The sequence below is a fragment of the Accipiter gentilis genome, chromosome 6, assembly GCF_929443795.1.
Source record: "Accipiter gentilis chromosome 6, bAccGen1.1, whole genome shotgun sequence".
Taxonomy (NCBI): domain Eukaryota; kingdom Metazoa; phylum Chordata; class Aves; order Accipitriformes; family Accipitridae; genus Astur; species Astur gentilis.
The window spans coordinates 40,639,932-40,774,691 of NC_064885.1; the positions used below are offsets into that span (position 1 = coordinate 40,639,932).

Sequence of the window (134,760 nt, forward strand, 5' to 3'; positions counted from 1 at the left end):
ACAAACCTTTAACCTTGACCTGATTGTTCTATACCAGGCTTCAGATCAGGAATAGGGATGTAAATCTGCTGCTCACTCAGCAAAATGGAGATGCCATATGTCTTTTTCTAGAGAAACTACTTACCAAACGGCAGTCACAACAAAGTAACCTAAGGCAGATTTTATGGAGGTGTGTTACGAGTGGGTAACATCTCCAGAGACTGAATGCACGTGTTTTATCGTTGTGCTTGGGAAAACATAACGATCCTGGAGCCTATTCCCTCTGGCTGCAGACAAACACTTTTAGCCCTTGCCACAATACCCTGAGCATTAATCCTTTAATTTGTTGGCTGCTAAAGTATAACCTGCTCGTCCCCTTCCACCACAAATCCCTCCCTGCCTCGGTATATTTCGAGACGCCATGAAAATTTCTTGTGGTGTTTATTTTTTATTTATGTAGCTTTTGGTAATATCATTTATTGCATGTTTGTGCAAAAGAGCCACCTGCTCCCACTGGGGAATAGGCTGATGCATGGATGACAGATCCCAGAGAAAATCTTGCAGAAGATAAAAGTAGCAATAGCTTCCAATGTATTGCCTGCTACTTCTTGTTCATAGTAAGATGCTGTGACTCTGGGGCCAGGACTCAGAAATTCACAGATAGGAAGTGTAATCTTTTAGCATACAAAACATCAAGTCGTTAAACAGAAAAATTCTGCTTACAAATATTTACACGCTGGGAAAGATGAGTTTGCGGTTAACGTAATTGAGGCTAGGAGACTGGGATTTAATTCTCCGTGCCATCGACTTGCGGTGTAGTTTTAAGTAAATCATTTATCTCCCTATACATAAATTTTACACCTGCAGCGTAGGTGATAGTAGCCATTCCTTAACCACACCCTCCCTGCCCCTATTTCTGAACATTTTATAGATGCTCTCTTTTACTGTGTGTTCGCCTACTGTCACCCCAAATATTAATCCCTAGGTGCCGTGACCAGCAGCACGTAGAAGTTTCTATAAACAGCCGTTTTTAAACAAAACACGGCAATGATGGAGGTCCATTCTCATTAAAGCCATTATATGGTAAGAGTGAACAAAGCCAAATAACATTAAAAATGACCAAAGGCAGGGGAAGATTGTTGAGTATGTTCACATCAAGTATCTTAAGATGAGTAGCTTAGGTGTCTGAGGAGACTGCAATGTCACCTGGACGTCTTGCTGGAGCACGTGGAGGACGTTCAGATACTCCGAGTAAAGCAGAGCTTGGCTCCAGCAATGTGTTTTTAAGTGCTTAAAACAAGTTAGGAGGTGGGGAGGGTACAGTTCAGCCAAGGCTTTCTGTAATCTACATAGCAATAAAAACAATATACCAGAATTGCAAAATTTTAGCCGCTGTCAGCATCTTCTGCAGAAATTGAACTGTAAGACGACGACTGAGGTTTCTCTTTAGCTAAGCCAACAACACACGATGCGAGTGTTTTCCCCGCACGCGATCTTGAAGCGTGCCACCCTCGCTGATTAGCTTCAAAAGCAGCCTGCTTCCAGAAAAGCGGTTTCAAACCAATTTATGGGATACGGAGGAATATCGTGACACGGCAACGGAGCCAGAAACATTTGCAAAGGCAGTTTGGGCAAGAAGGGGAGCAAGAACCGGTCCGGGAGGGGAATGTTATCCCCGGGAACCCAGGTCACTCCGCAGAGGCGGGTCGTTTGAATCCGGCACGTCCCTGAAGGTTGTTAAAGCACTGAGCAGCCATTGCAACGGAGTTGGTGATTCTCTGGGGTTTATTTCCGTGCGTGGTTTATTTACTTCAGCCCTACACGCTGCTGGTCTCGGGAGAGCTGCGAGCACCCACGGCCGCAGGCTGCCGGCAGCTCAAATTTTGGAGGAAACCTGGGGCATCACCACATTAGCTATTCCTCTAGACGCAGCCCCACTTGGCAGATTTTTCTCCAAAACCGTAATCTGGATTTGCTGGAGGGCTTCAGCAGAATAGATCCACCTGGGGAAACGTTGTAGGGGGAGGATTTAATCATTTAGCCTTCAAATGGAGGTTGCTTTTGTGTTCGGAGAGGGAGATGCATATCTCCACACAGATATACTGCAGGCTTCCCAGAGAGATGTAATCATTATTCTTAACAGGAGAACTGGTAATATATCTAACGAAACAGTTTTGTCTGTGGATCAGCTTTACTGTCAAAGAGGTGCATTTTTGCTAGCTGTACGTGTTATGTTAAATTCCCAAACTGATTAAAATGGGGTTTTTTTCTTCTTCTTCTTTTTTTTTTTTATTTTATTTGAAAATGGGCCTCTAATACTTGCAAATTCTTAAACATTTATGGATAAACTTATGAATCTGCAAGCACTTGCAGATTTCCCATGACAGCTTGAATCCCTATATTAAACCTCATCTGGTAACTGCAAGTGTCAAAATTATTTCTACTCTGCTGAATCAGCCTAAGCTTGTCATTGCATCCAAGAGAAGTGGAAAATTAAAGTGAATTTCACTGCTTCATAGCTTGCTACATGAAAAAGCATGTAGAAATGAACAGCACATATGAAATTAAAATTTTAAATTAGATTAATATATGTTCTCTAGAGAGTTTCCCAGGCAGTCTTCCTCAGTAACCACTATTATTTACTGATTAATGTTAAAAAAAAATACTTTGGAAAGAAAAGGAAAAACTAAATCTTTTCTCAGGTTGTGATGGCATTTCCAGGACTCCAGTTGAATGTTTTGCTACTCTTTCTAATGAGAAACTTCCACATTCAGCAAGGATGGGAAAGTGGCAACGGTACATCCAATGCCACAGTGAAAAGAGGATCTTAATCCCTGCGGGTACCATGAGATCCAGCAGAGAAACTCTCATCCCACCTAAACTTTTGTTAGGTGAATTAGACCTTTTGTCGGTGCGCTGCTGTTTTCCAGGTTGTGAGAAACGGTGAAATGTCAGAAGAAGAGTGAAAGATGGAGAAGCTCCTTTTCACGCTACCTTGTAATTATTGGTGATTCGTCTCTCCCAGGTTGGTAAAATACCTTAAGACCTTACATGAGTGAAAGGAAAGATATTAATGTAAATTTAATTCATTCATTCAAAAGTACATGCACCTAGAATTGCTTTTGGGGAATCACAAAGCTTGAAAGAGTCAAAATATCAAATATTCAATTATTAGTGCTTCTGACATTTTGTGTGTATGTTAATATTTTATTCCTCATACCGTTTTCTCTCCTCCTCTTATCTCTTTTTTCCAGTCTCTCAGATGAATGTGGGTGAAATTAAATGCATTTTAAAGTGTTGTGAAGTTTCCACAATGATCTCTTCCCCTGACCATCCCTTGGGAGGTGGTTTTTTTTGGTGCGTTCAGTAGTAAGGATAGGAAAAGAAAAAACATTTTTCAGGGTTGGTTTGGAGCTTCTTTTCCCCACTCTGCTCCCTGGAACCAGCTTGTACTTTGCCTTCTCTTTTCTTTCTCACTTGGCTGGCTTCTCCCGTCATTTACGTTGGGTTTACACCAGTGCATTTTGGTCAGTGCAAGGAGGCTGATTTTGGTGGACTTGCTCTGATTTCAGCATATTTACCTTATGCCCATGGATGTGGGAAAAGCTCCGCACCATAAATCAGGGCTTGATTAGATTTAAGTAGATTATTTATATCAGTCCACATTCCTCTGATGTAGAAAAGATATTAGTCTCTCATACTAAAAGTACTCTTGTACTTTCAGGAAAAAAAAAAAAAAAGTCTTCAATACTCCTTTTTTATCCTTTATTGCCTGGATATTTGTATGAAAAATGGTTTGGGGAAGACTCTGATCATTCCATCTTTTCTCTTTGTGCCTCACATAACAATCTCTGTTGTTGCCGTGCTGAACCCAGGTCTCAGAGAGACCCTGAAGGACTGACTGAAGCATCCCAGGTCCCCCTGGGACAGCTTCCTTCCTCACAAGGAATATCTCAGAAATGCCAAACAGCACTGAAGCACTTGCTTTCCTAAGGTAAACTGTTCAGGACTAGCTCCCGCTAGAAAAGAATTGTGGTTTGGGTTCTCCATCAAAATGCCATTGTTAACTTTGACTTGATAATATGCTCTTACGTATTGTTCCTACAGCCCTAAAAATGAGTAAGCTTTATGGAAAGGTCTGGTTCCACTAAGCAATCAAGCTTTTGAAGAAACTTTTTGAAAAATGATTGCCTTAATTTATACTCCTTAGCTGCACGGAGGCTTCTCATTGAATGGTCTCATTAAGGCCAAAAGAGGACATTGGTTACTCAGCATGACACTAAATTAGACCTTTTCTGTAGACCTTTGAATGTAGACACAAAGTTCTGACTGAGTGAATCACTTTCCCAAACCCCTGGTTTCACTGGTCCTGGGGAAGATTTGGTTCTGGCAATTTGAGGGCAAAATTTCTCAAGAATACCTTTTGCAGTCCTGCCGCACTCTCAATTCTCAGGACTCACCAGCTGAGGTTGGAGGGAGGCTTGGTTTTCCAGCCTGACTTTTTACTCAGGAAAAAAACATTTTTCAAGTATTATGAAAGAAAAAGGACAGTAAAGAGACAACATTAACATGTTTTAGTAGATCAATACATCCTGGTTTATAACTTCTCTCATTTCAGTGCAGGCACACAGAGAACATATTTTTACCCATCTGGTTGATAGCCTCCTTCCTTTAAATTGGGCTTTTTTTTGCTTCTCTCGACTGGAAGTTGAGAAGAGAAGACTACATTCGCTTGAAAATGCCACTTAAATATGTAAGAGTTTTATCAGCAGAAAGCCTTCATTATTGGAAACACATGAATATGAGCTACTAAAGAGACACGGAGAAAATGCAAGAGACAGAAGGTGAGGATTACTGTTACACTGCCTATCAGTGATGCTTAAAGGATGGGGAGGCTGGAGGAAATTTAAATAATGTTCTATCTTCGGCAGCATACATGCTGCGTAGGGATGGAGCAAAGGTATGCAACTTAAAAGCTGTACAAACTGGTGCAGAAATGAAACCACCTTTCCTACTTAGTGTTTTATGGCTGCTTCTTTCCACCTCATTTTATAGCCTGGCAAAGTAGATAATTCCTTGGATCTGCTCTGTCATCCCATACCAACTTTTTTTTTTTTGTTTAAACCCATACTGCTTACTCCCATTTTTGCTTTAGGGTTTTAGAGGTGTTTGGCTTTTGTTGTCCTCCTTTTGTAATCGAAAGCACAACCACTTCTTCTATCGTGGTATGTGTTGTGTTGGACATATATGCACATAGCATAGCAAAGAGAACGGTGAGATTTAGAGGAAAGGGCCGGGCAGCAGACAGAGACTTTCTGACTCCTCACTCTGCCAGAAGTAGGATTGCTAACCTCAAACAATTAATTTAAAATCTGCAACTGATTTTCTCCTCATATAAAGTAAGGCAATGTGGAGGCAAAACCATTATGCCTACAGACAATGAAGGCTCTATATATTCTGTTATTATCAATACTGATATGCGGTGTGGCATTAAACTTACAAATATCAAACGGGATTTTTTCATAAAGTATAAATAATTAGCATTGCTTTATTTCAGCTACGACATCTGTTAGTTCTTTTTTGCTAGTATTTTTTTTCCTACTTTTTATGCTGCAGAGTCAGAGAAGAGAGCAATTAAATGACATAACATGCTTAATTTCATAACCTGGGGTAATTTCATTAAAAGTAAGAAAAAGAAAAATGAAGGTTGAACATCAGGACAGCAGGTAAAGAAGTATCATAAAAAAGTCCCCCAGGGTATCCACCATTCGGGAGTCTTAAAACTAGTCTGGAAAATTGACTTCAGTGTCTATTCTAGGAAACAACCCTGCTAGCTTAGAGAGGATGGGCTGGAAAAACTTCATCACTTTGTTTCCCTGTTGTTTGCTGTGTCGTTCTCTGAGACATGACCATGCACGTTCTTTCTGTTTGCATCCGAGGTCTAGATAAGCGACATGGAAAATATCTTTCCTTTTTTACAACAATTATTTCCAGCTCCCATCAAGCCCGTTACAGCTGCTGTGAAGACCCCAAAGCATGAGCAAGCTCAAGGGGTGGCTTAGAGCCAGCAGAGAGCTAAGCGTGGAGAAATCCCTCCCTGTCTCCATACCGGGGAGAATATATTTCCCGACACTCTCTCGCTAGAGCCCGCTGACTTCCAGAATTACCAGAATTGGTCTTGAGAATATTTATAACAAAAAGCTTTGTAACAACATCTCTGCCTCGGTCATAGTAAATGATACAACAACAGCTGTTTCCTCCCAATTAGTTGCGTTTAATGGTGCCCGGAACGGGATGCAGAGGCAGTTCCTTAAAATGAAGATGTCAAAACTAATGGAGTGAACTATAGCAAGGTGTGATTAATTCTTTGGCAAACATTTTTCTTGATTAGGGTGCTAATTAGATTACTTTCTGAATTCTCAGTTAATAAAAATATTAAAACTTGATATTTATCTACTGCCAGATACTAATAGCTGGCATGTTAAATAGAACTTTCCTAGAACTGTACTTTAGCCGGTTTTATTAGCTCTGAGCTTTGCCACAGTCAGAGTGGGCTCAGACAGCCTTTATGCTGATTTCAGCATTGCACTGCATAGTAGTCATAACACTACATATTAGTACACCGGGGTGCCAAGAAAATCAGAGCCCTATTATGCTAGGTATGCTCTTACGGAGAAGTGTAGAGCCCTAAAGAGCTAGTATCTAAATTGAAGCCAGACCAAAAAAAAAAAGAGAGAGAATGTATAAAAGCCCATGCTTTGTGGAGTTAATGCAACAAAGAAAGTAAGGCAACAGCAACGGTAGGAATCAAAATCCACATAGCAAGGCTTTGAGTTCAGGTCAACTGTCCTGTGTCCTAGACGGATACCCTGAGGAAAATGATAACATAGCGGGTTACTCAGAGGTTGCATTTACACTGAACTTTCGAATATTATTTGAGGGTGGAGAATTGCCTGGGTGCAAATCGAAACATGGAGACAAGCAGGGAGCCACCAGCTGGACGTCGGTATCTCCACTGGGATGCCTGAAGAGGGAAGTGGGCTTGCGCAGCTGAGGGCAGAGTCAGGTTCTTAAATCTGGTTTCAGTAGTAATACTGATAAAAGCTATCGATTATTGAGGAAAAAGAAAGAAAAGTAGAAAAATGGACTTATGGCACTTGCTTCTTTTACTCCAAAAATGCAATGGCCAAATTCTTAAATCTTTAAATGAAAAGCTTCTGCCCTTTATGCCTGAAAGCTGCAATATAATAGTTTCTTGTCATCTGTGTCACAAGTTATATCAATAAACCGTTTTTAAAAAAACCCTTATTCCAATGTTGTCGCATCTGAGGAACCTGCGAGCCCACGGAGATGTCAGCAGAAAGCGCATGCTTGTATCTGATCTCCTACGGGCTTACTACAAGCGAACACAAATCCGTTCCGTCGCTCCCCTAATATACTGTTTTCCGAATGTGGCACATGTGGCACATACGTTATAGCACCTCGGTAATGCGTTTAGAAGAACTATTACCACACAGGCATAGCCCGAGTTTGACATTTACACCGTAGCTTTTGTAAAAGCTCGCACAGGAATGATTGATTTATTATTTTTTTTAAAAAGGCAAGTATTTAGACATGGTTCGGAAACTGCTAGGAATCCTGAGCAAGGTCTTTTGTATATGTTGCAGATGACCAAGCTGAAAAAGGTTTGGTATTTTCCAGAATTCCTAGGAATATCTTCATTAAATAGACACACATCAGAGCTGAACAGCAAAAGGGAAATAGAGGAGAACAGCAACATTGGGAGATTATAAGCGCTGACAGTGTTTTATAATTATCATTCTCTTATTCAAATTTTGCCTGGTAAAATTTTAACCTAAAAAAAAGGTTCTCTGAACTGTCACTAGAGCCAATTCTTTTGTGTTGCTTATGAATTTCAGAAGTAGCAATGCATTCTCCACTGTCAGCAGCCAATAAACTACAGATATTGACATTCATCTCTGTATATCAGGGGGTTTTTTTGAGAAAAGTCTGGTTTGGACAGAAACTTCTTCCCTTACCTAGTACTCTCCTGGTCACATGGATCTTTTTCACAAAGACATTAATTTTTCTCCAATCTGCAGCTTGTGTAGATCACCATAGCTTAATTTTCTTTTATTTATTAATGATCTGATTTAGCTGTGAACTTCCAATACAATATATGCAATTATATTTCATTATGTACATTGCTAAGAATGTTGAGGAGTTGTTAATTCATTAATAATTATTGTTATAGTACTAATTAATGTACTACCACCAGCTGTACCTGAGCACATTCATTTTTATCTAGAAAGAAGAGAATCTGGCTAAGAATTTTCCTGTTATAAGGAGTGAGGATATAAATATTTCCAGAAAAAGCTTTTTTTTTTCACAAAGGTTTGCCATGTTTGCTCTAAACCAGGGTCTCCCCGTTGCCTTGTCTGGTGTCACTGCAGGTATGCAAATATATCCCAGGCAAAGAAAGAGCTCATTATTTCTGAAAGAGAGAAAAGGAAAGGGATTTACTAATTTCAGGTCAAGCCAAGCCAAGCCTGAAAGTGCGTGTAGGTTTTCCTAGGTCATCTGCTGGCCCTGTGGGACATATTAAAGTGCCAGTTTGTGAGAAATTGAAAAGCCACATATATATATCTGGTGTTATTGATTCCCAAAATGGAGTGAGCTGTTTAAAACAGACTGTGACGCTGCAGCAATGATGGAAAACGCTAGTCGAATCTCCCATCGTGGCTGGGAGTTAAATGCCATTATTATGTTGTTACTAAATGGAAGAGGGCTGAAGTGCAAAAAATCCAAAGTACATGTCAGTCCAGAATAATTAGGAGGATGAAAGCTGATGCCTTGATGCAGGAAGCTGCAGTAAAACTAAAATCAGGTTTTCCCTGTCAGATGACAGACAAGGAAAATAGTTCTGAGAACAATTTAATGATAAATATTTGGGCCAGGAAACATGTGGTTGCTTCTTCTACAACCGACTCTGCTCATATACCCCTGAAAACCTCGAATAATTACAGCGGAGTTGAAGGAGCTATCTTGTGTCAGAGAGCAGAAACTGTGGGCCAGCCTCTCTAATGTAAATACAACCCCTTACGTGATGTATGATACACATAAGGAGAAACAGATGTTAAATATGATAACCTGAAATGGCTACAGACAGGACTCATAAACCTCACCTCAGACCTTCTCCAAACCGTAAAAGCTGCATTAGCTGGGCCGTGAAACGCAAACCCAGCGAGATCCAGCAAAAAGGAGCAGGACCGGAGAGCCAGCGGCCTGCCAGGGGCTTCGACACGGTCCAAAACGGGAGAAAATGAAACGGCCCCGGAAACCTGGTGAGGAGTTGGCGCTGGAGAGGGACAGGGAAGTCCTGATACAGAAACTCAGAGGAGGAAAGCAAAAACTTTTGGGGGGTGAAGGAAACGAAGGTCTTTCTCAGGAAAAGAGAGTTTCAAGTAGTTTATTTTTGCTGAGCAGAGAGAGAATAACTAAGGCAGAGTATTCACAGGCAAACATGTTGTTTCAGCTATAAATAGTTTACGTTCCCTATTTTCTTTTTGGATCCAAGCAAAACATTGGTAGTTTCAACAAAATATCTATTATATATATTTATATTAAAATCTAAAAAAATCCGGATCGATTTCTTTTAGGACCATACTTCGTCTTTTATTCTCTCATGACATTTGTACCAGGTTACACGATATAGTGTGTACTACCACGGGCATGCCACCTTTTTCTCTGTTATAAAGCACGATAACTTTTGTTCTGTTATTACAGGCATTGATATGTGCAGCTTAGCATTTTAAACATCGTGTTTTCTATATCAGATTATTTTCTGGCTGTTGTGATGAAACTGTTTAGCACTGTGACACTCTGATTAAGGAAAAAAAAATAATCTTTCGGTGTACTAATTAGAGGAACAGCTGCATTACTATGAAACCACTTTTTCCCTGATACTGAAAACAGCTGTTCCTGCTCAGCTCTTACATTATGTCATAATGTGGCATGTTATGTCATACTGTACCTATCATGGAGGTTTTAAATAACGCTTTTCATATCACATTTACGGCAGACGAGGGCACACAGTCATTTACAGTTGTTCTGTTGTTAAACTTTGGTAACCTGCCGACATTTGAGCCCTGATTTATACAGCTGAGGACCTGGCTTTTTCTTTTCATACGCAATAACCTCATTATTACTCTCTTAAATCACCCAGAGAAAGGGGTAATGCGAGGAACACATTTGCAGATATAGCAACGGTCTTTATTTTGATTTTTCAAACAATTCGATTTTGCACAAAGCTATATTCTCTTTGCATGTATTCATAATTAATGACAGTCAATTGCTCTTTTTTTCTGCCAAGGTTATTTTGAACTGCACATCGGTTCAAAAAGTTTCAGCAGAGAACTTTTATAAACACTCTTGGGTCACCGATGACAAGATCGCTGTATAATTCTAATACATTATCTTACAAGCTGTCCCTTGATGTCTCCACCATAGTCTAAACACTGTCTGCTTTGATTGCTTCTATTTACAAATGGTCTCCGCTGTTCCAAAGTTTAAATACGTTCTACATGCCTGGATTTAATTTATTCCAATAAATGAAACTTTTCAATAAAAGCTGCCCTTTGAGTTACAAACACACCAGGATAATCCAAAGTCAAATGAAGTTTTATGTGCGTGCTTCTGAGCGGAGAATGCCATCCATCACCCGCGGCGTAAGCTCGTAGCCCCGCGAGGCTCTGGATGGCCATCCCTGGGAGACAGAAAGTCTTGGCAGGGTAATTAGCAGGAGGGCTCCGAGGCCCTTCCCGCACCAGATTTGCAGCCGTCCTGTAAAAGGCAGAAGCGTACGGACACCCAGGAGAGTTCGGAGCGGTTCCATGGCTCAGCAGCTGCCGGGTGATGGACAGCCAACCCTCGAGTCCCGAGCAGCGCCGCCGACACGTCTTTCTCCCCAGTTTTTATCACCCCCGTGCTGCGGGAGCCCTCATTCCTCCGTCCAAACCTGGGTAGCATTTTCTTTTACCTTGCTGCTTGGACACGGGAGAAATTTGACCAACTGAATTTTGTTGTTTTTTTTTTTATCTCCTGCGTGCCCAGCAGGTTGGATCCATGCCCTTTGGAGGGTGGGGCTGGAAAAATTACATTAGGAATAGGATGGTTTGAGGATAATTTTCTGAGTAAAGTGTTTTGCGTTGCCTGGATGACATAATCCCAAAGGGAGATTATTAGGACAATCTTTCTGTTTTCTAACAGTAAGGATGGCTAAAAGCTGGAGTAGATTGCAGAAAATATAGATTTTCTGTGAAGTAAAGGCTTTCAAATATGATTAAATAAACATCTACCAGTAATGCTTTCAGGACAGGTGACCCTGGCTTTTGTTAGTGATGGACTGAATAGATGTGTCACATCTTTTCTTCCTTTTATTTATTCTTTGACAGTTTTTTCCATCTTTTTAATACCAATTTCGACACTTAAATGAATTCCAGTGGGTTGGATTTTGAAACTTTTCAGTAAGATGAAAAAAAAATACACCTGCTTTTCCCTGGCTGTGCTGATAGTGTGTTCAAGTTGACTTGCAGGACATTAGGTCAAAGGGAACTTTACAATAGAAGCGGCAAAATTTTCCAAGTCTTCAACACTTTCAAAAGTAAGTCAACAAATGTAGGAAGTATTATTACATTTTCAGTAGAAGCAATTAAAAGCCGACCTATGCAATAGAAAAAATGCAACAGCCAAACTTACTTGATGGTTTACAAGGTAGTTACGAGCTTTTGGTCGAAACACCTTTGTGCAGTAAAGAGCTATTTGCTATGACATAACTTCAAATGTCGTTGACTTCAGCAGTTCAGATTTATGGACTTTCCCTTTTCTTGAGTGACCCACACCGTGATCTGACTATGAAGACTGAATGGTCAAATTCTCGCAAGTGCCGACACAGTAACGTGGCACCTCATTGCGCGTTGCAGTGCTGTTGACATCTCCACAGATTCTGGGGGGTCCATCACAGATATGGTTATACAAAGAACTAATTTTTAAAATATTATCATTTTGCCTGATACGTGGCTTCATCTGGATTGTATTTCTAGGTAACTGTTTTACTCTCTTGTTTTCTTGGGCTGCAATATCACATCGTGTATCACATAGCCCTTTACGTTACAAATAATATGCAAATAGAGATGTATGAATTCAGAGGATTTTTAACTCACTGCTTTTCTACTTGCATGTTTCAGTAACTGACCTCTAGATAATAACAAAACCAACATTGAAAATACTTCTTTTAGCTTAGGTGAAGTGAAAGACTTGTCTTTTCCATAGTTTTCATAAAAATGATGCCAGTTACTGCATCGCTGCCTGTTACACTGTGTACTGCGGTACGTGATGTAAGTGGGGATGACACACAATTGTCCAATACTCTTTTCCTCTCATCCAAGTAAAAAATTATTTTACCTTTATGAAATCATTGCAATTAATTCCTATGCTAACCGCTTCATCGGAGGGAATTGTGTTCTCTGCTCCTTAGTGCACCCCTACAAAGATAAGAGGGTATGTACAGTCCGCCACCAACCCTTTCAGCTAAAGAAAAAGTTGCTTCTCTTCTGTTTCACAGTCCACACATATATGCTTTTCGGGGACAACATAATTAAATATACGTTGCTTATTGTTATCTCTGGGTAAGGGAGAGGCCTGATTGCTGCTAATGAAAAACAACGTGATTTTTTTTCCCTTGGGCATACTGTCATTGCTCTTCTGGTCTGTCAATCAGAATTGTCCTTAGGAAAATTTTTGGCCTATAGCTTTTCCAAAAATACAGAGACAAGTCAATTCATACAGCTACTATAATACTTTGCCAGTTCCATTAATTTTTTAATCAGAAAAAGGATGATAAAATTTGGGGGGAAAATCCCAAGCTAATAATTCGAAGTTTTACTGAATGAAATGCATTCATCTTTTTTAAAAATTAATATTAAACAACCTCAAACTTTTAAAAAGCCCAGAACAAGTGGAGGTTTTAATTTCACAAGAAAACCTTTAGTTTTACTTTTTAGTTCAAAAGGTTTTAAAATGCTTTTGTTAAAGCCAGTCCAAAGTGATTTCCCCTGATTTTTCAGAACTGGTAGCTAAACAAAAAATCAGCTCATACTATTCCTGGGTTATTTGAGGAGCTCTTTGTTGTTACTCTTACTCTTCCACTTTCATTCTCCTGTTTTGAGTAGCTGTTAATTATTTTATCAAAAATCGAAACAGACCTTAGCAACATGAAAGTAATAAAGAAATTCAATGGATTGCATTCACTCAACAGGGTAAAATTTCTGAAGCCTGAAAAGTTCCTGTACTGGAGAGTGAAAGGCCACTAATAACCTATTGTCCTTGAGAGCAACACTGAAAATAAAGAGGAAAAAAACACTTTCATTGCCACAAAGTGGTGTTTCATTTTCCATCTCCTGTATATACTGCAGCAGACGCATATAAAAAAAAAAAAAAATACCACACCAAGAAGTGCTCCCTAACAAGTTAAGAAGATCTTTGAAGAAGAAAGCATACATCTTTCATTATGATCCTGTTGTGATAAACCTTTAGTCCTTTTCTTCTTCAAGGACTTGCAAGTGATACCTGAAGCCCAATAAAAGTGAAGACTCGATGATTTGGTTGGAGTTTAAAAGGAAAAGAAAGAGCTGGTGTAAGCTGTATCACCTCGCTGTCAAGGTTTACATCCTTTTCTGTAAATATTGGAATATTTAGCTAAAGTCTAGTCACATGGGGGGGGGGGTGTATGAATCTAGTGTGTAAAGATTATCTTTACTTTGTAAAATTTGTAATTCATTCTTAATGAAGGTACTGCTTTGCTTGGCACACAGCCTAGGACAAGGACTAGGAAATGACTTTGAACGTGCATAAGCGACATTCCACATTTCGCAAACTTAATACGTCCCTCTTGATCTATTGCCTTTTGTCATCTGGGGTCTCATCCTGAAGCCCTTACTAAGGGAAAAATTCTCTCTGTCTTAAAAGCTAAGCAAAGCCTTTCTGAATAAATCACCTGAGCTTTCGGTGTCATTGATCACTGAACCAAACTTCCCAATCATTGCGGACTTTTTGGTAACAGGAGTGCGGTACCAAGCTTTGCTGCCTGGCATCGCTATGGCTGCGTTTTCCAAGCCCTGCTCCCATTTGCTGTGTCTTTGCTAATTCACTTTATCATTTCACTGCTTGGCTTTTCCAGATTAAGTAAGCTTACAGCAACTGGTTTAATCTCTATATTTGAATATTTAACCCATTTGTCTTACCCAGGATTTTCCTCTTATTATAAAAATTACTCTCAGAAAGAAAGAATGTTGAAAGCTAAAGAGAAAATAAAATAATTGAAGGGGTATTTTACCTTTATTGAAGCAGCTTAAACAAATGCAGCATCTTGTTCTTCCTGACATAAACGGTTTATATTTTTTAAAGTAGGAGCGAGATTCTCGTGGGTGTAATCGAGGGACTGTGAGCCCAGGCAGCTTTCCCGTTCAAAGCAGCTGAGGAAGTCGTCCTCGATTTTTAAGTAATGTGAAGTACTAGTAGTGTCTGATGGAAATAACGAAGAGGATAATCAGATGCCGGGTTGTAGAAATGGGTAGAAAAGTCCAATAAGCTTTTCTGAAAGCTATGCTAAGTTTTCTTCAGATGTATTAATAACAAAACCAAATCATTTCATTATAAGTGTTATTATTGCAGGAACTATCACACATCCTTCTTTAGCTGTTACATTACAATTGTTTGAAAGCAAAAGTGAAGAGCTGCAAATTAACAAACTTCAATTATTGTTTTTCAACCGCAAGACTTTTTCCTTTCTTGTCTGAGAGACATAGCAAATTTTAGAAAAGCTGACAGTTAATTTTCTCTACACTCTAAAGTCAAAGCAGCTTTCACATTATTTAAAAAATGCAAGTGATATACAGCAATTTTTGTAATGTTACTCCTACAGACAGTAACTTTGAAATTTACAGTCTAACAAATTATCATTTTCTTCCCCTTGATTCATTCTAACTTCTCCCAAAAGTTTTGTCCGTATTTCTCCGGGGATGGATGTGTGTGTACCTGGAGTTGAGATGAAGAGCCCAACATCAAAGTTCAGCACCTGACCATGCCACAGCCTGTTTGATATAAACTTGAACGAGTCTCCCTGCACCTCAGCTCTGTGTCTGTGAAAGAGACTGGTGATAATTTTTCTGCCACATGTTTTATCTCTTCATTCAGTCTGCGAGATCAAGTGTCAGTATACGTCTCATTAAGAAGCAGAGCACCCAGCACAGGAGAGCCTAAATTGCCGATCACTCTTTCAAAAGCAGTAATGCAAAGAGATTCGGCATTAGATTAATAAATGTAATGTGTCCCAAAATGACGGAAATAATTTCCACAGTAAGCATCTTCATTTTCCTTGGGAAACTTTACAGGGACATTCAGAGGCACTGACGAGCAATAGAAGCAATGCTAAAAGACCAATAAAATACACGAAAGTCAACATAGACAGATGCCAGCAGGTCACCTTAGGTGGTTTTATTTAAATTAAAAAGAAATATGAAACAATTTAAAACTGGCCTTTCTGCTAGATAATTCTTTAGAAAATTGATTAGTAATCTCACAGGTTACCCTTTTCTTTGCCTTAGTAATTTACAACTCGTATCATCCATCTACCACCAACGCATATAAGATCAGCAGCTACCACAAATCAGTGGCTAGATAAGATCACTGCATACTTGCTCATTTTTGAAAAAAAAATGCACAAAAGTTGACAAATTCGAAGTTCTGGGGTAGGGCTGGCGTTGAGGACAGGCTGCACAAGGACTGAGATGCTTTTCAAAGGTACAAACTCCTTGCACAGTGATGTCGTAGAGTCTGAGAACTCAATACAGACTACTTATATTTTAAAAATCACCCAGTTCCAAGAAAAAAAAATAAAATAAAATGTAATAGAGGCAATTTCAACTGTGAAATGTGAGCGAGCGGGTGTAAACAGTCATAGAAGTGCGAGCTTCGGTTTGTCTGAAATGAGATTCCTGAGGGTTTAATCCTGACCTTTCCTGTTTAAACATATACTATCCTGACCATATTTATGAATGTATTTATGGCATATGTATTCATACTGTTTATGTACTCAGAGACTGATCTTCCAGTCTCGGAGACCGATCATCTGGCAGTGTTATCATTTTTCTTCCTAGCCAAAAAAACCCAACCCAACTGTCAGAGTTCAGAAGTCAGCAGCTATAAAAGATCAATACCTTTTTTTAAAAGTAATTGCTAATAAAAAATAAGATGTATCCACTGCCTGGCATATACTTTAAATGCCCTTAATTCTTGAGTATGCAGAGTAATAGGCTTCTCAGCTCGTCAGAATATTAAGCCCTATTCTGCAGTGCTGCCTACCCAGAATTTGCACAAGATGAGGCTGAGATGTAGCTGCATGCTGACATGTTCTCAGCTAAGTCCTAATCTTAAGTTTTGCTGAACAACCTCCTGCAGCCTTCAATTACCACTGCAGAACTTTGAAATTGGATCGGTGATGGCTTTTCTGACGAGGAGAACATGATGTGATTTTTATTGTACACAGCCAGCTATAGAGTGCCAGGTTATACTGTAACCAGTTTTAATACTTATTTTTAATTATAACTTTGCAGTAAGGAGTAGCGATCGATAAAGTAGTCTCTTTTGTCTGAGTTCCACAAGAGACAATGACCGTTATTCCTCTAGGGAGCTTTTCACTAAAAAAAAAAAAAAGAAAAGAAAAGAAAAGAAAAAAAAAGTAGAAACCTATGATTCCTCCTTGAAAAGAGGATGCAATGTATTTTCTCCCCACTCAGCAAATTCACCTCATTTTTTAGGTAGCATAAGTCCTGTCATCATCTTTTATTTTCTGTCACGAGCAGAATGGTTTAAGTAGTCTCTTTAAAACAACCCCTTTCTTGTTTGCTTGCGATGCGTCTGCGGGTAGGTCTTGATTTGTACCTGCATTTGCCATTTGTCACGTTCATTCGATGAAAATCCCTCGGTGCCCGCTGCAGCAACTAATCTTCATTCCACATGCGCTCCTTGGAGTTTCCTTTTTTTTCATCCGATTGGACATTTTCCACATTACCGCCAGTGTTTTCTGAATTCAGGCAGTTATGGGCTCTAGCAGAAGGTGGGCAGCAGAGTCACAAAGTGGAGGGGTGGTGGGAGATGCTCCTTCCCCAGCTCTGCGCCCTTTCTCGAGGGTCCGAAAATGCACTTGCAGTTACCCCCTAATTATCCATACCTGCTTCTTTCACAGGCAAGGCAGATGCTGCTACCAACCTGTGGAGAAAAATCCCTTTACGTCTAAAAGAGCTCTTAAATGGTTTGCTGCATTGCAACCTGTAATGCTAAAGATCTGGGGCGGGGGGGGGCAAGGTAGCCCAGGCTCACATGGGTCACACTTCACGGGTACTGACTATGCACCTAAAATAGGAAACACTCTTGGAAAATTAGTAGTGGCTATTTTTTTTTTTCTAATTATTAATCACCTGATTTCTATTTTAAGGAACTGAAGTGAATTACTGGAAAAACCCGCTGCTTTGGATGTGCTGTGGAGGTGAACTTCGTTTAGAAGAAAGAAAGAAAATCCTCTGTACTGCACTGCCATCATACAGTGGTATTTGTCCAGTAGGTCATTAATCCTCAGCAATAAATATTAACGAACTAGAGAAAGTGCTGTAAGCCAAACAGTGCATTTGCCCTTACAGCTCTGCTTAGACTTGTGAGTTTAGAGGACTTTTGTCAGGGGACATTACCCGATAGCTTTTCCTCACCCTTCTAGCTTAAGCCAAAACTCTGCCTGGATTTCATCTTCCTTTTTGCTTGTCTCCTCTTTGGATGGCCGTTGCTGAGGTTTATGACTTAATGTCATATTAAGCATGAGGCACAGTTGACCTGAGAAATATTCAGTAAGAAATACGCGGAAAGTACAATTATAAAGCTATGATGATACTACGTGCAGTTACCAAACTTGGAAAGACCTTCTTTCAGAATGAATTTTAAAAGGCTTCACGTATTAATGTTGCATATTAATGCTGCAATTTCTATATTTATTTCTTTAAGGATTCCTGGGCATCTTTCTTATTCTTTTCTATATGCATTGTTCTAAAAGCATAATATGCTTTTCATTTAAAGAGTAGACTTTTCTTCTCCAAACTAAACTTGTAATGTTCAGCTTATCAGGATTTTCACCTGCCTTTCTGGAGCAGGAAAATCTATATTCTAAGTGCTGTGTGGCCCAGAGGGACAAGTGAAAGAGCCTAAATAGGCAGTGATTTCTTAGTTTATGCCAGCAGCTATGTTTGTTATCATCCCTTGAAGTGACAGCTGTTCGTCATGCATTCTTTGTCTCTGTTTCACAGATTTAACTCAAAACTGTCTTTTGCCTCCGTTAAATGGATTGTTAGAAAAGCGATGTTATAAAAAATCCATCTCTGATAAGATTATCTCAAGAATATGACGCCCAAACAAGCAGATCTTTTGTCAGTAAACCAGCAGAACTGTAGGCAGTGTAGACGTCTCCAGAAAAACTACTTCAGATTTATATTGCCATCAGTCTTGCACAAAAAGACTAAGGCATAATTATAGTTTAAAAAAACAAACCACACTTAAACTTTCAAATTAGCGTGTAATTGGAATAAAAATGTTGATTAAGATTGCTAAAGAAAGATAGTTTTTCCAAAGAAAATAGCATGACTGTTACAACACCCCAGGTCTGGGGATTTTGGTTTTTTCGTAGTGAACATCACTCATCGCATTCAAAAGACTTCTTCTTAGGCCAAGGTAATACTGGAAGATGCAGCTCAACTGCCCAAGGATGAAAAAAATATGCTTTTGCTGGGATAAGCAAGGTTTCTCTTTTTTCTTTTTCCTTTTTCAGATGAGAGAGACTAGAAAATTGATCCAAATGAAAGTTTCATGTTTCATGTAAGACTACATCAGGCATTAGCTTTTCCAAAGGTTAATAAATCAAGGGCTACCGAAAACAAAAGCAGGCAAATAAACAAACAAAAACTCTGTTGGACAAAGCTTACTTCACAGGAAATATAATAAACACGTGAAATCTGATATACCACAAGCAAAATAAAGATTCATATTTTATTCATGGATTCATCAATGGTTTCAAGAGACTACCAACACAGACAGATTTTTTATGCCACATTAATATTTTATTGTTTTTTATGGAAGGGAAAAAAATGAGCAGCGAGGATAAAATGGTACAAATAACATTTAAAAGACAAAGGAAGAAGAGGGATTTAGAATTAAGACGGATGAACAGAAAGGAGAGGGAAATGGTCGAAACAAACTGGGCAGGTCGGGGTGTCACACGCACCCGGGGTCTTCACAGAGAGCTCACAAGCTTCGCCCTCCTGCTTCCCATGTGTAAGAAACTCATCAGACTTGGCTCTGACAGCAGCCAAATTTGTATTCAGAGAAGTGCCTTGCTCCTTGCTTGAGAAAAATGAATGGTCAGAGAAAATGAAAATAGTGTATCTGAACCTAATTAAACTTTTTTCAAGAGAAATAGCAAGTGAGCACACGGAGCGGTGTGCTGAAGCCCAGGAAAGTGCCTGGTCCCCGTGCTTTCCCTCTCCCTGCGCTATTTCAAACTGTATTTTTGCTGCAAAGTGGGACTTTTGCCTCAAATTCTCTCTCATGCAGGGAGCTCCGGGACCCCTCTCTTAGCCAGGCCATACCTGTCCTGCTCTCACCACCTTACAGTTGCTGCAGTTTTAGTTCATCTGTTGAGAGAGGTGTAGCCACAGCAACACAAAATTTTCCAGACTGGGAGATGTCTTTACTCCTTAAAGGATCACAGCCTCTCCCAGCTTCGAATCAACTTTTTTTGCACACCCCCCCCCCCTTTTTTTTTTTTTTTGGCAGAGGTATTACAGCTGAAAAATGATGGATTATTATTTCTTACTTGTGTTGGAAAGTCCACGCCCCAGCCAAAACTCACCGGAGAAATTAGTTTCTTCTAAGTGGCAGAAAGTGTATCGTTAAAGCGAAAAGAAAACAAGGAGACAAAATGAAAGTGCTTTGTCCAAGATCATATAGCTGTAGTACAACCGGCTGGAGAGCTGAGCTGAGATTTGAGATGCGGTGTGTGCTCTGCAGAGGCATCACTGGTTTCACTGCCCACGCGTGGACCGCCTGCGAGATGCTCTGCTCCCACCCAGCACCATCTCTGGATGGAAACAAGGAAACTCCTGAGAAATGCACGTTTGACAGACTTCACTTTAGCCTCGATTTCTAGAGGCTGGATTTGCTCCCGATTTATACTCACATAAGGATGGCTGCACAAAAGATTTTTCCAGAACTCTGAGTCCCTGCTGATTATCCCCCAAGCACCAAAGATGGTTTGCATAAAATATTTGGTTGCGGGGTCCTGCATCCTTCATCCTTTCCATCACAAAATTATTAGAAAGCTACAATGTATTCTGTTATATACTCTGTCACACTAGGGTTTTTAAAAATATTGTCTCTGACTGTGTATAACCTGTCCTGTATGGAAAAAAATATATTCCTCAGGGTGTTTGATCTACGAAACTTCTCTGCATGGGTGAATAAGCCCCACCTGCAAGATATAAATGTCCTATAATCTGTCCTTACACCTCAGGCTCTCAGACATATTTCTGCAAAAGATATTGTACAAGCATGGTCTGCCATTATGGACTGGGAAAAAACCTTGGAGGTATTCATAGACATAGTCCATTTAAAATTATTTCTCTAAATATATAAAGAAAATTGATCCTGGAAGAATTATGAAATACAGTAATTAATTAGCCAAATAATTACATCATAGCATTTGTTGATTTTGTTTCTTTCAAAGGCCTCTCCCAAAGCTACTAGACTTCAAACCTGTCCAGTGTGAACAGAAATAAGTCACAACCTCAATTCTGTTTGTGTTTAAATTTGTTTTAATCTGGCAGTCTGTTGATACAGCTACTCCAAATTTACACTGAGGCAACTGTTGGCACAATTTCTCCCACAGTTAAATCAGTTTAAACATTTTCCATAAATGATTTAAATGCTTTCATTTCCATAAAGAGAAATCCATCAGCAACATTTTAAAACTTTTCATGTTTTTAATGAAACATTGAAGACTTCATCTTAATTTATCTTTAAAAATGAAAAACCCTCTAAAAAACTTGAAAATCCTAGCCGTTTCTCTATAGTTTTGCAGCAGAATAACAAGATAAACTGAGATCAAGAACAATTAAGAAAACATATTTTAAATAATTTAAGGATTGTGGCATGAAGTGATAACAATTTAACTATAAAAGCATCTTGTTAATCTAATAACAGGAAAACTATATAGTCGTCCATACACAATATCCTTGCAATGAAAAGAACATTGCATTTTGAATGGCAAATTAAAAAAAATATACCCATCGTTCACCATCTATTCTTTGATGATAATTGTTAGTATTTATTATTTGTGCTGCAGCCATAATTACCTGTGGGAATGCGAGTTTAGCTTTACAAAAACACTTAGGAAGATACAAATCCTCCCCTGAGGACTTCACAACCTACTTTTTTTACCGTAAATTGTGGGAAATGCACTGTATTTCTCCTTAGAAATGTGTTTGGGGTTTATTTTAGTTTGGTTTTGTTTGTTGTTTAGTCCCTAGTAGTCAGCTCTCATTTAAGAGCACTGACTTTAATGAACTTTCAGAGGATGAGCATGAGCCGGAGCGTCCCACAGACAGAAAGATGTGTCTGTCCTGTGTGGACACCAGAAGCCTTTTTCTACGTTAGGAAACAAGCTAAATTGACAAAGCAGTTCTTCCCACGCACATTTTCTTTTAAGCCATCCTCACGCACGCTTTGGCCCCTACTGGGAACTGCTTCAGTCCCAGGATTTTAATATCCCATGCGCTTTACGCAAGCGGCGTATATGACTCGTTGAGAGCGGCTCAGCCCCGCTTGCAGAAGTAGACACATCTCGTACAATTGGCCAAGGAGAAAAGGCAGCCAGACTATTTCTGATAATGGATCAAACATGGATTAACTCCTAGTCTGGACACGGGGCCCAGATACACCATATCAAATTGTTCCCTCTCAACTGAAAGGGAGCGTCTGAGAGAGTCTCTGTGGAGTGGAGAGCGCGAAAGGGTGCCTCGTTCCATTAAAGATGTGATTTTCCTTCTGAAGACTGTTATTTTTGCTATTTCTATGCCACTCTAAAGTCATGTGGGATTCATCCAGGCTTAGGGAGACGTCGGTAACTGCATTAATTTTGAAAAGAGAAGCGTTGGTGGTTTTTCTTTTTCTATTTTGGGAAATTTAATGTAAGCTGGTTTGCACAGAGGCCATTTTTGTCATGTGCTTGTAGAGCACTTTAATTGTGTGCCTCATCCATGACCAGGCACCACAGCAGCAAGATAATTGGTGTGTGAATTCTCCTTTTTCTTCAACCTCCTCTATCTACTCCCCTCTTGTTTCCTCTGCCATTATGCCCTACTCGAGACAAAGGATTAATGTCAGTAATGTCAGGTCCTCCCACATTATGATACTACCTCAGAGACTGACCTCCAGGGTAGATGCTACTCAAGAAATAATATGAATAGTATCAATAAACGTGGTTGCTGTCTGTGCGGCAGTTACAAGGTGCTCAGTATAGTTCAATACCTAAATGTAAAGATTCTTGTTGGTTTATACAGTTTTATACAGTCTGCATATACCGTCTGGGTGTATAGTGGTATAATTCTAATGTTAGGAATGGGACAGGTCATTTGAGTTGAAGATCTTGCAATGGATAGTGGGTTTATCAGTGTTGGCTCCAGATTTTTTCAGCTCACTGAACCAGAACTTTTCTCTTCAGTGGGCTTGGCATGTCTCAGGTATGTTTTCTGTCTTACCTAGTCCTGGATAACCTAAGCCAAAATATTTTTGCCTGATTTCCATCATATTTTCTGACTGCAGTTATTGTTCCTTGATCCTAGCATTATTTTTTTTGAAAATGGGAATCAGAAATCTGATCGATTTCAACGTGGAATCCACTTTCAAAACAAAAGAGTGTTGGTGAATGCCCAAAGTTGAAAACTTTAGGATTCAGATCCCACTTTGGTGTGTTGTTGTTTTTTCTTTTTTGTCTTTTTTTCTTTTTTTCTTCTTTTCTTTTCACAGAATCATATCATAGTAGAAGTATTGACTGGAAAGGACCTCCGGAGGACACCTAACCCAACCTCCTGCCTAATGCAGGACTGTGAGCAGCATGAGATCAGGTCAGCGGTGGTTTTCTGGATGGATCTTGAAATCCCCCAAGTCTGGAGATGCCACAGTTACTCTGGGTGACCTGATCCAGCACTGCCTAGTCAAGAAGTTTCCATAAAGTCCGACCACTTCCCAGCAGGCAGCACCAACAAGAGTTTGGCTCCGCAGTTTTATAATTTCCTTTCCAGAGAGCCTCTCGGGCAAGGCTGGGCCACTCTAAGGGGCTGACCATCCAACCCGACCTCCTCGGCTCATGGAAGAGGAGGTTGGGGAACCTCCATACAAGCTCTTATCTCACCACGGAGAGGAGTCAGGTTAGCCGAGCGTGGGTTGCTCTTGGTAAACCCTTGCTGGCTGAAGGACTTAACCTGCCCGCCTTAGGTAACAAATTAAATGAGGATGTGTTCTGGGACCTTTCTGGTGACCGCAAGGGAGCGGGCCAGCCTCCATCGGCTCTGCTACAAGTGGATATTACCACTGAATGCAATACACATCAGCCGTCTACCTCTGCAGAAAAGACACCAGGAGGAATGGAGCTGAGTTTCTTCGGGTTCTCTGAGATATCATAATCATCTCATGTATTGCTGCACTACTTTACTAATTATAACAGCAGCTATATATCTCTTTCCTCTTTCGGGAGTTTCTAAACAAGTTCTTAGCTTCCCAGCCAAAGCTTTACGGTTCAATTTCTCCTGGAGCACTAGAAAAAAAAAAAGAGCAGTCATTTGCTGGAATCATGAGCAGCTAATTTGCTGAGTTTAGTGGCAGGAAGCCTAAAGATAATCAATCCAGTTCTTCTCTACATATATGAATGCAATACAGCATGCTGAGTATGGTAAATTATGCTGCTCAAAACAAGATGAAAAATCTTATCAGGTGAAACTGTAGATAAATCTTCACTGGCAGAACATTACGCTTCAGAATATCTCTAGGTTCTTCGAAGACTTTCCCAGCATCTCACATAGTCAAAATCCAGGCACAATTAGATAATTACACTGAATTAGGATATGTGTATGTTTTTATCTCGAATAGCAGTTAAATTTGCTGCATAACCTTCCAGACTGCTGCAGTTTTTCCTCCTCCAAGTTCAAGCAGTGATTTGGACATAACTAAGTTAACATGGAAGTGTTTATTTTTTAAAAAATTCCTAGCTCTTTACTGGTTCCTTGTTTACCTCCGTGTACTTTTTTTTTTTTTTTTTTTTTTGAGCATTATCTAGTTCTTGCTTAGATGAAATATATTATAGCAAAGTTCATCTTCTGTGCAGCTAGCAACCCTCTTTTCTGTTTCATCCAGCCATATCCAAACCAGATTTCTTAGATACATCAGTCAGCAGAGGTACTTTTCTCTATCAAGCACATAGCTTAGCTCATTTCAGGCACCGAGGCAGATGATATAAATGTGAGCTGAGCTGGGCAATATAAAACTGCCTAAAATCCTTCTGAGGCTGTATAACTTCATAATTCTCCTGAGGTTCACTGAACAGTCATTTCTCTCTTTCTTTCTCCTTCTTTTAGGTGGGTTTAACTGACATGACCAAAACTTATTGCCTGGAAGTAAAAAGGAAAAAACCCTACTGTATATTTTACAGCTAGGTTGTAATTGGAGAACAGCACTTTACTAGACCTGCTGTAAAACCCCTTCATTGACTTCTGAGCAGTGAAATATATACAGACTTCAGATGGAAAAAAAAAAAAAAAAAAAGAGGAACCATTTCCACACAGTTGACATTTAGGGCCGTACTGGGTCTTTAAAGTGAAATCCTGAGTAGGGAATTGATTCACAACTTCCCTCAAAATGCCAAAGAGTTATGACTCCTCAAGGTCTGGAAAAAGGAAGATTTGGGGCAGTTTGTACTCGCTCTGGTATTAATAGCTTGCTGCATGATGAGACTCCTTCACAGTTGTCCAGAAACTCTTTGGGAACCCAGAAATGTTCCGTATTTTGTTCTCTTCAAGTTCAGGTTTTATACCCTGCTATGAATAGCAATTCTTAGGAAAACGAACGGACAAAGCAACAAGCAATATCCTTTCCAAAGTTAAATTCCATCGGTGAAGTTTTGGGCACGTACGAAGCAATGGCTTCTTGCTGCAGTCCCCTGGGGCAGTTCCACGTTAGCACACAAGGCCACGTTACCCACCGGAGAGCACAGAAGGGTCAGGGAGGGTCCTGAATTCAAGTACTTGAGTCGGAACAGTTTTGCATACATCAACATTTGTTACTTTTTTGACTTAATGGGTGTGTACGCCTTTAGAAATAAAACCTGAAATAAGCTTCGGTTGCAAAGTTTCAGATAAGCTCTTTTAAAGAGAAAAACAAATGAACAGTTTCTTCAGCCTCCCCATTTCTTTTCGAGTGGATATGTAAGGTCACAGGATTAGAGCAGGCTCATAGTAAAATATCGTGGCCCACTGGCCTCTGTACAGAAAAACCAAAAAGGAAAAGGAGCATTATTCACCCCTATTGCACTAAGACACCTTCTCATGGCATCCGTAATGCCTGTGCGGATCCGAATCGAAGAGTAAAAACTAGCGTAACAATGTTGTGCTCTCTAATTAAAGAATAGTGAATAATGCTGGTGGTAAAAATAGTGTCATAAAAGGGTAAGAAAATTGCTTCCCCATAATAAAAAATGTCTCCGTTGGGGTCACATTTAGTTTTTATGGACTGACAAGGAAATCGGTCTCAGTAATATATTGTTAACTGACTGTTCCTCTGATCCTGAAATGTCTTCTCCACTCACATACATATTTCTAGCTTGTTAGGGTGACAGCATGACAGTACAAAGGACCGGGATGTATGTCTGTGCATTGTAAGCATAACTTTTAGATGCTCTGAGTCAGGATTTTATAATCAGATAGCAGAGCTAAGTAAATGGTTATGTTCTACATCTTCCCAAAAAATAATAAAAGGCAAGTCTGAAGCAGCTCTGGATACAGGGAGACTCTGCAAAGCTCTTTTGAGTTTTTAAAATGTATGATTGGAAATATCTGCTGCTTTTTTGTCTCATGTTCCTCAAAATCTGATCAAACGTTAAAGATGATCTGAATTTACATGGGGGAAAAAAGCACATACTTCCGCCATTATCTCCTTTTCTGCTTCCTTATAAATCCGAACTGGATAGCATCCAATTTCTCATCGCAACTGCCTCTGGAAATGAAAGAGAGCCTGAATAGAGGAGGAGATGAGCCGCTTTAAATGCTTTTTCATAGTTCTTCTCACTGCTATGAAAGCTTCATTAAAAGCTGCAGCTTGCTTGTTTTCTAACTCTTCCAAAGTAATAAGCATATAATTGTGCTGAAAACTTGGGAGGAGTGTATCACTGCAAGCCATTATGGCATCATTTTATTTCAAGGTCCTTTTGCATTTTCTTGGGAATCAGAGACCTCTGTCATTCACATCTGAAGAAAATTCAGAAGAAATAGTGTCTTTTTAAAGAGGACTTTGAAAATTTGCAGTGTCGATTTGTCTACATAAATTACTTCTTCATAGACTATTGACTGTGAGTATGTGTTGTGTAGCATAACAATTATTTTGCCTTTTTTTGTCTTCTTAACCTACATTCAAAATATGTCAGATAGAGTGCTCACTGCTAACATACGAGCAGCCCTTTTGCATTTATTTTGATTTGTTGAGATGGAGCAACATGAGTAACGATGAAGAAAATTTGTGATGCCGGAATTTATTACAGCCTATTCTAAAAACCTCAGCTACAGTGCTCAGATCCACACATGCTATAAATGATTACATAGGCTTCCTTCTAATATCTGCTGTGGTGCAAAACAATCTTGCCTGCAGATGATAATAACTGCTCTTTTGAAGCAGCTGGAAGGGATCTCAGACAGCACGGCTAGATGCATGCATTTCATAACGCTGAGGATGACAACAATATTCAAAGCTCTTAAATCACCCTCCAGAATGACAGTCCTTCAGTATCGAAAATCCACTTCGTGGATTCACCAAATTCAATCCGATCTCGTATTTACTTATGAAATTCCACTTCTGAAGTCCTGGGATATACGCTGTATGCATGATGGAAGAAAACAGACTTTTGCATTGTTCGAGGCTGAAGCTCTGTGTTATTTTTTTTTTCTGATTTGCCCCACAAATCACAGCCCCGAGCATCCCAGTGTGCAACACAGTGGGGAAAGAAGACAGTATTTACAAGATTTTAGCTCCCACTTAAAATGCAAGGGTAATTCTTGGGGTGAACTTATTTTACCTAAGTAAGCCTAATGGGAACACTGGCAAAGATATGTGGGAAGTCAGACATGGGTTCTGTTAAAGTGAATATACGATTCCGTAAAATATATTTTCCGTGAAATATGTTTCCTAGCTATGTTTCCTTGCATTCTTTCAGTCTGCAGCATTAATTATACTATGTAAAGATCACAGCTCCCAAATAGTCATTCTGAATCTCTGTTCCATCTTCTTGTTTCCAGTTTACTTCTGGGATCCCAGTGAAAAACCCTTTCTAGTCTATAATGAAACAGAATGGATTCATATCTCATAAAAAAAGAAACTGTGAATTTTAAATGTTTGTTTTTTCCCATAGAATCTTGATAGCATCAGTTTTCAAGCTTTCCCCAAGCTAACTCCACACCAACATTCAGAAGTAAGAAAGTATATTTACATTGGTTAATTTTCTTTCACTGCTTGAGAAAAATAAATGGGTATTCCAGAATAATAGAAGTAAAACCCATAGTGAGGCCAAACATATCTCCTGCTCCCACTGAACCAGTGCAAATTTCCTGGCACATTAAATAAAGATTGGTAAAGCTGGTGAAAAGTCATTGCTTTACTTTAGTCTTCTCTTTTTTATCAATAAAAACCTTGCCACAAGAAAAATGGCTTTAGGATTTTATCCTCTGATTGAGGGGCTTTTCTGATAGAAAGGAAACAATATTCACAGCAAGTGAAACAACAAATTTTGCACCACAGAATTTACCCTAACTCAGAAGAAAACATCCACAGAAGCCAAATCTCATGGTAGAATTAAAGACGGAGGGTGTTCCTAGAAGAAAATATTGAGCTACTTTCCCCCCCCGCCCCTTTTTTTTCTTCTCCTGAATTCCTAATTTTCAAGCAAGAAATGGCCCAAGAGGTGTAAGCACTTGAGGATCTAGAAGCAAATCCCAAATTTATGACCTACTCTACTCAAAAGACTGTTGTCCAGCCATGAAAGCCAACAGAGCTGGATGAGGAGTTTTTAAATGACTCCTAAACACAGATGTGGTTCCTTTGTTTAGTTTTTGGGTTGGTTTGGTTTGGGTTTTTTTTTTAAATACCAGCTGCATTTTTTTCCCCTTTGTGCTTAATTTCAAAATCCAGAGAGGAAATGAGTGAAATGTTTGCTTTGCTGTCTGTGTGCCACAATATATGAGTTTTCATCAAAACCCTCAAGTATTTTCAGGTAGAGTAATCTCTAGACACTCCCGGAAGCAATTAACATTGTCTGGTCTTATAAATGCATTCTGCCCATGCCTGTTTGTCATGTGAACTGTACAAACATTATTTTCAGGGTTTCTGGTAAAGCTAGGATTGCTTATCCCAGAGTCACAGAACTGACTAGGCAAGGTGAGCTCAGAAAACGATTTGGCGTTGTCATCTGGAGCCAAGACATTTTGCTAACGAGTGTCATTGGGGTCTGAGCTGGGTAAGTCTCTCGCTTGACACTAAGTGGAGGAAAAGGAGGGAAGGATGCTCCATCCCTGAATGGATGACATGCTTTGCTTCCCCCTCCTAGGCAAGATTTCATGAAGAAAAGAACTTTGAAGTGCGGCCCGTGGGCAGGTTTTTTTCTCCATTCCCTCATGGTTGAGCTATAAGTAGAGAGACAGGGTTGGCTATTAGAAATTATATGAAAAAAAAGAAATAAAATGTTTGTGGAATTTTACTGAGAAGCAAAAATCAATTCAGAAAGTACGACCCATTATCATAAGCTTATCAACCTCCTTTTTATATGTTTTCCATTATGGATAGAAATTTGCAAGTTGTTTTTTGCCAATTGCAACAGGGAAGGATCTGATGCTGAAGAAGTACTTAGGCTTTATCCTTAAATATTTATTAGTACAAGAAGCAACGTACCTCAGTGTTCTGGCTTTGTGTCACATTCGATTCGCTTGTGTAGGTACAACCTGTAGGCAGCTGTTACACCTAAGAAATAAATCACTCAAAGGACTGAGAGACACTAATGCAAACCAGCCCTTGACAATGATATGCACAGCTTTCTAAAGAGGCTGCACATTTTTTTCTTTGTGCTTTGCATTTTTACTATGTTTCATAGGCTTAGCAGCTTGCAGTGCAGGAATTGAATGTGGCTACATGTCATTTTAGGTGTTTGAGAGGCTTATCTGATTTATATGTATTTTTATGTAATGCTGGTGTTTCCAAGGTATGTGAGCAGAAGCTTTTTCATTCCATTTATTGCCTTGCAAATTTATATGAATTAGGCAATTATATAAGTCAGTATTTCAACAAGAAAGAAACCTGATAGGGTAGAGCAGTACAGCTTATACAGAGCTTATAAGTGTCCTCGGGCCTAGCTAAACTCTTAACCCTTTTCATGTTCTCAGAACCCTTCCTGCAATGACAGTGGCATCCACTGTTTCAATATAAAATACTCTGAAAAAAGAAAATCAAGTGCTTCAAATCTCTCTGCCTCTGACTTGTCAGTCGTGGCCCATTTTCAGGATTACTGTAAGGAAAAAGAAATTATTCTGTCCAGTAATTTTTTTCTTGCAAAGCTGCTGCATTCTGGGAGTCGTAGGAGCTCGCGCTCAACGGCGCAGAAGGCAGCGCCGAAATCTGACAATAAGACTAATAAGACGAAATCGTTGTCGTGTGGGCAAAGGAAAGCCACGCGATACCTCCATCGGTGAGGCTTTCATACGCACTGACTTAAACCCCTTAAATAAATGGAGTTGATTGAGGGCAGCCGGAGGCAATTCAGCCACCAGCTCCTCCAGAGCCAAGCAAGGAGAGGACCTAGCGCAGCGGAAGGAGGGCAACGCTCCTTCGTTAGCGGTGAACTCCTCCAACCTCCGAAACATCTGCCACGGTGGTAATGAGGAGACCCATAACTACGAGGCGCTTTCCGAGCAGCCGCCTTGTCCACAGGTCCAGCTTCCAGATGGCGCGTCTCGGCCTCAGGACCCGAAAGCGTACGCTGGAGAGGAGGGAAAGTCAGAGAGTTCTACGAGCTGTCAAGGAGAGAAAGTGTCCCCAGGAGATGACTGGCAGTTCAGCAGAGCAGACGAGACAGTATAAACATAAAAATGGAGACAAACAGAGCGGATGCAGGGAAGCCAGCTCATCATTTTTCTCTTGTGAAATATCTGGGCTCTAGTTCCAATTAGCTAAGAGAGGAGCAAATTGTCATTTCAATTCAGACTTCCAGGTTTGGGGAGAGAACTGCGCTGAAGATTAAGGACGATATCTTACAAAGAACATGAAAAAGGGAAAGAGCTTCTTTATGGCACATCTGCAGATGACACCTATCATCTTCCTAATGCCTACCAACACTTTCATTCAAAGATAACAAATTACTAGTTGTGTCTGCACAGTCTCCGCAGTTGCAGATGAGCCTTTAGCATTCAAACCGTCCGAGCAACAGCATTGGATGTGCTGGGAGATGTACACACATCCCACTTTCTTGCCCAAGTCTGGGGAGGTTTTGCCCTGGTCCTTCTTGCACTTGGCTCAATGGCCAACCTACCCGGCACTGACAATGCCAAAGTATGAGTTTACGCTGAGCGTGTGTCGTGGTTTAACCCCAGCCGGCAACTAAGCACCACGCAGCCGCTCGCTCACTGCCCCCCACCCAGTGGGATGGGGGAGAGAATTGGAAGGAAAAAGGTAAAACTCGTGGGTTGAGATAAGAACAGTTTAATAGGACAGAAAGGGAAGAAACTAATAATGATAATAATAACAATAATAAAATGACAATACTAATAAAAGAATTGGAATATACAAAACAAGTGATGTTTGCTCACCACTCGCCAGCCGATACCCAGTTCGTTCCCGAGCAGCGATCCCCCGCCAAGCCCAACTCCCCCCAGTTTATATACTGGGAATGACATCCCATGGTATGGAATACCCCTTTGGCCAGTTTGGGTCAGCTGCCCTGGCTGTGTCCCCTCCCAACTTCTTGTGCCGCTCCAGCCTTCTTGCTGGCTGGGCGTCAGAAGCTGAAAAATCCTTGACTTGGTACAAACACTACTTAGCTACAACTGAAACCATCAGTGTGTTATCAACAGTCTTCTCATACTGAACCCAAAACATAGCACTGTACCAGCTACTAGAAAGAAAATTAACTCTATCCCAGCCAAAACCAGGACAGCGTGCAAGCTAACTGAAGGGCTAACTGTCCTCTAGTGCCTCTCCAGGACTCCACCATGAATGCTGAAAGAAAAAAATACCTGCTCATGGGCATGTGGATATATCAAAATGCTTGACCAGTGATATTGGTTTTAGAGGTTCATGCCGAATACCTGCTAACATCTTCACGGGCTTCAGAACTCCAGCTCTGGGCACCCAGCTATGTCCAAAGGCAATTTGAACAACTGAGCTTCAAAATACTCTTTCTATTTGCAAACACACGGTTCTTGAGGAAGGTCTTTGGATGCATGTAACCAGCAAAGCAGCACTGATGGGCTGCCTCTTCACTAATCCTTCACGTCTCAGTCCAGTATAATAGAATTTAATGGCTTCTTTTCTGGACATGGAAAGCCCTTTTTACCTATAGTTATCTTCACGTTACCAGAAAATACTAGCTGAGCACCTCTTTTCTTCTCATCCTCAGAGGCTAGAGCCTATGTCCAAGGTTTTGTCACTAATGTAGAGGGTATGATTCCAGCGTGTGATTCCCAGTCTCCCTCGTGTACCCTGTCTGGGGCAATTTTCAAGCTGCTGCAATTCCAGGATTTACCGTGTGCAATGGTAAAAGAAATCTGCCTACAGAGAGCAGGCGCTTCCAGGATCTCTCTGCTGCCGTGGTGACCGCGTGTGCTGGAATTTGTATATGTGGCCACATACCCCATCATGGTAAAAGTAAGTAAAGCAAAGCACAGAGTAAAATAAGCTGGTATTTAATGGTTTTACGATGACTGGTTTTTACCCAGGCAGAAGTCATTGCGCACAGGCTGGTGACAGTTACCAATGCAGAAGAACGGGAATGTGTGGAAAGCACCAGAAGAAATAGCAAAACAGGGGTTAAAGGAATGACATTTTTAATCGCTACAGAAGATGGAGACCAAATGATATAAAGATAAGTGACAAGGACGATGAAGAACGGAACTAGAACCATAAAATAATGAGGCAAAATATCTGGCCAACGTCGATTTCTAAAGCATATAAAAGGCACACCCAGAATTAGTTTGCTGTCTTCACTCAAGAAGAACCAGAAGATAAAGTGAAGATGTCAGCAACGTCCTTTGTCCTCTGTCACACACAAGTGATCCTGACTGGACCACTTGGGCACACACATCTCGGTCCTTAGGAGCATGCAAGGGTAAGGCTGAGCAGGTCGAACAAACCGAGACATTCGGCCCAATCCTTCCCCTTCGTAAGGTTTTGCATTTTTGTATTGAATTTTGTTCCATTCATTTCCCACAGCTGTGCTACTTCTATCTGGGTCTTCTCATATCATATTTCAGCTTACTTTGGAAACATGCTCTGTTTTTTTAATTGGTTCATTTGAGAGGTTTCCATCATCCCAGCTCTTTAAAAGAAAGAACGCCTTTGCACATTTGAACCTCTTCACCGAGGGGCGCAGGAGACGCAAAGCTCAGAGCAGTGCTGGTCACAATCCTCCCCAGGGAAGGCAGAGTATAAGCCACAGAAATGACTGAAACAGAGATTGCAAAATCAGTTTTAATATAATAAGGTAGGATATTTTTAGTATCACAGATATTTGTTACCATTTGCAATTTATGACTTTTGATTGGATTGACAGGGACGCTTTAAATGAATTGTCCATATTTTTATATGCTTTTAGAGAATTACAAAAGCAGATTATGGATTAGTTTAAAATAAAAAACTTACACCGTGGAAGTTCAGATGTTCGTCTCCATACATTCGAATATAATGCCCACTAATTCCACTAATACCTCAGAACTGTTTTATTTCCCTTAGCCTTCAGTGTTAATTTTGAAGCGAAGCTTGAACCTTTACTGGATTACTGCAAAAATCAGAGCACTTAAACCCTGCTATATATGAAGTGATTTTATACCTCTATGAAGACTTTAACATAGGGTGGAAAGCTTACATTTATTCTTCAGCATTCAATGCTTTTAAAAGAAAAGTCTGGTAAAAAAGTGTGTCACTGACGACTGCATTATCCAAAGTATGTGTTTGGGAAAAACCATCTGTGCGTGCTTTTCAACAAGAAGAGAAAAGTTTGTTTTTTCCCAACTTTCTAATTTTGGGGTTAAATCTGTACAGAGGATTGAGAGGAGGAGGCTCATGTGGCTGGGATTTAGAAGATGTTGTAAATTGGAAAGCAGCTTTTTGATGATGAAGCATGCAGAATAAAAGGCAGGTTTGTAGGGGGGGAAGAAGAAGTCTTTGCAAATTGTTGTGTCAGCTGGGTAGAAATCTTGCTAGGAACTTTTCTCTGCTGCTAGATGATCTTTTGGGGGAGCTGAAAAGGAAAGGAACAGGAGGTAATTTGCCCCAACTGAGAATATTTTACAATAGATGCTAGTATAACAATGCGTAGAAAAATAGACTGATCAGGGAACAAGGGATACATAATTGGCAAAAATTGCTCTGTGGCAACCCAGCCGGGGCAACTGATAGCTTTAGGTACCTGGCATTCAAGACTTTTGGAGTTTTATAGCTATTTACATACCAAAAGCTGCAATTTTCCTTGAAAATGAATGGCAGTTTCTCTGACTGAGCCCACCTGATTTTTATTTTCTCTAGTAAGACTTTTCAACCATTGATCTTTTGTATTAACTCTTCTTTGGTGTGGGCTTTTTCCCTATTTAGAGCTACTTTTTTGAAGAAAAAAAAAAAAAGGCAAATCTGTTCCTCTGTTTCTCTAGATGAGGCTTAAAGCTTTGGCTGCTTACTATCTTATTTCTCCCTGACTTTTAAAAATTATGTTTTGTTGCGTGCTGACAGTTCAGCAAGCATTTCTGTGCAAGCTCAGGAGAAGGTGAGTATGTTAAATAGCTCTTTTACTCATTCTAGTGTAAGAGCTCCAGTAGCAAAGGTCTCCCAAAGAAAAGGCTCTGATAAGCTTGGCTTTTAAGTAGGGTTTCTGTTAAACAGCCCTTAATCTTCTTTACCCATCCCTTTTTAGAACAGAGAACACATGAATTATATGTCTAGCATGAAGACTTCTTTTCTAATTCAAATACAGTCTGAGTCTTTGTGGATGCAGTAGGGACTAACTAAAGGGACCATGTTCAACCAAGAGCTTCTGCAGAAGGAGCAGTGTGGTCACAACGGGTCAAAGCTTGCCCTAGTAAATAGTCAGATGTGATTGCACGATGCAAGACGGAACTTTCAGCAATACTAGAAAGCTGGTCTCTTCAGGACATATGAAGTAGATGCAGATGAAGGATGCCTCAGATTATGGAAGACTTTGAAACAGTACTATTCTTATTTTTCAGTAGCTACAGAGTTTAAAGGAAAGAATTATTTTCCTTTACTTTGCTGGCTTCATAGAATCATATAATCATAGAATAGTTTGGGTTGGAAGGGACCTTTAAAGGTCATTTAGTTCCAACCCTCCTGCAATGAGCAGGGACATCTTCAACCAGATCAGGTTGCTCAGAGCCCCGTCCAACCTGACCTTGAATGTTTCCAGGGATGGGGCATCGACCACCTCTCGGGGAAACCTGTGCCAGTGCCTCACCACCCTCATCTTCCTTAAATCTAGTCTGAATTTACCCTCCTTTAGTTTAAAACCATTAACCCTTACCCTATTGCAACAGGCCCTACAGACTTCTTGGGTAGAATTTGAGAGGATGGTTCACTGTTTTAAAAAATGATAATTACAACCAAATTCCATCAGTTGAGTCTGTGAGTATGCTATTTTGTGGCTAACTCTGTCTTTCTACCTCTGCAAGATTAATCTCTCTAGAAAGTGGAGAAAGAAGCCATGAGCAAGATCCGCATCTGAAAAATCTCATGGCTTCTTTCTCCACTTTCTAGAGAGATTAATCTTGCAGAGGTAGAAAGACAGAGTTAGCCACAAAAGTCTCCTCACTTTGGTCGAACATGAATTATCTACTGAGCAATGGGAGGACTTAGTCCCTTGAGAGTGTTTGGTTACATATATCAGGTGATACATGCATGTGCACCAACAGTTGGTGGTCTTAATCTTATAGAACATACTAATTAGATATCCCTTTTCCTGTTGTCTTTGGCAAATAAATTGGTATCATCATGTTCACGGATTACGAAAAAAAACCCTGCAAATAGAACATCTGCTTTTGATTAAACACATGCAGAGACATGTCAACACATACCCATTAATCAAACTTAAACTTTGCTTTTCACCTCTTTTGGTTAGTCAAACAATTGTTATAAAGATCTACTTTTTCTTCTATATAGCAGTGGTTAAAAATTTATGGAGGGGGCAGCGTGGTGGGGGAAGGACCTGGAAACATTAAAGGTTTTTTTCCCTATATATTCCCTCACTTGTACAATTCACTTTGGTCTAATTTTCCAAATGGGTGACCAGCTATTTGAGATAACGCAGCTAGGGCTGAATGCCTCTAAACCCAACACTTCTAGAGGTTCATCACTGCCAGCATTATTAAGCTCACTGCCGAGGAAAGAACGATTTGCTGCCTACAGAGGCAACTGCAAAGCTGATTTGGGAGCCTTGCGAAGAGTCATATGAAGGAAGAGCTGAAGGAACCTTTTCTGTCTCCAGCTCTCCTGAGTTTTGTCAGAATTAGCTGAAGAGTCAAAGTTAACAATGCCTTAAACATGCCAGTGGTAGAAGGTCCTAAACTGTAGGGTCAAAATGTGCTAATTAGGTAACAACTAATTTTGAGTGACCTCTAGTGGTGCTTTCCCACAGTTTGCCTTGGAACAGTTAACTGGGATCCCTACTAGCAAGTTCAGGCTCTATATTTAATAGCGCTCTCCCTGCAACAGGCTAAATAGTCTGTAGCTAAATGGGGAGGCCACATCATAGGTTTGTTTTTTCTAAGAAAAGCTTTGATACCTTGATAAAGAAAATCAAAGTGTTCTTTATTTATACCTTTTTGCTAAAATCCTTTATTGTTACACCAAGTAGAGCAGTGCACTGGAACTCAGTCCGCGGTACGAGCTTTCATTGCGTGAATGAGGACAAGTATGCCTGTGCAGCAATAAGAAGATAGGATTTTCTCCAGATGCAAGCACACTGCTATTAGCTTTATCCAAACCTGTATGGGCAATAAAATCTGTGACGATGGTTAAATCCACCTCCGGTGGTATTCCCACCTGCAGCAGCTACAGCAAAGCCAGTGTGGGACTGAAGTCATGGTTGTACGTCGTGAATTGTGGACATGCACGGAACGCAGCTGTGCAGGTTGCAAATTGAAGATCAGAAGAAGAGAGTTGTGCATAGCAAAAAGTGGGGGATTTGCCATCTTTGAATTTCAGGTGATACCAGACTATTTTTTATTACCCTGACATTTGAGAATGCACCATCTATCAGTGGGTCAGCTGTGAGTGCCTTGCAGCGATTGCATTTACCACATTCCCTATCCGATGCGAAGGCAGGACAGTTATTAGCTAACTGGCCATCATGGATACAGAGATTTGTAGGAATATCAGTGGGTCTGTTTCTTTTCTGAGTCTCTGTCTCAGCCCTCCCACACACCTGGGGTTCTTCCATTAAGACGTGTGCAATCCAGATATCTCATTCCAGAAACGTAGCTGGTACCCGGAGAAGTGCCAAAGGGTCACCTGGAGTTGACCTCTTCTGATGAGACAGAAGACCAGGTCCCTGACTACTTATGACTGCAAAAAAATCCCATGAGGTGGTTTATAAACGTGGCAGAATGAGCCCAGGTGTCCAGATTAAAAGGGTCAAGTCTCGCTCTCCAAGTGAGATGCACATACGCATATTAATAGTTACGCATCTCCAAGTGATGTTGGGAGAGGCTGCAGCCAGACAAACTCCTCCTGTGGCCACGCTTGCTCTCCCATGGGATTGCCCAGAATCGCCTTACGGGCCAGCAGCTGCCCTGCAGACAAACCTGCTCCCCAGAGAAGAGATAAATAGATATTAAATCACAGGAAAGTCAAAGTATTTGCTCAAGGTAATACTGTGCAAGGATGGAGATGATGGGAGCGATCTGACTCTCGGGCTCCCTGCGTGGCAGTATCTAAATTGCAGGAGGTGAGGCTTTATGCGAAGTGCAAGCTTCAGTCCAATGAGGCAAACCTTATGTTTTCAAATGGTCCAGCACACCAGTCAGGTAATAAATGAATCCCCTTAACTTTTCCGAAGCTCTTACCTTGGGGTGCGTTTCGAAGCACATGCCAAGCAGAAACGCTCGGTGTTCGTTCTGTAAGAGTAAGGGGCAGTAAAGAATGTCTCGTGTGGGCCAGGGACTTCAAAATCAACAAACAAGTAATCGTAGACTGTAAAATTTTACTGTCTTCACAATTACAATCCCACGACCCCATGAAAAGTCACAGTAAAATATATGAGTTAGTTCTGGTGTACGGGTTTGCAGACTTTAAATCTGCACAGGTACTGATGCTGGCTTCAAAATACATGACTGAATATTCAAATGCCTTCCTCAAAATGCACCAGACCTGTAGGATGACATGTGACCTGTCATTTAGATGTTAATTTTTATGAATGGTCTTGAATTATTGTGGTACATAGAAAAATCACTTTTTATTTGCATTCGCTATATGCAGAGGTTTTTGATCAAGATTTTCGATCAAATTGTAGCTGACTGACAGTTTCCTTCACTAAAAAGATTTAAGTCCAAAGACACTGTTAGAATATATGACATAATTATTTTGCCTAATGGGAAAACATTCATTTTGATAGCAGTCTTAATTTACTGCTGCCTTAAAGGCAAATGCTTTAGTATATTAAGGATTTGAAAATTGGCTGATTAGGGGTGTAAATCTTGAGCAGGGAGGGCAAGGAAAGCTTGTATTTGGTCCATCATTTAATTCATCGTTGAACAACTTGCAAGTATTTAATCCTCTCTTTATTTATTGGGGTTTTTTTCATGCATATATGACCTGCTTGTCTTATGGGCTGAATTTATTTGTTTCTCACTTAATGAAAAATCTTTTAGCTCTTTTATTTCATGAAAAACAGAGACATCCAATAGTACTCTATGGACGATGAAGTAAGTTTTACTAAATAACAAAAAATTTGTATTTTTAATCTTCTTAAGGTGAAAGTATTTCTATAATTTAACCTGGCTCTGTAAGATAAAAAGTCACAGTATTACATTTTAAAAATACATTTATTAATTCTCAATTATTTCCTAATAATAATCATGTTTGGTTTTATTATCAGTGGGAGATTGCTATTATTAACTGACTTGGCCCTAGGACAAAGTGGTGATCTTTTCAAAACACACAAGAGAAAGAAAAAATGTCTCCGTAGCTTTACAGCAATATAAAAGTAAGTAATGTGATCTCTTCCTCTAGAATCTTACAGCTCTGAAAAGACTTTTAAATCAATTTTACTCCCAGTCAATGGTTAACTTTGGTGTGACACATGTCAGTTTGCACTTAATCAATTTTTTGAGGATCTGCTCTTTTTTTTGCTCTCTGCGCCAGAGTGGGAGAAGCCCGGTTAAACACAGGAGCTGATGGAAACTCTTCAGATGAAATTTCATTTTTCAGAGCAAGGCAGGGCAGCTCTGAGAGCCAGATTTTCCTGTCAAAGGAGAGTAAGTTGCTATTCGGTGGTACTGACTACAGGCAGAAATAGGCGTGAGGAACTTAGGCAATGGTTTAGCTTTTTTTTTTTTTAAAAAAAAAAAAAGACAGAAAATAAGCAAGAAAGAACTCTTCAGATTTCCAGACTGTAGAAAACTTCTCCAAAACCATGGAAATACAGAAAATTTACTTGTACAGCTCCTGCGGGCTAGCACAGCCTTTGCAGCATGATGGACCTGCATTTTGGGGAAACAAATGTGACCTTCTAGAAGAAGATTGAGTCCAGAAGCAAAAATCCCGCGGGCATTCCTAACAATTACGTTCCATTAACGACCACAGTCCCCAGTCCGCCAGGTACTGGGGGACGAGCTCTGTGAGCAGGCTGTCCGGCCTCCCTGCCTGCAAAATCGATCCTCTGGGCATAAAGCCAATTTAGGGTAGTTATGGGGTTTGTGCAGCCCTTGAAACAAGTCTTCCTTACAGGCATAAATCAGAAGTGACTGCCCAGGTGTCATATTAGAGGTTGTATTAGAGCACAGTGTAAATGTAGAAATTTTTAGTGATTCTGCCCTAATCTCCTCCTACTTGGGTAATGCAGAGGTGAAGAAGGAAAGCTGGCAATACATCCAGGGGGTGAAAAGCTGTTCTCACTCATAAGTGTGTTTATTTACTGTTTTTAGGGGAAGTACGTAATCTGAATCTCTTGGGTTTGCTTGGGTTATGATTTAAGCTTGCAAGTGTATGGCAGGCTCAGCTGAAACTCTGGTTTGCATTAGGATCCAAGACGATAGCTTTCCAGTAAATAGCTTTGAAGCTGCTCCTTCACAAAGATTGCCACTGTCTTCTGCATCTGTTTTGTGGGGATTTTTTTTTTTCTTTTAATTCATCAGAAAAATAGCAATGAAAGAAGGATTTTTTAAAAAAGTTCATAGATAAAAAAGCCACATATGACAGACTTTCCAGATAAATGAAAAGAGAGAAAGCTTTCAAAACCTTCTTATTCTTGAATTGTATTTTATGCAAATGCTGTTGAAAATACAGCTATGCAAAGGAATTTTTGCTTACCAGTAAACCTACAGTTTAAAGATTTATGCCGCAGTTGCAATGCTCAAAGTCTCAGGCTTTCTGCAAGGCAGCGAGATGGATTCTGAAGTCCTTATGAAGCCTCCGCAAAACATCGTGTGTCTACCACAAATTCCTGAATAGAACAATTGAAGTCGCATCTCAGAAACCAGCTAGAAACTCTGAATTTTTGGCACGCTTTAAATGACTGTGCTTGTTGTTATGGTAATTCTATGAAAAAGACTCTCAGAAATCAATTTGTTGTTTGCGTATAATTCCCCAAACTGAGAAAGAAGCTGCTGGATGTTGGGTGGAAGAAGGAACTGCCACTAGAGAAGCTGTTGAGCTCAATTTAAGCTTGCAAAATGTGCCAGCATTTAAAAATCAATGGGCTTGATTGCACCATGTCCGGAGGGTGGGAGAGAGTGAAGATGCTAATGGCACAGCTTGGACGATCTCAAAGGTTATCTCACAGCACTTCTGCCATAAACTGGGTTGCACTAAGCCCACTAAGGGCAGGACCACTGCCTGCATTTATTGCAGGTCATATAGAGAGGAGAATCTCCGTGCCTACCGACGTGAGCTGTTAAACGATAAAAATGAGACAAAACTTCGAGCTAGGTTGGAACGGTGCATTATAACGCCAATGGGAAAAGAAAGAGTCAAAGCTGAATTAACCAAGCCAAAAACTGTGCTGAAGGAAAAGTGGTAAGAACATTTACATTTGTTAAAGGTATAATTGTACCGAACACGGGCAAAGAAACCGTGGAAAAGCAATAGCAGGGGTTGGAAGACTGGGAAGGATTTTACATGTGGAAGTCAGGGCGTGAGCTGCATTCAGTGTGCCCATTAAAAATCCCCAAACCACAGGATTTACTTATAAAACTGGCAGAGGGAATAGAGTTTTCCAAACCACGCTTGTCCAAAGCCTGGCAGCAACATAGGAATCAGAATTTTAAAAAAATACTAATTCTGACTGAACTCACACATACGTGCCTGTTGAAGTATGAAAGATTACCCTGGGGGGGAGCCAGTTACCTGCAGGATTTCAAAGAAGAATGGATTGAGTCCTGCAGAGAATAAATAGTATTTTCTGGTTTTTGGATGACATACTAATACCTCGGAGGAATTCAGACGAGTATTTACAAAACCTTGAGGAAATTCCAACGCATTATACAGCTATGCTTTAAAGCGAACAAAAATAAGATAGTAGGTGTGGGATTTTTTTTTTTCCATCTCCCTAAAACCAAGTTCCTTGCCTAAGTTTCAGGAATAAAAGCTTTAAAGGAGATGACAAAAACTATGGAGAGTGCATAAGTACCTTGGTGCTGCACAATTTCTGTTGGTTTTATTCATGTTCAGTGTTTTTTATGGAAGTTTCAAATTGTCATTGCTAATTCAGTCGATGTCTTTCCTGATATGGGAAACACAAAATAGATGTGGGTGGAACAGTAAAATAAGATTTTTGGAGGAAGACACCAAAACAAATCCAAAAGCTGTAACCTATTGGCACTCTTTAATTTGAGGTCATCCAGGACAACCTTAAACTGTAATTTTCTGAAGGAAAAAGGGCTGTTGCTTCATAAAACTGTAGGAGCAAAAGGTTCCCAGTCATTTGTCTTTTAGATCATTATCAAAATCTGAAACTACATCTAAATTTTTAAAAGAGACTTGCAGTCTCATTTAGGAATTAATAAATTCTAGGAGCATCTACTTTAAAAAAATACTCTTGATACAGACAGTAAACCATTGATAAAAAAGAGGGGTGACTAATTTACATATTTTTGGAGGCAGGCAGTTTTGGGGACTCAATGCTTTTATTGGTGACTTACTATTGTAAAATTCCTTGTAGACCATCAGAAACACGTATCGGTCACATCCCTCCTTCCAGTCACCAACAAATTCGGCTGGAGACAGAGAAGAAAACGTGGGTTTCTGAAAAGAAGTTTGACTTTCTGTGGTTTTTTTGGAACAGCCACATCACAGGAGCCATTCAAGCCCCAGTGCTTCGCAGAGCAGCGTTACCCGGGCAGGAGAGGCTGTTTTCCAGAAGGGAATTTTAGTAGTAGCACCGAGGAGCTTATGAACCTGCTAATACTAGCAGAACTATACAAGTAGCATTGGGGACAAATAAAAAAGGATAGTAAGAAGTTATTCCTGGTGGCAAGCTTTGACCAAGGCATCTGAGCCCTCTGTAGTGTGCGGGAGCAAGGGGAGGAGGTGTTTCTGCCAGCGCCTTCGGACCGTACGCCTTCTGCGTGGCTGCCTGGACTTGCAGCAGGCTCCTCTGCCAGCAGTGTTTGTTACAGAGGACTTTCCTGAAAATCTCTGGTAGGCTCTCCTGAGGAACGCTTTGGCCCCAGGGACGCTTGTGTGAACTTCTGCCTCGGCCCCATCCAAGACCCGCTGGAGAGAGGCTCTTTGGTTACGTCCCTTCGCTGCCCAGACTCGAGAGAAACGGGGACCTGAATATTTTAGTACAATCTTGTGGCCTGTGCGCACAGATTAGTAACAGGGAGGAAAAGAAAACATTATTGTCCTCAGTTAATTGCTTCTTTGTGACAGAATACACTTCAAAGACACTTTAATCTCAAGTGCATCTTAGCAGAGAAAACCCCATATTACTTATTTTAAAACCCTCCATTTCCAGCAACACAGATGAATGAATTCCATATAATAGAATATTCTTCACCGAGCATCTCTACATGCAAAAGTGGAATGCGAAATTAGTTTGGGGTATGGTTGGGGTTTTTTTTGTTTTGTTTTTTAAAGTACTGTTTTAATGAGGTGTTTAGTTTAGCACATTTGGCTCCTCCAAATTACCTCAAGGGGATTCATATGTTAACGAACAACACAGCTGTTGTTTGTGAAACCAGCCTAGCACAAGCAGAGCATGTTGTGCAAAGATTTAAATGCTCTGTTGGAGAGGTCACTGCACTCCTTTGTCTGCTGTCAGTTATTAATAATGAGCCTACTACTAAATTTTAAACACTAAGTTAATTTTTATTTTTTTTTTAGCGTCAAATATGTTCCAGATTGGTTCAGTTTGGTATTGAATGCTTGGGTCGAGACAGGAAAGTTGCATTCAAAGGATGACCTGATTTTTTGCAACTGATGAAACATTTTGGGTTGGGGAAGACTGGCAATGAAGTTTCAGGCTTTGGTGGTGGCCTGAAGAGGCTGTATTGAGCAGAGATAACATTTGCGATGATAATTGTTTTATAAACATGCCCTGATATGCTTCAAAAGCTTTAATTCTGAATTTCTTAAATTAAGCAGGCTTTGCTCCTGGCAAGCAATAAACAGTTTTCATTTTAGAGATGTCACTTTACATTTAAGGAAATTAATAACTGGGAAAGAAAAAAAAAAAAAAATCGTGTTTGGTAAATAAGAGCAAAGAATCTGTTTCTTTTATTTCAATTCAAGCATCCAATTAAAATCAACAGAACTCCTCGCTGAACAAAAACCTCGATTTTTAAGGGCCAGAGTGACAGAATTTACATGCTAAAACAGGAATCCCAGTTCTCACCATCTCACGGGAAGCAGGATTGACTGAGTGATGTGCTGGCAATGCTCTGCTGCTCCTGGAGCCTGCCTGGCTGCCGTGGCTGCAACACGGCGTTGGAAAACCCCGCGGGCAGCAGGTTGTCCAGAAGACATGGGCTATGGACTGCTGCTTCCCAACCTACTCACACACAGCACATTTCATACCATTCTGGCTCGTAGATCATTTAATCATTTCAATATTTGTGTTTGATTTCCTTCATGTGCTTTATTACTGAAAATAAGTTCCATGATTAATCATTAACATCAGAGCAACCTCTGCTGGCTGGTGGAGACGGAGCTCTTTTCTTAGCGGCATAGCACATTAAAGGATTTGGGTTTGATATATCTGCTGCTCAATCCAGGCTTTTTTTCCTCCCTCAAAGGCATTAGTATTTAAGTATAAGAAATGATATTTTGCCTAGAATTTAGGTAGAATATAAAATAGATGTACAACTGGAGCTTTGCCAGTTTGAAGCACTTCGTATTGGCACTGTAGTACTGAGAACAGTGGCTTCTGTCAAAGCAAATCCAAACGTGGAGCAACTTTCTTGAACACAAAGCAAGAATTTCATCCAGGCCTCCATGAAACAATTCCAAAAACGTGATTAAGCTGAGACTGGAGAACAAAGCCTTTGTTGAAGGCAGAGAGGTTATCAACTATTGTCAAGGGGGTTTTTTGTAAATCAAGTTTTCAGAAAGATTTGGTGTTCCTAGAAGACCCCCTACTAAAAAAGAAAACAATCCATGTTAGGGGAAAATAAAATAACATTTTACCAATGTCCTTGTACTGCTATTTTACAGATGGGAAACTGAGGCACAGAGCGTCCCTGAGACCCGGCTCTCCCAGGTTATTTACCTTGGAAATAACATCGGAGATCAGTGCAAGCTCACAGCCGTTCAGAGCACAGTTAGTTTTTAAGGCTGCGGGACACTTTCCATCCTATGCCAAGGCAACCACCTGAGAAGGATGGTAGGGATGACAGTTAATGTTACCTACAGCGTCTGCTCATTGAGTGCTCATCTGTCCCCAAGGAAGTGGGCTAAAATCGGCCATTCCTTTAACACAGGCTATTGAAAACCATCCACGCACAAGCCTTTTACTTAAGCCGATGAGCTGGATGCAAACCGATAAAACTGGATCGGTAAAATCATACTCATCCTTTCCAGTTTGCAAACCCCTCTTCTGAACGTTCATTGAATGGGGATATACGGAAAGTGGTGGGGGACTTTTGCTTTATTTTTTATTGCTACCTCGGTATAACGGAAGTATAGCAAATGCAGCATGCGGGCTATTATTTGGACATTACGAGTACTCAGTGCAAAGATATGTAATGCAGTGAATAAGAGGCTGTTCCCTTGCTCAGCATGGAACTAGAATGACTGCCAATCGGGAATGAAGTCACCTTCCATTTCAGGCTCTTTTATCAAAAAAGGATGAGTCTTCCTGTGGATCTGGATTTGCCACATATGTTCCCTAGGAAATGGTTGAGAAACCCAACATTTCTGGCAGGTGGGGAGGTTGGAAGTACATTTACACGCTCTTCCCCATCGTTCAGCCCAGCCACTCGTGTTCAGCTGATGTGAGAGAAACCCTCTCCTCCAGAGGACAGCTCTTGTCCCCACCGTGGCTTTGCAGCTCCAGTAGCTTTATGGCTATCTCCTAGGACGTGACAGGCCTTTCCATAGGGAGCTAGGATTAGTAATGGGTCAGCAGAAACCGGTAATGATTGCAGAACCTCCCAATGCTTCACCTGGTTCATTTACGGCTTCCCCAAAATATGTATGTTAACAGAGATTAGAGGTTCAGGAGGAGATGGATGGATGGATGGATGGCAGATACTGGGGGTTCACCAATGTTCCTACAAGTAGAAACCCCTAGCCAAGAGAGAAGGATTTTCTATAAATATTTAAGCAGCAAAATTAGAGGTTCTTTTAATAAGTAATTAAAATTTTCTAGATATTTCTACTGATAAAGCCAGCAAAAAGCTAATAACATCTGAAGGCATAACAAGTCCTGCAGAAAGGAACTTTGTCGAGTCCTTCAGAAGAGAACATATCTAGTGATAAAGGTGCAGAGTCATCTCGCTTGTGGCCACTTCACATAGCAGCATACACAAACATTTCCCCATTTATATGAACAAGCACTGACTTTCTGAGATGGTTGTTAGACCCTTGTATTTAAATACTAATAGCTCACTGATGCATCGCCACTGATGCAGGGTGTCATTTCTGATAAAAACCCAACTCTTTTCCTGTATCAAAATGCACTTATTGTGCAGTAATTTAATGACATAGCTCTTCCCTTTTATGAGCTCTGAAAATATCTCATTAAGAGTTTCACAAATTACCACAATAACTTATGCTGACACACTCATTTGTTCTCATCTCTGAATAAATCTAGTTGACAACTTTAATAGAATAAAGCAGGGATTTCCCAGACTGTGATTCAGCGTTGAGCTTCACTCAAACACCTCGATGTTATCTTGAGCTTGAATGTTTGATTAAGCCAAGGTGTGAGCTGCCACTTCAGACAAGCTCAGATGAGACCTGTGCACGCTGTACGGCAGTAGCGTGAGAAAACTGTTGAAATGTTTTTCCTTCTCGCTCAGATCTACTATTTCAGCACTCTTCACCATCTGGTGGAACACTTCAGAGAAGAAAACAGTCTTGCAATGTCTAATTTTGCCATGGTTTTGGAACATTATTTTAATGATCTTTGTGTCATTTAAGTATGATTACTTGTCCTCCCAGGCTTTTCCTGTTTACACTTAAATAGTATTGGAGCATAGCCAGATACACTTTAAAGGAAATGGTACAAAATACTACATTTTTATCATAAAAGCTTAAAAGCAACACTTACAATTAGGGGACATAGCTGGCACTTTGCATTCTGGTAGGTTTTTTTGTTTTGATCTTATTGTAGTAGTAGATAAATAAAATTAAGCAAGCAAGCATAATTACCAGTTAAATTTTACAAAATACCGAAGAAATGGAGGGCCTAATTCAAAGGGGTGGTAATGGTGTAAATAATTAAGTCAAATTGTTTTCATTTTCATGCTGCATATTGTTTTCTTCAGCCTGGAACAGTACAAGGCAAAGTATATGCAGCGCTAGAACTAGACAAATAATAGATAAATTTATTCATAAACACTTTGTGGATGTAATTAGAAGTTCACTGCAGCAGCTTTCACCAGTCTTTATTTTTTTTTCTCTAGTTTCTATAAATATTTGCCTGGGTAAATTTTTTCTTTGAAGAACGTAGACAGAAGCAGAATCCACTACAAAAGTTTTGTGAAACCATCTTTGCTTCTCGGCTCGAATGGCAACTGGGTCCCCAGCAGTGTCCACGCCGAGGTCTGCATCCTCAGCACGGACCAGGCAAGCAGGGTCCTCTGCCTGCAGCATGCTTAGCAAAGGGGATGGTTTGGAGGGTTTTTGGAGACGGTGTGAGATTCATTCCCCTTCTTGCATTGCTTAGTGTCCTAAATAGAGCTTTTCCAACCGGGAGATACAAATTACCTGGCAGATACTGCCAATAAACTCACCGAACCTCAGGGCTCCAACAGTAATTTCTGCTAGAAAATGGAGCCTGGCAAATAAAATGATTGTGCAGGGTAAATACAGTGCTGAATACAAGAGGAGAATGTGATCGCTTCAGTTCAGTGCTGGTGTACTTTTCTTCAATGAACTCATTTCGGTGCAGAGCTGCGATAACACAGGGAGGATGCAAGCTCAGGAGATCCTTTGGGGGTTGGCGCTTACCATAGCAAGGCTTTGAATGCCGGGTAATGATACTGAAAGGAGCATTTAGAGCAAATACCACGTCGGCAGCTCCTGGGCTGAAACCTGTTTCTGTAACTACCTCTCGGCTTATTTTGAGCATAGTACAAATTTATTAAAATTATAGTTTTGAAAATTCAGGGACACAGAAGCAGGTGAAACCTACTGAATAAACCTGCCATTCAGCATGCTCTAAAGGCATTCGCATTTAATGAAATCAGAGATACCATTAGGATTACCTGTACTTCCTCAGATTAGGGGGACCTTATTCTGCCCCAGTGACATCCACCTAGATCCTATGAGTGTTATTAAGCCATAATGGGAGCGGCAGAAGAGACTGTAGTACTGCTTGCAGCTCTCGCCCACAGGTAGCCCGCACGTGTCGATAACCTCGATCATCTCATGAGCACGGCGTGCAGCACTAGGCAATGCCAACCGTTAACTAAAAAGCTCGGGATGGGGGTCAAAAAGACAGAATCCTCGGGTCTGCTAATTCATTGCATGTTCTTCCTGCAAAATAACGTGGTGCTTTCACTCACCTCTCGCTGCAGTGGAGCGCAGCTTCTGCATAGCACTACTGGCCTCTGCTGCCAGCATGGGAGAGGAGGCGAGGAGAGAGGCTGTGCAGGGACTTACCACATTTCTGCTTCTCCAGAAGGCCTCCTGATCTCTGCATATGAGCTGGAGGAAAAGCAATCTTTCATCTTTACCTTATTTTCATGCTTACAAATAAAGGTCAAGGCTCCTGTGCTGTAGTCGGCGCCGTACGAGCTTTAAACAACCACCCTGAAATGTGATTGTAATTAGTTTCCTTTCAATCTTGATGTGAACAGTGATCTTAAAATGCCAGGACTGTAGCAGTGCATATGATTAACAAGCACACAAAAAGGCAGTCTATGGAAAAATGTGGATAGAAACGAACAAAATGCAAATGTTGCACTGCTTTAAATTTTATTATCCTCCCAGCTCTTCATAAAATACTGTAGACATCGTTTGATTATATTTTTAGTCTAGGGAATTAATTTTTAACTAGGGAACTCGTTTCTGTCTTATGATTACTCTTCTCCGCAATGGCCTGTAGGTCTGAACTAAAAAATCACAGTTTTAATTGAGCTAATGATGCCCAGAACTCAAATTAATCTCACTTATGTGTGTGTCATGCCATGCAATATGTGCTATAGCTGCAGGCAATGTGTGCATCTTTTCATATCAATGATTTCTCCAGGAGACTGAGGGTGTAAATCCTGGCCGGGGGTAAGTCTGCGTCCTGCTATTGTCACTGCCTGGGAGACTCCTTGGAGGTGCCTGATGTCTGTGCAACCAGTGGAGGGGAAGGAAAAACAACAAAACCGGTGATATTTTGTGATCACTTCTCTGATTTCACCCTAGTTTTTTCAAGGGCATGACTGTAACTCACAGAAGAGCCAAGGAGATGGTGAAGAGGGGAGCTGAGCCGTGTGCTCTGGTCGCATCTGCTCGCAGCCGCTGGTCCAGCTCCCGTCTGCACCCATGGATGGGTGGGAACTGCTCCCAGGGAGGCAGGGATTCCCTTACCCCGCCGAGAAAGGGCAGCAGGGCGGCTCCTCCACTTGTAGCAGAACAAATGGGAAGGGGAGAGAAAAAGAAGAAATTGCATGGGGACTATTTTGCTTGTGAAACTATCAGGCTGTATTTTCTATCTGGGAAAACAAAGTCTTTTTTTTTTTTCCAACTGCCATGAAAATTTGCTTTATCGAGATACAAGTCTTTACAAAACGTTTAGAGAAAGAATAGAACTCGAAGGCCCCGGTAGAGGCACAGAGTGTTTGTTTCTATCCTGAGATAAAACAGAGAAAAGTATATGGAGGAGGAACGTGGTTTAACACTCTGCAGGTAGCTGTTGCTTGCATGCCCGGGAGGCTAGCTCGTCCTCCAGCACCCTGAGCCAGACAGGCACGGGTCTCTTAACCCTGACACTATCGTCTGAGCCAAAACCGCACACCAGTACCTACCCAAACATTATTTATTTTCTCCTCCAAATAATTTGAACTTAGATACCACTGCTTTAGAATAGCATCATATCTTAATACAGCTGAGACTGTCTCCTTGCTCAGAGTACGTGGTACGCAACATCTAGACGGACAGCTCTGCTTGTTTATCTAACCCCCTGCCCACCATCCCGCTACCTTGGGCTTTCGCTCTCCACACTGAAATCCACTTTAAACAGAATGGTGAAATTCCAATTGTTTGTTGTCAAAAAGTTTCAGTTTTGTGATGAAAGATGTGACCTTTCTTGCCAGCAAGAGTTTTTTTTGATTGATTAGTAAACATGAGGTAAAATGCAGGAGCATGCCAGTGTTAACTTGATACTGCCACAGGCTCTGTGCATCAAATATTTTTGCTTTATTTTGAACATCCTGTTAATGAGGAAAATATTCTAATCAAAGAAACGTGTTTCCTTCAATTCTCCTCAGAGTGTTATTTGCAGCTTCAGAATAGCATGCTCAATTATGTCGGTTTTATTCCTAAATTAGGGGAAAAAAAGCTTCAGAAAATTATTAAGTAAGCCTCTTAGCAACTGTTAAGCAACTTCCAGTATTAATTATTTAATCACTTTTTTTTATTATTTTCCATCAGGTAAGAAAAGAATAGCACACTTGCTCAAAGGATTTCTTTTCACAAAACACCTTCACACACCAGAACAAGCTCTCAAAGCAAGCGCAAGGTACGATGCCTTTGCCTAGGCAGATAGGCAGAAACCTTTACTTAAAAGCTGCTGGAGAGGCTGGTGTGACCGAGAGCAAGAAGCAGCGTTTCTTTATGCGTTCTGGCACTTCAGTAAATGGCTGGTAAAGGCTCACGTCCAGGCTGAGCATAAGAGGGATGTGCAAAACCTGCAGAGACAGCAGCAGGTGGGGCTTCTTGGTGCTTAGCAGCTTCTCAGGGTAGACGTGGGCTCTTCGGGTATGGGACCTAGGGCCCTTTTACGGTTTTGCTTCACCGAGAGCAGTTACCTACCCTTTGGATGAGGATTCATTCACGTCAGCTCTCTCGGCTGCTGGGAGAAGCCTCCCACCCCGCTATCACATTGCATTTTGGGGAACCCAACCATGCCGGGGCTTCCCCTCCCAGTGCTCCCCGCTCTGCATCCCCGCGGAGGCACCAGCCCACGCTCGGCTTACAGACAAGGCAGCAGAAACTGCTGATCGCTGATGCAAGATCTCAGCCCATCACCACATCTTCAGGAGACTGCCCGAGGCAAGAAGGCTCCTGAGGTTTCCTGAGAAGAGTGAACAACGTCAGCACAAAATACAGCAATACCGGCTGCCCGCAGAGCAAGCATTGGCAGGGGATTCACCGAGTGTTTTGGGGGCTCATGCAAAACATGTCCTGTTTCCCAAATCTCCCGTGAGCCAGGCTGAATTAATTCCTCAGATATAATACATTCAAACAATATTGGCTACGATGGCACAGACCTAAGTAAACTTACAGTTAGCATTGTTCCTTTTTTCTTCTTCTTTTGCAATTCTACCTTTTTTCCTCAGCTCCGTTTGGGCAGTGTGCTGATACCTGCATGAACATGTAGGGACGTTGTGCGCATTTCAGCTGTGAAATGGGCACACATCTTTCTTAGGTGCATCTTCCAATCATTAGCATCATTGGTAGCATTTATTGCTATTTTTATAAAATGCCTCTGGACAAACGTTGCAAACTGCTGATTGAGACTGAACAGCAAATGGCGGAGTGAGAAGTCTTAAAGAATCCCTCTGCAAGGGGTGGGAAGGCAAAGGACCACAGATCCTGTGAATTACTGCCATAATACGAATTTACATTTTGACATCTATAGCTTTCTTTTCAGAATCCTGCAAACCTTTGGTTGTCTTGTTCTTTTCTCTAGAGTTGCATCTACGCACTTACCACTATGGCTCCGTATTGGTGGGATACAGAAAATCACTTGGCACCTTGGCCTATCTCTTGGGCTCCATCACCAGAAAAAGGATAGTCTTCAAGTCCACATGCAAATTTTTTTTCATACTTCAACAGCTAGGCCTTATGCCATTGAGCTACCTTCACTAGCATCGCTGAAGCCCTTTTTGATACCCGGAATAAGGTTCTCTCATCCTCATTTCTGCTAGGGCAGTAGATTGTACCAAAGCTCTGTAGCTCTCCAAGACCTGCCCCCCATGGGTTGGAGGTCATCATCTAGGTCAGGACCAACGCTTATAAAAATCCTGGTATGGCAATGTCTGCACCACAGCTGCCTGGCTTATACTTGATTACTTGATTTACTTACTTATCTTCATAAACATGCACTTCTTTCCTCAACTTTTTTAGAAGTATTACCATGGCATAGTTCCTCCAAGAGCAATAAAGAAGTCTCAATATTTTTAAGTCCATCAAAAAGACTTTGCCACACTATAAAATATGGGTGCCTTAAGGGACAAGCTTCTTGCTAGCTAAAATAGTCCCTCTATACATAAATACAGGGTCCCAATGCTCTTTTTTGTGTCGTTCACAATTTCACTCATATAAAACCTGTTTACAGCAATTCCATCAACTGTCATTTAACAGCACTTCTATACCAAGTATACCAAGATGTCATTAGTCCCTCATGTGCAAGTCATGAGTTATGTCAAAATAAATGACAACCAACTGGTCAAACTACTTGCAGAAGGGAAGAAAATTCTGAGAAAGAGGAGCTGAGGACAGTAGCAACCATCAGCAGGACAAGTACCAGGTACATGACGAAAAACTTTCAGATTTGCATTGGATGCTGTTCCTTGGTGTGTTCACGTCCATCTGTCAGCTTCATTTGGGACCACGCTCGCTGATTCAAACTGATAGCAAGTATCTGAGTCAAATAAGTGAATATATTTGCTAAATGTTGTCTGTCACATCATGTTACTCCACTTTGGTTTCTTCACCATATGTACTAACATGATGTGCTGTAACATAGCATGATGCAGTGTAAATGATTTAATGTGACATGACAGAAAAACATTGCTGCAGCTTTCAGAATAAACACCTGCTTTTAGCAGTTATTTTATCTGCTGGAAGCAGTTTCTTAAAACATGTAACCTGGGTCCTGCTAAATTACATTGCACTTTGATGGTTGTACATCTCTAATACTTTCCATAATACGTACTTTTTTCATTTTATTTTATTCCAGAAGCCATGTTCCCTTATAGGGTTGGGGTTTTGTGTTTTTCCTTTTCATTAGAAGGAAAAAAAAGTCTTACAAAAACTGGGGGGGGGGGGGGGGGGGGGGAGGAAAAAATCTAAACCATGAATGAAGACACATATGGAAAAAGTTTTTATTATGGAATGGAAACACTGGGTCTGTTAACAGCAGAGAACCTATTTACCCACAGGTAATAATAATAATAACAGTAACAAAGTTTAGAAGACTTGTTTTTCCTTCAAAAACTTCAGCAGAATGTTATAAGTGAAAACTGGGTAAAAATCATCTCTCCTTGGAGAAATGCAGACACAGATAAGGCAAACATTTAACTGTTGATTTTGTATTTGCAGATGTAGGTTTTCTGAATGGGAACATTTTCAATAAGAAAAGCCAAAGTTTGGGTGAGCCTTCCTAGAATTTTGGTTCATTATCCTTGACCTGACTGACAGAAATATTAGCAGTGGGAAATAAAACTGCTGGTTTAGTTATTTAAAAAATAAAGTAGTTTATTCACATTGAATATATTCTCTCCTTCCAAAAATTCTTCCATCTGGGTATGAATGCGTGAAAGCTAATTAAATTGGCAGTCATAGCTCTGTACTTCTCATTTGGAGGACCTTCGTCTCAAGCTAGAAGAGCTTCATCCTCAAGGTCCTCGTTACAGCAGTGTTTTTCTCAAGCAGAGGAAAGGGGAATGAAATGCAAGCGACCTTCAGCTAATCAGATCACAAAGTTCAAAACAGAGACGGATTTCAGGAAAAATAAAATAAATAAATTTGGATCGCCATGATCTCTTCAAAAGAAATAAAACTACTCCCATGAAGCCAGATACGTGGCTTCTGCAAGCTGGAGCCCGCAGAGGCATTTGGCGTGTTCTTTGTACAGCTGTCACCTTTTGAAGAAAAGCCTACAACTTTCACTGGGTTCCTATAAGGTGTCCACCAGTTGTCCTTCTTGCCCCTTGCCCAGAAACAGATGCCACCCTGATACATGGCACGCAATCCTCATGTTAAATTTCAAAGCGATATCACAAATGCAGGGCTGGGGTTGTGGCCGGCGAAAAGGAAAGGGCCTTCAGCGCTGCAGGGAAGGGGGAAAGAGGCTGACGATGGCACAAAATCTGTCCTGCCACGGGGACTGCGCTGTCGCGCCAGCAGCGTGGTGGCCCTGGGGATTCCTGGGGATCCGTGGCCAGGCAGAGCAGCAGGAGCGCGGTGCTCCTGATCGGGAAGGGGACTTCTACGGAGCTGCAGGTTTGACAGCACAGAGAGGCAAAGCCTGCGGTTTTTCCAAAAGCGAAGCACCTTTTGACCTTCGGTAAAAATTAAACACTCGGAGGGATTGGGCTGAGCAGATTTTAATTTATAATAAAAGTGAGGACACCGTTGCCCGTATTTTTACAAAGGCCCCGAAGAGCTCCCTTGCTATGTGAGCCCAGCAAGTTGGCAATGTATTTTAATGTATTTATTTGATTATGCATTCATTCTTTCATTCATTCATCTATTCAGTCATTCATTCAGACACTTGTTCATTCATCCCTGTCCTTTTGCAGGAAGAGAACATAAGCCAGCAGTGGCATACTTCTTCACTGTCCTGATTTACAGCGATGTCTCTGAGTTTGTATCAATAAATCTCTTTGGCCCTCTTCAATCCAGCATTATCCCTCATTAGTGACTGGGATTTAAAAAAAGGATTAAAAATAATATCAGATTATAGATAGATAGATAGATATGTATATTGGTTGCAGTGCTTTGATTAAAGTGCTGGGTTGTTGGTGGGTTTATTTCCTTTATTTAAGACCTCTAATATTCACAGTTCTCTGCATCTTGCAGTTATTTTCACAGACAATCCCTGACTTTTGAGTAACTGGCCCAATAATTTTGCTATCAGTACCGAATGATAAGGCCCCCATTGCCCTCCCAGTGCCTGCCCAGTGGCTGTCAATGTAGAGGGGAGCTCCAGTGAGCCTGGCTCTTGCGTCTACCTTCATTGCCTCTGTGGGATCTTCTGGTGTTTTCTGGCCCAGAGAAATATTTATTTAAAAATAACCTTTCTGGAGGGGCCATCCCTGCTCGGGTTGCTAGCAGGTAGCGACTGTATGGGCTGTGTCTAGAATTGTCTCTCCGTCACTGCACATCTCAGCCCAAACATGTACATTTTATTTCCTTCCAACTATGACTTAAACATGGGAATATTTTCTGTAAAGAGGTCTGAAATGAAGGGGAACTACTCTTTGAGTTGGAATTACTCACACTCTAAGAGCTGCTGGAACAATTTTTCTCCCATATCTCTGAAATACCCTTAATTAATCTTGCAGACAACTTGCAACATAGTTGTGTCCCTAAACTGTTAACCTTGAAAAATATTTGACAGTGTACCAACATCTCAGAAACTTGTTATCACAGGGAATATAATAAATCCATAAATATCCCAGTTTCTCTCAAAAGTCCCAGAATAATTCTTTGTTGCGAGTCTTTGGTTTTTTTCCCCTTAGTTTTCTTTTTGACCTGGTGGCAGGAGATGCAGGAGAGAAAGAGGGCACGTTAAAAAAAAAAGCAGTTTGGAAGAAAAGGTAGTTATATATCATCTATAACTTAGTATTTTTTTATGAAAAGGGGACGTCCTTTGCATTTCTCACTCATTTGCATGTCTTCAGGGCACCAGAGGACAGAGCCACTGGATGGTACAACCTGCCATCTGCAATCGGGTCAGAACTGTTCCTGGTAAACAAAAAAGACAACGCTGCAATTCACGTAGTGCAGAGCCATAGTTGGCCTATAGTTGCAACTGCTTCTTTTTAAATAACTCCTATATAAAAAGAATTACGATGCCACGTAGGTTGACAATGTGCTTAAACGCCATGTTCACTTTGGCTGAGAAAATGAGAAATTTAAAATACATGCATTCCTCTGACATCGGTGACCTCAGTAAAGTCATGGAAATCCTGAATAACTGAATAACTTTAATTAAAGTTATTAAAATGCCTTCTATTGGTTAGTCTTTACAAGCTCAGAAGCTCTGTTATATTTAACAGTCTGGCATCGACTGCTGTTGATCATGGAGACAGTCCTCTTCCAGGCCTGTCTGCTGTTCTTACTATGCTGCCATTTGAAATCATCAGGAAAAAATAATCATAAGCTTAAAAAAGCTAAAGCAGACAGGCTGTTTCAGATTATTTCAGTATATGTGTTTGCTACAACAACTGACTGTTCCTGTTAAAATCATAGTCTGGTTTTCCTCCTGAAAATCAGGTTATGAACAAAGGATTAGACAAAGACAGACCCAGGGAGAGAATTTAGATCTGGGTTCAAATGTGCACTGGAAATTGTGGAAACACTTTGGTTTGAGGCCTTCTCTATTTTAATAGTAATTGTTTTCCTAAATATATGTATTCTTTATGTATTTCTGTATCAGGGATTAACTACGTAGCTTAGCAGAAAACAGAAAAGGAAATCATTATTTTACAATTTAATTTAGAGGAATTTGAAGGCTGGGGATCAGTAGGGAAAGCAAGCACAGCTGCATTTTTTATAATTTTCCCATTAGAATATATTAATTTCCACACTTCTGCTCCCTTATTTTCCGTGTGTTTGTAGGCATTATTCTCATATTTGGATCCAGCAGCCCAGAAAGCCTGAAAAGCGTGAGTCTGTTTTTCTCTAAAGGAGCACTTTCTCACTTAGTTCAGACATGCCTTCAGCTTTTGTTTGCTAATCTTCATATAAAATGGTAAAACCATGCTGCTAAAATGACATTACATGTTTGTGAACTTGTAATGCGTATTCCAAAAAAGAAACTCGATATATCACGTACTTGTAAAACTTGGCTGTCCTAGAGGTGCTTCCCAGTCTGGACCATATTTTGCTTTATAACAAATCTGCAAGAGAGGGAACAACTTTAACCTTCACCAAATATCCAAAAGCTCGCAAAAGGGGTATTTATGAATTTTTTGTAGAAAGTCAGACATTTCTATAAGTGCAATTATCATTTAGTACCCTACTGTTTGATATTATCACCTGGCCAGTGATAACTATGGCATACAGTTGTGATATCCGGTGATATCTTTTCCAGATATTATCACTTTGTCCGAAAATAAAATCAGGTAACCTGAACATATATATTCCCCACTTGACTGCCAGTTATCTAACATAAGCTCAGAGGTCACTACCTGTTCATTCAGGCTTTTGTATTTTCAAATACATTTTTTAAAGCGTGAGATTTGCTTCCAAAGATTAGCGATCCCCCTCCAACCTGTTAGTGGCTTTTTTTACTTATTTAAATCAGCTAGCTCTAACGATAGCAATTTCATCATCAGCACAATACCAATCATATCGATATATTTACACCAGGAATACCTTTAGCCCAGTCATATGTTAGCCTTCATTACCAGCTCCTTTGTTAGGGTTTTGGTGGGGGGTTTTTTGCACAGTGTTCTGTTTATCCTACGTATGCCACAGCTGCCTATTGAAGCAGCACAGCAAAGGCTTCGGGGATTTCCCAACAATAAAGTTGAAATCTCTTTCCTGGTTAGTATTCAGCAATGCTGTAACATTTAGCAGACATTTTGCCTTCTCCCAGCTTTCAATAGGCTACATTTATCAGCGTGGAGTAGCAATCAACATGTATTTGCTTGTGTATTTATATAAGTCAGCTGTATGCTTCCTCATTATTTGCAATTCTTCCTTTAAAAAACTTTGCTTTCTGTGTCTTCAGCAAGGAAATTCTGGGTATATATTATGTGTACACAGTTGTGTGTGGAAGGTACTTTTTGGTGTATAATAAAAATATCAGTATCATCACAGGTATTTCATTAATAGCTAAGCAAATTTTTTATGTAACCCATTTTTTCATCCCCAGTTATATATGATGCTGGCATTATAGTGTTAGATAAGTTACCTTTTTTTTTAAAAGGATTGTTATTTGTATCTCTGCATTTAAAATGCCAGTTTCCTACTGGAAGCTAAATTCTAATGTTACTGGATTCTTGAGAAAGAGAAAATAATATATTCTGCAAAGCTCTGAATGTCATTTAAGATAGCTGTCCTACATACAATTAGGCTATGAATGGAGACCATGACCTTTCTGAGGAGTGTAAGGAATGACTATTCTTACTCGTTGAAGAGAAGAACAACCATTGTCTACTTTGCGTGGCCAAAGGCATTCGACTTCAAGCCGACAGAGTTTCCATGTTTTGCCAGAAGTAAATACTTCCCTTCGTGGGAAAATGGTGCTTATTCTTAAAGTTGTTGGGTGAAAATGAAGGAACCCTTTTTTTCTGGACTGGTTGTTTTCAAAGAATGAAAGGTCCTTGAAAATTGCTTGAGGGTTTGGAAGAGAAGTCATTCCAATGAAGAGACACCGGTGGGCAGAGTGCTGACTGATAAATATTCAGTTTTATCACACTCGAAAGACACAGGCACTGTTGCAGATGCTCTCACAAGGCCAGTGCACACATGGAGACAAGAGGACACAGCAAGACCTCAAAGGTGCTGGTACAAGGGCCTCCTTGCTGTAGTCGCCAGCTACTTGCTCAGCTCCAGCTGGATTCATCGCATATGGTTTTACTGTCACAACTGAGGTGCTGAACAATCAGCCAAAAAATGGGGGGATGAGGAGGAGTGGGAGTGAAGGCTGCTTACAAAACAATGGTGACGCCAATCTACCTATTTCAAAGGGGCAAGATTTCACTTCCATCACTGATGTGTACTGGTTTGCCCCTCCAGTAATATTTTTCCAGAGTAAAGGATGCAAAAACACACTATCCTTGAGAAAAGCCTTGATAATTTAATTTTAATAGGTCACAATTCGATTTATTTAGTGCAGCTTTTCTCAACCAGGTTGTCGCAACTTCGAAGGGTCATGAAAGGCAATTAGAAGATGCAAGGCACTTAAAATCTTATTACCGTCTAAAATAAAATAAAAAGTCTAAATCCGACTCCCTCATTCCACTTATACCATAATCCCCCAAGGTCACACCCGCACCCTTCTGAAACACGCACAACTACACTACAGAATTTAGAGTTATGGTCACAGATTGGAGGGGGTTTAATTTCACCGTAAAGAGAAGGGGGTCTTAAGTATGTTACACATGAAGTAAAGGCTCACTTGACTGGAAAGAGTGAAAGATTGAATTAGTCATTCAATAAATGTGCAAATTATGCTTTAATTTATCTTCCCTCCTTATCTCATTGACTTGTCTCACCAAATAGTTAAATACAGTGCTTCCATACTTTTCTATCAAACCACAAAATTATTTTTTAAATAATATCCAATTCACTAAAGCACTTTGGCACCCGTCTGGCCCCCACTGTCTCCAATTTAATGGGCATTAACTGTCCCAACTGAGTTTCTGGAATAAAATCCATTGATCTGTGTCAGTCAGGATCTTGAAAACTGAAGACCTGAGGTTTAAGAACCCAGTGTGCTAATATGCATTAAAATGAGGTAGGAGCCTGCACTGGACTTTGGTTCAGGCTCTGAGAACCCCAACTCCAGCTGAAATTCATCCAAGTAAACCTCAAAATAAAACTGAATTTATTTGCCTGGGCAAGATTTAAAAAAAATCTATTATCATCATTACTATCATTATTATTACTACTACTACTACTACTATTACTATTCAGGAGTAATCCTTTCTCTCTGTTCCGTGGGATCTCCCTCTGTTATGGGTTTGTGTGGTGCGGGGTTTTTTTTGGCAGCAGGGAAGGGTGCGCAGGGCCGGCTCCTGTCAGAAGCTGCTCGAAGCTGCCCCGGCTCCAGGCCGGACCCGCCGCTGGCCCAGGGACGGCGGTCACACCTGCGGGAGACCAGACCCAAGAAGGGGAACCCCCAGCGAGGAGGGGACTGGAATGGGAGAGGAACCCCTCTGCAGGGACCCAGGTCAGTGAGGAAGGAGGGGATGCCCCCGCGGCCCCCCAGGCTGTCCCCCCCCCAGCCCACGGAGGGGAGCGGAGGCCCCCCAAGATGGCGGCGGCTCTGTGGTAAAGCCCGCGCTGGCGCAGTCCCTGACTGAAGACCGGCCCGCGGGAAGGACCCACGCCGGAGAAGTCGGGGAAGGGCTGACCCCACGGCGGAGCAGGGCCGAGCGAGGAGGAGTCCTCCTGCCCCTGAGGAGGAAGGAGCGGCGGAGACAAGGGGTGAGGAACCGACCCCAGCCCCCGTCCCCTGCTCCCCGGCGCCGCCGGCGGGAGGAGGCGGCGAGAAGCGGGAGCGGAGCTGAGGCGGGACGGAGGGAGGGCTGGGGGGGGGAAGGTGTTGTCAGGGTGGGTTTCGCTTCTCCTCATCCTTGCTTCGGTTTGACTGGTAGCGAATGGAGTCGATTTTGTTTCTCGCCCAAGCCGAGCCCGTCTCTTGCCCGTGACCGTAAGTGGGGCGTGATCCCTCCCAGCCCTTATCTCGACCCACGAGCTTTTCTTTGTATTTTCTCCTCATCCCACCGGGCCAGGTCGGGGGGGGGGGTGAGAAGGGACATGACCCCGTGGTGCCTGGTGCTTTGTTACCGGCTGGGCTGAAACCACGACACCCTCCCGAGGATGCACTTTGGGATTTCTGTTTTACAGACCAAACACCAAATGCAGTGCAATAGAGATGAGCTGGTGAAACCTCAGTAAAATGATCCAGAGTTGAATGGATTCATTCATGACGTTGTCCTTGTTTGCTCGTACATATAGAATACATGTAGCTCAGCTGAGCTATAATTATAAGACAACATCAGGAGTGGTCTAAAAGTACCTGGGGCAAACACCCTGAGGAGGGGAAGGATCCTTTGGGGTGGTACGCGGGGCTACAAGTAGGATGAATGGGATTAGAGGGGAAATGGAATTGAATATTAAGAAGAAATTATTCCCAGTAGCAAGATCAGCTAAACTAAAACAGTCTCCCAAGGGAAGTAATAGAAACGGTGCCATCTGACATCTCTAATGCTAGATTTGGCAAACTGTTAGAAACACAGTGTGGAGAACAATTTTATATCTGGAGACAGGTGGCGAGGACAACCTAAAACAACCTTACGGAATCCCTGACTTTTCTAACTGAGTGTGCTTATTTGCAAGTGGTATGGATAAGGTCCCCACAATACAACACTGCGTTAGCTACATATGCATACGGTAGATCACAGTGGGCCTGCAGATTTAATGAAACACTACAATTAGATTTAAATAATTTTTTTTCCAGATGTGGAAATTTCCCACACACCGAGCAGGGTTAAAAAAAAAAAAAAAAGAGTGTATTTGTTTAACATTTCTCAAGAAATGCTTCTCCGTAGAGGCCAGTATTATAATTAAAACTACTTAATCCAACCCCTTGAGATCTTTCCATACATATTTCCTATCCCAAGGCAATCTGAAATATAAACTTATTCAAAGTATATCTGTCAGGAGGAAAACTGGAACGGTTTTCCTGATCAGATCCCAGAGGGGCAGGCTGAGCCTGACTCCAACTGTGACAGCTCTGTGGCATTACTGAAACCAGGGCTGCAAAAGAGGAGGTTTGGCGTTGCAGTGTTTAGCAGCAGCTGGGCAATCTGGAGGAAGCATCTCACGTTCTGGTGAGATGTCCAGAGCCTAAGGAGCAGGAGGATTAAGTCTGGCCTTTATTAAATCCCCGGTACTGGCCTTTTAATATGACCAGTCTGTTTCCTCGATTATCTAAATCTTAGTTAGCCTTGTCACATTGTATTTCTATGTGAATACAAAAATCATAAGACACAACTGAAGCTTTGCAGTCTTCTTTCTCCTGCCATTGCTGACAACTTAGATAATATTTCTTAGTGGTTCTAACAATGCAATACTTTCTCCAATTCACTCGTTTTAGACTGAGTTCATTAGCGACTTCCCAACGCAGCATTTTTCTTATTGAAGTCAATTACATTCTGTTGTAATAGCAATCTTGCAAGTCTCTATACCAGGCTGTGGCAAGACAAGGCTTCAAAAGCCTCGGGACGTGGCTTGGTGACAGTCTCACCGCCCCAGCCTGCATGTCCAGAAGGCCAAAGCAAAATGCCTGCAACTCTTCATGAACCATGCACCAACCTCTGTAAAAGCCTGGCTGGCTCACCAGCATTTGGTGCCCTGGGGAGATGAAAATTTAACTTGGTTATCTTCCAGAAAAGATGCCTTTTTAACTCTCCAGATAGACCAACTACAAAGGGTCCCCAATGACAGGAACAACACAGAGCTGCAGGGAAGAGCGGGTATGGTTCGATACATGGCCAGACTCATCATGATGCAAAGGTTAACAGGAGCAGTCTAAAATTCAGAGAAGATTAAGGGAAAACAAAGGCAGCAGAGAAGTGTACAAAAAGCTACAGAGTGACAATATGAATCTTGCAAAGGAGGTGACCTCACCAGCAGGCACAGCCAACAGAAGCCTTGAAGCTTTTCCTGCTCAAATCAAAACTCCCATGGTTTTCAAGTGAGACCAGGGGGCAATACTTCAGTCCCAGTAAATTACATTACTTATATTAATAGTAACTCTTACAAAGTTTGGAGTGCCTGAAGACCCAATCCACATAGGTGTTTGTTTATATGTATGAATAATACATGGTAGATAATGTAAATTATGTATATATCACCAATCCTTTCCAGACAAAATGAATTACTGAGATTTTTTACCAGCTCGTATCAGACTTGCTGATGTCAACATTGGCAATGTCTTGTCCTTGTACTGGAGGACGTTCCATGAGAATGGAGCTCCTTAGCTGGTCCAAAAGAATTAGGAGAACTGATGGAGTAAAAAGAAATTTTCAAAAAACTTGAAAACGACTGGAGATTTACTGCAGTGCCGTATACAAAGGAAAGTAAACAAATATGGCTTCATTACACAGCTCACTACACTCAGCAACTGATATTCAATCCCTATTCCCTGGCCACATACAGTATCTCATCAGTGATTTCTGTCCAGGAAAGCCAATAAAATAAGAATGTATGTTGCCAAGGTGAAGTTTTAAGAGTTACAATTTTAAATTTCCTATTAGGGATAAGGTAAGATTTATGGATGATATACTGATTTATAAAAATATTTAGACAGTAAGTATTTTTGGCTTTAGGCTGGAATCAGAAAGCTTGGTGTAAAGAAAGATTTTTAAAGGTTTTGTGGTACATAAAATAAATCCAACTTACTCTTTCAAAGAGCCGTCTGGCTGTATAAAAGATGATGACAGTGACAGTGGAAAAAAAAAATTTGCTTATATCTACAATGCTCTATTATTTTCTCATTAACTTGAGTTTTAAAGGGAATCATATTAGTGCCTCCAGAGGATGAGCTATATAAACAAGAGCTACAAATTTATCTGTGCATTAAAATGAATGCTATGGTAACAGGTTTGATTACTTTGGCTGCAATTTAAAAACCTAAAGGGTGTATTATCCTGAGATAATCTCACCCTTGGGTCCTTATATATATTATATCTCATACCTCTAATCCTGTGAGACAGTGCCTAGCTAATAATATCCCCTCTGCCTTTGTCTGGTTTGTCATACTGCAACTGAAACGTGCCTCTTCCAACTTCAGATAACACATTAGTTAAGTAATTTTATTCTGATCACTCTGAATCATTACTTTATGTCTGGAGAATGTGTAAAGATTTATTTCCTTGGACAGTAGGAAAAACTTTCCTAGCAAGAGCATAGTGCAGCATGCAGCACTCAGTGGAGCAGTGAAATTGCCATCCTTTGAGGTGTCCAGGGCTTGGTGAGGCAGAGCCGCAGTGGAGCCATCTGCTGCAAAGCTGTGCAGCCTTGGGGCCCAGTTTTGTACCAGTGTCCTGGGTATCGGTACCTCACAGGCTGGATTTGCCCATCTTCACAAGGGAGACCTCAACGGTTGCAAACCACCCCAACACAATTGCTCCTTTGGCCACGTCTTGGCGTACTGTGTCTTGTTGAGGTTCCTCCAAACCCACCAGGGCACAGGCGCAACTCAGGGCTGCTCAGGTCTATGCTGTCTTTCCAACCATCTGGGAGCAACTGAAGTGGAGATGGTCTTCCATCAGGCTGTGGAGTTGTTTTATTAAATCCTTCTTTTGAAGTCCTGTGGATGTAGATTTACTGGAAAGATTAGGATGACTTTAGCCTACATCAATAATTTTCAGGTCCTCACAGCAATCTCTTCCCATTGAAATCTGGCCTGTGTGTGATAAGGGATCCTCTGTGCATTGACTGGTAGGTGACGATGGTGGAGCAGTGTTTGGACATGGTCACTGCACACCAGAAGAGCAGGCAGATGAGGAGACAGGATCCAGTTCTTTGTACAGCAGATGAGGTAGTGCTGGAAAGGCTCACATCCCATTATCCATAAAACAACAATCTTGGAAGCTGAAGGCATTTTCCGTTCTCCTCGCCTGAGCCTTTCAGAAGCCAAACCCCTCTTAGAAGAATCTCAAATCCTATAAAAGTTGAAGGAAATCAGCATCTCGGTACATTCACTTCATGCCCTGAATTAGTCAAGAGAGTGGCAACAGCCGGTTTTCCTGTCTTTTTTCACTCAGTCGCAGCTCTCCACGTACTGTTTACTATTCCCTGTTAGTCATTTTCCTATATAAACTGCAACATGCTGACACTGGAGTGTGATTTACACATGGAGACAGTGACATCTTATTAAAAGAAAATGACCTTGCTTTTTAATGTCTAAGGCGAATCCTAAGGGTTAGCAAAGACTCCTCAAGGTCCTAGTCAGCTGTTGCATGGTTTTATATACTGTTCCTGGTATAAATTGCTTCTGAACATGCCTTCACCTGTCAGTTCTGTTGAGATGTTTTTGAATGTCATAAACTCCTACATCTTAAAGCCAGGTGTTGAAAGAATCCCTATTATTATCACTACATTGTCAGCGACAATAACAACAGTTAATAAGTGATGATAAGGATATAAATGTCTGGTTCCTGTGTACAGCTTGTCATCTGCAGTCAAATCTAACACTGCTAGAGGAGTCTTTGGGAGTGAATGCTGAAAAAATGGATGTCTTCTGGGAATTGGCTCCGTGAAAAAGGCATCCATGTTTAATTCTGCTTAATCTTTTCTAACTTGAATGTGCTCTGCTCATAAAAAAATAAGTGTAAGCCAGTGAACACGTACATGTGTGTATTAAGGACTTTTTAGTTTAAAAGGCCTGTCCCAGCCTTCGGTAGGATGAGAACAGGGCCTTGACCACGTTGGCTTGGGCAGTGTTACCAAAGTCATGTGTAGGGACGGAGTCAGTGGCTTTGACTCACAATCCAGAGGCAAATTAAAAAAAAAAAAAAAAAAAAAAAAGAGGTAGCTTGTATACATGTTGCTACTGCTCTGAACACAAGACCACATTATTCCAGTGCCTTGTTGCATTGTGTTTTATTTGTTCTCTACTTTGTATAGGTTGAAACTGGGGACTCGCTGATATTTGTCTCAGAAAATTGCTTATAGCAGTTGTTTTTGCACCTGTCATACAAAAAATTAAAAATGGGCATGAAAGGGAATTGCCTACCACACCTGGGTGAGACAAGTCCTTGTGCTTTGCCTTATCCACATTCCTAGGCTTTACAGGTCTGTTAAATACCTTTTGCAGGAAATCTCTTTCCCTTATACATACTGTGTATATTTTGCCTCTTACAACATATTAAATAGCCCATGTAAGAAAAGTACATGAATTATTGATACTGTACCAGGAGAGAAAGTGTAGGGGGAACAGAGAGAATATTACATGATGTGGTAAAGCAACCACACGTTTCAGTTAGATGCCTGGGTAAACAGCTCTGTAAGAAACCCTGTGGTTTCTTGCTCGGTGCACATCCAGTTGATCTCAGGTGCTTTCTTGCTCGCTGTGGTTATCTCTTCCAGTTTTTAGGTTTGGAGCATAAGCTGATACAAAAGCTTCTACAAATTATTTAAGTGAGAAGTTCAGCTCTGTCTTAAATGGGAAGTGTAATTCCTTGCCTGTTGTAAATCTAAGGGACAGGGAGATCCAGGCATCCCTGCTTTGTTTTGATCTTTTTGCAGGATTCATTGGCTGAATTTTCAGCATTGTTTTTTCTGATGACTTATTCCTTTTGGCTGGGAGGGGAATCCTTTGTTTTTCACATCACTCTGTATTTTCCCACCTCAGCTAATTTCATTAGCTTGCATAAACATGAACTCATTCCTGCTTGACTTGAGGGCTTTGTAACTAAATATTGCCTCCAACTGACCACAGGTAAATTACCAAGCAAGGCACAAAGTTGAGGAAAGCAATAATTGTGCCCATTATGAGAAAATGGCAACTAGAAGACAAGGGTCTCCCACTTCCAAAATATATCTTTTTCTACCTTTTATAGTGGTGGTTTTTGTTTTGGGTTGTTTTTTTTTTTGGTGTGTGTGGATGCGGGTCAGAGCCCATTTTTTCCTACAGTGCAGGCTTTGTGCTTTGTTTTGTGTCAACTTCATGTTATCAGTTCTTTTCCTTTGACTGAAGTCAAACATCAAACTGCAAATCACTCCTTCATCTATTATAGTGTGAGTCAGAGAAAAAATCTTTACACTTTTTAGGAAATAATTGGGTAATGCTATAACAGGACTTCCTAAGAAAATCATGGTAACAGGCTGTCATAGACTTTCAAAGCAGAAAGGGGAAAATTGTTTCATGAGAGCCTTTAAACAGTTGTATCTGCGGACTTCAGGTGAACAAATTGTACGTGGGCAGCAAGGAATAAATCAAGTACTTACATAAATTTTTTAGTCTGTATTGTTCCTGTCCCAAGCTCTACAATTTCGCATATCATTTGGCACATTTCAAAATTTGAAGTTATTTTTATCCTCTAAGAAGTAGCTTCTACATAAAGAGTTGTTGCTAATGTATTATAAACTAGGATTAGCTTAATTAGAGACTTTGCAGGAAAGTAATGACTATTTAAGCCCTGAAAACAAGCTAATTATTTTGTATCACATTGTTGCTAACTCTGTCCTCAGTTCTCTTAAGGTGAATGTTCAGAAAGATGTATGGCAGACATGCTAATTAACAGATTTCTTGCAATCACATTATCAATTTTTTATAATATGTTAAAACTCCTTTTTTTATGCAACACTTCATATATATATATATATATATATACACATTGCTACTCAGGTTAATCAACAGCCCGATTCAGTGCTTTTTGTAAGATTATATCACGATCAAAGTTGCTGGTAGAGTTGCACAAGATACAGGAGTGATTTTTCCCTAGTGCTCTGCCGAAAAATCCAATAGATTCATTATTTGTGCCACATATTATCATAAACTCCTCCTATTTGTATTACTTCATCACAATTCATTTGAAACAAGTAAATCCAAATTAATACATAGAATCTGAGGATCTGAACTTCAAAGAGGCGAGATCCCTTCAACAGCATCTGAAACCCCTCTGAAGCATCTCTTCCCAATAGTCCTTCTGCCATTCCACCACTGCACGCTGTATTTGCAGCTTACATTACATCCCAGGATTTAAGAATGGAAAGCCCATAAAATCTGCACATTTCATATAATGCATTGGAATGTAAACTTATGGAGGTTTTCTGTAACTAATGTGTTTAAAAGCATAGGAATATCTAGCATTTAATTCTTATCTGTGCTTTCCCCTTTTCTGTATATGATAGTTGCCTTTTCTTTAAAATCACCTTTTACTTTTAAACTCCTCTGTTCTTACTTTTCATATTCAATATTTCTTCATTGTTGCAGTGTCTCACATTGTCTGTACATTTTTCACATGCGTACATATATATCATATACATATTCCAAGATGTCACTGGTGTATTTGCAATTAATGACTCAATTCATCCTGACACACAAACTCTTACAATGTGACAATAAATGATTCCTGATTAGATAGCTGATTTCCATAAAAGAGCACTGGAATTGAAGCAGATGAATTCTCAGCTCTACTTTTAACTGGCACATTGGCTCTGGTTCATCCTAAATTTCCCATGGTGTTAGTCAATCTAAATCTGTGCCACCGTGCCTTAAAAAAAAATAAATTATAAATGTAGAGATACATAATACAAAAGTATAGAATTTCAATAAATATAAATATCTCTATCTTAGATGGAATAATGCAAGCATACATATTCTGCTGCAAACCAAATGGCTGACAGAAAATGATTACACTATTATTAAGCATCCATGCAGTTTCTGCTGCTAGGTATTGTCAAATCAAAATTATTAAGCTTCATTAGGGAGCTGGTGCGTTTAAAAGAATTCTTCTGAATGTCCTAGATGAAGGCCTGTTCAATAAGGACTGATAGCGTTTCAGCTCTGCAGCATACCCATTCTGGCTTTTTTTCCATCTTGAATTTCCCATGGTGTCATCTTATCTAATCATTGCTTGGTAATGCTGGCTCCATAAGAAATCTTCCATAGAAAATGAGAGTTCATACATCTGTCTCCTGCTGAAAATGCTCATGAATAATGGGATGTCACAGCACCAGTCAGTAAGAAAGCAAAGAGCGGTTCCAACTCTGTGTGAAAGGCAGGAGGCTCTGAAGGAAGAGAAATTCGATTCTTATTTTAATTTTGTATCGGGGGCTTCCTCAGGTCTAGATTGTCCCAAGCCCTTGAAGGAATATTAAGGGGGAAGTCACAAAGAAATCTTTTTTTCTTCTCAGAGCAACAGCCAGACAACAGTTATACCTTCTGTGGCTGGTAAAGTGCAGCGACAGCCCGTTTTTTTATACCCCGAAAGTAAAGCTCCAGAGGTGAGAGGCCCTGAGCACTCCTTGGTGAAAGTCACACCAGCCTGCAAGGGATCGACCGCGGCAAGGAAGCCAGTGTCCGGGTGTGAGTGTGTGCGCACACGTGTATGTGTGTGTGTGTGCATGCAAGCAGGCAACTCCAGGCACATGCATTACATTCATATTTTCTGCTGACATTCCCATCAACTGAATGTTGTTGCCATTTATTACTGTCATAACTGGATGCTTATTAATTTTATGTTCAATATTTTGATCATAAAACAGATCCCAGCCTTCATTTATTGTAAGTATAGTCATCACCTTCCTCATAAGCCGAGCTCCGTAGGCTGAGGATCCCTGGCAGACCACCTTGGCTATGGACCCTTCTCAGACGCTTCTGGCTGATGAAACAATTAATTTTTTTAAGTCTCTTATTGACATTGTGATCCCAAGAGCACAGTATGAGTTAAATATTTGCTTATTATAATTGCACATTTCACATGCTAGAAGCAATTTCTGTATTATATTACTGGTACAATATTCTGCACTGTGGAACTCTCTCTAATAAGGAATCAAATTCAATCAGACTTGAGAACTATTCATGTGAATGACTACCATTACTTGATATCATCTGTAATGCAATAAACTGAGTGTTTGATATAATGCTGTTATATTAGGCATATGCATAACCTATTTGTTATCCATCATTTGAATCGCAGAAATGGTGTGATCAAAATTAATTACATTTTAGGGTATGTCTGAATTACAGCTAATCAAAAAAACTCGGTTTAAATGTGTTTTTCAGGAAAAAAATAGATGTGATGCTGTGATCTCATTTGCAGAATAGCTTTTCTTAAGAAGCTGTGCATGTCACCAAGAAAGTCTGTTCGCTGCCTAAATGTCTTGCATTGCAAGCTGCAGCGATGCTGGCTACAGAATGTGAACTTTCAAAGAAATATTACGTGATATGAAACATATTACATCAGCTTTCAAAATAGGAAACTGAAAAGAACTTATAAAAATAAAAGCATTTCCAAGTGCAATATTTTATATGAAGAGTTACCCATGGGAGCTTTTTTCATAAATACATAAATACAGCTTTTGGGGAATGCCCATAATTGCTGTATTACACTTGGCAAACTGATTTCTGAATTTGAAAATAAATCAATTTGGGCTTTTTCAAGTAATAGGGATAGGCAGAAAATATGTTTGCATTTGATTACAGTAGTTACATATGTACATAAGTAACTTTTAGGTCTTTAAGAAGTTCACTGAGAATGGCTTTTATGTTAAAGCACAACTGCACCCCAGCCAACAGGACAAATGTAACGTACAAAGTAGGCAATCCCACAGGACGTGGATCTCATACTGAGCTACATCTTTATCAGATATATATATATATAAATAGAGAGATATAAAGGATGCAGACTGAGGTATCACAAGGTGAGTCAGGGAGTGGAAGCAGAGCTGATGCTCGGCCTTGAAAGGAACATGTAGTGAGCACATTGCAGTCTTATGGGAGGGGAAGATAAAGAAAACAAAGGAGAAAGCAGAAATAGAGGTCAAGTCCTCTGGCCCTGAAGGAGGAGCAGCTATAGCCTGGGCAGTATTGAAAGAGCACCTGAATAAAGGATGGGGAACACATCACGCACAGAACAGGAGTTGCTTTAAAGGAAATGCTCTCTTCTCATCAGTAAAAAAAGGTTTCATGTGTGCGGCTATACCAGACCTCCAACGAGAAGCTGTGCAAGCTGATGGATGGGGCCCGGGCTCCCAAGCGGGAGGTCACTTCCAGCGTCAGCTTCTGGCTCCTGCCTGACCTGCCTGCCGCGCTTCACCCTCCTTTCTGTGTCTGTCCTGCTCCCCATCCACCCTGCAAACGCTTAGAGAGCGCTTGGTGTCTGCACCTCGCACAGCTTGCTTGGTGTGCTCTAATTCAACCCAGGAAATATTTAGCTAGTAATAAGAAGGGTTACGGCTGTAGCAACCCTGACACTACGTTGCTCTAGAAGCTACGAATAATATTAGTCATATATGGGAAGTATTTTGGCGTTTGTGAACTGATCCTAGTATCTTTGAAATATCCATAGAATTTACCAAACGGTTTCTAACCTGACTGGTGAAAGGCTCTTCGAGCAGTTTGCATTTTCTCCCATTATTCCTGCACCTCTAAGACACGTGGCTCCTTTTGAACTGTTTTTCAGGCAAAATTTATTCATCTTCCTTGTATTTCTTTATTGAGTTATCTTAGGCATATTTAAAACAGAAAAAAATGTAGCTTCCTGTTTTTATTGACGTCTGATAGGAGTTTAAAATCCAGTTGAATAGTTTTGTTGAATTTTGTCATGTTAGACTTTGTAATAACTCTGCCCTCCTCCTTTTAAGTCTTCACAGTTTTGCTCATTACCTTCCAGGTGGGTGTGGAAAATCCTAGTGCAGCTGCTTGGATTCTCTCATCATATGAAAAGGTAAGGTTTCCTATTAAATCTTAAAAAAAATCATATCCAGGGTCATACATTAGTGAGAATTCTGGAAATGTTAAGAAGAAATTTTAAAAGCTACTGAAAAAATAACTATTGACAACCAGCACAATTCATCCTGTATTTGCTTACAGTTCTGTTTTATACATATATATGAAGTTTCAAACTCATTTATTCACTTTACTGACGTGCATAACCAAGGGCATGATTTATAATGATTTGTCATCCAGTATTAGATTTTAAAAAGTTTAATTAATTTTTCATTAGCCACAGTTAATGATGGGCTTGTTAACTATCTTGAGGTGAAGCCAAGAGCTATTAGCTATATTAAGGACCAGTTTCAAGAAAATTACTCCTTTTATAGTCCCCAAAATGAGTTATAATGTTTTTTCCCTTTCAGAAAACTGTTTTAAGGTATATAGAGGTATTAAAATCTATACAGAAGACAGGCTTTGAGGAAAACTGATTGTGCAATAAAAAGTATCGACCAATTTTTGCACCAATTAAAATGAGATCAAACTGCTTGAGGATTATTCTAAAGAAATAGCCTTGTGAAATTAGTTACTAGTTCTTGTACATAAAAATCAACATATCAGTTTATTGTATAGCAGAGGACTGAACTAGAGTGGGTGACTGTTTGGAGGAACTTCTTCACTGCCAGTAGACTTCTGCCAGTTGTCTCAACTTTGTGTCTTACTGAAACAGAAATTAGGGTTTGAACTGAAAATGTAATTGAAAATACAATTTAATTGAAAAATTAGTTTGTCCCGCTCTGTGGCCCCTGCAGAGTGGGAAGGCTAAGCATGACAGTAGTCATTTTGCCATGATCTATGACTCAGAGAACTTGCAAAAGAATAAGAAATATGTTTGAGTAATTAACATGTAAAAATGGAGGGGGGAAGAAACGGAAATTATTTTTCTAGCAAAGCTCCTTCTGATTTGCAGAAAGAAGGATTACATTAAAAAATAAAATCAAAATCTTAAAAGTAAGTGTCTAAACATAGAGTGCTGCAAGGTGAATAGTCTTAAAGCTTATTTTGAATAGATGGCAGGGACAGACCTATTGAAATCACTGAGAAAGGTGACTGCTTGGTAACTCTTAACCCTGTGGGTTTGAACAGGAATTTAGAAACCTAAACTTTAGCAAATCTTGACCAGAATCTACATTCAATAAAAATGTATCTAACTTATGTAAACAACTATATAAGAATGAAAATACTGTTTCATAAAAGATTTTAAATTCAGTTCCATTCCAACTGCAATAGATTTTCAACATTTCTCCACAGCAAATATGTGAAAAGGTGGCAAAGCCATTTTCCATGGCTTCTAATGTTTTTGTTCAGTTTTCTTCCATTTTTAATGTCACCATAACATATATAATACAACCCCAAAATGTTAGAAACTCAAACTGAAAGTTGTTTCAAAATTTAAATATTAAAAAAAAATAATTATTTATATCTTATGAGACCCTTTTACCCCTTTTTTCCCTCAATGAAATTTCAATAAACTTGGCATGAATTTCACACAGCTCCAAGAGCTGCTATGTGATTTTCAGTTGAAATTCAGACCAAAGCAAGCCCCAACACAATGACTGATGCAAGAAGGGAAGAGAGAACAGAGCAGAATCAGCCCCCAAGGATGGACCGCATCCCCTAACATTTTAAAAGAAAGTGTTTGGCCTCAAGCCGACAAACTTGGACACAACTAACCTCATTCCTACAGCATGGTGCTCCCCAAATAAAAAGCTGCAGTCATCTAGTGCTTGTTCTGTGGACGTAGCATGGATTTATTTAACCACCTCTGGAATGTAACTGTGTGGCAGCGATTTCATGAACCCAAATCCCACCTCCTGTTCCCCGTTCACTGGGAATGCAGCTGTAATACCACTGTAACCCCAAACCCAACCGTGTTGCAGCCGGACTCCCCTCCCCCACACAAGTGATTCCAGCTGTGCACCTGTGCGGGTAGGATGCTGGATTTCCAGCTCTGCGTGGTGCCGAGGTTCTCCATGAGCACTGCAGACACATCTGTGTAGGCAACACCAATAGAAAAAAGACATCAACCAACCTTAGGAAATGCAAACGTGAGTATAGGGAATGTTTAACCTGACCCAGAAAGGAATTGTGGAAAATAAAGATGATACGCAGCAATATCTAGATGCAGGGTGACCTTCCCATGTATATGGATTTCTCTCTATGAGGATGACCTAAACAAGCGCTTACAGCTCAACGGCAGGTGTGTGCAACGCATAGTGTCTCCTCATTCAAGTCCATTCTGGAAAGGCAATATTTCACTGAGAGCAAGAACATGCACTTTAAAAGCATAAAGAGAAGTATAAGACCCTCTAAATGTCTTGCCTGAGGCAATCTGTTTCCTTTCACAGGATTGCTCATGAAACAGGTCTACGAGGACTGTTCTTAGCACTTTCCATCGGCACTACAGCGACGAGGGCACAGTTCTCACCCCAGATCCATGCAGAGATCCCAGAAATGCGGGTGGCTGTCACGGCCCCGTCACAGCTGTGTCTCCCGCATGTCCCAACCTCTCTCCCCTGCACACGGGACCACACAGCCGCCCACCCCAACCCTGCACAGAAGGTTCCTGCCAACTGAACCACGAGCTCTTCTCACTGCACGACGGAGATCCTACACCTTTCCAGCAGCTACACTACCAAATCCCACCCCAAAACTAAGGTCGAGAGCCACACGTGCATCCCTGCTGATGCACACAAGGTTGCAGGATCCTTCCTCCTGGAACGGCAGGCACGGGGTCCCCTCCGCGGCTGGGCGTCCCTCCACCTTGCTGCCTCCAGAAGGCTGCCTGTGGGGACGCGCCGTTCACCCAGTTGGGGAAAGCTGCTGAACCAAATCTGTATATTCTAAAACGGGATGCTGAAATCAAGCCATATACAAGGAAGAAGAAGAGCTTATATAAGTAAGCCAACTGCACTTAACTCATGCTTAGATTTGCTGCTGAAATGTCCTGTTAGCCACCTTCTATTTCTACTGAAATGATCAAATATATTTCTCCATCTTCACTTTGTGTTTTTTGACCTGATAAAACCAATGTATATGTTTGGTCAATACAAGTATTTGGTCAATTTAAATAGCAAGGCACAATGAATACGAGCAGAAAATACATAGTTTGCTCCTCATAACTCTTCAGTACGCAGTTACTTTTATGTACGTGCAACTGTGCAGCTGAAGAGGATGCGTGGAAGGAGCAGTAGTAAAGGTGCACCAGTTACCACAATGCTGGCCTGTCTCGCCATCTCTGTGCTTGACGTTACAGCCTTAATAATGCTATTTTAAAGCAGGAACTTCGGCAGGAGTAGAGGTATTGGTAAAACTATCCAGTATTAGAGCAAAGTCTTGGCTATCTGTCTTGTGAAAATTATAGGCTTTTATTCCTCCCGTTTGCAATAGTAGGTGTCTGTCTATCATTTGTTAATCAGTCTTTACTGGATACTGTAGTGGAAAGAAGGAAATTGCAGATTTCCCAGCTAAGCAGAAATAGGGGGAGACAAGTGTAGGTGGAGCCTCCTGGGTCGAGACTGTGCTCTTGCGGACCTGGGAAGGGGAATGTAGGGCACATCGTCTGCAAGAGCAACAGATCTTCACCCTCCATATATCCTCTCGGGTCACCTTCTCCAAATGCCCCCTTATCTCTGCGACCCACAGCTTACATGATCCAGCGGGAGGTTTTTCCAGTGCAGACAAGTTCCAACAACTCTGAAAAATCAGGGATTTGGCTTCTTAAAACAGAAATTGCTAGAGTTCTGGTGAAAATAAATTCCAGCTGGTTCTAATGAAGTGATGTTCTGCCCAACAACGGCTGGGCAGAAGCCATGCCTATATGCCCATTCAGGGAACATCAGGATACTACACTAAGGCTTAGGACTTACTAGGTTGTACAGATGTCAGAAACGAACTAGTACAATGTCCTGGGGGTGTGGGGGAAACCATTTTATGACCTATAAACCGCATAAAGGAGCAAAATCAGAGACGATTTCAGATGAAGATAGAGGAGAAAATGTGCACTGCTAAACTCCCAGCTTAATGTGCTGTGTGTATATTCTGAACGAGAGGACTAAATTTAGCATCCCTGCCAAAATTACAGCAAAGAGATTAGAAACATGTCCTCCAGTGTTGGTACCATTGCGTTTGGCACCATCCCTCTCACACGACCCATTAGCTGTTCTGCCCAGGGCTCGCGCTGAGGACGGGGCCACGGTGTACCATGTCCAGCACCTCCCAGAACATGTCAGGCAGTGAAGGATGGGAGGAAAAACCCTAGCAGCAACACTAACACTGATGTGGGAATTTGTCATGGTGACACTGATGGTACTGAGAGTCCTACATTGTAATGATTGGTTTACAATAAAAATTACTCCAAATGCTGGATCAGAAAAAGGATGGTTCGGTCCATCAAATCACTGTCAGCTGCAAATTAGGTTGCCCATCCCTAGGCAATGGGGAACATAATTGGCTTTGTCCATCGCCGGTTTTATTTTTATCTGTTCTGTTAAAGTCAGGCTCTTTCCTCACTCGCACTGGTACAAACAGAGAAAAAAGGGCTTAGTGCAGAAAGGCTCTTTCTCTCCTTGCACCCGCAATAAATGAGGCAAGTTAGCCCTGCATTTCTAAAATTAGCCAAAGATTCTTTGAGGGACTGCTTTCTGTCAGAGCGAGGTTACCTTCATGGAAGAAAGTAAGAACAAACGTGTATTTTAGCATATGGACTTCCAGGAGCCTTAGACTGAAAAAGCCCTTAAACAAGAAGTGGCCAGTGCTCTAGTTTGGTCCCCAGGGTTACAGAAGAGGGGCTGGGGCGGGGTGGGGCTGGAAACCTTCCTTTCTCTTTTCTAATCCTGTAAGTATCGCAGTAACTTTAAAACGTGCTATAATCTGCTGAAGACAGGATAGAAATACACACATCTAACGCCTCCCTTCCTAGGTACCGATCATTTTGACACTGTCAGTTGCACGGCAAATTTGTTGCAATGTGATGTCTTGATGTTTCTACAAAATGTGATAATGTAAGATGAGGTTATGAAGTTGTGTTGGACTGAAATAACCATGAATAGACTTCACTGGGAGCATGTGAGCAACTTGAAACCATTACTACCCCCAAAGTGTTGGGAGATGTTGCTTTTGTTGCCAGGAATACCTGTGCTACAAACTTGAAGTGGAAGTAGTCTTTATCCCCGGCGTGACATACAACTGTCAGACAGTCGAGAGTCTCTCTCCAACCCTCCTTTAAATTCATATAGGTTAGTATTCAGCTGTCTATAAGCTCCAGATATTCCTATCTGTTTTCATCCCTGTGCACAAGTTTTAAGACTGTGCCCTTCCCTGGGTAGCAGAGCTTTCCTAACACATTTCCCTGACACTGCAGGGTACAGTGAGACTCAGAAAAGGAGAAAATCCACTGAAAAAATAAATATGGCTGACTAAGTAGGAGGGGGAACAATGTCTGTCATTTTAACCCGACTGTCATCTTAACCTGGAGAATTTCCTGCTCTATTTACTTGGCTCTCCCTTTCTCTCTCTCTAACTTTAGGGCAATTTAGCAGTCACCTGTGTACCTGGGAAATCCGCTACTGTGCTAAAGGCTTGTCTAAGCCTTGGCTCTGCATGGAGAAATAAGGGCATGCCTCAAGTGATGGGAGCAGGAAGGCAATCAGACCTATGTCTAACTAACCTCCATGTTGCACCTAGTACAGAAGAACTATGTCTGTGAATATCTACTCATAGGATTATGTTCATCAGCAAAGGCTAATAATTCAGAGTGAGGACAAATTGGAGACCTCTGTAAGGTACGAGTGGCTATAAAGAAGTAACAATTATTTATTGTCCACCTACTCCTGTAGGTTTGTGTCCTGTATCACCCTTGCCTTGCTGTATATGTGCATGTATGGCAGAAATTATGCTGTGGCATTGCCTCAGCTCAACTGGGAGTTGCTGCAACTTCAAGTGCAAAGCAAAGGGAAAAAAAAAAAAGTTTGGAAAGATGCATATAATAATGATCAAGACTTAGGAAGAACTAGTGAAAGGTTGTTACTGTTGTTATTATTGTTGTTATTTGTGATGATGATGATGATGATGATGATGATGATATGATGCTATGGTAGGTGAAAATCATGGAGAGAAAGAGGTTTGCTTTGAAGATACCTACTTGCCCCCTGTCTCATCCTGGGCTGGGAGGCAGCTCTGCTGCTAACCTGGTGCCCCAATTTCTTCTCCTGGAAATAACAGAAATAGTAGAAATAATTCTGGCATAGCCAAAACCCCGTATCTAACCTCAATAAATAAAGCATCCTGCGCTGGGGTATCACCCGTCTGAGAGCTTTGCGGCTCAGGACCGTGCCACCGTTGCAGATGGGCTTCGGGGGGGGTTGCCGTGTTAAGGCTTTCACGTGACATTGTGTTTAGGTTGTCAGCGAAAGTCATGTGGATTAGTGTTCCCTGAAATCTCGCTAAGCAGCTTGCCCTAAAATGTGCTTTATGTGGATCATTCGGAAAACTGCATGAGACAATACATTAATTATTACTGTAAAAATAGATATATTTTTTAATATAATTCTGTTTAGCATGCACTTCTACATTTGGGATGTGTTGCTGAGATCTTTACTAATTTTTTAAAAGTCTGTAAAGAAATTCAAAATGTGGCCCTGCTCTACACTGTAAAATGAAAATCAGAAGCAAAAGCCTTTTACCTTTCTCTTTAATTGAATCCAGCTGGCCTCCTTCTACCCTGCCTTGCAGTCATTTACAGATATGCAAATGGTTTGAAAAAAATGTTGCCGTTTTCATCTGCATTGCATACCAGAAAATCAGACAATGCATGTCTTTTCATAGTTGTTTTTTTTTTGTCTGTTTTGCCATTCTGCTGTCTTAATCCAGTTTAACAGTACAGTATGTTTTAGTCATATATTTTAAAAAAAAAAAATAAAAATCAGTCTCTACCTGGACAATATTGATGATGTCCCTTTGACAACCTGAAGGCTTTAAATCTACAGGGTAATTTTTAGCAACACCTGTCAACACAAGGAGCAAAAGTGAGAGGCCCATGATTGCAGGGAAAAGCGGTGGAAAGGGATGGGAGGTCTGAAGCCCAAAGGGAGACGTGCGGCTCTGCCACTCGCGGTGGCTCCCGCTGCTATGGGCTGATGAGATACACCCAGGGCATCTCCCCCTGTCCCTGCACTCTCCGCTTGCTTAGATAGCTTACATCAGCAGCAAAAATCAGATTTTTCAAGATGCCGCAGAGCAAGGAGAGCCAGGAATGGAGCTGGTTTGCTACCTGTGTGTGTTGGGCAATTGCCTGTGTCCAGTGTTGGCCCTGGTAGGACCTGTGTGCACTACAGGTCAGGAGTAACAGGCGTGTGGCAGTGATGCCATTTGGCAGTAAAACCGCTCTGGCAGGGAATTACAAAGGGCCTTGTCTAGCTTGTGTATTTAAGTTGGAAAACCGTTCAAGTTTGAGGGACTCTTCAATAGCATTTATGTAAGGCTGGCCCCAAATGGCTTCAGCAGGAATAGATTCTCTCCAGATGACTTAAATGGCAAAAATATAAAATGACACTTTAAACAGTGCAATTTAACAACTTAGTATTACTATCTGTAAAAACTAAATAAGAAAGAAAACAAACGAAAAGATTTTGCACTAAAAAGCACAAAAAGTCCGTAAGCCGGTGGGGTCCCCTAAGCAGCTGCTGAAAGAAGTGCCTGGTTTAGCAGGATGGTATACACCCCTGAAACCAGTTAGAGGATTATTTGGGACCTTTTGTAGAGAGACATCAAATGTTAGATCTTCCTTTATGTCTTATTTAGAAAAATAATGAAAACCACCTGTTAAAACTAGCAACCTTTGGGAGAACTATACTAAGAGTTTAGCTGGATTTATTACGCACTGAGACAGAGCTCTAAGTATGAAAAGGAATATTCACAAGTAGATTCACATACATTGGTCACTGGTCAGAAGCTTTTATGTGTACCTTGCATGGAGGGAATCCTTGGCACTCCCACGGTGTAAATTATTATTATTATTATTAATCCTTATGTTAGACTATTTCCACATTCACAGTAACCTCTGTGGGAAAGTGCAAAAGCTTGCTGGGTGGTGAAAACAGTTGCTGTAAACATACTTTCATTGATATTTTTTTTTCTAAAAGGGTTAACACCGTAAAACATAATTAGCCTCGAATTTTCATGGGTCCGTTGTATATTTAGCTTGATATATTAACGTCACCTTGGCTGCAGCCTTTGCAATGGCACTGTATCACTTAGGTCTTTCACTTTATTCCTTGATATCGCTCAGCAAGGAAGGAAGGACAAATCAGACAGCATCAGCTTGAAAATACGTTCAGAATATAACAGCTTGATTGCTGCTGACCACCCAGAGGACAGGTGTGACACATATTTATGGGCTTGATTTTAAACCAATATCCGTTCATTTCATTTATGAGTCCATTACATGTTTTATTTTGACAGTTCCACAGTGGTGTTCCTGCAGTCTTATGGCCATAAACTGTTCACAGTGGGTTGTGTAGCTTATTATTTGGTGTGTAGGCACTGTGCACCCCACAAGCTGATGAACTATGTACAATTTATTCATTGGATTTTAAGCCTAGTTAAATCAACAGCTAAAAGGAAGCCTTCCTTGCACTCTTGGAAACTTCTAACATTTAGGACTATAAAACTGGTTAGCAAATGCTGAGTATTGTTACGGATTTTACATTACAACATGGTACTCTCCTTTTTACACTAAGATTTTCATCCATATTCAGGAATCCCAATTCTCAGAGCTTTTTGTAAATCTCCTTATAGTGAGATTTTTCCTAAAATTCCAGTTTCTGTAAGGTGACTACCTGTGAAGCTGATATTTCTAGCTAGCTAACCAACTGGAGGTAGATGAATGGTACAGAAAGAAAGAAAATGAATAGAAAATGAAAACCCTAAACACAAGAACCTTGAAAAACTAAAGATACGTAAAATCATCCAACAGTGTAGGTTTGCCTGCATGTATGTGTTTGTATACACATATATATATATACTTTCAGGATTATGATTTTAGGCAATTGCAAGAATTCAGAGCTTGGATATGTTTAGAATATGACTTAGCCATGCATATACTGGCAGGCTAAAAACCTTCAGTTCTTTCACGTTCATTTTTTTATATCATTGTTTCTATTGGAATCTGGTTCCAAAACTGGTTTTTATTAAATTTTCCTACTGTATTTAATGAGGAGATACATATTTTAAAGGGTGTAGTATAGGATCACAAACAATTGTCCCTCAATACAAACAATCGCAGAAATGTAGGGCTTGGAGGATGCTCAGGGGATCACCTAAGCCATCTCTGGGCCACAGGAATTGCCCTCTGACATTCCTGACACAGAACCTCACCCGCCTTTTTACAGGCCTCTTATGCCAGAGGCTCTGCAACCTCCTTAGCCAGTCTTTGCCATCCTCACCATCAGAAACATCTTCCTAATATTTGGTATAAATCTGTCTAGCTACAAATTAAGGCCAACTTCTGGTTCTCTCTCTGATGCTATTTGTAGACAGCAAAGTATTCCCTTTATTTTTCAGCATACTTTTGTATAATTCAAAAGTATGACCATGTTCCTTCTACTCTTCTGTTTAGACCAGTCCTAATTCACTCTTTCCTCACAGGTCTTACTTTCTAGACCTCTGATCCTCCTCATACATCTACATATAATGACTATCTGGATGTAGTGATCAAAAATGGTGGTTCCCACTGTTCCCCGGAAGAGAAATTCAGTATTACGTAAAATAGCAAAAAGACCTATCTCGGTGGTTGAAAAATGAAAAGCAGCTATTTTCCTCAGCTTTTCCCTCTTGTGCAAAATGACATTAGACAAGGAAATGGGGCTCTACTGCATGGAAGGGATAGCCACACGACTCAATTTTTAATGCCGATTTCCATTGCCTAAGTCAGAACACCAGCTGCCTCCTCCCCTGGCTGGTGGGAAAGCCGGAGAATAACACTCCTCCAGAGGTCAGTTTGGAGCCGAAGGCTGAGGAAGACACGCTCAGGTACTTTAGCTGATTGTGTCTCTTGCCATTTAATAATTTTAGCATAATAAAAATAATATCTTAAGTGCATGCTAATGTGTTAATGCATCATGCACTAGAAACCCAAGTATTACAGTACTACATGCTAGAAAAGATCCACAAGTTTAAGACCAAATTCTCTTTGGTCATTTTTACAGACATACATTAGTCCACAACTTCCATTACAGCTAACTGAAATCGGGGTGAGTCAGCTCATTTTGAACTTCATAGCTGAGCCCATTTAGGATGAAAGATCACCTCTTATTCATAACTAGGGGCTGCTGTAAGACTTGTGTCATCAGCAGCGAAAAGAAAGGAGGGCAAGACTTGCAAGAGCAGAGAAGACATCATTCTCACCATCTCTTCCATGACTGTTGAACTACTTTTTCTAAGAGATTAAAATGACTATCCATCTTGCTGCCTCTGAGCTGGATGATAAGGTCTATCTCTACGTCTTAACTGTCCTCAGAGAGGAACTGCAAGTAGCGGTGCTGACAGGGAGCTTAGGAAAGGGAGGAGAGGGGGAAGAGGAGAAGTAGTTAACAGTAAACGGAAAATTCTGGCACCACTGGACTGGACGGAAGTGTCACAGTTGACAACACTAAAAGTAGGATCAAGACCGATCTAAAAAGCAATTTAGAATATGAGCTTTTCTTTCCAAATGAGCAGTAAGTGCCTTCCTTCACACAGAATTCAGTGCAGCAATAGTGCCTTCTATTACATTTTAAATTGATTGGCTTTATGGCCCAGTACTGGGGAATTGCCCTAGCATGATCTCGTCGGGCTCATGTTTCTAATTCTGGCAACTCTAAATCCAGATGCCCTGAAAATCCATGCTTTTGCTTACAGTGTGTGCTGTAGGGTAATCTCCATTTTCGTGTGCCCAGGCAAAATAAAGGAACCAGGATGTATGTAAGATTAGCCCACAACGTGAAAAGAAAACCAAGTGAAGCAAATTAGAAATTGCAAAAGAAAAGTTTTATACGCAGAGTGCGTATGTGTGAAAATAAACCATAACCATCATTCTGCAACAAGTGTTTCAGCTAAGAGAATTCAAACAGTGGTTTTGCATTATCTAAGCTTTTTCTTATGGGAGCAACGAAGCAGTTATCATCTGGAGGTCTGTGTGCTGCCCCTGGGGGCTTTGGGCGATGGATGCAGAGATTTAGAAAACACAGTTCCAAGTCCATGTTCTTCCTTTGCGTGGTCCATGTTCAGCCTCATTTAGGACATCAAAACCTGTTCTTCTGCTCCCAAGTAGAAATAAGTCTCTCCACTGAAAAAAAAACAGCTTAAAAAAGATGCAGTACATTGTCAGGAAGGAGGATGTGGCTGTATGGCTGCAGAATTGCCTATGTGAAGTATGGGAAGAGCTGAAGAAGCCCCTGTCTGCACTGGAGCAGAGCTCATAACTCTGTAGTTCGGATGGGAAGAGATCACCCTAAGGGAATTATTCTACCTTTGATCCACGCATGAAATTCTGGCTGCTGTCAAAGGAAGTTGTGCATGCCTAACCATGGCTGTATATCATTCTAATAAAGGCCAAAGAGAAGCTCGTATATAAGTGGAGTGCGAAGTTTTTTGACACTGGCTATAATAAATACCAGCACATTTAGAAAAAAATGCAGGCTTGCGTGCCTGAGGTGGGAAAAAAGCTATAGCTGTGCCTGATTTACTAGAAGGAAATATTTAAGCCTGTTGAATCGTTAGATAAAAAACTGATCTTGAAATGTCAGGAATTGGTGAGGATAACTGAACTGTCAGTTTTGTCCATTAAAAACTCCCTTTTATTTTGCCTACTTTTCTCTTTTATTTTTAATAACAATCCATTAAAAATACTGCACTTACGATTTGCTGGTATTTGCTGTTCTACTTTAATACTATCCATTAGTTCTTTCCTCTTTTCTTTTTAATATTTACACATATCATCAAATACTGGGCAAAACTTCTCTGCTGAAAAAAATCCCATGAGTAAAAACCAATTACATATAGCTTGTTACTGAGGGCACGGCTCGGGTTTCTGTACAGCTTCAGTGTCCTTTTCAGTTTAAAGTAGCTGAGGACCTTTACATTAGAACCAGTCCACGACAATATAATTTGGTGCATTGTTATTTCTTAACTTCATCTAAAAATCATGCGTCAGTTATAGTCGATATAACTGCCCCGGGAAGAATCAACAGGTATTCCATAGGATAAATTATAACTGATAATGAGGTGACTAACAGTAAAAATTGTGGCCAGGAGCATCAGTTTGACATAAGAAGCTCTCCAGGCCGAAGGATTCCAGCTGGAGAAGCCCGGTGTCAAATTCTTACTTTTCCTCCGTTTCATGTGTATTCACCAATGCTTATGCAGTTCAAATAATCTGTGCCTGTACTTATACATGGTGTGTCAAATACCAGGACTGTACACAGGAAAGGATACCAGCCTTCAGGTGAGCAGCCAGTAACAGGCTGAAGGTACCTGAGGGCTCCTGCAGCAAGCCTGGAAGTCAAAAGAAGGACTGAACCTTGGCCCGAGTTCTCACCGTCCAAATGTGATCCTCCAGCTGGCAATGAAACCTTCGCATTGACTCGAGGGGGACAGGACAGCCCTCTGCATCGAGTTCGGGTCCCCTTGAAATGAGTCTGAACCGTTGATGTAATAGCAAGAGAGGTCGTGGTCCCTGAAACAGTGCTGGCACAATGTGACATAGGTCTTAACGGGAATATTCTCTTCCAAAGAAGGACTGTAGGTGAATTCCACCTGGTAATTTTGTTTCTCTGTCTGTTTGGTAAATGAACTAAGTAACAGAGAGGGAAAAAGAAAAGTTAAGCTTCGTAAACTGTTTCACTAACTGCTTTTCAGAGAAGATTCTCTATTCTGATTTTCCTCTATCAACTACACTAAATCACTAAAATTTCTCAGTTTGAACAATCTGTAATATACAAAACCAGGAATATTTTAAATGTTCTTTTAAAAAAAGAAAAGGAAGGGGGGGTGGGGGGTAGAGGGTGGGAAATCTCAATTTTAAATATATTTATCTGAACACACCAGACAAATGGAAATCCCTTGGGGACACAAGAGGGGTCACCAGACCAGTGAAAGAATTTTAAGCCCTTGCTCCCTGAGGCTCAGCTTTGAACCCAGCCCAGGCAGACCGATGGCGTTATCAGGCGCCGGCCCCTTGCAGCCTTTGCAGCTATGAATGTTTCTGCCCAGGACCGCTCTCTGCGTGCTGGAGAGTTACAGCACTGTATTTTCCACAGCCCGGCGTTCCGGCCTTTTCCTCCTAATCCGCGGGTTTCCATGTTCCATCGACGAGGCCCCCCAAAGGCCGGGTGCCCCGCGGGAAGCCGTCTCCAAGCCGCGGGGCCTTGCCCTGTACCCCGACGGGGAGCACACGAGCATCTCTCCCCGGAGCACCCGGCTGGCAGCTCTCCCAAACGAGCACATGTGGGCTTTGCGTCACGGATTAATCAGCATCGCAGTCTCGCTCGTGCCTCTCTGCTCCCCCTCCCACGCTTGGGTTCCCGCATGTTCACCTGCCCCGATAAATGGCAGCTCGAGGCGATGCCCTTGCCTTGCCGCCGGCGTGCGGCGAGCTGGGTGCGAGAGCACGGCAGGAGCCGGCTTTGCTGGGGCTTTTAGGCAGAAAATCGGCTGGAGCCCAGGCGCTGGCTGTCTAAAATCTTTCAACGCCCGGATCCAGAACCTCTGAACTACTGTCTAGCTTTAACAAAATATAGAGAGCCAGGAAGCAGCTCCCATCTATAATAATTACAAGAGAGTTTCCCTTGCCCTTGCGCTATTTATTGCTTTTGCCCTTACCATAGATTGCTCGAGACAGAAGAGACTATTATTAAAGATCAGAATATTTCTTTCTGGACAGGCAGGGCGAGCTTTGGTAGAAAACTCCCTCTTTCTCTCAACCGTTGCCACTTCTATTAGAAAGCGAAGGGGCTGGTTTGCACTGCAGACTGAATGAAGCATTAAATGACTGCGTTGCAATGACTGCAGTGGGGGGAATGGTCGCCTCCAGTGGAAACGTAGTGCTGTAATGATACTTTTGGAAAGGTACAATAATTGTTCGAGTGTCCTTTTCTAATTTGTTACAAAAGTTATCCGTGGCTTCTCTGTCCCTTTTTTTCACAAGGCTCTCGGGGGGGGGGGGGGGGGAAAGGTGTGTTTCAGTAATTACAAGTGAGGCTGGATAGAGGCAGCCAGGTGGGCACCTGCCAGCCTCCCACCCAGATGACACACATCTTTACCGACTCCCCAGCTCCAGGACAGGCTTTTGCAAGGAAATAGTTCGCTTTCCGATCCTAATAATCATTATTAATAACCGAGCGGTGTCCTAATGTTGGTTACATCAGTCCGCCGTACCCTTAGCCAGAGCTCCTGCCGATAACACGCTGATCTCGTTCTCAGCAGGTTTGTGTCGACAAAACGAGCAGAGACAGCAAGGCTGGGAGCTGCTGGGGCTGGAGGGAGATGTGGGGGAATGGCCCACGGCGATTTCTGTCTCCCGGCGTGGGGAGGGGGGGACACGACAAGGGGACCCAGGTCTCTCAACCCAGAGCGAGCTCAGATCTTCCTCCTCGTCCCTCTGCGAACCTGTAGGACGCAGAAAGGATGCCAACGGGAGGTGAGGGCCGATATCCACCCCCTCCGCTCCCCTCCCCTTCTTCCGAGGGCATCCCGCGGGGGACTGCCCTGGGTGACAGCCGAGCAGGAGGCGAGGGAGTGCGGGGCAGCACAGCCGCCCCAGGGCCCGGCCGGGAACCGGCGGGATGTCCTTGGGACCTGCAGCCAGCCCTGCCTGCGAGCAGGGGGACCCGCCGGGGACGCTGCCATCCCCGAGGAGCCCTGCAGCGTTGGCTGATTTGCATTCAAGGGCCATCCCCCCCCCCCCCACACACTTCACACCCCCCCACCCCCCCCCCCCCTCTTTTCCAGCCCATCTGCAAAACTTGAAGGCAGAAGCCCTGAAAAGGATGACGAGCCTTATTCGGTGGCATTTCGGAAAGTTGCCGGCTGGGGGAAGCGGCAATGCAAGGTCAGGGCAGGATGGCTGCAGCCCCCCCCCCCCCCCCCCCATCTCCCCTCCCTCAATCCCCGCCCGGCACATCAGCATCCAGCCCTGCCCGCCCGGAGCGCAGCACCGGCCGCTGCCGCCCGGCCCAGCACACCCCCCCCCCCCCCCCAAAAAAAAAAAAAAAAACCACATCAGGGTGCAAGGGTGGGGAGGGGGAGTGTGCCTAAGTCGTTTCTCCGAGTTGCTGCTAAAGCCGCTGGGCGAGCTTGTTACCAGAACAAACTGTCGTGATTTCCCCTTTCGCCCTTTTTCTCCGCCTTATCTCTTTTTTCTTTTCTTTTTTTTTTTTTTTTTTAAAGGGGGGGGTGTCAGGTGCATGTTGCCTGCTGGTACCCCATCTTCCTCCCGCGTCAGAAAAAAAAAAAAAAAAAAAAAAAATGAATGATGCAGCAATTTAATTAAGGAGGGAGCGGGGTGCGTCCATATTGCACCGCTGAAGAAGAGCTTCGCAGGCTGGGAAAGATGGTGCACGCCCGCGGGCGCGGAGGCAGCGCCCCTGCCCGCGGAGAGCTCCGTCGGGGGGGCAAAAGACCGCGGACCCCCCGGGCTCTCCCTTCCCGCACCTGCAGCTTTGCCCGTCAACTTTTTCCTACCGAGCCGCGGTTCCAGTTAAGTCTCCTCCCGGCCGACTTCCCCCCGGGCGTGTTGGGAAAGGGGGAGTTTGGATTTAAAGCGAAAACCGGGAGCGGGGGGGGGCGGGGGGGGGTAACCCACGCCCCCCCACCCCCTCCCCGGGGGAATTACGCGGGGGGTTCCCGCGGGGCGCGCAGCCTTTCGGCCCCGCCGTGCCTGGAGATACGCGTGGGTGCGCACCCGCGGGTGGGTGCGGACACGGAGGGGGGGGGGGGGGGGGAGATGTAAAAGGCATGGCGGGGGTCACCTCCTTCCCCGACCGACCCACCCCCCCCCACCCCCCCCCCGGCCTCGGCGCATCTTGCTCGCCAACTTTCAGCCACGGGCGAACCCACGCAAACCTCCCTCCGCGGATTTCCCCCCCCCCCCCCCCCCCACCGCGCAGCCCCCGTTACCTGCCTGCGGCTCCCGGGGCGGGCAGATACCGGCCGGCGGCGCTGGTCCTCCGCCTCCGCGTACATTCCGCGGTAGGGGCCGCGCCGGGGTTGGAAGGATGAGAAAGGTGCCGGGTGTTTTCCCCCGAGGGGTGTTTTTTTGGGGGGTGGGGGTTTTTGGGGTTTTTTTTTGGCTTTGCCTCCCCGGCGGGAGGGAGGCTGCTGGATCCTGGAAAAGGCGGAGAGGCTGGAGCCGCGGCGACGGCACCGGGACAGGAGGGAAGAAGGAGAAACCGAGGGAGAGGAGGACGGGGAGGAGGAGGAGGAGGAGGAGGAGGAGGAAGAAGCGCTGGCAGCGCAGGGGTGCGCGGAGGGGGGGAGCCGCGGTGGCCGGGCCGGGACACCGGTGTCCCTCTCCGGGGCCCACCGGGCTGCTCTCCGCCGCAAGCCCCGGCAGCTCGGCTGGAGCTTACGGTCAAAGCATCTTTGATTTCCTCTAGAGTTGGGCGCTTTTTTTTTTTTTTTTTTTTTTGGTCTTTTTTGGGGGGGTTTGTTTAGAAAGGGAGGAGGGGGGGTGCAAATTGGGACCCATCCCGGCGGCTTTTTCCTCTCTGCTTCTTCTTGGGGTTTTTTTCCTCCCCCATCCGCTCGTTTCCCACTTCCCTTCCTCTCCGCCAACCAGCCCCCTCCTTCCCTCTTTGGAAAAAAAAAAAAAAAAAGAAAAAAAATTAAAAAAGGCAGGGGAGGGAAAAAAAAAAAAAAAAAAAAAAAATGTATAGTCAGGGCTTCCCAAATGCGCGCCCCCGACCCGGTGCCAAGCGCGCCCCCTTCATTCGTTCCCCTTCTTGAAGCTCATTTTCATGACGTGGAAAAGCCTGATCCAGGGCAACAACACCACGGCGCGCACACACACACACACACGGACACGGACACGCACACACGGACACGCACACACACACGGACCCGGGGAAGGAGAGGAGCCCGAGATCCTCCGCCGCGCCCCAGCCCTCCCGCTCCGCGCTGCCGGTGCCCGGAGAAGGCGGCGGCGGTGCTGGAGCCTGCAGCAGCCCCTCTCCTCCCTCCTCCATTGAGTGTGCCAAACAGCAGCTCTGCATCCTAAAGAAGATCATTGAGGGGCTCATTGCATTCCCAGCACGTCTCAGGCTTGCTTCTTTTTTTTTTTTTTTTTTTTTTTTTTGCCTTTTTTTTTTTTTTTTTCCTTTTGCCTCAGCTTCAGCAGGAGTAGAGAGAGAGGGAGAGAGAGAGAGACAGAGAGGGAGAGACAGAGAGAAACCAGCAATCTTTAAACTCGAGCCTTTTTTTCCCCCTTTCCCTCTTTTTTTTTGTTGGTAACGATGTGCTAAAATCTCTCCTGGAAACCGGTAAGTACAACCTTTCTGGATCCCTTTTGTTTCCGCCTAGGGTCAAAGACACCCCCTCTTCCAAAAAGAAGATATAATAATCCTCTTTATTTATTTTTTTATTTTTTATTACAGCCCTTGCAGAAGAGAAAGAACTTAAGTGGCTAATATTTTGTAAAGGAGACAGAGAGACTGATACTGCAATATAGCTCTCATCTCTCTCCCTTCTTCCCAATTAGATGCTGGTTTTAATTGCAGAGGGTATTTCTCTTTTCATGCTTTCAACCATCTCCTCTTTCCCACAGGGGAGGGTTTCATTTGCAAGTTGATCCTCAGGATTTCTGTTCCTCTGGCATTTCTCTCCCCTAAATGCATCTTTCTGCTCTTAAGTTTGCGGATGGGGGGCAAAATTTTCTAGTTCTGACACGAGGAAGGCAAAAAGGACCTTTTCTATTGAAAGATTCAGACTAAAAGCAACGATCGCTCCGAATAATTCTAATGGGCATTTCAGTGATTCAAGGAAGGCTGCATCACCGCCGTTATTATTACCATCCTTAGCATTTCTCTGTGCCCGTACATTTAAAATCTCTGGTGAAAGGAAGGGTGAAACCATATGTTGAAGGAGCTGCATCTCATTAGTACAGTGTTATTTTCACCTGATTGGAGAAGAATGGTGTCTTCGTTCGGAAACATATATAGTAGGATAGATAATTTATCGGCTGGTAAGTGTCAAGGTATTTTTTTCTTCCACTTTCAGCTTTTTAACCGGGTCTCCTGCTTGGTCCTGGGGGCGCAAAATACCCTAATCCGAGGCAGGCTGAGCGTTTCCATCCTAGGTGCCTCTTCAGCTGTCACTTCCCTTTAGATCTGCTGATCGCATGGGCATGTGCTTTAGAAAGATTAATCATCTCTAAATGCTTTAATCAGCTAAAATGACTAATATGTGGTATGTATTTATCTGATAATATACCAGTTGCATTAATTCATCGGCGCATTTGAAAGGGGAAGGTTTTCTTTTACCTCAGGGTTGTTAACCGTTTACCGTTTTAAAGATGCTGTGGGGATTTCTGAAGGGAACCGTTCTGCCAGGGACATCAGCAAACCTTGCACATTCCTTCGAACTTACGTATGGCATGTATTGAGCCGGGAGGGAGAGAGATCCGAGGACCGAGATTCAATAACTTTGGGAGTTTGCATGTATGAAAGATGTAGTGCGACACTGGAGAAATCTACCCACCGGTATTTCCCCCTGTAGCCAATGCGGGCTACGATGGCTACAAAGCTAAAATTGCAAGCGAGCGTGAAAGCCGTGCGGTTCTCAACACCGGTCCTAAGGTGGAAAACACGCAAAGACGCAACACGTTCGGAGCCGTGTGCTCGTGTTGCTGTGTGGGGCTGCATGTGCCGTCCTCTTTATAGGTGGCATTTACCAAAAGGGGGGGGGGGGGGGAGAAGGGCGGCTGATATCGCGTGATTAAACCCTTCTACCATCTCTTAAGTGCAAATCGGGGCAAGGCTCGCCCACCCGACCCCCCTAGAGTCGGTTGTGGACGTCTGGCCAACAATTGCTGAACTTTCCAGGAGCCTAACCCGAGTCTAGCAGGTAGGGGTTTAGTAAAAGGAGCGGGGCGGGACAGAAAGACTGAAATCTGCATTTTTCTTCCCGTTGCAGTTTTGTAAACACCGACAAACGATGAAACCTTCCACGGCAGAGACGCTTCATAAAGGGAGGATGTTGTGGATAATTCTTCTAAGCACAATTGCTCTAGCATGGACTACACCAATTCCCTTGATAGAGGACTCGGAGGAACTCGATGAGCCCTGCTTTGATCCATGTTACTGTGAAGTGAAGGAGAGCCTTTTCCATATACATTGCGACAACAAGGGATTTATAAATATTAGCCAGATAACAGAGTCGTGGTCGAGACCTTTTAAACTTTACCTGCAGAGGAATTCCATGAGGAAATTGTACACCAACAGTTTTCTTCACTTGAACAATGCTGTGTCTATTAACCTTGGGAACAATGCCCTGCAGGACATTCAGACGGGGGCTTTTAACGGGCTCCGAGTTCTGAAGAGGTTGTATTTGCACGAAAACAAATTGGACATTTTCAGAAACGACACTTTCCTGGGTTTGGAAAGTCTGGAATATCTGCAGGCAGATTACAATGTCATTAAACGGATTGAAAGCGGGGCGTTTCGAAACCTGAGCAAATTGAGGGTCCTTATCCTAAATGACAATCTTATCCCCATGCTTCCCACCAACTTATTTAAGTCCGTGTCCTTAACCCACTTGGACTTGCGCGGGAACCGGCTCAAAGTCCTTTCGTACCGCGGGATGTTGGACCACATTGGCAGGAGCCTGATGGAGATCCAGCTGGAGGAGAACCCGTGGAACTGCACGTGTGAGATCGTGCAGCTGAAGAGCTGGCTGGAGCGCATCCCCTACACCGCCCTGGTGGGGGACATCACCTGCGAGACCCCCTTCCACTTCCACGGGAAGGACCTGCGGGAGATCAAAAGAAGCAAGCTCTGCCCCATGCTGTCCGACTCGGAGGTGGAAGCCAGCCTGGGCATCCCGCAGCTGTCGTCCAGCAAGGAGAACGCGTGGCCTACGAAGCCTTCCTCCATGCTGTCCTCCTTCCATTTCACCGCTTCCTCTGTTGAGTACAAAACGTCCAACAAGCAGCCCAAGCCCACCAAGCAGCCCAGGGCGCCCCGGCCTCCCCCGACGTCCCGCGGCCTGTACCCCGGGCCCAACCAGCCGCCCGTGGCTGCCTACCAGACCCGGCCCCCCATCCCCATCATCTGCCCCACCGGCTGCTCTTGCAGTTTGCACATCAACGACCTGGGCCTGACGGTCAACTGCAAGGAGCGAGGGTTTCACAACATCTCCGAGCTCCTGCCCAGGCCCTTGAACGCCAAGAAGCTGTACCTGAGCGGGAATTTGATCCAGAAAATCTACCGCTCCGATTTCTGGAATTTTTCCTCCTTGGATCTCTTGCACCTGGGCAACAACCGGATCTCCTACGTGCAGGACGGGGCTTTCATCAACCTGCCCAATCTCAAGAGCCTCTACCTGAACGGCAACGACATCGAGCGGCTCACCCCGGGCATGTTCCGGGGCCTGCAGAGTCTGCACTACCTGTACTTCGAGTACAACCTGATCAGGGAAATCCAGCCGGCGGCCTTCAGCCTCATGCCCAACCTGAAGCTCCTCTTCCTCAACGACAACCTGCTCCGCACCCTGCCCACCGACGCCTTCGCCGGCACCTCCCTGGCCCGCCTCAACCTCCGCAACAACCACTTCTTGGCTCTGCCGGTGGCCGGGGTGCTGGAGCACCTCCACGCCATCGTCCAGATCGACCTGAAGCTCAACCCTTGGGACTGCACCTGCGACCTGGTGCCTCTGAAGCAGTGGCTGGAGGCCCTCAGCTCCGTCAGCGTGGTGGGCGAGGTGCTCTGCGCCAGCCCCGACCGCTTGGCCCGCCGCGACCTCCGCTCCCTGGAGCTGGCCGCCCTCTGCCCCGCCGCCCTCCGCCCCGCCGCTTCTCCGCCGGCCGCCGCCGCCGCCCGGCCGCCTCCTCCTCCTCCGCCTCCTCCTCCTCCTCCCCATCCCGCCGCCACCGGCGCCGCCGCCTACGAGCTCCCGCCGCCCGCCGCCGTCCCCCTCTCCGTCCTCATCCTCAGCCTCCTCGTCCTCTTTTTCTCCGCCGTCTTGCTGGCCGCCGGCCTTTTCGCTTTCGTCCTGCGCCGCCGCCGCCGTAAGCTGCCTTTCCGAGCCCCGCGGGGGGAACCGGCCGACCTGGGCGGCGTGCCGCTGCGCTGCCCGCGGCTCTTCGAGGAGGGAGGCGGCGGCGGCGGGGGAGGCGGCGGCGGCGGCGGCGGCGGCGGGGAGCGCTCCCCGGAGAAGGCGCCCCCGGCGGGCCACGTCTACGACTACATCCCGCACCCGGTGACCCAGATGTGCAACAACCCCATCTACAAGCCGCGGGAGGAGGAGGAGGAGGAGGAGGAGGCGGCGAGTGGAGGAGGAGGAGGAGGAGGAGGAGGAGGAGGAGGAGGAGGAGGAGGAGGAGGCGGCGGCGGGGAGGCGGCGGAGCTGCTGCGGGGCGGCGGCGAGCGCTTCGGTCCCCACGCCGTCGCGCAGGAGCCGGGTACCAACTACCGCACTTTGCTGGAGAAGGAGCAGGAGTGGAGCCTGGCCGTGTCCAGCTCGCAGCTCAACACCATCGTCGCCGTCCACCCCCAGCACCCCGCGGGCGGAGGGCTGGCGGCGGGCGGAGGCGGCGGGGGGCTCGGGGGAACGGCGGCGGCGGCGGCGGCGGGGGGATGCCCCCCGCGGGACCGCGACCGCCCGCCGCCCTGCGCCGTGGGCTTCGTGGACTGCCTGTACGGCACGGTGCCCAAGCTGAAGGAACTGCACGTCCACCCCCCTGGCATGCAATACCCGGACCTCCAGCAGGACGCCAGGCTCAAAGAAACCCTGCTCTTCGCGGCCGGCAAGGGCTTCTCAGACCACCAAACCCCCACAAGCGAATACCTCGAGTTAAGGGCCAAACTCCAAACCAAGCCGGATTACCTCGAAGTCCTGGAGAAGACCACGTACCGGTTCTGACCGCCGCCCACCCCCCCCACACCCCCCCCCCCCCAGCCCCGCCGCCCGCCCCGGCACCGCCGCATGCGAGTAGAGGATACAGCTGTGTGCTCTCCCCCGCCAGATGTGCGCGCTGCGGGGAAGGGCCGTTCTCAGATCATTAATCGACGAAGTGCCTTCGCAGACTTTTGCCAGCAGATGTTAATCAATCATTATTTTTTATACTGAAACTGAGACTTTGACTGTGCCATGTCTAAGGTATATTATTATTATTATTATTATCGGGGATCTTTGTATTGATCCTGATTGAGTAAATCCTATGTGTGTCTCTCACTCTTTTTTTCTTTTTTTTTTTTTTTTTTCCTTTTTCATTTGTTTTCTTTATTGTTTTGTTGTTGTCGTTGTTGGTTGGTTGGTTTGTTTGGTTTGTTGGGTTTTTTTGGTTTGTTTTCTTTTTTTTTTTTTTTTTTTTTATTTTACGTTGAATTAAACTTCCTTTATATTTTCCCTTGGAGGGGAGGGGGAGGGAAGATGGCATTTTGTGGCTTGCTTTCTTCTTGCCCATCATGGCACAGATTCTGTACATTTATTTAAAAAAAAAAAAAAAAAAAAATGCAAAGAAGCAAACGAGCGCAGTTTGCTGCATGCCTGGAAAACTGCAAGAGGGAAGGGAGGGGAGGGTCTTGCTCGAATGTCTCTACTCCGGTTTCTCTCCCTCCCTCGCACGCACACTCACCCTCACCCTCACCGCCCCCCCCCCCCCCCCGCCGCCAGCCCGGCCCCTCCGCGCAGCCCCCGCGGCCGCGCAGCGCGGGAGCGGGAGGGTCCCGCTGGCCGCGGAAGGGGAAAGAAGCCCCCTGGGCCGAGAGGTTGGGGGGGTGGGGGGGTGGTGGTGGTGTGGGGAGAGGAAAGCCACCCGGAGCCGAGCAGCCCAAAAGATGTAACCACGTGGCGCACACACCTAGGGGATGCTCAGTGACACTTCATCATGACGCCATGGGGTTTTTTGGAGGACATCCGCACTTTCCTAATAAAAGCAACGTGCAAATATACAGGAAAAGGAAAAAAAAAAAAAAAAAAAAAAAAAAAAAAGGCTACTGGGCACCTATCACTAACAGCTTTGTAGGAAGCATTTTTAATGTTTTCTCTCATACACACGCACACACACACACACAGAGGTACAACAATGTGCATATATTTATTCTGTAATTTCAAGTGAATATAAATTGTAAAGGTAATGTTTAATCATTGTACAGTGATGCGTCTGGTATAGCTTTCCTAATAAAACGTTTTGAAAAAAATGCATATATATATATATATACCCATATATATATATATAGGAATACAAAGCTTGAACCTGAAACTTCAGCTTCCCCCTACTGAGATTTCCTTCCCCCACCTTAACCTTGAAAGCTATTTTATTAATAACAGTTCAATGCACTGTGATGTTAAGAGAGAAAAACCCTGTACGGCTTCTCTTGCCAAGATACCACCCGAGACTTTTAAAAAATCCGATTTACAATCTGTATTCCCACGTTGCACTGTACTTATGACGGTTCCCGTGTATTTAAAAATAGGCAGCAAAATTAAGCCCGCGTCCTCGAGTGGCGTTTCTTGCAGGAGCGCTGCTTCTCCTGCCCGCTGGTAGCGGAGAAGGGAGGCATCGCTGCGGCCCTTTCTCGCGTTCGCAGCGGCGGTCATCGCCGGAGCGGGGGCCGGGATGGGGGACAAGGCGGCCGCGGCGCAATTTTTTGGAAAAAAAGGGGCGAAGCCCTCCGGAAAAAAGGATCCCGACGGTTTCGGTGGCGCGCCGCCGCTCCCGCTTGCCCCGGCGCGGCCTTTTGCTCCCCGCTGAAACCGGAGCGAGACCAAAGACGATCGGATTTCCCTTCCCGGGCAGGTCCCGGTTGGTATCTTGGTCCCGCACCGCACCGCACCGCACCGCGCCGCGCCGCGCCGCGCCGGGCGGCGGGACCGGCTGCCAGCGGGGCCCCGGCGCGGCCGCCAGGTGGCGCCGTAGCTCCAGCTCTGGCCCCCGGCGGCGCGTCGGGGAGTCCCGGCCGCCCCCGGCCCCGCTCCCGGCTCCCGGCTCCCGGCTCCCGGCTCCCGGCTCCCGGCTCCCGACCCCCGCCCGCCCCGCTGAATGTACTCCCCGGGCGCCTTATAGCGGGGCAGGCGGGGCGGGGAGAGCCCGTAGCCGGGAACCTGGGTCGCCCAGGCACTACCCGAAAGACCTTCGGATACAGAGTTTTGTACTGAAATAGCAAATATCTCGAGAAATAATAGCATTTGTCTTAACGGAACAGCGGTAACGGTCGTTTATCCAGGTGAACTGCGATCATTCCTACCCCCCCCCCCCTCCCCACTGCGTGAAAAAGGTGTTGTTCCCCCCCCCCCCCCCCCCTCCGGGGCAACTCTTCTGGTTGTTGTTGGGGGACTAAGGACCTCTGTCACCCTCCCGGAGCGGGGCAGAGGCTGTTGGAGCACATAGCGTGGCGTCACCTCAGACCCAGCTATCCTTCCTTCCTTCCTTCCTTCCTTCCTTCCTTCCTTCCTTCCTTCCTTCCTTTCTTCCTTCCTTCCTCCTTCCTTCCTTTCTTCCTTCCTCCCTCCCTCCCTCCCTTCCTTCCTTCCTTCTTTCCTTCCTCCCTTCCTCCCTTCCTTCTTTCCTTCCTCCCTCCCTCCCTCCCTCCCTTCCTTCCTTCTTTCCTTCCTTCCTTTCTTCCTTCCTTCCTTCCTTCCTTCCTTCTTTCCTTCCTCCCTCCCTCCCTCCCTCCCTTCCTTCCTTCCTTCTTTCCTTCCTCCCTTCCTCCCTTCCTTCCTCCCTTCCTTCCTTCCTTCCTTCCTTCTTTCCTCCCTTCCTCCCTCCCTCCCTTCCTTCCTTCTTTCCTCCCTTCCTCCCTCCCTCCCTTCCTTCCTTCTTTCCTCCCTTCCTTCCTCCCTCCCTTCCTCCCTTCCTTCCTTCCTTCCTCCCTTCCTCCCCTCCTCCCTTCCTCCCTTCCCTCCTCTTGGGGAACAACCTGATTTCACCCAGCACGATGCGTTTTAATGGAGATTAAGCCCATGAATACTTGTTTTCACCCCCAGTGTCGCTATTTATAGCTTCGGCTTCTTGCAGGCTTTTTTTGTCGGTCCGTCTTGGAGAGGCATCTGGGTGCCACAGAAGTAATTTCCTGAGCCTTGGTGGTAGCTGTATGTGTTTTGAGATGGAGGGACGGCTCCAAATGTCTGTAACTCTAGCATCGGCTCCGTATTATTGGTAAAAATATTTGAAGTTCCCAGATCCCTCTGTTGAGTCGATAGTGTTGTATTACTACTGCCTTCAGCTCTAAGTCGTTGGGGTTTGTTCATTTGGGTTCTCCTAATGGATAGTAGAAGAGCATGCACATGTTAAAAATAATAAACATCAGAGTGCAAAGGCCAGATCCTTCTTATGATAACCGTAATAATCGCATTGATAAGACTACATGCAAGTAATGCATGGAGCTTTATAAATCAGGTTAAAGTACAACCCCTAGTGAGAGTGGTGCTGTATACATTTGGCAATGTCATCAAACCCCCAAAGTGTTCATACTTGTATCCAAATATAGTAAAGCCAGTTGCAAATAATGTTTATATTTTAATTATACTGCAGAAAGGCAAGAGAATTTCAACATAACTATAGGTAGTAACCTCACCCCCGAATGGTGAGGAAATCTATTTATTCAGTGGAAATACATTTGTTCTATGAGAATGGAATTTTGTATTAAAAGAGATAATTTTTGGCTTACGTTGAGTTATTTTTCTTTCCTTGTGTAGGAAACTTCCTCTTCCTTGTGTACTGGAATCATTTGGGGATGATTCGCTCTGGAAGTGTTGACAATATTTAACTGTGATATCTAATGTGTGTTATGACGACTTCTATCTTGCTATTTCATTGTGCTGAGCTGAGGCCGAGTGGGTGGCAGCATTACTTTCCACCGCAGGAAGCAAAAGTGGATCCATCATCTCTGATCTGTGGCGGGTGACTCCTTACGTGCTTCGACCTGGGTTACTCTGAATTAATAGGGAGTATTAACGATAATTATATCATTATCAGCAGTATTATTGGTAGCATTAATAATATTGGGAAGGAATCAAATAAAGTCAAATGATCTGCATTTACACTGGAGCTGTTTGATGGGATACTATTTTAAATAAATAAGTATTTTTTTAGCTTGTTTCATTATCGTACAACAGGTAGCTGGCGTCGGTCTCAGCAGTTCAGCTTGTGGCAGTGCTCAGAACCTGGCAGTAAAGCTTTCATCACTTGTTTGTTTTATTCACTCATTGATTATATTGAAATTCTTCCTACAGGTGGAAAAGAAAAAAAGGCCAGGTAAGTCCCAGTCATAGCCGGTAACGACTGCATACAGGAAAATAGAAAGGGAAAAAAGGTGCTCAATTACCGGCACTCTTTCGTTTTTCCTGGTTATTGTCATTGATGTCACCATCATACTCTGCCTGGGTTAGAAGATTTGGCTGAGACTTGGAAATTGCTTCATGGATCTCTTGACTGTATCGATAGCGAGAGAAAGATGTTAATTTTTATGGTATGAATAATAATCTGACTTCTGGAAAGCGATCCACCTCTAAACGTCTGTGGCAGCAAGCCGGGACCCCTACTGCTCTAGTTAGGCGAATACTCCAGACAGGTCACTTATTACCTGATTCAGTGGACACGAGTGAAGCTGTGGTAGCTCAAGACTTTGTCAGAGACCTTTCCAGACAAAACCACTTTCGAGCACGTCATCACAGCTGATTTGGTTTTAAGCTAGAAACGTGCAGTTATGTTCAACTTGTGTTCTCTGCTGTAAAGTTTTACAGCAGTGGGACAGGGAGGTCTCTACGAAATGCCAATATGCAGCGTTCCACCTTTGGGAAGCGCTAACGTGTGCCAGCAGTCGCTCACGACTTTGTTCAGGTACCTACTTCACGTGAACTGTTCGCAGGAATAAGACATGATGAATTGGCTTTAGGTGCAACAGAAACGTTCACGTGGAAAAAAAAAAAAAAAAAAAAGTGTAGAATTTGGCCTGAAGTTTGGAAGTTCATTGCTTAGCTACATCACTCAGCCAAAGAGTGTGACTTCTGGCAACGCTCCAGCCACTTAGGTGGGAACTTGTTCCAGAACTGCACTTCTTCCAAACGCATTTGCTTTTACAACTTGGATTTATGTACACTTGGAAATCAGGCTGCAACGCATCGCATATTCCTGTTTTCTGACTTTTCCAAGACTTGATTCTAAATCTGACTTCCTCATAACTGAGTCTCACAGTTCAATTTATGTATGGGTTGTACAGTACAATGCAGTCGGTTCCATGGGAGAAATGTGGAGGAAATTCACCCAATGTGTAGTTTCACTACTTCTTCATACTAACAACAGCTCTTTGTACAAAAATACGCTATTTTTCAATACCGCGTAATGCTGATGTGAGTGGAAATACATCTTTTTTTCCCCAATTCTTGAAAAAAATCTCTTTTATTTGGGCAAGCGTAGCTACGCCACAACCGGAAGCCTGTTCGAGCCAGCAGAAGAAGTGGAACGTGCTTGGAACAAACCCTTGTGTGGGTATGGACTGGCGGCCTAATTCTGCTCCCTTGAAGGCGGTGATGAAATGCTACATTTTTTCTCAGTTTTAGTCAACAGACTTGAAAGAAGAGCAAAGTCTCATCTCAGAAAATGACAACACACATTAAGTGGATTCAAGTATTTTGAGACAAGTACTCCATGTGACTATTCCAGAATAAAATGAATAACGGTGTAGAGAAAAAGGTTTTGTTATCAATTTAGTCATTTTTCTGATTGACCTCATTCACAACTTAACCAAAAAAGTTTTAACGTTTTTTATTTTAAAATAAGAGCATTCGCATAAAGACAAATATGAGTGTGTCTCTGCAGATTCAAGAAACGTGGAAATTGGTACCAGAGCTCAGAGATGATGTCATAGGTAACCAGCTAGCCCACAAGATTATTAATGTAACAATTGCAATTTTTTTCGGAAATACTTTATTAGCATTCTCTTTTTCTTTAAAAGCAAGAATATTAACAGGCACTGACAATTGTGTTTCTTGTTTTCTTTTTTAAATGTCTTTTGCTTGATCCTTATAGTTTCCCACTTTTAAAATTATGTACTTCTATTTTCATTCTTGCGTAGGTTGTTGGAGTTAGGGGGGGTACCCATGAAAGCATTAGCTTGGCTACACATGGCTACTGGGGTGAAACCTGGAGGTTATCTCTGATCACTGTGAAAATATTTGGAAACACTCCCCTGTGGTGGTAGTTATTTTTTTCTCCGTTAAATTGGTTGATATCGTCGTGGTTTTCAGAACAGTGTCAGATGGACACTGTTGTTTTTGTGGAAAAATGACGGGAGAAGGCTCGAAGGAACAGAGCCACTGGCATTGCTATAGGAATTCCTTGTCCCACGGTTGTACTGGGTAGTCTGTATAGAGGATGTTGAATCAGTCTTTATATTTTTGAATGCTAAGGATGTTAATCTTAAATGTGGGATTATTTTTAGACATTATGAAGAAGTATGTATATGCAATACTAAGATGTTGGGTGCCTTAAACAGAATAGACAATAATAGAGGGCATAGCACAATATAAAATATTAATAACTCAGTCATATGTCATATACTGAATCTTTAATGTCCATTTACTTTTTCTAACATCTTTATTTTTCTACTAGAATTTTCTAAATCTCTCAAGAATATCCTGTATATTCTATGAATTCTGAAGAAATATTTTAGGTTAGCCGAGGGTCAAATCTCTCTGTCAAACAAATACCACTAACTGTGGAGGAATATTCCTGTCCATGGCATGTGGCGTGGCAATTTGGCATGTTGTTGTAGCACTGTGCCAGTTAGGGAGGTTCTCTGCAGTGATGAGATTTTGCAGTAGGGTTTGAATAATTTCAAGCAGGAGTTCCTGAATTGTGATAAATCCCTGTTGGACTGGCATAGACCTGAGACGTGCTGCTGCTTCTGATGGCATTGCCATCCCTTCTGCTGATGGTGGGACCTCCACCATTGCTGCTGGGGGCTCCTGTAACTGTAATTTTAAAAAAATCCCAACCAAACAACCAAAAAAAAAAAAGCAGAAGAAAGGTTTGGGAGTCTTTATCCTGCAGGGACCATCTCATATGAAGTTAATGACTTTCCCCAAATGTTAAAGTGGCATTAGTATACTGATTATGGGAAAACGTGTTTTTTTTTTCTTGCTTTCCTTAGCTTTACTTTGCTTTTCTGGAGACAGTAGCTGGTTTACATGTTAGAGAACTGTAGGAAAGTATTTGTTAGTATTTTTTTCAGACCATACTTGTTTAAAAGAAAGTCAGTCTGTCACAACAGTAACTGTCCTAAACTGAGATGAGTTTTCTAGAAAGCTACGTGAACCTTTGGTTTTGTACTTGGTCTCTAAGTTGTTATATGTGTGTGTGTGTGTATATATATAATGTCCATTATCTGAATAATCCTTGAACCAATGTCTGTCATTGAACTTTGGAGGCTTTGGCTTTGCAGATCAAGGCTAGTTAATGGGGTTTTTGGTTGTTCTTTTTGTGCTGTGACTGTTTAGTTTGATTTTATTCAGAGTATGACTGGAGAGAGGAAAACATTGCAGTGTCAAAATTCTCATCAGACAAGACCTTTTAATAGGACTTTCAAATTTAATTCTTTCTTTTCTTTTCTGTGGAGAATGAAGGAGCTATGCTCAAAAGAGCGTAGGAATTGCCACTCGGGCTTAGAGTTGAAACGTGCTCACTTTGCTGTGTCCTCTCGTTCCTGAGAGTGCCCAGGACAGTCTGTCTCAAAAGGAAGACGTAAGAAATTCCCATTAGTGAGATTACAGGGTCAGCTGTGGCCAGCTAATCTGCTCCACCATTAGCTCTCACCCCGAGCAATGAGGTTCCTGGGGTACTGCACCACCGGAGGTACCGGTCCTGTGCCCACAGCGAGCACGGGAGTGCTGAGCTCCTCGAAAAAGTCATATTGTAGTGTTTCGGTGAAAGATTAACTTTAAAAACCTGGATGTCGGTAATGGATGCTGGCCGTTTAAAAGTTTGCCTCTGTGTTCTTTAGAAAACTCATCCAGAGTTTCTCTGGTGCTGTTAAACTGCCACGCAAGGGCACATCTGCTCAGTCGTCATCAAAGAGCTGCTGAAAATGACGCGTAGCTAATGCATTCTTCTTAATTAGAGGGCGTCGTTTCTTGTGGCATCACTTCTGTTATGTTTTCTTGCAGTGACCCAAAAACCTGGCTGCTTTGGAAAGTGGACAGTATTGGCAAGCAAAGAAATATGGCAAGTAAAGGTGTTTTTTAGATCCAGTTTATGTTAGTGTTTTCTTCAAAGAAAGGGCAAGTCATAGCTATCAGCACCTCGTTCCGCAGCCCTGGGAGTAAGTAAAGGCACTGATTAAGGCAAAGAGTCAGTCATTGTTCAATCCATGTTTAATTCTCCCCTTCGGTTTTAAACCAACAGCGTAAGAACTGCGGATGTATCGAATTCATATATCAAAATATAGATATATACTCCTCCTGTGAGCAATGAGGGGCCGCGATGCTGCAGCCAGCGATGCTGATGGAAGGAACAGCATTGGCATCGCTGGGAGATGGGTTAAGTTGTGACAAGTGGGAGCTGTGCCAAGGCTGACACTGCGAACGGCACCGGAAAGTCAAGCGCCTCGCTGGGTTAGACAGTCAATAACAACACGCAATTCTTGTTGAAACCTCTCTTTTTAGAGCAGGCAAACAAATATCTCACAGAACTCCAGTTTTCCTGCATTTGGCCCAAGTTCTCAACCAGCCCCCAGATTGTTGGCATTTTCAGCATTGCTTTTACCTGTCTGCATGCACAGATATTCGTTTGGCTGACAGTAACTTAGGACATCTCGGTTTGCACATTGACCGTGTGCATGAAACGGAGACCAATTGAAAATATGGTTATCTTTGTTGGGTTTTTCTAGAGAGTGGTGGTTTGCACCTCAAGACTTCATTCTGTAAGATGTATCGGCTGGATTGCCTACCTGTAACTCAGCTTTGTAAGCAGCCTCCCGAGGTTAGCCGTGCTGGTATTACATGCCTTGTGCTTTGCCAGCCCCTACAAGCCAGCCAAAGTCTGTTAAAGCCTTCAGAGCACAAAACACTGATAAGATGGATCTCTAACAGGTACGCATCAGGGATAAAGCGGAGGTGTTCCATTTGCAACAACCTAAAATTAGCTGCTGGTAACTCAAAGCGGTAGTAACTGCCTCCTATGTCATTACTTCTACTGGAACGGGGTGGCTAACGTATGCAACGGAAACGCTGATACTAAGTGTGTACAGTATATACGTATCTACTGTGTGTATATGTATGTGTGTATACGTGTATATGCTAGCACGTTGACGTGTAGCAGTCAATTTTTGGAACGTTCTGGGAGATTCAGGTATATGGCTTGCTTCGGACCGTTATTAAAAATATAGGCATTTTTGGTTATGAAGCTAAAAATAGATACGTTGAGACCTACATCCTCAATGTAGGTCAGTGGAGGCACTTCTCAGACTTATTAGCATTTTGGCCACTTAATCTTAGCAGCACATTGCATCTCCTAGAATAGGTTAGTGGAGACAATGCAGGAGAAATTGCCGCATCTGAAGTCATTCAGAAGGGTTGCCAAGTTTCTCAGGAACCGGAATGGCAGAATAATTAGTATTATATTTAATTCGGGATGGAAAGACAACCGTGGCAGAGGCAACCGTGGCAGAGGCAACTCAGATTATCTTGGCTCTGGGGGGGGGGGGGGGGGGAGGGAGAATTTATAACTATAGCTAGCTAAAAAGAAGCAAGCTGTGTGTGCATTTGTGTGTATATATATATTTATATATATGTATATACAAATCTGTGTATGTGTATATAACACTGTGTGTATATATGTATGTATGTATATGCCTATAATGTACAATATGTGTATCTATAGATATGTATACATTTATATAAATTTATATTTCTCTATATAAATATTCATGCAACTATGGGAAATAACATTTCAACAGTGTGTCCTTTTCTTTAAAACCCAACAAAAAGCTGCTTCCATTAATATCATATTAGCACAAATGTCTTAAGTTATCTTTTCTATGTAGAAAGGAGCGTTGCTTGGTGGCTGAGCATAAGCCTGGAAGGTTTTTACTATTCCAGAGGACTCCGAGTAAGTCATTAGCTGCTCCACAGCTGTTCTACATTCGTGAATTAAAGTGGTGGCCAAAATGACTCAGGGCTGGTTTGAAAGGCAAGGGAAGGTGGATGTTGACTGTTTGTGCTTTGGCAAGCTCTGTTATGCTCACAGAGTTTGGATGGTGGAATAGCTGCAGCGGTAATTACGCTGGTTGCTGTTAATGTCCCAGCTAATGCTAACGGCTTCTGAACAGAGGGGGAAAAAAGAGATGAATTTCCTGCTTTAAAGTAAGTTATCTGAAGTCTGATTACTTTGACTCAGTGATGTATGGATTTCCATTTAGGGTTAGGATGTTAGGCTGTAAATCAAGAATCTTAGCTCAGTGAACATCTAGTTCAGGATGTGTCTTTTATGTTATAATTGATTTTAAATAATTTCACTTCATCATCAGAGCAAGCTATACCTTAATTCATGATAAGCTCAAAGAATTTCTCAGCTGGAAACCCATTCGTATCCGGGTGGATTTTGCACTTGACTTCAGGGGGGTTGGATCAGATGAGAGTGTTTCGTTAAGCGCTGACATTAAAACAATCTTGTAGTTGTGCAACTATTAATTAAAATTGTAATTTTGTAATAAAAGTGAGCCTACAAAATGACTTACTAGTTATGTATTCTATGATTATAGCATCTTTCTATCGATAAGACCTTTATGCAGTCGCTGGGTATTGACAAGGGTTTGGATTTTGTGCCGCTGATCGTTACTCTTGAGTTTTGCCCCCAGTTGGAGCTGGAACCGGCTCAGCCCCTGGAATAATGCACCGTAATACGCTGCAGTTCAAAGGAAAAGCTGCAAAGTAATGATCTCCATCAGCATCCCCTAAGCCGCCTGCCCCGAATGATTTCTGATTGCTGAATTGCCGCGTGTGTTGTGCCGGAATAAATGTAGGTCACGGTAACGTGGGGTTGTCACGATGATTTTGGCTGCCGTGGGGCAGAGCCCGCGTCCCCCTCTGACCGCGTGCGGGGACGGGCACAACGTGCTCGGGGTCGGTGCCGCTGCAGAGAAATGTTTTTTCTGCCTCCGACACCGCCGAGGCCTATGCTTTCGTGATTATTAGAGCAGCGTGGATCTGTCATGCTGCCAATCCAGCGCCGTTTGCAAACTGTAATGTGATTAGGAAAGAAAAGGGGGATAATGGATTATTTCTTTCTCAGTCCTTTGCTTCCTTTAAGGCAAAAGACAAACAAACACAAAATAATCACGGAAATCAACACGAATACCCAGGGGCTTAAAACATACGATACTGAGTGAAATATTTCTTTCAAGCTTTTTGATTATTCTTTGCCTTATTATTTCATCTGGAGGAAATAAGCACCTTATGAGAAAGTGCTTCCCAATCTCTTTTGCATAAATGTTACAGTGAAACTTTGTGTGATATGTAGCTGGCTCTTCAAGAAAATAGGTCATTTCCATACAAATGTCATATTTTTACACAGAAAATATGCTGAATTCATACACTATCTCCTAGTTAAAGCAATCCTTTAGCTGTTTTTGTGATTTCAGCATATTTGCCTGAATGAAGACAACCGGAAGGGGAGCAGAAAAAAATGATTACTTTTTAATTAACTCACTCAGCCCTAATGTCAGGCTAACCGCCTGAATACAGTGTCTCTGGGGCATGCACAGGAACATCCTCTTCAAATGGCTAATTTTTTTTTCAGCAAGAAGCATCAGAATTTGAGCACAGTGTATCACAAAGCTCAGAGGGCCGCTGCTTTGCTGAGCATCTGGAGACTTTGGGAAATAAGTTTTTCTGATGTCGCTTGTTAAAGAAGATGCCTAGATGTTCGTATCCTCAGGGAAGCAGCCATTCGCACAACAAGCCTGCAAACTGAAGCCAGTAAAGGAGTGAAGAAGTTTCCAAACCTCCTCAAACTCTGTAGCAATCTCTTCCTCGCAGGATGAATTTAATCTGTAATGAACCTGGGCTACTCGCACCGCTGCTCTAAAGAAACGGTAAACCAACCCTGCCTTCTACAGAGTTGAAGTTTGCCATGCCACTTTATATTTAGGAAAGGAACAGTGTGGTTTGAGGATCAGACGTACGAAATCATGTTGTTGCTGTAGATAGACATCCAAATAAATTACATGACCTAAAGCACGTAGGTGCCCAAGGCTCCACTGGCGTAAATCATTGCAGCTCCATTGCTCTCGGCTCAGCGATGCTCATACCCCTGCACCGGTGAGACGATTCAAAGACGTTTGGTACCCGCTGGTGTAGCGGTTTCTCTGGAGGGCTTTCCGTTAGTATTTTGTTAAATAGATTTAAAAATGAAGATGAATAAGGCCAGCTTCTCAGCCGGCGTGGCTTGGGCTACTCTGTGCTGGTGGGGAGCTTGACCCTGTACGTGGCAATCTTCTCCCTCTTCACCCAGCTCGTGATTTTCCTCCGGTGGGAATGCAAAGAGCTGAAGCTGTTGCTACGTGATGATCCTTGGTGGCACCTGTATGGCCTGGCCCGTGGACGGGCTGTTAAGTCACAAGGACAAGGGTTCCCCAGGCTCCTATGCAACTCCTGCGCGAGCATCTGAGCCCACCTAAAACCTGCTCCTGTTCTTGCGTGTTTAAAAAAACCCCAAACCAGACAAACACAAATTCCCTAAGAAAATCTCCCTTCACCGCATCCTGCTTAAACCAATCCTTAAAGTAACTGTTAAGTGAAAAGGACAGCGGCACTCTCCTAGAACACACTATGAATTTGCAGGAATTAGGCTCCTACAATCCCTGTGAAAACAAGATGTCTCAAAGCCTGGTTCCAAAGAATAATTATCTGTTGTAAAGCACTTAATGACCGAGCAGCTCTGGAGCTGAGTACTGATGTTAACAAAAAAGAGCCAAAAAAAAAAAAAAAAAGGCATAACGTTAGATGTGGCTCTTCGGATGCAGTGGCTGAGCTCGCAAAGCTGCAGTTGTGATGGTGATAAAGGAAGGCAATGAGCAGAGACAGGAGCCGTCAGGGAAGCCGCGGCAGTTTTATGGCCAGGACAGAGCACAAAGATACTCTCGTTATGACTATTGCCGGCATTTAGATGGGAACGTCTGCTTATTCTTTCGTGGTGTCTCTCCCGAGCCACGAGGCACTCCCTTGCTGTTCAGCCTTTCCCCAGATTTTGCACTCCCTGTCCCTGGAGGTCGTGTTTACAGAAGGTGTGTCGTTCTGGAGAGCAGCAGCCTTTGGTTTGAAACACCATCCGGAATCGGCCGAGCTCAGCTCAAAGGCAGCGGCGCCCTATAGCTTATGGGTGAGCAGGTGATAAGTGCTTTCCTGAACGGGGACCTGAAATCTCACTGCTTTATTGCTACAGATGTGGTAAACTCCTATATAAGAAAATAGCATAAAAATAATAATAATAAAAAAGAAAATAGATATATTTTCACAGTAACGATAACGATAAAGCCCTATATAATGTATTTTATTAACAAATAAGCAGGTACTGACCACCAAGGTCTTGTCTGGAACATAAGAGACACCTACCAATTTCTCCCCTGACAAAGTCTATTTTTCCTCCTCTTCCATCTGTAAATCATTTTGGTCCAGACTCATCCTAATTTAATGAGATGCCTTTTGCTCTCCATGCAGCATATGGGAAAGGAAAGTGATCTTAAGAGGTTCCTGCTTAAGCAGAGCAAAACATTCCCGGGGAGAGGTCTATCCCACCCATTAATCTTACCTGGACCTTTGGATGATTGTGTTGTGTCTAAACATTTAGATATTTAAAATTAATTAGAATTTAACTGGAACTAAGCTTCTGTTCCCAATTTCCTATCTCCACAGGGAAGGCAGCGAAAATTTCCTATCTCATAAAAATATTATGAGTATAATACGTGTTATTAGATGTCCGGATACTCTATTTAATGGAACATTGCATATATATATAACAAATGGAAAAAGTATGTTACTAGTATTTCTTTCTGTAGTGAAGGGATTTTGAGAATTGGGTAAAAATTAAACAAGAAGTTAAATTCTTATTATGAAAATAATTATTAACTTATCCAAATACTGGGCTATGGTCATAAATCACTGACAGCTCTGGATATTCAGGTGACGGTGTTAGGCCCTGATGGAAAAAGATTAAGTTCTGAACAGTTAAGACTGTGATTTAGTTGCTGAAGTTTTTTTCACCTTCAAGAATTTTCTGCTAAAAAATGTCTGCTTTTAATTGGAAAACAAAATCCTCAAACTGATTTTTTTATGATTATTTGGTAGCTGAAAAAATGTGACTCCTTGACTGTTGTTGCAAACCTAAATTTTTTCAACAGTGTTTTCATCTTAAGAAAACACATTTTTCAACTTAAGAAAACTCCTTTTTGAAGTATAGAGGAGTTTTCTGAAAATAATACTAATTTAGAAGAAAACATTTTTCAACAAGACTTCCTACTAATAGAAGTAGAGCAATATTTTTCCTCTTTTATTACAAAAAACGCACTAACTTTTATGAGCTTTGGTTCATGTAAATTTTGTTTGTAGGGAAAAAAATAGTACCTTTAATCTTGCTGGTATTATGGAGGAAAAAACACTCAGGCACACGAAGGTTTTGTTATCTGTGCTCAAAAACTTTGTCTATCTGTATCAATTTTTCTAAGAAAAAAATATTACATGTTCTATAACTTCAGTAATTGACTACTTTAAGGAAGAAATAGAGGCTGGATAATAAATAAAGCAATGAAGTACCGAAGGAAAGAATAACGGAGGTATTGCTGGCAAAGGGCTTAAAGTTCCAAAACTGGGCTTCCACTGCCAAGAAGTGTGGATGTAATCAACGTGGGCTTGTGAACGCGTAATCCTTTTGAATGAATATCGGTCAATTTACTCACTTCTGTTATTACATTATTCCAAATGCAAACTACGACTGAGTTCATAATCTTTGTTGCTGTCCACCTTGCCCTTGCTAAAAGTAATAGTTCTGGGAAAATGAAAGAGCGGGAATAGTAGAACCTTGAGAAAATTGCAGTTTCTTTGCTTTTCCAGTGATGCGCAACACTAAACCCAAAAGTTATACTATGTATATCCAAATTAATGAAGGAACAGTGAAACTGAATGACCGGTCATGGAGAGAAGAAGAGGAAAAATGTCCAGACATGTTTCTTTACTTAGCATTCATCTGTGTATGGGTAGGTCCTTGTCTGCTGGGACTGATTAACACCAGAAATAAGCCGTTTTTTTCTGAAGTTTGACTCTTTTACAGAGCCTTTTTTTTCCACAGGAAGACTGTCACTGCAATATCAGGAGAATGGTCTCAATGACCTAATTTCTTTTTTAGGTTTTGTGCAGCATCTATAATCCCGAATAATGTAATGGTCCTTGAAGGAGCACGTGCAAGCAGATTTTCATCTGTTTATTTGTGCACGAAACATAAAATGCGCACGCAGGCTGAAAATCTGTATGTGCATAGGACTGGTATGGCAGTATATAATATACATATATAAATGAACACTGGCTGGCAAAGTCATGGTCTTAGATGCTCAAATTAGCCCCTGCAAAGACAAAGCACGTGCCGTACACACTTGCAGGTGTGGGCAAACGTTAAAAGAATGAACACTGTTAAGCTGTTAATGCATTGGATTTCCTTCTTGCCTTCATTACCGGCTGATTTCAGTACCTGTAATTAATGTGCTTGGAGTGGGTGGATCTCTTTACATTTGCCTGTTTCTTTTCACAGCTAAATCAGGGAACGAGAAAAACTTAAAATGATGATTCTCTGCAAAATGTTTTCCAAGTTTCCTGGTGCCGTGGTGGGCTGGGCGGAGAGAGCCCAAACAGGGAAATGCACTGCTGGAGATAAATAGATGTTTGGAAAAAAGCTGCAATCCTGAAAGCTTCCAAAGGAAAAGTTGCTTGCGTTTTGGACTAGTTTCCAATTCTTAACTTTGCAACTCCTTGTAATAAGTAAAGAAAACTCAAATATTCAGGAAGTCGCAAACTCTAGAGCTATGCAGCTGATACGCGGTAAGTCTGGTACCTCTCAAATCGGATATAACCTTCCAGCTCTGTAGTGTTCAGGAGAACTAACATTTAAATCAGATACTGTGCGAGTACGATAACATTTAAAGGTTTCAAGTGTATCTATCGCGTTTCTGTGACGATTCACACGTTAGCGTTGGCATTATTTGCAAATGATGGGGAGTCGGTGCTCAAGAGTGAGTCGGCTGTATGTTTTTATTCCTAGTAAAGGCAACCTTAACTTCAAATATATCCTTCTCAAAAGCAATGTCCATTGCCATATCTGTTAGAATAACTCCCCATTGTCCCTCAGGCAAAAATAGAAGTATCAGTTTTTACAGCGACTGTTAAATAACACGGCATTCTTTAGTAGCCTGAGCTCAAAAAAGTTTAGAAAGCCAATTCATGGGCCTATGGATTCATAGAAGATATCCATGTCCAATGTCTGAATAAATGCATGTCCCACTCACCATGAAATGAATCCCTTGCCATCATATTTCTCACGTAGAAAATATTCTCAGTGTTTGAAATTGTTGGCTTTTGTGATTGTGCTTGAAGAATATTGCTTCTGATGGGGTATAGATGGTTTTGTTTAGTTTTGTCTGAATATCGTGACATTGTTTGTTTAAACAATAACCCAAAGGTTACTTTGATTTAGGTGTTCACTGATTGCTGTCGTATGTCACTCCTGGGCACAGAATGCATTTGGTAGAGGTGTACATGCACTGGTTATCTTGAAATGAATCCGCTGAGCTTAAGATGCAATCTACATTTGAAAAGTGAAATTTCCATCGGGGGGAAAAATGCATCCATGCCTGTGCTCTGACATATGAGGAAGTCACTGGAAATTTTCCCACGTTCTTAATGACTTCAGAGGATCAGGCCCTTGCTAAATCAACCACAACATTAATTTAGAAATTTATATCTTTATAACCTTAGTTTATTACAAAGTAAACATCACAAAAATCATTAAATCTAGTGAATGAAAGTGCCAAAAGCATAAATCAATAGAGAAGAGCCTGATGCTGGGATCATAAAGCTGGACAGAGTATGACAGTCACTGATTAAACAATATACTGCAGAGTTTGAGCAGACAGGCATGAGGTGAGTAGCAAAGACACAGCCCTGGTTGTATCGGATGATTTGTTGAATTCTGGAAGAGGGAGATACTGGTAAAATGTAGAATCATTGCAGCCAGTAGCTGGAGCTGGTCCAGAGAATAAAAGAAGCTCTCTGGGTCGGTCAGGGTCACCCAAACGAGCACAGTGACCTGATGACAAACAAATTAAGCACTCTAATTCAGATTTTGAGGATAAACAAGTAAGCGTTGTATGTTTGTTGGGAGGGGGCATCTAGCTTCTTCAAGGAGAAGTTAGTAATATTTTAAGCCTTTTAAGTTCTCTTCTGCTTGAGTGGCTGGTGAGTAACTGAAAGCTGAAAGCCAGCTTGTGGCCCATGCAATACTGGTGGCTAGTTTCATTTAGTTCCTAGCTCATTAAAAATCTAGCTCTGAAATCACTACATGTCTTCATAGCTTCTTAAGCTGAGTGGCCCAAATCAGGTATTTTTGAAAAATATGAACCACAGTTTCTATTCCTTTTTTTGAGTAAACAGCCTAGAAAACATTTTTTTAAATGGAACTGAAAAGAACAAGTACTTCTACAATACTTCTGGAGTAGAAAAGTGGGAGCCGAGTGTAGGCTCTTAAAGACTATTCCCTCTTGTATGCAACTAAAAAAAAAAAAAAAAAAAGGCAGTGTTTACTATCTGCTCCAGAACCCTCACAGTAGCCTGGATATGTACATACCACAGCAATAAGAGAAGATTGCACTTTATTGTGTTTGGGAGAGAGGATACATCCAAAATCCACAAGCAAACTTTTCAAAGGAGGTACCTTTTGCATCAATAACAAGGTTTTTTTTTTGAAGAAAAAATGTTTAATTTGAGAAAAGTACTAAAGTGGATTAAATACAGGCTCAGGAAGGGCAGGAAAAGAGAAACTGCTACTGGACAGAGAAGTTCTGAAACAAAAAAATGCATCAATCCATTTCTATTAATTTGGGGGGGAGGGGGGTTAAACTCAGAAGAGATGTGGTATATCTTCAGTAATGAATCTGGCTGATGGATGGCAGAGAAAAGAAAAAATATATTCAAAGTGATGTGCATGGATTGGATTTGATGCCTCTAGGTTATTACCACATGCTCTGCAAAGAAGGTTAAAGTCATAGGTTGACGATATAAAAATACAGAAATCAGAAGCCAAGATTTTTAAATATAACAATTCGGGGGGGGGGGGGGGGGGGGGTGACTAGGTTTTTTGATGGTAAGTTGGTACACATTTCTGTTTATCCATCTCCTAAAATCTTGTGAAATGTGACATAGGATCACAAGTCATTACATTCATTTTTGCAAACTGTGATCAGAAGTTATATCTAATTTGGTCACGTATTATGGCTGCAACATGGAAGACTGGGGCTGGCTGTATTAAGGAGAGGTGTTACTTGTGGAAGATCATATTCCTTTCCTGGTGGATACTGTTACCAGAATAGCAAATGTAGACATCAAAAATTGCTGCAATGGTTTTTATCTAATTACATAAAAAAGGATAGATGAGTGCTTGCTATTGAGCTGGTCAGGTAAGCGAGAGGCTGGCAGCTGGGACCTCCTGCCTTCCTCCCAGCCCTTGATACTGATTTACTGTGTGGATTTAGATAAATCCTTTAATATCGTGTTTGTAGTTCACCTCTCCGTAGAATGCTTATCTCTGTGACATGAAGGCATGGTGAAAATATACAGTGCTGTTGTCTGTGTTGAGAAATATTTATAATATATTATAGACTGAGCTAAATGTTTGCAACGAAATCCCAAAATACACAAAACTCTAGACTTGTTGTGCACTTGCTGAAAGGTTAGCACTAGGGAAGATCTGGGCAATACCTTCATCAAGTTCTGCTAAATATTGTAAGCGGCACTGGAGAAGTCACATACAGGTATTTTCACTTTCAGCTGACATTTTAAACACATCTCGTGCGGCATGGGAAATAAATAGTGCCATTGCCGGGCACTGGCACAGTTCTATAAAAAGAAGATTCCCAATGGACCTCAAGGGTCGTGGTTTAACCCCAGTTGGCCACTAAGCCCCACGCAGCCGCTGGCTCACTCCCCTCCGGTGAGATGGGGGAGAGAATCGGAAGAGTAGAAGTGAGAAAACTCATGGGTTGAGATAAAGACAGTTTAATAGGGAAAGCAAACCAGGGGATTCATTCCCCACTTCCCACGGGCAGGCGGGTGTTCAGCCATCTCCAGGACAGCAGGGCTCCAGCGCGCCGAATGGGGACTGGGGAAGACAAACGCCATCACTCCCAACGTCCCCCCCTTCCTTCTTCTTCTCCCAACTTTATGTGCCGAGCATGACGTCATACAGTTTGGAATATCCCTTGGGTCAGTGTCCCGGCCGTGTCCCCTCCCAGCTCCTTGTGCCCCCCCAGCCTGCTCGCTGGTGGGGGGAGAAGCAGAACAGCCCTTGGCTCGGGGTAAGCCCTGCTCAGCAGGAACGAAAACATCCCCGTGTTATCAACACGGTTTTCAGCACAAATCCAAAACACAGCCCCATACCAGCTACTGTGAAAGAAATTAACTCTATCCCAGCCAAAACCAGCACATCAGGAAATATCAGGAACTGCAGGATCAGCCCTTGAGTTTCATGTGAGTGTAATTTAAAGCAGAATTTACCTACAATGGGTTTTTGAAATTAAAAAGTAGAATTTTAGTTCTGGTTTGAGAGTGAAAATTGGTTCCTGTGGTTTCTATAGTTCAGAAACCTTTGCTATGCTAGACACCTTATGGAGAGAGAATGTTTCATCTGGCAGTGGCTGGTATCCCACATACCTTGATACACAAGTACAGCCTAATAGAAAAGATCAGGCTCTTGCTTAGTGCTCCTTTAAGGGGGCAGTTAGAGAGAATGCTGAGATCAGTCTCTGAATCTGGTGAAAAATTGCCCTGGATGGAGACGTTGTGTTCATATTTACCAGTGTATGAGATACATCCACATTTTTGTTGGATTAATTGGCTTGGATTACCTGGAGCTGCTTCTGAGTAGCTTTAATGGAGTGAAGACCAGATATTATTTTATCTCGACAGAGCTTTTAGAATTTATTGTAACAGAAGTATCAAACCAATTTTGTTGTAGTGTTTTACCTTAAGTACCTTTTTAGCAACAGCAAGAGGTTGGGAGTCTGCAAAGAACCCGTGAACCCTGGTCCCCAGTCCTTGATGTAGCTCCTTATCAGTGCTCCTCGTTGCCAGTAGTCTCAGCATCCTCAGTATAAGTAACCTTAGCCCACTGTCATGTTTATTATAACACTACACATTTCACATTAAATGTTATTTACTGTAACTCTGCACATCAATGACTAACAGCATTATTGGGAACTGTCCTTTGCATGCCTTCTGCCAAATACAGATGCAGATCACATTTACGACTCAAAACGCATGCGATGTAGATTCATAAATTATATAAGAAACAACACAAAGTAATGAGAGACGTGTCATCTTTAGTTTCTCATTTCGGAGGCAGTGGTATCACATGGAGGAATTATTTACTATCCCAGCCACTGGCTTTCTTGTAGTCAATAGCTTATCACTTTGCTTTAAGTCTGCAAATAGACATAAAGATGTTTTGCAAGAAGGAAAACAGGAAGACAGCAGCTTGGCCCAAGCTGGGGTGGAGTGCTTGAATTTTGGAGATCTAGGTCTCAGCCTACATCAGCCACTTGGAAAAATCCTGTAGCTTTTGCATGTCTCCCTCTCCTCATCTACGGAACGCTGTTAACACCTTTTTTAAAGCACGAATCGGTGTACGGAAAGCATAACATAAATGCTGGGAATTAGTCGCATCTGATTTAAAGGGGACACGCTGGCCCCCCAGAGCCAGATACAGAAATACTGTGGGCCTGAGTAATGCCGAAGAGCAGAGGTGCAGAAATGGGGAGAGAGGAGGGAGAAGCTGAAACTGGGACCGGTGACACCGTGGCCAGGGTGGCTCTGCAGCAATGCTGGGAAATGTCCACCAACAAAGAGGGTTAGAAAGAGCATGGGGGTTTCTCTTTAAAACAGTGTGCTGCCAGCTGGAGTGAGAAATTAAAAAGAGAAGAATGTTTTGGATCTGATTAATATCTTAGCCTGTCTTAGGGGTTTGAAATAACGTCTGCATTGTGTTCAAGTGCAACAGCCAGAGATGAAAAGTCCCCGTTCTTCGGTGTAAAATTAAATCACTGTGCAAATGATTCCTTCCCACCTTGGGTGAAATTTGTGGCCAGCGTTTCTGCTGGCGCTTTCCCACCTGCGAGGTACCCTATGGGATTTATCTGTGAAGCAACGGTACGTTCTCGAGGTGCCAAAGAGAAGGGCGAGGGCTAGCACGGGCACCCGCAGTGCCGAGGGACGGGGGAGCGTGGCTGGCAGGCGTCAGCAGCATCGCCTGGAGGTGCTGCCACAGATGATCTTCTTTGTTCCAGTATCGTGGAACCTGCGTGTACTTCTTAGCCAGACTGAACAGATTACAACCCTCTAAGTCAAGGCAAGTACATGTCTGCAGGGAATACTGATAAAACTGCATGCACCATGCATGTTTGGAGGCTAAACTTAGTCCTCGGTTACTGTGAATGTCAGCTTGCATCATCAGTAAACACTGAAGGAAATTAGGCTAGAAGGTATTACGGATAATCGTGTTTTATTTTAAATATTTCGTACAAGCAAATTTGAACTGAAGATTGCAGAATAGTCCTTAAAAGGAGCAAGAAAGATGTGATGCATCCCCTCTTTTTGTGTTTACTTGAGAAACAAAAACCACTTAATGGTAGGATTACAAGCAGAAAGACATCCTTCAGATTATTGCTTTTCTAGGGCATGGCTCCTCGCACGATTTGGTGTGGGCACATCCCTGTGGACACACAAAGCCCCGGCAAAGTGAGGTCTGACTACTGCATAGCAATTCATAGAAACAGGCTGTAAGAAGAATGCTTTCAACGAAATAAGTTTCTTTACAGCCAGTGAAGCTGTTTGCAACATTCAGAAAAATTACTGAAACGATTTCCTTGCAGACTCGCTTACCATTTTATCATAATGTGCCAGATTGTGCGTGTTACTGATGAAAGAATAAAATTCACAAAAGTTACGTAGGCAAAAAATGCGCAAAATTACTAGCTGTGGTTTAAAAACTTGCAATCCTAAAGGTCAGGTTTCAGTTGTTTTTGTCTCTTTTGTAATAGTATTTAGTATTATTCAATAGAATTTCCCATCTGCAGGGTTGGAAAACCTCAGCAGATGATGTAGATTTGTGTGTGATCAGAATTTCCAATCAGGGTAACTAAGCAGTCAGAGAGACTAAAAGACCGATGCTGTATTGATCATGATGGTTATATTTCAGTGACTAGAATAAAGAATAAACTGTAATATAAAGCATGTGTTCAACAGAAAAATGCATAGACATATACAAAATAGAGAAGAAAAATAAAACTTTAGTTCATGCAAAGTTTACACATTTGTCAATTTTTTATCGGAATTTACAGTAAAAATTTGTGAGAACTTGTTTGTCTGAAAATCCAGAATATTAAAGCTTTCAAGAAAATAATACTGATGTAAACCCTATAGAGTACTTTTGGAGCATTTGGATGCTCTAACTAACTGTGTACAAGTTGTTGGATGTCACAATTTCTTGCATTATTAATAAAAGTAGTAGCTTTGCATCGTCCTAGTTCTAATTATTTCTCTAAATATCTCCAGGAAATAGAAGCATGAAAAAGCAAGCATTTAAAAGTACTGGGTAAGCACCTTTTGGAGAATATGCCTATAAAATGAGTCATGCTTATGTTTACAGTTTTATATTATTTTCAAATAATAAAATAAGTTACAAAATGGCCAAATCCAGGCTGTTACTGCGAGGTCACGGTTATGAGTCAGTAGCATCTTGCTACATGAAAATCTCCACTAACTCTTGTACTTGTTTATGGATGGACTTTGGAAACTAAACTGAAAAGATACTTAAAGATTATGTGAGATTTCAGGAAAAGAAACCACACAAACCCCAGACCAGCAGCGCTGAGGCAGCTTTCAATCAAATCAAAAGTTAGTCACCTCTCAAAATTCATTCATTTTTATATGTGAACTATATATATAAAAAGGCCTAACAATTTTATCTATATATACAAAAGTACAAGTATATATGAAACATACATATTGCAATCATTTTGCAGATGTCCTCAGGACCTCAAAACATCTGTGGGTCCTAAACTCTACTCCAGAAAGATCAAAAACTGTTAAAAATAATCTGGCTCATAGTCACCACAGAGCGCCAAATTCTGCTCATTGTCTTCTTATAAGATTTGTCACTGTCGCATGAAGTCCCTGACTCTGCATTTTACTATATAGTACTGATTAAGTCCTATGTTATTGTCTTCAGGACCACACTGTGGACTCTACTTTCCTTAAAAGGCTGTAGTATTGGGTTTGCGTGGCAAGGTTTTGGTAGCAGGGGTGGTTGCAGGGGTGGCTTCTGTGAGAAGCTGCCAGAAGCTTCCCCCATGTCCCACAGAGCCAATGCCAGCCGGCTCCCAGATGGAGCCGCCGCCGGCCAAGGCTGCGTCCATCAGTGATGGTGGTAGTGTCTCTGGGAGAACGTATTTAAGAAGGGAAAAAAACCCACCTGCACAACTGCAGCTGGAGAGAGGAGTGAGAACACGAGAGCCCCAGCCCCGCAGAGCCCCAGGTGAGTGCAGAAGGAGGGGAGGAGATGCTCCAGGCGCCGGAGCAGAGATTCCCCGGCAGCCCGTGGGGAAGACCACGGTGAGGCAGGCTGTCCCCCTGCAGCCCAGGGAGGTCCACGGGGGAGCAGATCTCCACCTGCAGCCCGGGGAGGAGCCCACGCCGGAGCAGGGGGATGCCCGAAGATGGCTGTGATTCCATGGGAAACCCACACTGGAGCAGGGAGGTTCCTGAAAGAGGCTGGGACCCCACGGGAAGCCCACTCTGGAGCAGGTTTGCTGGCAGGACTTGTGACCCCGCGGGGGACCCACGCTGGAGCAGGCTGTGCCTGGAGGACTGCAGCCCGGGGGAGGGACCCACGCTGGAGCAGCTCGGGAAGAACATTACCCTACTCTGCTTTGATTGGTAATAAATTAAGTTGATTTTCCCCAAGTCGAGTCTGTTTTGCCCATGACTGTAATTGGTTGAGTGATCTCTCCCTGCCTTTATCTCGACCCGCGAGCCCTTTGTTATATTTTCTCTCCCCCGTCCAGCTGAGGAGGGGAGCGATAGAGCGGCTTTGGTGGGCACCTGGCCTCCAGCCAGGGTCAACCCACCACAGCTGCACTTATGGTTGTTTCATCATTTGTTAAATATCATAATAGGAAAGTAAAACCAACTTCTTGTCTAAGACATACATCTTTTGCATCTCCTTAAACATTTGTCTACATTGGATCACATACTTTACAATATAATTGTAATACAGTCAATAGAAAACGGATAACAGTTATTTCATTTTAATTTACAGAGATGTAGCAGACTGTCCTTACTGAAACACCACCATAACAAGCTGAATTACTTTGATGTTAATTTTCAGAAGATGTGACTTTGATGCAAAGCATTGAACTGTCAGGAGAAAATTCCCAAAGTACAGTCTTGGTTTATAAACAAGCATTTGCAACATCAAATGCTCACTACATTTACACCCGTGTATTGTTGTTTAACATTTTTTCCTTGGAAATAAACATATGTTTAACTGTGTTTAGCCATAAATAAATACGAGTTAGAAGGAAATTTCATCCCCCACTTGAAAATTTTATTGAGGAAACTGTATGCTTAATCTTCTACTGGTAAAGTCTTTCTTAAGATACTATATAGAAAAACCTGAGCCTTTTCTCCACTGTGTGTTTTACCAGTTTTATCACCGGTAGAACTAATTGCAGATCTCAGGTTTTCAGTGGAGCTCACTTCCATGTCTCCTGATAATTCCTTTTTTTTTTTTTTTGATGGAGACTTCATATATTTTCCAGAGTATGTGAGGTAGAGGCTTACTTTACTATGAACCAAAGGTCAGGAACACATGAAATTTTCTAACTAGATTTTTCGCAATGGACATAAATTGTTTGTTGTAGTTGGTGAATTAAAAGTGCACAGCACTTACAATACCAGAGGCCCTTTTTCTTCAATCTTCAGATCGGAATTATTTGGGTATTATTTATCCTCAATTTATTTTTTCCCCTTTCCAGTCGTAAGCAAATGACACATGACACCCCAAAAGCTCCAGTCTTCATGTAAGATAAACATGCATAGAACATAATAAACCCCAGATTTTTAATTATGAAATTATTTTAACAGAAACTTGAAATGTGACAGGGATCTAGCCTTGAGTTTGGGCACATAGATTGCAATGCACTTGTAGGAAGTATCTTGGTTTTAATTATATGTATAAAAAAATCATATTCTGTGTTTAATTGTTTTCTTTAGAACTCTCTGAATTTTGTGTAAGTACCACACACGCAGAAAACTGAATGGAAATGAGATTCTAAAACACAAACATCAAATATTTCACTCAGTAAAACACTCCAGTTGTGGAGAATTTGTGCAAGTACAGATGGATTGAGACTGGAGTCCATATGGGGCTTTTCAGTTGCAGTGACAACTTTTTGGGTACCCCAAAAACGCACAAAGAAGCACTGAGCCTACAAGATTTCTATAGTTTCTAGGCCAGAACTTCAAACTGAAGATCTGAGTCTGGATAAGGAACTGTAAAACATCAAGAGAGGCAGTGATATTCTCCAAAAATTGAATCTCCAGTGTCGCGGTCAGGGTTGCTATTGTCCGAAGGGCTTCCTGGCTTTATATAGCTTTTGTTGAAAGTGGGCCTGCTGTGTGGAAGGACACACGGTAGAGGTCCTTCTGACTTTGGAAAATAGCCGAGTGATTCTTCCAAGACTGCTGTTGCAAACATTTCAGTACATTTCCAGTTTTTCCTTTTTAATCAGAAGATGCGATATATGGTTTTTTTGAAGAGGAAGCAAGAACTTAATCCTTTTTGAGCTGGCAATATTATTTTACTAATACTAGATCCAACTATATGCATTTTGTAACAATTAATTTATTCATTCTGGCAGGGACAAACATCCCTAGTAGATATTGAAGAGTTATGGTAATTAACAAAATAGATCTCCAGCAATGTCATCAAGTGAACTGCAGATTCTTTTCTGAACAGTAAAAGTATATACCTGAAAGATGGAACTAGCTCATCAGATATAGCAATAGCTGACCAAGCAGCGACTTATTAAATCAACAGAAATAACTCTAAAACCTTAGGCAGTAGAATGTGCTTATCTGTTTGCTTATCTGCTGTTTTTCCTTATTTTCAAATGCTTAAAATGCTAATTGAGAAGCAGACTTGATGTTCCTCCAAGTCTCTAAGCAAAGCTTAGTTACTCATTTTGCTACCAACAGCAAACCCTTCAGGGGAAGAAAGAGGATCGTGTTGCAAACCACATGCACAAGCAGCCAGGGTGAGGAAACTCTTCCTTCTCCAGCAATTGCTGCAATGCCACGAGATCTTCTGGTAGAGCCAGAAGATGTAGCTCCTGCACATTGTGACAACAACCATCCTTGAGGAGGTTCTGCCAGCTCTCAGGTAGGACTAACAACATTCCTCATCCAGGAGCAGAGACCCAATTTAAAGACGTTGGAGTTAACAGCCGAAAGGTAGGTACAGACCTCAAGGATAACACTCTCATCCCACCCTACATGGATGACCACGACTGCTTAGGTCAGACTACAGCACCTTTAAGAGCAAAGGGAAAGAATAATTTCAAATATCTGCAAGACTTATTTGCAGTATTATTTGTGCCTTAAATAAGTCTGAGCTTTAGTGCTGCTGCACGTCTTTCAGATCAACCAGCAACAAAGATTTGGGCCTGTAAACTCCAAGTTGTCCCCTTGCTGCTGCCAAGGAAGAACGATGGGAAAAACCACACGAAGTTCATTTCTCCAGAGCTTGAACTCATTGACAAGAACACCACAAACAAAGCGTCTTTGGCCACACAGCCCTGGATTAAATATGTATAGATGACCAACACCCACCAAGAGATTTCCACTGTACAAGCTGAAACTATGAGTTGGGCCAAGGGGAACACCCACATAAAAGAAAAGCAACTGAGACTGGAGTTGCTGAGGAAAAGGTTTGTTACAAGAGGTAGTTTTGTCCTGTGACCCCAATGATTCTCTACCTCAACTGTTGGTACATGCAAAGTAAATTCAAGAAATGTATATGTATCAGACGTGCTCTCTCTCCTCTCTGACAGTGCATTTAACCAGCTTTCACCTTCACTCCTGGGGTAGGATTTATTTTAGAGAATTAGAAAAAAGTGTCTGTGTTAGTCTCCAGATAGGAAAAATTACATGTTAAGAACCAACAGTTCATTGTCTAAAAATAATTTGCAATTACATAATGTTTTCCACTTTCAGAGCAATATTCATGTTAATTAGGCCTTTTAACACCTTTTTTGGAGTGTAAATTTAGTTTAGGATTGGTCAAAAAGTTGTTCTGGTTCTTTCTGTATGTGACTAGAGTAGTCGGCCTTGGTCAAATTCCTCCTGTCCAAGTACCTACGACGTCATCATCATTTGCTGCTAACTGGTGCCTTTTGGCAGCGATCACACAAGCCGAAGGTGGAAACGGCACCTGAACTGTCCCTGCATTTTCAAACCAGCCTTCCGAAGGCAGGGTTCAGGCATCTGGTTCTCTGCTGTGCTTTCCATCATGTGCAGATGCCACGTCTCAGCCTGCTGGTCTACTGCAAAATAGCAAGAATGGATTTGTTTTTCCTTTGTTTCATTAAAGAAGTTTCGAGATAAACAACTGAGTATTTAAATGCTTAAAAATTTTACCATTTCCGTTTGAACTGATGTGGTTGTGCAGTTTCCCCCAGCAGCCCCAGCATTTCGGGAGGGATGCCGGCAGGGCAGGCTACAAGCACTTTTTCTCCGAGCGCCATGCACGTTGGGGGGGTTCAGCTAAGCAAGCCACCAGTACATTCGATGTGCTGATTTCACCTCACCCTGAGGAAGCCAATTTTTTACTTGCTCCTTTTACTGTGTAAGGAAGAAAGGGACAAGAAAGCAGGAACTAAAGAAAAAGAAAAGATCCATCAATGTCACCAGTTCAGGGCCAGGTCACTCAACTCCAGAGCAAGAGCCGTGCCTGCAGGTGTGATACTACAAAGCGTGACTGCTCCCTGGGTGTGTGAAAAGCAGCTTTCAGAAAGCTGTTAGACACCTGAAAGCTCCAATATGAACAGCGAGAGTTGAAGGTATGAGAAATGTCTGAATCCTTACCTGGAGCAAATAGCAAATCTGAAGACGAGGCTAAGCCCTCTTTGTGGAAGAGGTAGGGACGATGACAAGAAGGAGGTTAGTGACATGTCTCATTTAGTCTTGCATCACACCAGAACGTTTCTGACACTGGGTTGTTTCTATAGAGACTAAGCTGCAGCAGTAAGCCCTTGGCCGCAGAAAGGAGTGACGGCAGCTCTGAAAACCAAGAAGCCTTGTGCAGTAATCAGCAGCACCATGCATGAGCAAGGACACCATGGACTAGTGGCAGCACGGGTGACAGGAACCACTTACCGTATCACCTTTCCAGGACGAGGCGATACGTAGGCACAGGTCACCAGAAATAATCTCATTTGTGATTATATTGCCGGCCTCTGGGGGCTGTAGCTTCTGGTTCCTGACTTGCAGTCTTGGGTGAAACAAGTGACGAAACAAGTCAGGAATTACAAGTGAAGGGAATAGTTTTTTATCTCAATAGTCTTTTAAAAAATCAATACAGTAAATATGTATAATGCTGGATATGTATCTGCCTCTTCTCGGGTGAGCAAACCTGGTGTACCTGGCTGTGTGATTCCCTAAAACCACAAGCTTGGCTTCACAACAACCAAATTCCCCAGACCTTGAGTCTGGGCTTCTGGTCTGTAGAAGCTGCAGGTCACCAGCAAATTAAAACACACCTTGCTCCCAGCCAATCAGATTGGACAGTTTGCCTGGCCAGCCAATCAGCATGCACATAAACACTCACCAACAGGGCATGCTCCACATCGTCCTCGACCAACAGGTGACCAAGCGCGAGGTCCCTGAGCTCCAGGTTTCTACCGAAATAAGCAGGTACTAAAGGAGAAGGCACTTGGGTGCTCAGCAGGTTCACATGGGCCGTTCAACCCCAGGTGTTTCGTGCTGCTGTAGGACCTACATGTTGATACGCAGCTCTGAGTTCTCTACCTGTGGCACACTGTAGCTTTTCGAGGTCTTAAATTAGAAGACTTTGGGGTTTCTTTAGAATACAGGTGTGTGAATGCTTTTGAATTATTACTCATGCGCTGCAGTTTTGGGGAACAGCATTCAATGGCCTATGTTGTTCTTTCCAGTGACCTGTTTCCACTACAGGGTGATGAAGATGTGCGATCATCTCCTCCCCGTGGTGACCCTTGCTGAGTCAGCTGGCAATGCCCACCCTTCCGCACGCAGGCGGCTCAGCGGCTGAAGATTGTTGTGGCAGTCATGGAGTTATGAGCTGTTCCAGCATGACCTTCACTGTGGTGTGAAGGGTCCCAACAGTGCTGGTGATTTTAGTACTGTCCCCTATGTAATACATGAAGGCTGCTGTTGTACGGGAAAGAATTCTGGCGTTCTAGGAACTTATTTTAACAAAACAAAGGAAACACCCCCCAAAGCCAGATGTGTTCACTCCTAGGTGATCACCGGGAAAGTACAGGGATGGGGCTTATTTGTTTGGTATAAACAATAGAACTGTCTTCAGACTCTTTTTAAATCACAGTCCACGCCTGTGACAATCACATCTGGTTGAGTAACTCCTTCTGGGTCTTTGCTGGCAACAGAAATAGTCTCCTACCCCACTATTTTAATTTATTTGAAAAGTTAAGGGAGATGTGGATTAACTTAATAATCTTTTTTATATATTTGTGATCCAAATCAGAATTTGAATCCTCATTAAAGAATGAGAAGGTTGTGCAGTAATTCATTCCTATTTGGCTGTATTATGGATTTTTCTCATTTAAAGCCATCCTGTATTTGTAGTACAGTTACCAAAACTTTACCATATATAGCAAGCCTCTATTTAAAATGAAGGTACCCCTTGTCCTCTGTTTTTTTCTCCATGTAGTTAGGATTTATTTCCCTTCAATCCTATTTGTTTAAATATAATATCTCTCCTTGTATTTTCTTCACGTAATGTGCCTTTCATATGTACCTGAATTTACCAATTTGGGTCTGGGGATTCAGACTACAATCTTTGTCTGACCCATGCTAAGCACCAGTTATGTTTTCCTCAAGATGCTGCCTGCAGTGAAGAAGGAAGGACAGCTTCCTGGGGCACTGCTAATAGGTAAAGACATAAAACTGTTTTTCTGTGTTACTGACATGTATAGGCAGAACCAGTGGCTGTAGTTTCTATACCAAGTGGTATCTTAAAAATCACAAGGACTGAATAAAACAGCCTATGGTTTGCTGTCACAGAAGTTTCATTTTAAAATATTGCAACTTTTTTCTTCTATCTATCCGTGGACTTGAAAGTGCGGCATGAAGAGGAGAATGTGTTGTGTTTGGCTTTCTTTTTTGTGCAAAAAAGAGTGCAACTGCTATCTTATTCTGAATAACACATAAAACCCCTTGAAAGAATATTTTTTTCAAACTGGAATATGTTTGTACTGTACCAAGGCAGGATCTCATTTTTTCATGGCTGTTTCCACTGAGGCCCAAAGCAGAACATGGCCCCCACAGAAAACACCACGTAGCTAGAAATGTCAGCATGCCCTTCATCCTCCTTTTAGTAATAATGAGGAGACAAAGTAACTGATATGGATCCAATCCATGAAAATAGAAGTAGCAGATAGGAAAGTATAGAAATAGCAGACAAATACAGAAAATGGACTTGTACAGTGAACTGTATTTGAAATAGCCAATGCCGTTGGGCAAATATACTGATAATACCTTTTATTTCAGAAGTCAGTTGATTTTACACTGCTTGTGCAAAACCTACAGCTTAATCAAAGTTTCAAACAACATAGAGGAGTCTTTTTTTTTCCCAGCCACCATCCTTTCGGAGCAAGTACAGTACTGATGCTATGTGAGAGTCTCATTCTCATAAATGCATGCTTTAAATCTCCTTTATGTTTTTTGCATTAAAGTTGGGAAGAGGGACATCTGAGGATTTCTGTTCAAGGTTTGGTTCAAGGGGTAGGTCTCACTGGCTTAATAACAGTTTCAATGTGAATGGAATGAATGAAAATCTGGTCAATGTTTGGATTTGATAAAGCTATAAATAGGCTAATTTAAATGGTGATTTAATAATTTTTATTTATTATGATTTTTTCTTTTTTTTAAAAAAAAATCATTGTAACCTGAAGGGCTTCTAGGATATTTTGGAAGTTCTGCTGAAAACAGATAGCAGTTCAAAGGAAAAACTGAATGTATAGTCATACATTTCGTGAAATATAGCCCTTAAGGAATTTAGGCAACATTCTAGGACCATTTTACAGAAACATGTCTCTTCAGATATTAGCATAATATTTCATTGGGAGCAGTTTGGTATCTAGCATAAAAACAAGCTTTCTGAGTAATGCCACAGTTGAAACAAAGGATACTGTAATATCCTTCATTTTCTAAAGGGATATTGGTTCATATGTTCAAGAGTAATTTATCTTATGATAGGAAGAGTGTCTCCACAACAAGGTTAGACCAGTAGTAAAGCTATTCCTTCCTTGGAGGAATTTTTTTTTTTTGAATGTGGGTGATGCATTGTTAAATCTGTACAGTTAATAAAAGATTGAACCATGTTTTCAAGGAAGTGTTTATAAAGAAGTAGTATGAACTGTAACTAAGTTCCCACAGAGCTGCTGTTGTGGTTTTGGTAATTTAAGGGGTATTTCTTAGGGTACTTCTTGTATGCTGGTCACTGTGAAAGTAACTGCCACCTCATCTTGGCCCTAGTGTAACCCATAGTTTTCCTGTTCACCCAAGGGTCTTGCAGACGCTCCTTTCTTCTGCTGGCAATGGAGCAACCTCGGCTCCTTATGGGAGCTGCCTAAGCACCTATCATAAAAATCAGCCTGCTCTCAGGAAAAACATGTTATCAGTATGCTGCATGGCCACTTTTGCATCCTGCAGAGACACCAGTTTGAGACTACAGAAATGATGGGATTGAGGTTTTTTCCTCAGTTTGGCTAGTTCCCTGCTCCTGTCTTTCCATTCTCTCGCCGTGTCTCCCCTGCCTTTTTGTCTTTCAAGAGCCATTGCCTGGTGCTGGTCTTGTGCGACATGTAAGTGTCTGATTCTCCGCAGATCGTGACTCTGTTCAGACCCTCCTGTGCACCTTGGGGTCACTCAAGTTGCAGAACCATTTAGCTGCAGGCTAGACTGGGAGCTTTGCTCTCCCAGCAGCTATCAAAGAGGAGAGGATTGCCTGGCCCTAGTAGCTTTCTACCCCAGACCGAGTCACTAAGGTATTTTCCTCCCTGTTTGATTATATTACGTATTGGCAAGAGCTTGACTCAAGGAATTGAGCGTTAAAACGATTTGCTGCACAAATAGTGCAGTATGGACTCAGGATTTTGCAGCGGTGTTTAAAGGAGAGGAGATTGTATGCGAGAGCATCTTAGAATGGAAATAAAGTGGCCACAAGGTAATATACTTGAGCTGGGAGATTTGTCATGTGGAGAGCGTAAACATATCTTAAGGGCAAGGTAAAAAAACCAACATATATTAACAGGATAGAGCGATGCAAAAATTTATGGTGCTGAGCCTGGCGGTGACAGTGATATTAAAGAACCTCAAATGAGCTGCAAGATACATAAGTCTTCTGGTTAATGAATGATGGTGTTAACACCTCAAGGTGTAGAGGGACGGGGTCTTTGTGTCTTCCTCGAGCATGCAAAAACTGTACCTGGTGATTTTTGGAGCCGCTTCTAACAATTTTCAGCTACTGTACCTTGGCTGGGTTTTTGTGGTGTTTGCTGTGCCCATGATGTGACCAGAGTGTCAAGAAATAAACACTGTTGACAGAGAATGGCAGCCCAGGAAATGCTCCGCACCATGTACCTTTGTATCGTTTGCTGCTTCTGTCTGTGAACTCGCTTAGGACTCAAGGAATGATGAGCATACCTAGTGAGCTCACAGAGGAAGATCCAATGGGCCGATGAAAAGGATCACATTTTCTAATCCAGACATCTGGAAGAGGGAGAATGAGCTGTAACCTTCTACTGCACACACCAGTTCTTCAGCGAGTAGCAATTCAGTTCAGCAAAATCAGTCAATGCATACAGATTTGCACAAGAGGAAGGCTGTTTTCTCTGCACTGGGTGTAAATACAACTCTCCCATAAGTAACAGAAAAAATACCAGGTTTGTTTGTGGTTTTTTGTTTGTTTTTTTTGTTTGTTTGTTTGTTTGTTTTTAAAAAAAAACACAAACACTTCCAGCTGTTGTGTTAGAGAGAAAACCTTGAAATCATTATGATCAGAATCCTTAAGGATTTGTGAGGAATGTGTGTGTAAAACAGAAGCATCTGAGGGGATTATTTAACATTTCAGGGTTCTAATCCTTCATAGAAGCAACACAAACATTACCAATAGGTGCAAGGCTACAGTTTAGAGGTCACTCTGCGGGTTAAATGACATGGAGGGGACTACAGTAATGGAGATGGCATATGTAGTTATTCCATATCTATGCTTTGGAAAATAAATACTGAATTTTAAGGTTAGATCTGTTGTGAGGAAGAGACGAAACTCAGTTACATGTTAAGATTTTCTGTTTCAGTTATTACTGAAACTTTTTCCCTGTAAACTGTTTTCCACAGTAATCTTTTGTCTTTTTCTTATGCTTTTTACATGTATTTTTAGAGTACCATTAGATCTGTTTATAGTAGTATTGAAATTAATAACTTATTCATTCCTTTGTCAGAAATTTGATTGTCTGACCACTGTTTCAATAGGTCTTTTCCTCATTTGGGAGCATTCAGTGACTTCTGGCAGCTGCCCCCTTTGGCTGGGGCTCGGAGAGGCCTGTGCAGGATCCAGGCCCCGAGCGCAGCCCTCTGTGGAGAAGGAGACCTCGGCTGGATTCGTGCCACCATGAACCGCTCCGTGTTCGGTGGTGACGTGCCACAGAGCAGCTGGGGTGGCTTCCAGCTAAGAGTCCCTCCTTTTCAACTAAGGAGGGAGCAGCCAGCGGCCCTGTGAGGGAGGGACAGGCAGGGCGGGTCAGCAGGCCGAGGCCCCGGGGCGATGTGACAGAAGGGGATCGCAGCATCCACAAAATGGCCTCCTGCTTTGGAGGTGTGCCCAGAGCCTGGAAAAAAGCGGGTGTCACTCCTTCCTTCAGAAAGGGGGAGAAGGAAGAAGCAGGAAACTACAGGCCTGTCAGACTCGCCTCCATCTCTGGGAAGGCAACTGGCCTGTAATCAGGTACGTACCCGCCACTGGTAGATCATTTAGCAAACGATGCGGTGACCTGATGACAGCAAAGGATAAAGCCTCGGGTTTGATGTTGAGCTTTACAATCAAGAGCAGCAGATGAAGGAAGCAGAGCGGCTTTAAGGTATGTCATTCCTTCTGTTGCATCCAAGTTACTTCTTAAGGCTCCTAGTAGACATGTATTCAGGCAACGTTAAAAGGAACTCAGGAGAGGAACCGCTGGAGTATCATTTCCTCATTGTAAGGAACAAACCTTAAAATGTGTGCTTTTCAATATGCGGTATAGTTGCAGACTTTAAATACAATTTTCCCTGGGGGAGCAACAATAAACATACTGCTAAAATTGGCTGCAAATTTGATATTAATGGAGAAAATATGAATAGCACTATGTTGTTTACAAAAGCTTCTTTATTAATCACCGTACTGAAAAGCACTTAGTTATCTAAGTACTAGCTTTACTCTTCTGGGGACTGTTGATGGGCCAGTATTGCTTTTATTCTTGGTTCATTACTGTGGCTGTGGGATTTCCATGAGTAGGGGTGCAGGTGGGGTGATGGGATAAACTTCACCAACCTTTGTGTCTGCAGGGTTGTTTCTCTCACATTTTCTTCTCACAACTCTCTCTCTCAGCTGCTGTGCAGTTTTTTTTGTCCTTTCTTAAATGTTACCACAGAGATGCCACCAGCATCACTGGTGAGCTCATCTTTAGGTAACGGTGGGTCCATTTTGGAGCTGGGTGGAAATGTCTCTGCCCAACATGAGGCAGTCCATGGTCTCTTCTCACAGAAGATGCTGCTGCAGCCTCCCCCTGCAAACACCCTGCTATGTAAACCCAATACAAACATGTAAAAGTGTTTTGCTATATGTCAGAGCAATGCACGTGTATTCCCACACTTCCTTGCTTTAACTAAAAAGAACCAATTTCTCTGTATTTAAGGCTGTTGTAGAAGGTTAAATGTTTTTAACCAAATGTTAAATGCAGTAGCAGCTGCCAATGTATATTGATCTGGATGCTGGAGATTAGTTTTAATTAGTTTTATTGCTGGTGTGCAGTTCAATGTTAATGGTACCGTGTTGTTCTTCGCATGGGGCTGAGCAGGTGGCTCTGCAGCCAGCACAGCCCCCTTGGCGCAGCACGCCTTGCTCCGCTGTGCCTCACAAAAAAGACAATAATGGGAAAAAGACGACTTTTACATAGCAGTTGAAGGCACTGACTCCATCAACATACGCTGCCTCGTTTCAGTTGTGATTTCAGCAGCAACCCGTGTACCATGGGCTTATACACACGATATATTCTTCCACTTTACAAACAAGTAATTTACCCTGTTAACTATGTCTTGCCTTTTCCAAGTGTCACAAGCACGCTGTCAGAGCTCATTAGAGGTTTTGTCAAGTACGCTTGTAACAAATCAACATCTTCCTTTGTGAAACAGGATACAGTTTGTGTTTGTTCTAAAGAAGGAAGGAAAACTTGCAAAAAAAAAAAAAGGGGGGGGGGAGAAAATGGGAAGAGGATTTTGTTTGTTTTCTGTTTCAGGAATTTCAGTAAGAAACTCCATAGTTTATCTCAGGAGAAAATTGTTCTTTGTGTGTGAAGTGGTTTGCAGGGAAGAAAATACATTTCTCAGTGATAGCGTACTAGTGTAATAATGCAGTAATCTGCACTTTGCAAGTTATCCCGCGTAGGAGATTCACTGCACGTAGTCCTTAGGAAGTGTGTTATTTAAAGCTTGGGATTAGGGGTGACATGGTTTAAAATCTGAATAATTTATAAATTTTGCTAATTTATTAAATTAGTAATGTAATTGATAGAGTTTTCAAAGCTGTTACTTGTGTTTTCCTTTTACCAATGGTGTTCCTCTGGGCCTAGATGGGCAAGAGGAAGTTCAGTGGGCTGGAAATCACCTTGATCGTCCTCTTCTGCCTGGTGGCGATCATAGCCTGTGTCCTCATTGGGCTTTTAGCGTCAGGACAATCCGGAGTCAAAACTACAGGCAAGTACTTCCCATTGCTGCTGTAGGACCAGAGCAAAAACCCTGAGTGGGAACTGCTCAGCTTTGCTTGCTGAGACTGTTGTAAATGCCACAGAGCTTCAGGAACTAATCATTGCCATTACTTCTGTCACTGTTTGATTCAGGCTTTTCAAGAACATGGACATTGAAGTGGAGAGGGAGGAAAAAGAAAATGTAAACAACACAAGCGTTTCTCTGCTGTCCTTTGCAAAATCAGTGTTTTTATTGTTCTTGGTGTTGTGGTTATATTTCTCTTATTAACCAAAGGTGAACTGTGGTCATTCCTTCCTACAGAGAACATGAATAATGTTATCTGTAATAATAGTAAGAAATAAATAGCATGTTCAGGAATTTATGATTATAAACAAACAAAACCATTTATCTCTTCCTCCAAAGACTTATTTTTAGTCTGTTTGTTTATTTTACATGATTTCAAGACTTTTGTATGAATAGAAAAAGACAACACTGTAAAAAACAAAAGGGATCAGGGGGACTGTTTGGGAGCAGACATACTTTGTGGAAAAAAACCCCTATAACCATAAAAACCGTTACTGGTATATTAGAAACTGCTTGTCTTACAGGGGTGTGATGCAGAGCACCCTGCTTTACATACAGTTCCATTTTGTGTGAGTAATTCTGTTTACACATGGGGACTGAAGCAAAAACTTGGTGGTGAGAATGGCAGTAAAATAAAAATAATTGCTTATCCAAAACAAACACTTTGGTGTTTTGGTAAAACTGCCTATACAAACTAATATCTGCATATGTGCTGCCTGTTTCAGTCTCAAAATGAGTAGGAGTCTGCCTGAGCAAAAAGTACAAGTGCGTATATTGCAGATAATGCAAACAGGCGAGTCTGTGTATTTGTGTGCATCTCAGCCTGAGACAAGATATCGACAATTCATAGTTCTCATTCCAAACATGTGCAGTGTTCCAAAATATATGTAAAGTAGCTTTCAGTGTTGGGAGAAACTGAAAGCAACCATCGGGTATCCTTCTGTCAGCTAAAGTTGCCAAGAGGTCACCTTAAATTCGGTCTGACGAACCTGAAATCTAATGGAGCATCTTAATGGAGCTTTAAGGTGCTTTTACCTGATGCTCTAATTCCAGGTCCTGTGGAAGAACAGCATTTCAGGGGAAGGAGCATCTGTGAGAGCAGCAGCACACTACAATTAAGAAAAAGAAAAGTCCTTCCAGTTTCAATTTGGCTTGCATTTTCAGAATAGGCAATGCATATTGTGCTACAGTGCTGGGAATATCCTAAGTCAGAACTGTATGTTTAATGCTGGAAAATGTTTGAATTAGGCATTAGTTTTTAAAAGCCCAACCTTTCTGTTGTTAAATATGTGCAGATCACTGATCCTGAAACACCAAGATTTGAAGTCCCTCATGAGCATGTGCGATCTTTCACTGGATCCGCAGCCTCCAAATTAAACTACAAAGTGGATGTCAGGCAGAACCCCTTTGGCATCATGGTGACCAGAGTGAGCAACGGTAGAGTGCTGTAAGTAACGTTGGTGCTTTTTACGAATGACACAGATCTCATTGGTTTTGTCTGAAAGCCCATGTTGCCACAAAAACAATGTATGTCCAAGGTGCCATGTGTGAGGTGCCCCCTTGGACATGTAATCTACTTCTCTTCTTTTGACTGATGGTTGTTCTGCAAGGCCTTCTGCAAGGCCTTTGGAAACAGATTCTGGGATATGGAGCGCTCTGTCTAAAAGGTTTTAGGTCTGGCTCTCTGTTCACTTTCCCCCAATACCAGGGAAATCTTTACAGTTACTTTGTTCCATCAAATCAGGGAACTTTTATGATCCGGAGAACTCCTTGCCAGTGCTTCAAATCAGATGGGAATGCTCTTCATTGCATCTTTTATCTCATTTGTCGTAATCATGGTGAAGCTCTGAATCACCAAAACCAGGTTGCCCTTTAGACCTATGGTATCCATGAATAGCTGATGCAAACCACTGATAAGCTGGTCACGTAGTGCTGTGAGTACAATATTTGACGGACTTGTACATTGAGTGCTTTCATCCCATTTAGGTACTAAAAATAAATAAATAAAACAAACTTACAAACCTAACAGTGTGGCTGTAAGGCCTGTTAGAAGGGGGAAGTGTCAGGATGAACATGCTTATTAAATCAGTCCAAGAATGATTACCTGTCAGAGTGCTAGGCCAGTTGGATTATCAACGCTTCAAGTTTAATTAATTAGCGATTACATTTATGCTCTTATTAGTATTGTTTTCTTGCTTAGAATCCTCTATAATGATTGATTTGCAATTATAGAGAGCACAAAAGATGGACTTGGTATTCAGTAGTGCATGACTGATTAAACAGGTACGTGGAGGGGGAATAAGAAACCTAGTCCAATAGAACCATGTTGAAACAGTGCTCTGGAAGATTGTCTGTATTTCCCTTCGGCTTTTGTTTAATTTGATAAAAGCGGTTGCATTTTCTGTCTGTAAAGAAAAAAAATTAAATTGATGCTTGACTGAGTTTGAGTATCTTCAAGCAAGCTGTTGTTAGTGTTGGGTAAGGGCAGCCCCTCACATATAAATGCCTGATAAATTTGTTTACACATGATGAGGGCCTTCCGCCACCTCCTAAACAACCACACAAAAGGGAGACCTCTTTGGAGAATGATGAGAGGGGACCAATGTGTTATCGCAGTTCATGACAAAATTCCTAATTACCCAGATAGTTATAAAGCCTATGACCTTCCATCATCACTTGTTACACTTGAGCCCCCCAAAAGAGTGAGAGTTCTGACTGACCTGTTACCATCATCATTTGCAAGACAACCTGAAAGATGGCCATAGTTACATTGGAAGTACAAACTTCTCCCCCCCAAAAAAATAAAAGGTATTTTCAGTGCAGTCTTTGAGCAGATGGGCAAGATAGTCCTTGGCATCATTAAAACTGGACAGAAACACATCGGAAGAGGATTTGACCTATGAAGCCTCTATCAAGTGCCAGTATTTTTAACTTTAAAAAAAAAAGAAAAAGTAATATGAGCAGATTAAATTTGTAGTAAGCCCAAACTGCCCTGGTTTTGTCGCTTGTTTGTGCAGTGTTTGTAGTTGCTAATGCACTGTGTATTTATTTAATAGTTTAAGGACCTCTTTATGCATAAAAGAATTTACTGATAATTATGTACTCATAGTGATAAATGTACTTATCGTGTAGTAACACATCTGAAGTGATAAAGTCCCTTAAAATTAATGTGGCTGTGTTTGCACAAAGTCAAGAGAAAGTAACATTACTCTCCACTATATGAAAACCATGACTGTTAAATGTCACAAATATCAGACAAAAATAGAGTTGTAAAATGAGTTTCTAATTAAAACTACATAAAGTGGGTAGAAAAAAGCATATGCCTTTGATATGTGTGTGATGTTAATGCACATCATGGTGGTCATTTTCTCTGCTTTTATGAAAATAAGTAATTTTGAAAATAAGTAATTTTCTCTGCTTTTGGGGAAAGACTGCATTTCTGCAGATCCCTGTAAGCTCTTGGTTTCATGAAGCTGAAGACAACCTTCAAATCCAAGGAACAGGTTCATTCCAATTGCGCTCTGCCTCAAACGTGGTTTAACTCATAATTCTGTTCTATTTATGATTGTTTCATTTTAAAAGTGATGACTGATGGAAACTTGGGTACGGGTCGATTTCGACACATTTACCAATCAGAAGTGTTCAACATCTTAGAGGAATGAAAGAGGAAAATGAACATGATTAAGGTCAAAAGGAATGAAATGTAATGTTTTGATTGATTCCATGAGTTGTGGGAGATCCTTACCCAGTATGATATTTGGTTTTGCTTAGGAAATGCAAAACGGTCCAACCGTTCCTGTGCACTTGGCTTCTTAGGGAGATATCTAATTCTATTGCTAAAATAAATGGGACCAAAATCCCAGCATTCTTGTCATGATAGAAAAAGATCCCATTTGGGTGGTGGTGTGGGCACACACCTGGCTGTAGAAGCAGATCCCTGTGCATGGTCCCCTCCATCCATCCGGAAGGAGGATGCCTAAGATGCTCGGTGAAGCCTTTTTGGCAACATCGGGGACCAGAGGCGGGGGTCACAACCTGAAATGTTGCTGGTCAAGGGAGTCTAGAGTCTGGTTCACCGTTACAGCTGCAATAGCTCAGCAGAGCTAACGGAAGGAGAGCGAATCAATGAGTCCATTGCCTGGCAGTGAGCTGCTCCTCGGTGCACCCCATGGCAGGAGTCGGGCTGCTTCCCGCTGCTCGCTGCCTCAGCACCGCTCAGATTTCCCCACCGTTTCCCGAGTCCTCCCCGTAGAAAGGAGGAGTGAAATTAGGTTTTGCCCAGGTATTTGAAGCTCTTGTAACCCTTGTTTGGAACAGGACTTGTTTGTCTGTAATGAAAAGGGAATGGTAAAATGTGCAAAACTAAAATAACAGAAGAAACTTTATTGCTGGAATTGACTTTTACTGTGTGTTTTGCTAATAGATGTAAAGGAGGAATATTGATCTCCGCCTTGTTCCGTTGGTACAGATATATACGATAGTCTCTGTATCTATGTTCAACACCACCAACTTCATGTTCCTTAAAAAGCTTAGCAGTGGCTTTATGCAGAACCTGCCGCAGGAGATGTGATAGCCATCAAATGGGATATGAGCCATGCTAAGGATCACGTTACCTCTTCAATCTGTGCTCATCCACTCTTGGGTTATTCGAGAGCCAGCACATAGCCGTAGTCTGCCTTTCCCTGTAGTGACTGGCCTAGCAGGACACAAGAGCAGGTCTTGTTCCTTTTTCCCGGCAAGAAAAAGCTGCAATTGATCTGCAAATTCTGATGGAGTGGATTATTTTTGTGTTTCTGTCCACCCACAGAAATTTTCCATCTGCCCCGTTACTGTGAGTGGCCACAGAGAGTGGATTCAGGCTTCAGCACAACAGATGCAGGGTGGGAAGCTTTGGTGGAAGAGGGGAGCGCAAATGTACCCCTGAAAATAGATGGGCCACTTGTATGAGAGGTTTCCATAGGATCAACAGGCACCGCTCATCTCCTCATCTGTGCAAGGGTCGCTCTGCTCCAGCCCTGCACCATCCCACCTCCCTCTGCTTCAGGTGTCTGGATGGAGACCTGAACCTGCTATCC

General features: G+C 42.3%; 2 protein-coding genes across 9 annotated transcripts; one reads left to right on the forward strand and one right to left on the reverse strand.

Annotated features, from left to right (window-relative positions):
• Window positions 1–56,383: 56,383 nt before the first annotated feature.
• Window positions 56,384–88,044, reverse strand: LOC126039800 (basic proline-rich protein-like). The gene is made up of 3 exons (XM_049803441.1): window positions 87,916–88,044; window positions 86,978–87,465; window positions 56,384–56,540 (listed from the first exon to the last, which is right to left on the reverse strand). Exons 1-3 carry the CDS (start codon window positions 88,042–88,044, stop codon window positions 56,495–56,497), a joined length of 663 nt encoding a protein of 220 aa, XP_049659398.1. The 3' UTR covers window positions 56,384–56,494.
• Window positions 86,365–120,134, forward strand: SLITRK3 (SLIT and NTRK like family member 3). 8 transcript variants are annotated; one of them, XR_007506354.1, is made up of 4 exons: window positions 89,777–93,172; window positions 101,180–101,247; window positions 101,902–102,103; window positions 108,810–108,898. XR_007506354.1 is itself a non-coding variant. In XM_049802982.1 (3 exons), the coding sequence occupies exon 3, from the start codon at window positions 90,011–90,013 to the stop codon at window positions 92,933–92,935; it is 2,925 nt and encodes a 974-aa protein (XP_049658939.1). In that variant the 5' UTR covers window positions 87,741–88,338; window positions 88,453–89,039; window positions 89,990–90,010; the 3' UTR covers window positions 92,936–93,381. The 8 variants fall into 8 exon arrangements, 4 of the variants coding, with proteins under 4 accessions (XP_049658940.1, XP_049658939.1, XP_049658937.1 ...); XM_049802982.1 differs by lacking the exons at window positions 101,180–101,247; window positions 101,902–102,103; window positions 108,810–108,898 and adding exons at window positions 87,741–88,338; window positions 88,453–89,039 and having other exon boundaries at window positions 89,990–93,381; XR_007506352.1 differs by lacking the exon at window positions 108,810–108,898 and having other exon boundaries at window positions 101,902–102,709.
• The last annotated feature ends 14,626 nt before the right edge of the window (window positions 120,135–134,760 follow it).

Coding starts and splice junctions, on each gene's coding strand:
- LOC126039800 (XM_049803441.1), bottom strand. CDS start 88,044: ATGGAGGAGGGAGGAGAGGGGCTGCTGCAGGCTCCAGCACCGCCGCCG. Junction 87,466..87,915: donor TCCTCTCCTTCCCCGGGTCC/GTGTGTGTGTGC, acceptor AAAAAAAAAAAG/CGCCCAACTCTAGAGGAAAT. Junction 56,541..86,977: donor GCCCCGGGAGCCGCAGGCAG/GTAACGGGGGCT, acceptor CCTCTCTTGCAG/ATTTGTTATAAAGCAAAATA.
- SLITRK3 (XM_049802983.1), top strand. CDS start 90,011: ATGAAACCTTCCACGGCAGAGACGCTTCATAAAGGGAGGATGTTGTGG.